At 46.4% G+C, this 137,917-nt stretch overlaps 11 protein-coding genes, 1 long non-coding RNA gene and 1 pseudogene across 25 annotated transcripts in view; 3 read left to right on the forward strand and 10 right to left on the reverse strand.

The window, feature by feature from the left end:
• The first annotated feature begins 1,961 nt into the window (after positions 1 to 1,961).
• LOC129649381 (C-type lectin domain family 10 member A-like) lies at positions 1,962 to 5,825 on the forward strand. Of its 2 annotated transcripts, XM_055576739.1 has the most exons (10): positions 1,962 to 2,078; positions 2,925 to 3,114; positions 3,718 to 3,831; positions 4,135 to 4,230; positions 4,320 to 4,391; positions 4,498 to 4,569; positions 4,746 to 4,832; positions 4,923 to 5,077; positions 5,313 to 5,419; positions 5,576 to 5,825. In XM_055576739.1, the coding sequence occupies exons 2-10, from the start codon at positions 3,048 to 3,050 to the stop codon at positions 5,730 to 5,732; spliced, it is 927 nt and encodes a 308-aa protein (XP_055432714.1). In that variant the 5' UTR covers positions 1,962 to 2,078; positions 2,925 to 3,047; the 3' UTR covers positions 5,733 to 5,825. The 2 variants fall into 2 exon arrangements, with proteins under 2 accessions (XP_055432714.1, XP_055432715.1); XM_055576740.1 differs by lacking the exon at positions 3,718 to 3,831.
• Positions 5,826 to 9,952: 4,127 nt separating this feature from the next.
• SLC16A11 (solute carrier family 16 member 11) lies at positions 9,953 to 13,587 on the forward strand. 5 transcript variants are annotated; one of them, XM_055576731.1, is made up of 5 exons: positions 9,953 to 11,367; positions 11,614 to 11,839; positions 12,143 to 12,286; positions 12,452 to 13,219; positions 13,314 to 13,587. In XM_055576731.1, exons 2-5 carry the CDS (start codon positions 11,620 to 11,622, stop codon positions 13,541 to 13,543), a joined length of 1,362 nt encoding a protein of 453 aa, XP_055432706.1. In that variant the 5' UTR covers positions 9,953 to 11,367; positions 11,614 to 11,619; the 3' UTR covers positions 13,544 to 13,587. The 5 variants fall into 5 exon arrangements, with proteins under 5 accessions (XP_055432706.1, XP_055432707.1, XP_055432708.1 ...); XM_055576732.1 differs by having other exon boundaries at positions 9,953 to 11,362; XM_055576733.1 differs by having other exon boundaries at positions 9,953 to 11,017.
• On the reverse strand, positions 13,132 to 17,640 carry SLC16A13 (solute carrier family 16 member 13). Its single transcript, XM_055576738.1, has 4 exons — positions 17,098 to 17,640; positions 16,805 to 16,948; positions 15,428 to 16,165; positions 13,132 to 14,749 (listed from the first exon to the last, which is right to left on the reverse strand). The coding sequence occupies exons 1-4, from the start codon at positions 17,294 to 17,296 to the stop codon at positions 14,550 to 14,552; spliced, it is 1,281 nt and encodes a 426-aa protein (XP_055432713.1). The 5' UTR covers positions 17,297 to 17,640; the 3' UTR covers positions 13,132 to 14,549.
• A 423-nt stretch (positions 17,641 to 18,063) lies between these two features.
• On the reverse strand, positions 18,064 to 25,942 carry BCL6B (BCL6B transcription repressor). 3 transcript variants are annotated; one of them, XM_055576729.1, is made up of 9 exons: positions 25,828 to 25,942; positions 25,091 to 25,281; positions 24,632 to 24,853; positions 24,177 to 24,521; positions 23,792 to 23,916; positions 22,875 to 23,039; positions 22,664 to 22,794; positions 22,412 to 22,549; positions 18,064 to 19,772 (listed from the first exon to the last, which is right to left on the reverse strand). In XM_055576729.1, exons 2-9 carry the CDS (start codon positions 25,267 to 25,269, stop codon positions 19,755 to 19,757), a joined length of 1,323 nt encoding a protein of 440 aa, XP_055432704.1. In that variant the 5' UTR covers positions 25,270 to 25,281; positions 25,828 to 25,942; the 3' UTR covers positions 18,064 to 19,754. The 3 variants fall into 3 exon arrangements, with proteins under 3 accessions (XP_055432704.1, XP_055432702.1, XP_055432705.1); XM_055576727.1 differs by lacking the exon at positions 18,064 to 19,772 and adding an exon at positions 19,936 to 22,009 and having other exon boundaries at positions 25,828 to 25,941; XM_055576730.1 differs by lacking the exons at positions 18,064 to 19,772; positions 22,875 to 23,039 and adding an exon at positions 19,936 to 22,009 and having other exon boundaries at positions 25,828 to 25,941.
• Positions 25,943 to 31,830: 5,888 nt separating this feature from the next.
• On the reverse strand, positions 31,831 to 34,685 carry C4H17orf49 (chromosome 4 C17orf49 homolog). Of its 7 annotated transcripts, none has more exons than XM_055576744.1 (6): positions 34,519 to 34,685; positions 34,239 to 34,333; positions 33,507 to 33,608; positions 32,640 to 32,830; positions 32,309 to 32,431; positions 31,831 to 32,097 (listed from the first exon to the last, which is right to left on the reverse strand). In XM_055576744.1, exons 1-6 carry the CDS (start codon positions 34,537 to 34,539, stop codon positions 32,093 to 32,095), a joined length of 537 nt encoding a protein of 178 aa, XP_055432719.1. In that variant the 5' UTR covers positions 34,540 to 34,685; the 3' UTR covers positions 31,831 to 32,092. The 7 variants fall into 7 exon arrangements, with proteins under 7 accessions (XP_055432719.1, XP_055432717.1, XP_055432720.1 ...); XM_055576742.1 differs by having other exon boundaries at positions 31,831 to 32,101; XM_055576745.1 differs by having other exon boundaries at positions 32,309 to 32,413; positions 34,519 to 34,675.
• A 178-nt stretch (positions 34,686 to 34,863) lies between these two features.
• On the reverse strand, positions 34,864 to 36,575 carry RNASEK (ribonuclease K). Its single transcript, XM_055576752.1, has 3 exons — positions 36,404 to 36,575; positions 35,633 to 35,709; positions 34,864 to 35,249 (listed from the first exon to the last, which is right to left on the reverse strand). Exons 1-3 carry the CDS (start codon positions 36,479 to 36,481, stop codon positions 35,108 to 35,110), a joined length of 297 nt encoding a protein of 98 aa, XP_055432727.1. The 5' UTR covers positions 36,482 to 36,575; the 3' UTR covers positions 34,864 to 35,107.
• Positions 36,576 to 36,914: 339 nt separating this feature from the next.
• LOC129649384 (synaptojanin-1-like) lies at positions 36,915 to 55,901 on the forward strand. The gene is made up of 2 exons (XM_055576749.1): positions 36,915 to 37,329; positions 51,040 to 55,901. Exon 2 carries the CDS (start codon positions 51,968 to 51,970, stop codon positions 52,556 to 52,558), a length of 591 nt encoding a protein of 196 aa, XP_055432724.1. The 5' UTR covers positions 36,915 to 37,329; positions 51,040 to 51,967; the 3' UTR covers positions 52,559 to 55,901.
• Positions 39,220 to 51,969, reverse strand: ALOX12 (arachidonate 12-lipoxygenase, 12S type). Its single transcript, XM_055576725.1, has 14 exons — positions 51,835 to 51,969; positions 51,075 to 51,276; positions 49,712 to 49,793; positions 49,485 to 49,607; positions 49,264 to 49,367; positions 48,841 to 49,001; positions 47,847 to 47,990; positions 46,843 to 47,052; positions 42,942 to 43,028; positions 42,567 to 42,736; positions 41,938 to 42,059; positions 39,816 to 39,916; positions 39,524 to 39,694; positions 39,220 to 39,403 (listed from the first exon to the last, which is right to left on the reverse strand). Exons 1-14 carry the CDS (start codon positions 51,967 to 51,969, stop codon positions 39,224 to 39,226), a joined length of 1,992 nt encoding a protein of 663 aa, XP_055432700.1. The 3' UTR covers positions 39,220 to 39,223.
• Positions 55,902 to 73,465: 17,564 nt separating the features above from the next.
• Positions 73,466 to 85,854, reverse strand: LOC129649390 (uncharacterized). Its single transcript, XR_008713100.1, has 3 exons — positions 85,805 to 85,854; positions 81,922 to 81,988; positions 73,466 to 73,666 (listed from the first exon to the last, which is right to left on the reverse strand). It is a non-coding gene; the product is annotated as an uncharacterized LOC129649390 (long non-coding RNA).
• On the reverse strand, positions 82,972 to 84,870 carry TAF13 (TATA-box binding protein associated factor 13). The gene is given in 2 exon segments (XM_055576754.1): positions 82,972 to 83,062; positions 84,144 to 84,870. Coding segments are annotated over 2 exon segments (411 nt in total). The 5' UTR covers positions 84,464 to 84,870.
• On the reverse strand, positions 83,138 to 84,065 carry LOC129649382 (CUE domain-containing protein 2-like; annotated as a pseudogene).
• Positions 85,855 to 103,207: 17,353 nt separating the features above from the next.
• Positions 103,208 to 112,234, reverse strand: LOC129649375 (polyunsaturated fatty acid (12S)/(13S)-lipoxygenase, epidermal-type-like). The gene is made up of 15 exons (XM_055576726.1): positions 112,129 to 112,234; positions 111,839 to 112,004; positions 111,257 to 111,458; positions 110,973 to 111,054; positions 110,766 to 110,888; positions 110,149 to 110,252; positions 109,846 to 110,006; positions 108,877 to 109,020; positions 108,572 to 108,781; positions 105,562 to 105,648; positions 104,946 to 105,115; positions 104,702 to 104,824; positions 104,011 to 104,110; positions 103,737 to 103,904; positions 103,208 to 103,644 (listed from the first exon to the last, which is right to left on the reverse strand). Exons 2-15 carry the CDS (start codon positions 111,971 to 111,973, stop codon positions 103,465 to 103,467), a joined length of 1,989 nt encoding a protein of 662 aa, XP_055432701.1. The 5' UTR covers positions 111,974 to 112,004; positions 112,129 to 112,234; the 3' UTR covers positions 103,208 to 103,464.
• A 21,501-nt stretch (positions 112,235 to 133,735) lies between these two features.
• Positions 133,736 to 137,917, reverse strand: part of LOC129649388 (polyunsaturated fatty acid lipoxygenase ALOX15-like) — a 7,863-nt gene continuing 3,681 nt past the window's right edge. The window contains 9 exon segments of the mRNA XM_055576753.1: positions 133,736 to 134,084; positions 134,191 to 134,358; positions 134,481 to 134,581; positions 135,150 to 135,271; positions 135,446 to 135,615; positions 135,700 to 135,786; positions 137,339 to 137,524; positions 137,526 to 137,549; positions 137,709 to 137,852. Of these exon segments, the coding sequence (XP_055432728.1) occupies positions 133,905 to 134,084; positions 134,191 to 134,358; positions 134,481 to 134,581; positions 135,150 to 135,271; positions 135,446 to 135,615; positions 135,700 to 135,786; positions 137,339 to 137,524; positions 137,526 to 137,549; positions 137,709 to 137,852 (1,182 nt within the window). The 3' untranslated portion in view covers positions 133,736 to 133,904.

The raw sequence follows: 137,917 nt of genomic DNA on the forward strand, positions 1-137,917 counted from the left end.
ATAAAAAAAAATTTGATTATCCCCCAATTAATGTGTGAATGCAAAGCAGTACTGTGGTAGACACAAAGATAAGACGTCCAGACCTCACTTCCAAAAAGGACTTGGTGCCCAGTCATGGAGTGTGTAACCTGTACACACAGCCACCTCCCCTGAGGTCCCACCCCTGCTGTGGTAGCTGTATTTGGTAACTGAGCGAGATCAGGTAATAAAGGCCCCATTTCCATGCAGTAATGGGCAGCTCTGACAGCCAATGTAGTTTGAACCCCTAGAAACCCCTGTCAGATGTGCTAAAGCTTTGTAGGGTCTTTGTAACTCTTTAACTTCTCCCTCTACCACCACCTTCTTTTCCCTTCCTTTCACAGGTGCTGATCCCTAATAATTAAACTGTACCCCAAATTCAGTCTCCACATTGATTCCAAAAACCCAGCCTGTAACATACAAATCCAAACACCGAATAAATGCAAAGCAAGAAAGCTAAAGAAAACTGGAAACAACCTAAATGTTTATCATAAGAGAAAAACCTTAGTCAATAAATTATGGCACAGCTTATGAAATGAGATGAAGTTAAAAAGAGATAAAGGACATTTTATGAACTGATGTGGCCAAATATTCTTGATACAATATTAAATGAGTTTTAAAATGCAATTATCAGAGCACAATCCCATTTAACTAGAAAACAGAATCTGAAACGTATTTGCTTTCCTTCTTCCCCTTTTAAGACACTAAGAATCTTTCCTATGAAAAGATTGTATGTGTGAATTCAGGGAAAACCCCTTAGAGGGATTTAGAGAGCTGACAGTATTAAACTGAACCCCTTTCATGAAGATAGTATATTCAGAGACAGCCCAGACTAGGGTTTGGGGCAGCCCTAGGCTGGAATTCTGGCTTTTATACTTACCAGGCGAGTGATCTTGGGCAAGTCACAGGATGGTTCTGAGCCTAAGTTCTTCATCCGAAATTCCTCCCAACAATCTTGTGGGAATTGAATGGTTAATGCAAATGTCAGGCACAATCCTCATCACAGATTTGATGCTCAATAAATTCTATTCTTTCTTCTGGATCCTCCCTTCCCATTCCAGCCAGGAGATCCTATTCTCCGCCACCTCTTCCCTCCATTCAAATGAAATGAGGATGTGCCAGGGAAAAGCCAATTCTCACTCCATGTTGGAACTGTTTCTCTGAGTTGGATTTTGTTATTATAATCATACATAAAGACCTGCCTCAGAGCATCTGCCCCTCTGCCTGACTATTAAGTGTTCAGGACCCTGTCCACCTGTGGATGGAAGGAAGGAAGAAATCAACACCTCCCTGCCTGAGGTTTGCCATTCTAGGAGATATTTGCAAGACTAATGGCCTTTTTACTTTGTTTCCTCACCCCTTTCCTGACCCCATCTCTGTTCTATAAAAGAAGATGGTTATTTTGAGACATTATTCTGCCATCTTCTGGCAGTCCAGTGCCTGCTTTCTGAATAAAGTCTTTTTCCTTGCCTCAACACCTTGTCCCTGTCGTTTAGTGATCAGAGCAAACTTGGACTTGATAACAAGGAGAGCTGGGCAGAACTCAGGGAGCTTGCTGGCTGAGGCCCCAGAGGAAGATGCCAGGGGCCCTGGGTCAGGATTGAGCAAGAGCAGAGCAAAGGGCTCCTCTGGACCTGGGTTTGCAATGATGGAGACATCAACAATTCTGAGATGTTCACATGAAGGAAGTGAAAGGAGGTGTGGGACAGAGGAAAAGCAACACTGGAACTCTGGTTCCTTCTGATCCAGTTCCACTGATAAATAGTAAAATTAAGGAAGTCACAGGAAGTTAAAAAGTCCAGCTGCCCCACACACGCCACCTCTGCCTGAGTTTTGATTTCAATTCCTTCTTATTAGTTACTGCCCCAAATTGAGGAAATGGGAGTTTCCCAGTTTATAGACTCTTGGTCGTTCAGACACAAAGACCAGTAGGTCTCCACTCAGTTAGGTGACTCTTCCATTGGCCACCCCCATCCCAACTGTCCGGGATTTAGTTTTTTCCAACTCTGGTCATTTCTGCACAAAGAACTCAAGAATCACAGCCTCTTGACTTCTCACAGGTAAGGGGGCTGGGGATGCATGTGAGGCTAAAAGGCCAGGGAGGATGTCAGAGAAAGCAGGGAGGAGGGACCATGGGTCTTTGGTGGAACTGAATGGTAAGATACATAAGGGGGCAGGTTGGGGATTTAATGACTCAGTGGAGATTTTCGACTCTATTCCCTTCATTGGATTTGGATTAAATTAGGGCAGCTATAACCTTGGTCACAAACTGATGCTCACAGTCAACCCCTTCCCTAGCCCGGTTCTAGCCCTATCTTCAGTCCCTACTCCAGCCACATCTCAAACCCCATACCAACCCCAGTGGCAGCTTCACCCCCAGAGTTCTTACATCATTTAAAAAAAAACTTGGGGGCAGCCCGGGAGGGCACACAGGATCCTAGGAACTAGGGATGAAACTCCTGCCCTGTGAAGTGGAAGCATGGAGCCTTAACCACTGGACTGCCAGAGAATTCCCAAGTTAACTTGACTCTTAACACCAGCCTGCCCCGCTCCCTCACCCCCCAAAGCTTGAACCTCAACTCTGTCCTGTTTTCAACTTCAGCACCAAGTCTAGGTCCATCTCCATTCATAGCTTCAACATGAGTACTGATCCCAGTATTGACCCCAGCATGAGTACTGATCCTAGTAGGAGATGCAACCTCGATTCCAGCCCCAACATCAGACCCATTCCTAGCAATGCATTTAGCTCCAACTTCACCTCCACCGTCATTCCAAACTCAACCTGACCCTAGCTCAAACCTCATCCCTGACCCCACCTCTCACCTCAGCTGCAAACCCAAGCCCATCCCCATTCCCAGCCTTCACCATGGGTTCCTTTTCAAATCTCACTCTTCTCTCATCTCCAGCCCTGCCTGCAGCTCCTTCCTGGTCCCCGCGTTCCCCCTTTAATCCAGCTCCTGCCCCAGCCTGCCTACTGGCTCGGCCTCCACTTCTGCTCCAACAGTCTCAGAGACCGTGTTGGTCCAAACATGTCAGTGAAGTACGAAGACCTTCAGTACTTGGAGAGTGAGAAAAAAAGCCAGAGGTTTACAGAAGGTAAGGGAAAGGGGAAACAGTCTTTGCTAAACCTCTTCTTAATATGTTTAGAAGGCTTTCTGCTGTCAAGTGTGTCATGTCTGCACCTCTACCATGTGTCCTGGTGGGGTCCCCGACTCTGAAGGGGGTCAGGGCCCAGCCTCCGGGGGACCCAGTATGAAGAGAATTCAAGATCCATAGTGGGCCTGACTTCCTATGCGCTGAGGAAGAGCAAGAGCGTAAACTGTCTTTCTAATGTGTTTTCACCCTTGAGTGTGAGCTTGCCTTGTGGGTTTGGAGTGTGGGCTGCCCCTCGCTCTCTCTGGGTCCTCCTTCTACCTCCCCAACTCTGATGAGAGGACCTTACACATCGTGATGGTCCTCTGTCTGTGTGTCTTTGTGTACACGTGTCCCCAAGCATGTGAGGGGCCCCTGTATCTGAGCACTTGGGCTGGTCCATGAGGAGTCAGAGACCTGGACACCCCTGGCCCCACAGTTCTCATCCAGCCTCCCACCAGCATGAGCTGCACCGGCCTCCTCCTGAGAGGTCCCTGTGGCCCCATCCTCGGCCCCGTCTGTCCCACCACCTGGACCCCCTCCTCCTGACACCCTCTCCTCCTGCAGCGCTGTTTTCTTCCCAGAACTTTCTGAAGCGGCTCCTCTCCAGCCCTTGCCTCCTCCTGCTCTCCCTGGCCCTCAGCCTCCTGCTGGCCAGCATCTGTGTGATGGGATACCAAAGTGAGTGGCACATGGTGGGCAAGGAAGAGAGAAATAACGAGGTGTGGTGGGGATGCTGAATGCAAGAGTGATTGGATGAGAATGACTGCTGATTCTGTCACTTGTCAGCTGGGGAATGTTGTCAAATTATGTCCTCTCTCTGAGCCTTAATTGCCTCACTTGCAGTATCAGATAAAAATAGGGCCTGTCCTTTTGGGTGGGGTCACTGAAGGGACCCACGAGATGATGCATGTTAGGGGCCCAATGTTGGCACAGAGAGGGCCTGATAACCCTTAGCACTGATTGTCCCATCCTCCTGATCAGATTTCAAGTTTCAGAGTGACCTGCAGACCCTGAGAACAAGTTTCAGTAACTTCACTTCAAACAGTATGGCCGAGGTCCAGGCACTGAACTCCCAGGGTGAGCCTGGCATGAAAGGGGCTCTGGACTGAGGTGGGGTGGGGTGGAGCAGGGGTGGAGGCTGACTCCTGAGTCCCTGAGTCCTCCAGGTCGCAACTTGCAAGAAATGATAACATCACTGAAAGCTGAGGTGGAAAGTCACAAGCAAGAACTGCAAGCTGGTAAGAGACCCTCAGGGAGAGGGTGTGGAGAGGTGGGGGCTGGGCTCTCAGACTGGAGGGTGGGGGATGGGAGCAGTCACAGGGTGCTGAGTGCCCTCCCCTCCAGCCCATAGCTTGAATGACAAGGTGCTTTCTCTGGAGAACAGGCTGGAGAAGCAACTGGAAGAACTCAAAGCAGGTCAGGCCCCTACTGCCTTCTACCTAGGCATGAGGTGTGTGGGAGGGCAAGGGGGTTCCTAGGCTGGGTCCTGGGCATGGACCCCCAGTCTCCAGGGACTCTTGGAGCAGAAGCCACACCCAGGGCACTATACCCACTGCCCATCTGTGTGCATCCTGAAATGCTTCATCCTGAAGGTGATTCTGAAATGCTCCTTCGAGTCCAGCAGCTGGTCAAGAACCTGAACTCCCTGACATGCAAGATGGATGCTCTCAAGAGCAATGGTAAGAGCTGTGTGGGGCATGCCTGGAGCCAGTTCCTGCCCACATCCCCTGGGCAGCATCTCAGCCACTCCCCCAACCCCGGCCCCTTAGGCTCTCAAAACACAGCCTGCTGTCCTGCCAACTGGCTGGAACATGAAGGCCACTGCTACTGGTTCTCTTCCTTGCGGAAGCCCTGGCCAGAAGCTGAGAAGGACTGCCAACTGAAGAATGCCCAGCTGGTCGTCATCAACTCCAGAGACGAACAGGTGAGCCCCTCAAGCTCAGGTCCCAGGACTGGTCTCATTGGCATCACTTGGGGAGTTTTAATAACCACTGCAATCTGAGCCAGATCCTCAGAGGTTCCACTGGTTCCAGCATTGGGATCAACACCCTGAATTTCCTCCATGGCTTTAATGAACCCATGAAGTTCAGAACTGCTAGTCCAAGGAGCTGGCCTGGGGGCGGCGGGGGGAAGTCACCACTGCCCTTCTGTTGTCCCAGGATTTTATCCAGGCCAACCTACGTCCTTACTTCACCTGGATGGGCCTCAGTGATCTGGATGGAGTCTGGAAATGGGTGGATGGGTCGGACTATGAGACCAACATCAAGTGAGTGCCTTGGCTTTCTGTACCTTCTTCCTCCTTCAACTCTGCTCCTCCAGGGTCTGGCCCACAGCCCCTTCTCCCCAACCTGGATTCTGTTCCATCTGTTCTTCCTAGCTGGCTGTTTTCCTCTCACACCAACCTCCCCTCCCCCCCAACCAGGAATTGGAAGCCAGGCCAACCGGATGACTTTCATGGGCATGGGCTGGGTGGGGGTGAGGACTGTGCCCATTTCTACCCTGATGGCGAGTGGAATGACGATGCCTGCCAAAGACTCAACTACTGGATCTGCGAGGCTGGACTGAGCCAAGGCAACTAAGAGAGTGGCCCCCTACCTAGGAAATGGCAGGGTGGGGAAGGAGGACCCTTCTCCTTGTAGGAGAGCAATAAACCCTGGGAGATTAGAGCACTGCCATTGATTTGAGGTTCTTTTTTTCCCCTTAACTTTGAAAAGACTATCTAGAGTTCCTAAGGTATTTTTAAAAAACTTCTACTTTATTGAGGTATAATTGACATATGAAATTGTAAGATATTTAAATGTCAGGATTTGATACATGTATACTTTGTGAGAGGATTCTCACATCTAGTTAATGAACATATCCATAACCTCATGTTTATTATTTTTCCTAGGTGAGAACACTTAAGTTCTACTCTCTTAGCAAATTTCAATTATAAAATAGTGCTATCAACTATGGTCACCATGTTTTATGTTAGATTCTCAGCTATAAGACTTTTATCTTATAGCTGAAAGCTTGTTCCCTTTTACCAAACTCTTCCTATTCCCCTCAACCTCCAGCCACTGGCAACGACTTTTGCACTTTCTATTTTTTTTCCTGACTTTTTTTTTTTAATGATTCTGCAGATAAGTGATATCATGCAGTACTGTCTTTCTCTGTCTGGCTTATATTACTTGATATAAATACCCTCTAGTTCAATTCATATTGTTGCAAATGGCAGGATTTCCTTTGTCAAGGCTGAATAATATTCTGTCATTATATATATATAATGACAGAATATTATATATGTATATATGATAGAATATTATATTATTCTTTATCCCTTCATCCAGTGATAGACACTTAGGCTATTTCCATATCTTGATTATGGTGAACGATGCTTCAATAAACACAGGAGTGCAGGTATCTCTTTGATATCCTGTTTTAATTTCCTTTGGATATAAACCCAGAAATAGAATTACTGGATCATATGGTAGTTCTATTTTTCATTTTTTGAGAAACTTCCATATGCTTTCCATACTGGCTGTACCAATTTACATTCCCACCAAGAGTGCATAGGTGTTTCTTTTTCTCTACATCCTCACCAACCTAAGGTTTTTTTTTTTTAACCTGAAAAATCAATTTTACTCAAGTGTAAGCCTTACACAATAAAATGCACCACTTAAGGAGTAGAGATGACTTTTGGTGGGGCCCAAAAGTATATTGTATATTGTTGTTGATATACAATACAGTGTTATCAACTATCAGATCAGATCAGATCAGTCGCTCAGTCGTGTCCGACTCTTTGCGACCCCATGAATCGCAGCACGCCAGGCCTCCCTGTCCATCACCAACTCCCGGAGTTCACCCAGACTCACGTCCATCGAGTCAGTGATGCCATCCAGCCATCTCCTCCTCTGTCATCCCCTTCTCCTCCTGCCCCCAATCCCTCCCAGCATCAGAGTCTTTCCCAATGAGTCAACTCTTCGCATGAGGTGGCCAAAGTATTGGAGTTTCAGCTTTAGCATCATTCCTTCCAAAGAAATCCCAGGGCTGATCTCCTTCAGAATGGACTGGTTGGATCTCCTTGTTATCAACTATGGTTACCATGTTTTTTTAATATTAGATTCTCAGACATTATTCATCTTATAACTGAAAGTTTGTTCCCTTTTACCAACCTCTTCCTATTCCCTTCCAACCCCCAGCCCCTGGCATCCACTTTCTGTCTTTTTTTAATGATTCTGCAGATAAGTGATACCATAGTGTATTGTCTTTCTCTATCTGGCTTATATTACTTGTTATAAATGCTCTTGATGTCCATCCATGTTGTTGCAAATAGCAGGGTTTCCTTCTTTCACAAGGCTGAATAATATGCTGTCATTTTATGCATACATTTACGTATATGTTGGATATGGGCTTCCTGGGTGACGCTAGCGGTAAAGAACCCGCCTGCCGATGCACGAGACGTAAGAGATGCAGGTTCCACCCCTGGGTTGGGAAGATCCCTTGAAGAAGGGCATGGCAATCTACTCCAGTATTCTTGCCTGGAGATTCCCATGGACAGAGGAGCCTGTTGGGCTACAGTCCATAGGGTCTCAAAGAGTCAGACATGACTGAAGCTACTCAGCACGCACAATATATATTGGCTATATGGTAGAATATTATATATAGGTATATATGATGTATAGATCATATATACTATTTTCCAGTAGTCATGTACAAATGTGAGAGTTGGACCATAAAGAAGGCTGAGCACCAAAGAACTGATACTTTCAAACTGTGGTGTTGGAGAAGACTCTTGAAAGTCCCTTGGACCACAAGGAGATCAAACCAGTCAATCCTAAAGAAAATCAATCCTGAATATTTATTGGAAGGACTGATACTGAAGCTGAAGCTCTAATACTTTGGCCACCTGATGTGATGGGTTGAGTTGTTGGAAAAGACCCTGAAACTGGGAAAGATTGAGGGCAGGAGGAGAAGGGGGTGAAAGAAGATGAGATGGTTGGATAGCATCATGGACTCAATGGGCAAAATTTTGAGCAAACTCTGGGAGACAGTGAAGGACATGGAAGCCTGACATGCTTCAGTCCATGGGGTCACAAAGAGTTGAACAAGACTTAGCCACTGGACAACAAACTAATGGAGTATTATTCTTTATCCATTCATTCATTGATAGACACTTAGGTTCTTTCCATATCTTGACTATTGTGAATGATGCTCCAATGAACACATAAGTGCAGATATCTCTTTGACAGCCTGTACAGAATCTGCCTGCAATGAAGGAGACCTGGGTTTGATCCCTGGATTGGGAAGATCCCCTGGAGGAGGGCATGGTAACCCACTCTAGTACTCTTGCCTGGAGAATCCCCATGGACAGAAGAACCTTCTGGGCTACAGTTCATGTGGTTGCAGAGTCAGACATGATTGAGAGACTAAGCACAGCACAGCATGGCAGTTCTATTTTTAATTTTTTGAGGCACTTCTATATACTGGCTATACCAGTTTACATTTCCATCAACAGTGCTTGCTAAGTTTCTTTTTCTCTACATCCTCACCAATCTAAGATTTTTTTTTAACCTTAAAAATCAGCTTTATTGAGATGTAATTCTTACACAGTAAAACATGTGTGCGCGCTCAGTCATTCATTGCGTCTGACGCTTTTCAACGCCATGGACTGTAGCCTGCCAGGTTCCTCTGTCTGTGGGATTCTCCAGGCATTAATAGTGGTGTGGGTTCATAAGTATCTTGTAAAGGTGCTCAGCATCACTTTGTACAACTCCCAGGCCCTAAGGACCCAGGCTCCTCTTTCACCCCCCTGCATTTCTACTTCACCATGGGGAGGGAGTGCTTTGTTTCACTTGGCCTCATTCGGCTTTAAGCAGGGTCCTCACTGGCCATTGCTGGAAGTGGGGTCCCTGCCCTCCCTGGTGCCTGAGGATAGGCTGGTTCTGCCTTCCAGGTGCCTTTCACAATAGCACCCCAGACTAGGGAAACTGATGACACCACTTTCCTAGGGTGGTACATGGCAAGGCTCCTGTATCCACTCCAGGACATTTCAAGCACAAAGCATGACATATTAAAAAATTTAGAAGTGAGAAAAAGCCTCTTGATGAAAGTGAAAGTGGAGAGTGAAAAAGTTGGCTTAAAGCTCAACATTCAGAAAACGAAGATCATGGCATCCAGTCCCATCACTTCATGGGAAATAATAGATGGGGAAACAGTGGAAACAGTGTCAGACTTTCTTTTTTTGGGCTCCAAAATCACTGCAGATGGTGATTGCAGCCATGAAATCAAAAGACACTTACTCCTTGGAAGGAAGGTTATGACCAACCTAGATAGCATATTCAAAAGCAGAGACATTACTTTGCCAACAAAGGACCATCTAGTCAAGGCTATGGTTTTTCCTATGGTCATGTATGGATGTGAGAGTTGGACTGTGAAGAAGGCTGAGCACCGAAGAATTGATGCTTTTGAACTGTGGTGTTGGAGAAGACTCTTGAGAGTCCCTTGGACTGCAAGGAGATCCAACTAGTCCATTCTGAAGGAGATCAGCCCTGGGATTTCTTTGGAAGGAATGATGCTAAAACTGAAACTCCAATACTTTGGCCACCTCATGCGATGAGTTGACTCATTGGAAAAGACTCTGATGCTGGGAGGGATTGGGGGCAGGAGGAGAAGGGGATGACAGAGGATGAGATGGCTGGATGGCATCACTGACTGGATGGACGTGAGTCTGAGTGAACTCCAGGAGTTGGTGATGGACAGGGAGGCCTGGCATGCTGCGATTCATGGAGTCGCAAAGAGTTCGACACGACTGAGCAACTAAACTGAAAAGCTAGAAATGCCTATAGAGCAGATGAGCTGCTGATAGCTGATGGAAGAGTGTAGAAAAGAGGGGAGGGGGGCAGGGATGGAAAGATACTCTGGGTCTACCTCTGATTGGGAAAGGCTTTTATTCAAAGTAAAGAATTTTGTTTTGTTTCCTCTTATAGGCAATAGAGAGCCCTCGAAGACCATATTGTGTTGTCAGGTTTACAGTTTCACTAATTGTTTTTCTTTATTTGCCGAGAGTTTCTCAACAATTAGGAAACACTGCCACCATGTGGCTGTTGGCCAAACTAATGCAAACTGCCAGCTTTTCTCTGATGTTGTTTAATAATTAAACGAGAGACCACATCCCTTGATTCAAAGTAAATCAACCTTAATGTAAAAAGGAAAGTTTCTCCAAGAAATCAATACCTGGGTTCAATTTTCGGATTTCTTACTTTGTTTTTAAAATTCCCATCTAAATCTTCAGGGATTCTGATCTCAAGAATCCTTTCTAGTCCCAGAAGCCCTTAGCACAGAATCAATCTACCATTTCCAGGTCAGTTTGGCATCAAATTGTCTACAGGCCGTTTCCCTCCGTGGTGGCAGAGTCTATTTCAGTAGTAGGTCTGTTCTTGGATGGTTCCACAGTTGGACAGATCCAAACTCAAATATTTTTCTTTTCTTTTCTTTTTTTAAGTTTGGCGATTTGGGCAAATCACATAACCTCTCTGTGTCAGTGACTTCATCTGTAAAATGGGGGGAACACCTTTTCACAGGGTGATTGTGAAGATGCAACATGACGTGTATATGTCCCTGGCCCATCACAAGGAAGTCCTTTTCCTTTCGCTCTGTCCTGGAGGGCTTATTGTCGTTGAGCACGCAACATGCACTGCATGGAGGTCTGTGATTTAACACCTGAGGTTTACCAGGTTCTCCAGCAACATTGCCTGAGAACGTTGGAGCTACTCATCCCCTCAGGCTTTGGGAGGACCACCCCTATTTCCGTGCGTTGCCTACCAACGTTGGGGAGGCTGGCGATTGCAATCCATGCATCTCCCGGGTGCGCAGCCAGCTGCAGGTGCGTGGGCATGGGCGGGGAGGTGTTCATTCCTCGCCCCTCCCTTCCTTGGGATTGGGGGTGTAAATGGATAATTCAATCCCCGTGGGACTCGGCTCGGTGGATTGGCTGTCTCAGCTCGCCCCGGCCCTGGACACTACCTCCCCCCCCAACCCCCGGCCCCACCCCGCGCGTCCCAGGTGGCTCAGGCGCCCTGTGGCGCGCTCTGTTTACCTTGAGAGCAGGTCCAAGTTGGGCTCCATCTCTGCATTTCCTCCCCTCTAAGGCCCCGCCCTCCGGGGAAGCGGGGAGAAAACCGGGCCAAGCCTTTCTTCGCCCTTCCCCTCCCCCGGACCGCCCGGAAAGGTCGGGTAAGGGGAACCTGGTGTCTGTGGGAGGGGGAGTCTCAGAATTGGGGGATCTGGCTGTTATCCTGCTCTTGTACGGCGCAGACCTGGAGTTCTAGCCCTAGGCCCGAACACCGCCCCCACCCCACCTCCGCCCCCCGCCCCCCGCCTCCGTCCTGTCGTGCTCAGGGCTGGATCTCAGGTATGCTAAGGTCCCTAAAGGAGACACAGATGTGGCGACTTCTCTGATAGATGTTCCCCCTTCCCCAGGAGACGATGACCCCCAAGCCAACCGGACCCCCGGACGGGGGCTGGGGCTGGGTGGTGGCGGCCGCAGGGTTCGCGGTGAATGGACTCTCCTACGGGGTGTTACGCTCCCTGGGCCTCGCCTTCCCTGACTTCGCGGAGTATTTTGACCGAAACGCTCAGGAGACGGCGTGGGTCAGCGCCCTAGCCCTGGCAGTGCAGCAGGCAGCCAGTGAGGAGGGGCCCCGAGGTGGGAGGCAGGAACTGGGTGGGGGGAAGTGCCGTGAGAGCAGTGGTAGAGGACATACTTGGTTACCAAACAACCTAAGAAAAGTCGACCTTTAGAGTTCGACCTTCAGACCTAGGTCGAATTTAGAGTTCTAAATTCTAGAATTGAGTGGGTCTTGAGATGAAGCGGGGCGGGGTGGTGGTGGTGGTGGTGTTGCTATAAGGCGGGGGAGAAGTTTAGGCCAGGAAAACAGCCAATGAGAAGTGTTGGAGCGAGTTTGGGGGTCCAGGGGGCGTGCCTTCCCTTGACTCCGCCCCCTTCCAGGTCCAGTGGGCAGTGCCCTGAGCACCCGCTGGGGGGCGCGCCCTGTCGTGATGGTTGGGGGCGTCCTCACCTCGCTCGGCTTCGTCTTCTCGGCTTTCGCCCACAGCCTGCTGCACCTCTACCTTGGCCTGGGCGTCCTTGCTGGTGAGGGAAGAGGGATACCCGGGTTCTTAAGGGGGTGATGGTGGAGATAGGAGCTTGTCGGGTACGGAAGCCAAGAGGGCGGGGGCCTCCTGTGAGAAACAGAGCTAGGATGGCAGGGCCTGGTAACCCTGGTTTCTGTCTTTACCCGGTCCTATCCATTCGCAGGCTCCGGCTGGGCCCTGGTGTTCGCCCCTGCCCTGGGGACCGTCTCCCGTTACTTCTCCCGCCGTCGAGTCTTGGCCGTGGGGCTGGCACTCACGGGCAACGGGGCCTCCTCGCTGCTCCTGGCACCCGCTTTACAGCTCCTCCTTGATAATTTTGGCTGGCGGGGCGCCCTGCTCCTCCTCGGAGCCGTCACCCTCCACCTCATCCCCTGTGGCGCCCTGCTACGACCCCTGGCGCTTCCTGGCGACCCCCTGGTCCTACCACGAAGCCCTCTAGCTGCCCTCGGCCTCGGTCTCTTCAGACGCCGGGCCTTCCTAGTTTTGACACTAGGCACGGCCTTAGTGGGGGTCGGTTACTTCATCCCCTACGTGCACCTGGCTCCTCACGCTTTAGATCGGGGCCTGGGCGGGTATGCGGCGGCGCTGGTGGTGGCGGCGGCTGCGGTGGGGGATATCGGCGCTCGGCTCCTCTGCGGGTGGCTGGCAGACCAGGGTTGGGTGCCCCTCCCGCGGTTGCTGACGATATTCGGGGCTTTGACAGGCCTGGGGCTGCTGGCGGTGGGATTGGTGCCTGTGATGGGGAACGAGGACAGCTGGGGGGGCCCCCTGCTGGCCGCGGCTGGGGTCTACGGCCTGAGCGCCGGAAGTTACGCCCCGTTGATTTTCTGTGTGCTCCCGGAGCTAGTGGGCATCGGAAATGTGGTACAGGCCACTGGTCTGGTGATGATGCTGCTGAGCCTCGGGGGGCTTCTAGGCCCTCCCCTGTCAGGTAAGGGCCAGAGCCAGCAGATCCGCTCGCCACCCTCACCCCCAACCTGCATCTGGGGACCCAGGCCTCTAAGTTCCTTTCCCTCTCCTCTCAGGCTTCCTAAGGGATGAGACCGGAGACTTCACCGCCTCCTTCCTCATGTGCGGCTCTTTCGTCCTCTCTGGCAGCTTCGTCTATTTGGGGCTGCCCAAGGCGCTGCCCTCCTGCCGTCAGGCCTCACGTCCAGGCACTCCACCCCCTGAGATGGGGGAGCTGCTCCCGGTCCCTCAGGTTGCCCTGCTCTCCCCGGGAGACCCTCACTCCACTCTGGACACCACTTGTTGAGCCCCTCCCCTAATAAAGACTTTTTATCTGTTGTTCCAGCAAGCTCCAATTGTTAGGCAATCTATGCTGCAAACATTCTGCTTAAGATATCCAGAAAAGCTGGTTGATGGGAACAGGATCCCCCTAAGCCATGGCAGGCGGGAAGGGTGTTTGTCCTGTCAGTCCATTTCTCTTTGCCCAAGTGCTTGCCATTATAACAGGAAACCTTCCAGGAACTGCCTGTTTGTCTGCTTCAGGTTTGTTGGGGGCACCGGGGTGCTCATGAGTGCTAGCTGCCCCATCCTCATTTCCCAGATAAAGTCTTTCTGCATTTCAGTCCCCCTTTATTGGTCTGAGGAAAATACAAGCATCTCAGGCTTCTGCTCTCTTAGCTTTATCTCTCTCTTCCAAACTAGCACCCCTCCCCCACATCCCACACCATTTTCTTAATTTCTAAGTTATAGGGGAAAGTAGGAAAGAGGGAAGTCCATGGGCAAGTGGGAGGAACTGTGGTCCAGAGAGCAGAGTCCAGGGTTAAATGCTCTGGGTCACCAGAGGTCCTGGATACCTCCCCTCCACTCCCCAGTGTGACTCCATTCAGCCCACTCAGGCTTATGGGCCCAAGCACTTTCTGAGGTTCTGAATTTTGTCCAGTTTTCTTATTCAGTTTTATCCCAAAGACAGATTTTTTTTCCAAGGAGGGCAACACTAGAGATCACATGTAAAAAGAATTTGATAAGTATCTTGGCTTTTGATTTTCCACAGTTGATTCACAGCTCAGTGGAGCAGGCTGAACTCTTGGATCCTTCAGAAAAGGTTGTGGGAGCAAACAGACAAGAATCCTCAAGAAAATACAAAGGGTTGGCACACACACTGCAGGAGCCCCACGCCTGCTCTGAGGGGCGGGGAAGGGGGGCAGATCAAGATGCTTAAGGCATTGTGGTTCTGTGGGTGCCAAGATGGGGCAGGAGAAGACCTGGAGCCACCAACCTCTTGTTTTGTGGGTCTGTCTGCCCCTTCTTGGAGTTCAATCTACTCCCAGCCCCTCCTCAGGCAGGGGGACTTTGGTATCCAGTGCCTCTGTTACAAGATCCTGGGGCTTGGAGGTAGCAGCTGAGAAGCAGAAGAAGTGGGGCAAAGTGATGAGAACTCCACTTCCTGCCAGAAGGAAGGCCCCAGCTACCACAAAAGAAGCTGTGTAGTTGCCTGTCACATCCCGGAGGTAGCCTAGGTTCAAGAGAGAAGAAGAATACACATGGGTGATCTGTTTCCTGGAACTGATGGCTCTGACACATTTTGGGGTGGAGGGATGAAAATGATCCTTAACCCATCATCTTGGAAGAGTTCAGACTGGGTGAGCATGAGAACTCTGGTTTCCCAAGGGGCCTCAAAATGTCACTTCAACTACCTTCCTGCCTTCATAAAGGACCGCCAAACTAGCCAGTTTAGGGCATCCCCAGATTTGGGGATACAGATCGAATCAGCCACACCTGTGCCTTTCTTTCCCTTCCATGCCTTCAGTTAATAGTTAGAGGAAAACATTAAGGGTCTGGAGGTTCTGGCTTCTGAAGTGTGGGGAACTTTGACCAGATGGCTCAGGCCCCTGGCCTGGGGCCCAGTGGGCCAAGGGAAAAGTCAGGCACTAGCATGCTATGTCTGGCGGAATCCTCTGAAAACCCCAGCTGTAGGTACACTGCCAAGGGTGCCTCAGAGGTCCTCTTAATCTTTCCACAGCCCCAGTTTCTTTCCCTCGGACCTGTTTCAAGGCTGCTGTGACTGACCATATGGGCTGTGTATCTACCATGGCAGAGGGCAGTATTAACATATACTATGTCAATTCCTCTCTGCACCCCCCATGGTAAAACACAGCAGCCATGGCCCACCTGGAAATCTTATTCCCCTTACCTGACAGAGGAGCCCCCAGTAGCCCCCCGATGCTTTCTACCATCTGTACCAGTCCCAGGCCACAGTATATCTTTCCAGTCCCCACCAGTTCAGGCAGCACGGAGAAGGCCACTGGGGTCAGGGCCCCTGATGTGAAGCCATAGGCCACAGTCAGGGCCACCAAGCCAGTAGGCGCCTCAGCCACAGGGTACAGGGCCAGTATCACCCCAGTCAGGGTGGTCCAGAGCATCAGGAGTCTTGCCACAGGCCCTGGGACAGCATCGCCTAGCCACCCAGAAGCCACACGCCCCACGAGGTCAGAAATAGCCGCCACTGAGAGGAGGAAGGCAGCGGGCAGTGGGTCCCAACCCAGGTCCCGAAGATGGGCCACCAGGTGCACGTAGGGAATGAAGTAGCCAGTGTTGATCAGGGTGAGGGCAACGGTGTAATGCAGGAAGGGGCCGTGATGCAGGAGGGAGGTGATCTGGGCCCCAGGGCCACCCACAACAGGGTCCTCAGCCAGGGAGAGTGGACGGAGAAGAGCACCGCAGGCCACCAAGTGAAGGGAGAGGGCCGACACCAGCAGTAGGGCCCCCCGCCAGGCATAGTGGTTGAGCAGCCATTGGAAGAGTGGGGCAAAAGCAAAGGAGGAGAGGCCCACGCCCGTCAGTGCCAGCCCGGTGGCCAGGGATCGCCGGCGAGAGAAGTAACGGGACAGGCAGGCCAGGGTTGGAGTGAAGGTCAAGGCCCAGCCAGATCCTGTCAAAAAGGAAGAAATGGGGGTTGAGTTGAGGACCCCTTAAGGAACTCAGAACACCCAGTCATCCCAACACTGCCCAGCAACAAAATGGAACACAGGCCTAAATTACAACCCTGGTTCCATACTTTCTAGCTGTATGACCTTATGTACCTTAACCTCCTGACCTCAATCTCATCTGCAAAATGGAGGTAATATAACTTAGCAGACTCTGGAAGCTTAGAGACAATGTTTGTAAAGTCACTACCACAGAACTTTGGAGTTAGACCTGGGCTGTACCATTGCTGGCTGTGTGAACTTCATTTGCCAAATTGCATAAGCTTTAAAGACTTTCCGCATATGTAAATAGGATAATAATGTTTATTTCACAGCCACAGTATCTTATACAACTTTACAGTAATTCTTCCTTTTACATTCCAATTCCACTAGTTCTTGCCTTGCATCTTTGAATTTCCTGATTTCCCCTAACCTGTTTATCACTTTAGTTACCTCTGTTAAGAATACCCTTCCAGGCAGAGGTGCTAGCTAAAACTTTCTCTGAGAGTTTCCCCTAAGTCCTTCGGAAGGAGCAGGAAGAAGGTAAAAGTCCTGAGGCCAAAAAGACTCAGGTTTTGACTCACCGGCCCTGCTCAGGGTCTCACCTGAGAGCAACCCAATACTCAGGTACAGGTGGGTTAAGGAGGTAGCAAAGGAGGCAAGCAGCATCCCCAGTGCAGCCAGGATACCCCCGGTCATCACCACAGGCCTGGGACCGAACTTGGTGCTCAGCGCACTGCCCACTGGACCTGGAGAAGAGCAAGAGTTCTGCGAGAAGATCTCAGGCGTCCTTCTCCCGCACCGCTCCCCCTCCCCATGTCCTTTACTGTCCCCGCAACCCCCACTCCCTTCCGAGGGTCGAGGGACACAGGACTCCGGACCCAGGCGCAGCACTCACTCCCAAACTGCTGCACCGCGATTCCTATGGAGGCGATCCAGGAGACTCGCGCGGCCGGCTCTTCAAACGCCGCCACAAATTCCACAAAGAAGACGCCGAAGGAACGGAGCACCCCGAACACCAGCGCCGACTGGAAGAACGCTGAGAGCACCACCATCCATCCCCAGCCCCCGTCGGGGGGCTCGGCCCTATAAGCCATCTGGGTGTTAACAGTGCTGCCTCTAAGCCCCTTCCGGAGCGGAGCTCGGGTCGTTCCACCTCTGCCCACCCACCCGGCCGGACAGCTCGGGGCCGCGCGGGAGAGGCGAGGGTGGCAGAGAGGAAAGTACCAACGAGGGCTTGAAAGCTGCAGAGAGGCTGCGTGAGACGCCTGCGCTTCTCCCCTATTGGGGGCGATTATAATGGGGAGACCAGGCCCGCGCTGGCCCCGACGTTCAGCGCCGGGGGGCGTGGCTCCGGTGGCTTCAAATCTGGAGTCGAGGCCTGGGCGGGACAGACGAGGGAGGGGCCTGAACTGGGCCCCACCCCTGAGGTGCGCCGGTCTCCAGGTGGCTTATCTATTTTATCATTGAAATGTTAGCACCTGGCCAGCCAGGGTCTGCATCCCTGTCCGAAGCTCACCAATAAGGACGCGGGACTCCTCATCAGGGGGCGGAGCCAGAGGGGCGGGGCGGAGTTTAGAACCTGTCTTGTACTGGGCAACGAATGGGGCGCATGCGTGCAGAGGGGACTTTCGGAGGCCAAATAGTTGGGTCCACGTGACCCAGGGGTGTGCTCTGCTGCAGCTTCGGTCTCGTGTCCACCTAGCGGGCTAATTTGACCGGATTTCTGCAGAGATGCGCACGTAAGGAGTCCGTGGGGGTTAGTAGTGGGTAAGCTGGTTCAGGAGAGGAAAACATATTTAATTAGGGGTCCAGGAGTTGAAACGCGGGGCGGGGGTGGGGGGCGTAGAGCGATTATAAGATAAGATTAAATCTAGATGCCTGGATCCCGGAGAGGGTTCAGAGGCCAAGGAAAGAGAATGGGCTGTTGGATTCCTGGCATATATTTCTGTAATGGGAACTTGTTCCTGTCTCTTCTGTTCCCACTAACAGGAAACCTACAGATCATAGAGACCAAAAATAACTGGGCAGAGGAAGTGCATCTGTGAACTCACTCAGCCCCACCAGCACCCGTCTCCAGTGGGGCTGGAAACTTTCCCTCTGCCCTCTGGTAACAACCACTTCCTAACCACATTTTTCGATCCCATAATGGGATAGACTAAAGAGACAAGCCATGACCACTGGTACAATCAGCCCTTCCTTCCCAACCAGTACCCAGTTCCTCCAACCTTATGTAGCACTAATGATTTGGCTTCAAGCTCCTTAAAACACTGACCTTGAAATCTGAGCTCAAGGGGTCAGACAAGTGGGGCTGGGGTGGGGAGGGCGGCTGTGTAATTTTAAAAAGCATATTGAGCCTTATACTTTTTTATATGTGGGAAATAAAAAGTCATACCCAAAAAGTTTTTTTCTTTCTCTCTCTCTCTCTTTTTTTGTAAGTGGAGCAGAACTTTGACCGGTAAGGACTATATCAAAGATGTAGAAGTTGGTATGGCTATATAACATAATAGTTAAGAGCACAGTCTGTAGAATCAAATTGTAGTTCCAGTCCTGGCTTCATCACTTACTAACTTGGCCAAGATACTGAATATCTCAGTTGGTTTCCCTACTTGTAAACTGAGGTTAATAATAATTCCTACTTTTAGGTTGTCAGGGGGTTGAATTAGAAAATCTATACACTAAAATGCCTTGGGCTTCTCAGGTGGTGTTAGTGGTAAAGAACTTGCCTGCCAGTGCAGGAGATGTAAGAGATGTGGGTTAGATCTCTGGGTCAGGAAGATCCCCTAGAGGAGGGCATGGCAGTCTACTCCAGTATTCTTTCCTGGAGAATCCCAGTCTCTCCTGTGGACAGAGGAGTCTGGTGGGTTATAGTCCATGGGGTCACAAACAGTCAGACATGATTGAAGTGACTTAGCATGCACATGAAGCAGGAGATAAGTAATATTAGCGGGTCTTATTTTAAACAGGGGATAAGCCATAGAGGGAGGGGAAGGGAGGTTTTCCTTTAGTTTGTTTTGTGCTTAAAAAACATCTAACCCATGTCATGGGTTTTAAAAGACTGAGACACACAACCACAAACTATAAATGTTGGGAGGAAATTATTCCTTCCATGTTAATGGACTTATTTCACAGATGAGGAATTTTAAGTCCAAGAGGGAGGTAATTTATCAGAATTAGTGACCCTTCACCCTCTGGGCAGAACAAGCTGTGCATCCAAGACACACAGGACAAGAGAAAGGGTTGAAGAGAATTGAGTACTAGGCACTGGATGGATTCCAAGAAATCACTGCTGGGGGACGGGTAGTGCTGGCACACTGGCTCTAACCACATGGTCTTCTCACCGCCACCTCTAGCATCTGTTGTCCTTAGGGGACCCAAGTCCTATCCATTGTCCATGGTGGTAGGGGGTGTCCCAAGCATCAAGTTCCCCTGCACAGATGCATCCCCCAGCATCTTGGTATTATTTGTGGCTTCCTGGTTTCTCCCTGCTACCTCCACATCTCAAGGCAGGAAGTGACTTCAGAGCAGCAGGATGCAGGTGGCTCCGGAGAGACTTCATGAAGTCACTGGTTCCTACACAATGAGCCGGAAGGCAAGGGCAGGGAAGGGGAGAACAAGGGCTGCTTAAAATGGATGGGACAGTGGGATGGGCACAAAATCCAAGATGGTATCCATGAGGAAGAACCCTCTTTCCCCAGTCCCCAGATCGCCACAGACAAGAACCCAGGACACAACAAGCAGCACAGAGAGGCTTCTTTATTCCATGATTCTGATCTTGCAAGATCTAACATCTCCACCCCCTGGCACTCTCCACCTGCCCATCCAATCTGCTTAAAAATATATATATATATATATATAGTTTCTTCTCAACTCTTTCCTCTGCTTTCCCTCCCTCCTTCAATTCTGCACTGAGGTTAAGAGGGAAAGAGGGAAAAGAGTAGCTTTCTAATCAGTCCCCAAGTGACAGCCACTAGGACTGACCTGTCTTGAGGAAGCTCCATCCCACAAATTCAAAGTGCTTCTTACCCTCTACCACATGTCCCTAAACGAACAGGCCCCAGAGCAACAGGGGCAGGACTGTAATACTTCAGAGTATCACCTAACATTCCAGACACTCCACACAGTTAAGAGACAACCCATTTCTAACTTTCTACCTACTTGGCCTAAATCAGAGACTGTGTCCCTCAAACAACCTCTTAATCCTACGGGAGACTTGGTCAACTAGATGGTCCATCAGTCAGTCTTTTAAAGCTTTAATCCCAACACTAATCTCGATCATAATCCCAACTATAGCAAATCCATAATGGAACTCAGCCCCTTTTCTGTCCCGTGGAAGGTTCTAGTGCTTTCACTGGTTCCAGACAGGAATGTAGTGACGGGAAGACCAGGTCACAGACTCAGCTTTTCTAAGGTAAGAAAGTTACCAAGCACCTGTGACTTCTAGAGGCAAAGAAATCTCTGAAATCTGGACACTTGCCAGAAGATGTCCAAATACCTACCAAAGGAAGAAAAGGTCATCTCATGTAGAACCCCCAGGGAACATTCTAACCCAGATGGCTCTGCAGTAAAGGAAAGGTCATAGTCTTTACTCAAGATAATTCTCCCCTAGGTCATAGCATTCTTAAGAGACTGGGAAGACTCCGAAAAGATTGCATCATTTCTGATATGGAATTGCAGATCTCTCCTGCATAGAGGGATCAACTTCGTGCTAAGAACAGGCCCTAGAGGGAGGACTGTGGGCTCAGCTCAAGCTCCTGGGTGAGTTCTATCAGATAGCCAAAACTACCATGGAGCCAAACCTAGGTGGCCAGACTAATAGGACAGTCAGGGGCCTAAGAGAAAGCCTCTCAAATCATCCCCCAATTTCCAGGACTGACAAAGGCCCCACACCCACTGCCTCCAGGAGGTATGTACTGCCTCCAGGAGGTATGTATTACCTCCACTTCATCATAGGTTCTTTGAAGAACAGAAAAAGTCTATATCCAGTGCTAGCCTGCTAGAAAACCTACAATATTCAGAATATTTGAGAGGGTTCCTGACCCAATTCCACAAACCCACATGTTCCCAGAGCTGCCCTAGAACAAATAAAGGTTCCAGACCTAGAATTGAAGGGGCAGGGCACAGGGAACTCTTTTCTCCATTTTAAACAAACCAACGAGCAAGTGGGAAAAGATAAAAGTTAGACAATAATAATATAAAACACTCAAGCCAAAGGAGGCAGCCAAGTGCTAATCTCTGCCAGCAGAGCTGTGACCTCACATTCTGAGTTTCAGGTCACTTTTGATCACACTTGTAGAAGAGGGACATGGGAAATGCACTAGTATGAAGGCCCTGGTGCCACCCAGAAGCCTCAATAAATTATATTTACAGATAAATCAAATGAGACGGGGGCTGCAGGTGGAGGCCTGATTCCTTAAGGAAATCAGGCTTCCAGTCTCTCCGCTCCAGCTCCTAGCTTGTTCTCTGCTCAGAAACAATATCGATTGCGGGGAAGAGGTTTTGACCAGCAAAACAGAGGCAGATCAGGCCAGGATCTCCCACCCCTGATCCCCGCAGTAAGAAATTAAAGGTGGTGGCCGTCGCTGATATCCAGGGGCCTCGCACACCCCCACGCCCAAGCCTGGCAGCGAACCCAGGCGTGAGCCGCAGCTTTCCGTCTTCCGGGAAGGGAGTGGGGCCGGGGCGGCACTCGGCTAGGACCCCCCTAGAATGTGGTAGTGCACTTTGGTGTTGGTAGCAGCTCCGTGTTTCTGGCGCAGATGTAGCCGAAGTTGACTCTTGTGCCGGAAATGCAGACCGCAGGGGTCGCACTGTAAGATGACAGCCGGGTCAGGTCTCTTCCCCACCCACGACCACCTTTTAGATGTTGAGCGAGGGAGAACCGCCCAGCACTCCACCTGAGAGAAGCTCTTGGGGATATAGGGAAGCCTCTTGAGTCCCCACATCCTCCCAAATCCTCAGGGGAAGGCCTAGGAGGCCCCCTTCAGCAAAGCGTTTTTCCACCTGTCACCTCCTCTCCAGGACTGCGCCCCCTCCAGGAGCCTAACTTCTATACCTGCCACCCCTACCTTCGGCCCCACCCCTTCCTCACAAGGACACCGCCCACCTAGCCTCGATCTAAAGGCCTCCAGGCCCGCTCCTTTCAGAGCCCCGCCCGTCGGTAAACAGGAGGTAATTCCAAGGCTTTGGGCTAGGCCAGGTCGGGTACTCACGTGGTAAGGCTTCTCTCCGGTATGGATGCGAACGTGACTCTTGAGGGTCTGTAGGTGGCGGAAGCGAGTCCCGCAGGTGGGGCAAGGATAGGGCTTCTCCCCGGTGTGGATCAGCACGTGCGCGCGCAGATGCGCTACCTGGGAAAGGAGGGAATCTCAGACCGCGCCCCTGGGAGGGACGGAGCCCTCCCCATTCGGCCCACCTCGCCCTCTCGCAAATTTGTCTGCGATCAGGCTCTGAAACTGTCGTACCTGTACAAAGCGCGAGCCGCATGTCTCGCACTTATAGGGCTTCTCTCCCGAATGGATGCGGCTATGCGTTTTCAGGTTAGCCGGCCGGTTAAAGCGGGCTCCGCAGATGGAGCAGTGGTAGGGCTTTTCCCCTGGAGGCGGGGAGGAAGGGAGGTCAAGGAGAATAGCAGTGGGCACCAAGGCCAGGGTCCTCTCCTTGCTCCTCCCCTACCTGTGTGCACCGTGCGGTGACTGGCCAGGTTGCCCTTATAGCGGAAGGCAGACCGGCAGAGCTGACACTTGTAGGGCTTGTCCTCATCCCCAGAAGCCACGGGGTCCAGCCCCGATGAGCACCCAGCCACAGCCTCACAGTTCTGGCAGCTGAAAAATTCACCTCCTGGGGAGGGGGTGAGTCATGACAACAATACCAGTGAATTCTCAGACTACAGGGTAATAGGTTTTGTTTTGTTTTGCCCCCAATTTACTGTTAAGGCTGCTGAGGCTCATTTGACCTGCTCTGGGCCACACGGTTATTTGAGAGGACAAGCCAGGATCTGTCTCTATGTCTGTATAATTTGAGAGTATTCTGCTAATCACTCCAATAGTGGTGGTAGGAGGTGGAGGCCCCTACTTATGGGTGGAAGTTTCTCTTTCTCTCTCACTCTCTCTCTTTTTTTTTTTTTAATTTTAAAATATTTATTTCTTTGGCTGCATCAGTCTTAGTGGAGGCATGTGGGATCAAGTTCTTTGACCAGGGATTGAACCCAGGCCCTCTGCATTGGGAGCATGAAGTTTTAGCCACTGGACCACCAGGGAGTCCCCCCTCTCTTCTCTCTTGCACCACCCTGGATGACAGGTTGCCAGAGAGGCTTTGCCAGCCCTGGGCTGACCACTCAGCCCTGGATGGGAACACGCCAGAAGTTCCCAAACACTGCTGCTCATTGGAAGCTTTAAAAAAATACTGATGCCTGGCTTCCACTTGCAGACATTCCGATCTATGGGGTGTGACCTGCACAATGCGATTTAAAAACACTCTCTAGGTGATTCTAATTTGAAAATGGACTAGGCCTTCCCTGAGGTCTTTTGGCCCCAACTGGCCTTGAGGAGCCACAGGAGAAAAGCCAAGGGGGTAGAAGGAGAGGCTCTTACCTGGTGGTGGATGAGCCCTCCCAGAAGGTGACCCAGTGGTCTCTGGAGCCTGGGGTGTGAGCTGATGGGGGGTACTGACTGGAGCCTCACATTTGAACTGTAGAGTGGCAGCAGTTGGAGAAAGCCTAGGCAGATGTCAAGGCCCAGAAAAATGATTAGGAGACATCATATGGTGGGTTATTGACCAATGTGCCCTATCCAGTTGTATTGCCAAGGGCGCACCTCAGCAAGTAAGCCTGGCCTCTGGCCAGCTCCCTAAGGTGAAGCCCACTCCCTCACTTCCTGTTACTGATCACCCAGGCCCAACGGTTGTGCCTCTTGAGCTGAGGCTACTGCTACGAATTCTGGGGTTGGGGTGGGATGGGGTGGTTTCCAGTTTCTGTACCTGCTCTGGGGACTGGAAATGGGTCCTTCTTCACTGCTGCTGCTGCTGGAAGCCTCATCTCCACTGGGGAGCCGGGCCTGGGAGCAAAGTTGACCAGAACTCTCCCTCGCCAGGCTCCCTGCTTGGGAGGCCTGAGAGTTCAGTATGATGAACTTGTATTTTTTCCAGTTGCAGGCCTTGGGGTCTGGGCTGTGTGGACTGGGGGGCCTTTGACTGCAGCTGCGAGACTCAGTAGGTGGGTCAGGGTGCCCTTCCGAGCGCCTGGGACTGCCTGGCGGAGGGGCCGTTGGCGGCGTGGGGGGTTCTGCCTCCAGGGGCCGCAGAGATATGCCCAAAGGTTCATAGCTGAGAAAAAGTGCGATGGACATTAGTGCTATTTCCTAATCTTGGCCTCTGCCCTTGACACCTGGGATGCCATTTCACCCACGAGGAACACCAAGTTGGGGCTCCCTCACCTGGCCTGGATGAAGCGGTGGCATGCCTGGACCACATGCTCCATCTGCAAGTACGTGGCGGCCGCGAGGACTGCTGGTGCGGTGGCCGGAGAGAGACGTAGGCGCGAAGTGTACATGAAGTCCAGAAGGGGAGCGAAGCCCCCGGCTTCGGGGCCCCCGGGCAGGGAGAGCATGTCTACCCCCACTCCTGCACGGCCTCGGAAAATTGAATAGAAGAAGCCACTGGAGAGAGGGAAGATATGTCGGGTTAGGGGCTGGGGAACCAAGGGGGAACTCTACCCTGTCGAAAGCCCCGCTCCTATAAGAAGCCCCGCCTCCCTAACTCTCACCCCTCCCTCAATTCCCTGTCGCTCCGCCTCCTGTTTGTGGAAGGCTTGGCTTCCGTGTCCTCCCAAAGACCTTATAGCCCCGCCCCTTTCCTATTTGGTCCCACCCCCCTTCATGAACCACCCCTCGAACCTGCAGGCAATAAGAACTGCCTTGTGAGCTCGAAGGGGTTGCCCGCCAACCAGCAGCGTGACGTCAGTGAGGATCCCGCGCAGGCGCAGCTCATTTAGGTTGCCGAGCACGTCGGAGGAGTGGCGAGTAAACTCGCGGACGTAGCCCAGCGCTCCCTCCGGGGTAGCGGTGGAACCCATAGCGACGGAGGCCTGCGGGTGCCAAGGAAAGGGCTCAGGGATCCTTGTCGTCCCAAGACGCCTTCCCTTCCGCAGTTTGCCTCTTCCTCCTGAGGTGCAGGGGAAAGTCCCCGGCCCCGGCTCACACAGTTTTACTTAATTCATCTCGTTCTGTCAGCCCTCAACCTCAGTATCGACCGATTTCCTCCTCTAAGATTCCACAGCGCTTGGAGCGAGTTGAAGTGTCCCACACCGCTGCGTCGATGGCAAGCGTTGGGAATCCAGTCTGCAGCGCCCTTACTTAGACTCCCAATGCCCTTCTAGTATCCCCATTTCCCCTCTGCCTCACCGCGAGCCTGGTCTCAGGTGTACGATCCTGCCTGGAGACCCCAGACGACCTGTGGTCCTCATCCCTCCATATCCCAATCGAAGCTCCCTTCCCCGAACCACGAAATTCCACTCTCTAGTCCTGGATCCCTAGTTTAGCCCAATTTCTGGGCCTCGGTCTTCCTACCATCAACAAGCCCCAACCCTCTTAAGGGACCCAGGAGTCTGCCTCCCTCAGTCTCTGGTTCTTACCCCCGTCCTGCAGGGGCTTCAGCTTCTCTTCTCAAGGGGGGCGGGGTCTCTCTCCCCTCTTGGCCTCGGCTCCTTTATCTGGCCGGGATGTCGGGGGCGGGGGTGGAGGTGGGGTGAACGCCTGGGTCTGTATCCTTCCTTCCTCGCTCTCCAGATGGCGAACCCGGGGCGGGGTCTCCGGCTCCAGGGCGGGACCTCGGAAACGCTTGGGTGGTCGTAACGTAAGGGGTCTTGGGCCACTGAAAGTGGAACCGAGGGTGGGACATTGGTATTGGGGAGGAGGTTGGGGATGTTGAGATGGGAAACATGGGTGACTAAGTCGTTGGGTGACTTAGGTCGTCGGGGGACCCGGGACAGCGAAAATTTATGTGTTGGCTTTAGAAAGGAGCCTCTTACAGGAGAGGGAATACAGCAAACCCCTGCGCCTGCAATGTACGGTATTAAGGAAGATTGAGGGGAGCCCAAAGAAACACCGGGTTTGGGGAGGAGACAGTGGGCTCCCGTGGGGTCTCAGACAGGGAGGGTGTGGTCATTCAACAGACTTCTCTAGCGGAGCCTGCAAAAGAGGGGCTCTGACCGGGCGCGATAGGGAGGGGGCGGATATGATTTCTAGTTCGTTTCCTTTCATTGTCCTGCGACCGGACGGCTCCGCCAGCTGCTTCCCCTCGAGGAGGTGGGGAAAGCCCCGGGTGGCGGCCGAGAGACGCTCAAGAGACCTAGGGTCCGAACTTTTCGCTCCCGACGCTCTTCTCAATCCTTTTAGGGATCCAGAGAGGCAGATTCCCGCCCAAAGCCTGCTCGCCCTCCCCCAGTCCCAGCTCTTTAGGGCCTTGAGCACCCGCCCGTCGGCGACGCTTAGAGGCTGGCGGGACGCCGCGGTCCAGCGCGGCAAGCAGGCGAAGCTAGGCAATGTTCGGCTCCTTCCACGAGGGGGCGGAAGAGCACTAGCCTCGCCGCGCCCTTCGTCTCCACTCGGCTGGGGGTCCATTCATCCGGGGGCGCAGGATCATTTAGGTCTGGGCGGTCATTCTCCCCTTCTTTGCTCGCATTTACTTTGTCCAGGGGACTAGGGTTGGGCGGAGGGAGGGAGAGTTAGGCGACAGAGGGGACTTCCCTCTGAACCTGGGGTTCCTGCCTGGGGTGAGAAATCCGCGGGCTTTGGGAACCAGAGAAATGAGTGAGACGAAGAGCCAGGGTTCTGAGTCCTGGGAGCCCAGGATTCTTATTAACCTAGATGCTATTATCTATATTTAGAGGTGATTTTTTTTTTTTTTTTTTTTTAGTGAACGTTAATGTAATGGCTGGATGGCGTCACCGACTCGATGGACATGAGTTTGAGTAAACTCCGGGAGTTGGTGATGGACAGGGAGGCCTGGCGTGCTGCGATTCATGGGGTCGCAAAGAGTCGGACACGACTGAGCGACTGAACTGAATGTAAAAGTTAGATACACTGAACCAACAGAAGAGGAAAGGGAGGGTCTCAGGGTAACGAGAGAGGGCAGAAGGGGCTGATAACCCCAATTTAAGTCCCTGATCTGGGAGATAGGCACGGGTCACACCCTCGTATTTTGTTTGGGAAGATGAGGTTCATTTGGAGAACGGAGATGAGGTTCATTTGGATAACGGGGGCCAGAGCTGAGTCTAGCTGCCTTGCATTTGGGCTCAGGAACGTCTACAATTGCCCAGTAATGACTGGCCATAATCCGTGAAGCTGCTTATAGAGACCTGGGCCCTCTTCAGAACTGAGGATGTCTTTATTTGGGTGCAGGAAAGAACTGCTGAGACATTGGGAATGGGGAACTAGGAATTCGAGATGGTGTGGTGGCTTCTGCAAATGAGGGTTACTTTGGTCTCTGCCCAGTTGGAGGTGGGAGTTAGACCTGCAGCTCCTTTGGTATCAGGGTGGAGTTACTTTTATTGTTATCTGGTCTATCTGTCAGATGTGGGGTGTTGAGTTACTGTGATCATTCTGGGCCCTGAGGGCTGCATTCAGGGTTGAGGGTCAGTAGTAAGTCTGAGGTATGGAGCTGACCTTGGGCTTCCCGGTGGTTCAGTCAGTAAAGAATCTGCCTGCAATGTAGGAGACCTGGGTTTACTCCCTGGGTCGGGAAGATCCCATGGAGAAGGAAATAGCAACCCACTCCAGTATCCTTGGCTGGAAAATCGCATGGACAGAGGAGCCTGGTGGGCTTTAGTCCATGGGATTGCAAAGAGCTGGGCACGACTGAGTGACTAACACTTTCATGGAGCTAATTTTGAAGCTATATTAGTTCTGGGATTCTTACACCCACAGTCAGCTAGGTTCTTCGGAGATGGATGAAAATTTGGTTTAGGGTATTCATAGTCATTGGTGTATGTGGACAATCTGATTTCAAGTACAGTAATCATGGTGGTTTTAGGGTATAGTCTGATGGGGGTACCAGATAAAATTTGAGGTTCAGATTATATTTGGGGGGGCATGAAATTCAATTTGGGGCTTTTATTAGCTTGAGGTGTAACATAATAGGAACCTGGGAGCAAGTTTGAAGGCCTTCTGTGATTGTGGGTCTTTGCTGGGGAGCCAGGCTTTATATTTGAATGTTGTGCAAGTTTGAAGGCCTTCTGTGATTGTGGGTCCTTGCCGGGGAGCAAGGTTTTATATTTGAATGTTGTGCAAGCTTACTTTGAGGAGGGAGATATTTCTATGTATGCATGAGAGCCAGGAGGCTTTTTCCAGGGGGAAAAACAAGGTGAGGGCTGAGGGTAGGAGACTACAGTTTTGCGGTGTCCTTATTTTGGGGTGTTTTGCCACTGCTTGTTGCATTTGTTGAAGCTGAGTGGTAGATCATGATGTGAGATCAATTTTAGGGTTCACTTAATTTGGACTATGATAATGGTTTGGGATATCCTTTGCTTTTAGCTCCCTCTCACCCTAGACTCTAGAAGTCTCTTTAGTGAACCTCCAAATATACCCAAGATTTGATGGAAGAAATTTGGAAAGGGAGTGTATCTCCTTTTATTTTTATGTGGCCTGGATAGATCTGAGGGAGAAAAGGCGGTTTCAGATTCTGAACCCCAATTTATTAAGGGCACACACCTCGACTTAGGGGAAGGCGGGGGGAAGTGGAATATCGTGGTCAAGTGGACACTCCTGACTAGGGCAATGCTGTTGAAATTGTGGCAAGGAGAGGTGGTGATGAGGTACAAGGAGGTGAATCTTGTACCCTGATTTTCTAGGATAAGAGCCCCAAACAGAAAGCAGACAGAGGACTGGGAGTGTGGGTGAGATGAGGGGGGGTTCCCCACGGCAGCAGGGGCTGGGGGGTAAGCCAGGCCAGTTCTGTACACCCCGGTCCCTGCTCTCTTCAGCTCTCCTCCCCTCTCTCCCTCCCACCGCCCACCCCCCCAACCCAAGGAAAAAAAAACTGCCTGTGCAACAGCAATGGCAGATTCCAATCCTCCAGGCTTTCCTAAACCACCACGGAGACCAGCCAGGGGGGAGGGGAAGGGAGGATCGGGCTTTCCTGCTTCCCTAAGACTGGGGCTATGAGCTTGACCTCCTGGCCCCTAGCCCTTCGAGGAGTGCCCCCCTCCCCCGGCCTGGAAGCCAGGTGTCCTGGACCCTAGCCCCCGAGCGGGGGGGCCTGGAGAGACGGGAGGAGGAAGGAGGGAGTGACTTCCAAAATTGGCATCGGGACAGAGCAGGGCTGGCGGGAGGCAGGTGAAAGACGGAATTTTCCTGAAAAAACGGGGGGATCTGAGGACCCCAAATTTGGGGAGCTAGTCCAGGACCGTCCTGCCAACATCCTAGATTTTTTTGGGATTTTTTGGGGCCCCCGGGACCCCTCTAGATGGGGTGAGGAATGTAGTGTTGGGGGAATCTGACTGGGGCACTGCAGCTGCCTCTCCCGCCGAGTTGGAGACGGATGGGCTGGGACGGGTTTGGGGGGGGTGTCCCCAATTCTGACTGGAAGTGGAGGAACCCCCTCCTGTGCTCTCTTGTGGGGGTCCCCCCTCCCTAGGGCACTCCCCACTCCCTGAGCCAGCCGAGAGGAAGGAGGCCAGCGATGCGACTGGGGCGGCTCCTTTCTCCTGCACCCCAAATGTGAGGGATGCACCCCAAATTTTGTTCCCTTCAAAATAGGGGACCAGGATCTCAGGGGAGAGTAGCTGAGGTAAGTGGGGAGGAAAGTGTCCCCTGTTTTCAGGAGAGACGTGGCGGTTGGGGGGGAGGTTTGGAGGTGCGTGCTGGGGTGGGGTTGGGCTTTGTCAGTCTTGAAATTGGGGGGATGATTGAAGAGGCTTTCTCTTACACCCCGAAACTGTAGTCCCCCAGATGGAAGCCAAAGACTGAGACCAGAGGGCCCCCCAACATCCCCAGCCGTTAGTATAGTGTTTGATTTCTGTTTCATCCATCCCCACAAAGGCTCTGCCGAGGATGGGAGCTGGGGGCAGCTGTTCAGTTTTGGGGTTATGGAGGGGGATGTGAAGAGCAGGAAGCCTTGGCCGAATTTGATGTGGGACAGATAGGGGTCTCGTCTGAGGGGGTCTGGCATCCCCTGGGGCCTAAAAAGACTGCTTACACCACCATCTTAGATCTTTTTGATTGCTAAGAGTTTTGGGGGGTGTGTCGGAAGAGGGGGTGGTAAAGGGAGGATAACTTTTGGGTTTTAGAGGATATTATTTTGATTTGCGGAAGGGATTTTGGCCCTTGGATTTTGCTTTCTGGGGGGTGTTTTTTAAAAATCAAGTCCTGGACAGGAGAAAAAGGCTGAGGGAAGGCCTAGGGTGGGGGTGGGGAGAGGCATGTTTGTCAGCTTAAACGTGGCTTTCTGGGGTGGGCCCGCCTTCCTGGGCCTGGTGAATAGGCTGGTAGGGGTTGTCGCGGGGGGTGGGACTTGGGTCCTGGGGGGCCATGAGGAGTGGGGACAGTCCCGGGGGTTGAATACCTGGCCCCCAGGTCCAGAAGGCCCTCTTCCTGGGCCCTGCTGCTCCCCTTTCCCCCTGGCCTCCATTTCCTGCCTTTGGCCTCCATCTTGTGGCAGGCCCAGGGCCCAGGGCGACTTCCGGCCCCCCTCTCCCAACCATCTTCCGGCCCCACCACCTCTGGACTGCCAACTCCCAACACTGCTGTCCTTGGCCTTCTGTCTTTCCTTGCTTTCTCTTGGGTTCTGACCCAGGCAGGGGAGGAACAGACACAGGAAGCCTTGGGTCCCTGCCCTTGCTGAGTCGAGAGGCAGTCTGTTGGTCCTCCACAGTCATTCCCTATTTCCTCAGATCCCACCCCCACCACACACTAGGGATCCCTTGAGCAGAGTTCCTACAGGGAAGATGGTTCCAGTCTTACTACACTGTAAGCTCACCCCATAGGCCCCTCTCCCTTCAGTTGCCTGCTCAGCTCCTAGCTCTAGTTTCTTGTTTTCCCCAACCCTTCTTGGGGCCATGTTTGCCTTTCAGCCTTCTCTCTCCCCACCCTTGGTGGTGGGGGTTCTTCACAGCACTGTCTTGTGCTCCCTTTCTCTCAACCCACCCCAGTCCTGCTCCCGCCCCAGCAGCACACTGTGGTTTGTACGGCACTGTGGCCACGTCCAAACCACACTGTGGTGTTAGAGCGAGGGTGGGGGAGGCACCGCTGAGGCTTGGCCCGGGAGGCCACCCTGGAGAAGCGACACAGAAAACATCTGGGGCCTTCTGGTGAGGTGGGAGGTGGGGTGGGGTGGGGCGGGGAATGGGAGGTGTGAAAGCCCTGGAAGCTGCCCCTCTGAAGTCCCCAGAGCAGTCTCAGGAGTACTGGCTGCCAGAGACCCCGGAGTACGTGCTGCCTCCAGAGAGCAAAGTGGAGTCTTTGTTGCCCACGCCCAGCTCCCCTGGCTCTAGCAGCACAGAAATATTGGCACTGGGAAGAAAGCCTGCCAATATTGGCTGTGCTGCTCCAGGCAGGGTGGTGAGAGCTGCCGAGGAGGGGCTAAGCCGAGAGAGAAGTGTCCCCCGTACTCCAGTAATGTCAGGCGGAAAGCACCAGGCTGAGAGGGAGATCTTTATTGTTTTTTGTATAAAAACGTCCATCAGTTGCGGGGGGACCCAGGCGTTGGGGTGCAGATGCTCATACAAGAACAGCAAGGTGGGCTGCCCCGGCAGCCTTTCCACCCTGTCACATGCAGGCCTTGCTCAGAGTCCCAGGCGATCCACAGGTCCAGGGTGAACAGTGAGAGGGGTCAGAGGTGGAAGGCTCAGCATGAGAGCAGAGGAGGATCAGCGGAGGTCAAGAGAAGGCCAGAATCCAGGGTCAGGCTGTCTGGAACAGGAAGTAAAATGGGCCGAGATGGAGCGAGTCCCAAGTAGGACTCCCGCCCCCCCAGAGCACCTGGCTCCTTACAGACCTGACCCCTGCATGCATAGCAGGGAACTTTCTCTTCCCCAGTTCACAGGAGGGGGCTCCTGCTGAGACCCTCCCCACCATCCCCCATCCCTTTAGCTGTTGTGGGAGGAAGAGGACTCCTACCCTGGTCGAAGTTGAGTTTCTTGGCTGGAGGAGTTTCTCCTAGCCCCTCAATATCCACCAGGTCACTGTTGGCGTCCGAGTCATTCAGAGCACTGAGTGTCACATCTGGGAGGGGGGCACAAGCTAGGTACTAGGTTCCCTGATGGTTCTCCCCCCACCCCACCCACTTCCCAAAGTTTCAACCTCTCCTTCCCTCCCTTCCCCACCCCAGCCAGTTTCTGGAAGCTTCACTGGGAGAGGAAAAGAGATCTGTCCTCTGACCAAAGCCCAACTCTCTCACTGAACCGCGGATAGACATCTAATCCCCAGGCAACAACTCCACAGCCCTCACCAGCCTTCTGTTTCTTTATGGGGGGACCCCCGGTCTCGGGGACACTGGAGCTGCTTGGTGGAGGAGCAGTTGGAGGAGGCGACAATACACCAGATGCCACCTTCTTGGGCCCTTTCTTGGGTGAATCGGCTGGAAGGGGGATACCAGAGTCTTCATATACCTTTCGTTTCACGGTGGCCTTTATCTGAGCCCTAAAGAGATGAGAGAGCAAGTTAGGAAGGGAGTCATAAAAAAGGCTGAGGGAATAAGGGGGTGGGGGCAGGGGAGATGGGCCACTCTGAAGGAACACTAGGGAGCCCCTTCATAGGAATTCAGGTGAAGGCCTCAACGACCTTTGCTACGGTTCTTGTTTTCCTGGAAGCTTTGCAGCCAATGAGGGCAAATGGAGCGTGAAGAGTGGAGTCCCTCAACTGAGGAGTGGGAAAGGCCCACCCCCTAATTCTCTTGTGGGAGAGATGTATGGATGTGGAAGGCTACCAGGTTAGCCTGGGTGACCTACAGGTAGATTGAAACTTATTAACAGATCCTGATCGACTAGTTCAGGATCATAATATCCCTGGAAACACCACAGGAGTGTTCAAAAGATCCGTATAAATAACCAGGGGATTCCTATTAGCAAATTCAATTACTGGGTATCTTAAACTACTGGGTAACCTAAAACTAAATTCATGTAAGGTCCTGATGACCACAGCATTTTAGTTAACTTCTGACCAATTGTGACAATTCTTTTATTCTTTCAGTTCTCGAGGGACTCACAGAGTAGGAAAGATGTTGAGCTGGAAGGGAGTTTGAGGAAGATGGAACAAATGGGTATGGAGGAAGAAAGCTGCCCACCCGCCCTTTCTCTGCCAGCCAGCCCTCCCTCACACTGTCCGTTCCTTGATGACACAGCTGATGTGATTAAGATCGTCCCCAAATCGCTTCACAGCAGCCCTCAGCATCTCTATCTCCGTCTCCGTCCACTTGGCACTGTCAGAAGGGGAGAGGGCAATAGCTAAAGTGGGAGGAGGAGGGATGTGGAGCCAGCCCACAGGCTACGCATTCCACAGCAACCAGCCTCCTCCCTGCAATGTCCGGGGCCCCTTCCATAAAGAGGTCCTCTTTAAAAAACAAACAAAAAAAGCAAAAAAATTCTTAAGGCCCTGTGGGAACCCTGAGGACTCCCATCCAAACGATAATGCAACAACCTTAGAAGAAAACGGCTCCCCCATCAACGTGAAACAGCTGCTGTAAACAGCCCACTGAAACTAATTCAACAAGTGGGGGGGGGTGTCTTACAAACAGAACCCCTAAACACAATCTGTTGCAATCTGACGGAATTCCACATGATTTGGGGTGAATGGGTAGTGGTGATGGTCTATGCTCTGCCAATGCGCAGCAGGACAGAATTGTGAAATGAGTCCGGATTACGAGCCTCAGTCTGTGGTTTATCTGTCATTCATTCATTCATTCAATAATCATTTATTAAGACCTACTCTGCGCTGTGCCAGGCACGAAGGGAAACTAACATCTGTCCCTGCCCTAGAAGAGTGTCGGTGTCTGTGATCGAGTCCCAGCGTCTGCTCTCAGCGTCCAGGTCCCCAGCCCGGGCTCACGTACCCCGCGGGGGAAGAGTCGGCCACGGGATGCAGCTGCATCGTCAGCTCTCCGAGCTTCGTGAAGGCGGCGCCCGCCGCGGAGAAGATCTCTCCGACCTGGGGGCGGGGCAGCGTTACGGGGGGCCGGCGCACAGCCCCGCGCCGTCCCGCCCGGAGCCCCTAGCCCCACCCCAGGTTGGACTCCCGCCCGCCCCCCGCCCGGGACGGAAGAGCCGCGAGCCAACTGGGGGGCCCGCCCTCCCGTGGCCGCCAGGGAGCGCTGTCCGCGAGGGAGGTCGAACCTTTGTGGACGCTGACGTCATGGCCCCGCGCGCCTCCTCACGGAGACGCCGCCGCTGCCGCTACCTCGGAGCCGGGACCACGAAAAGCCAGGCGGTGCAACGGCTCCGGCCCCCGCGCAGGAAGTCCCGCCCCTCCCCGCAGCTGATTGGCTCCAGTTTGGGCGCTCACCGCCTCACCAGCCGCGGTTACTTAGGCCGCCTCGGCGCGCGGGAAGGAGAGTGGAAGACGCCGCCTCACTTCCGGCCCGGTTTCACTCCACTTCCGTCGAGGGGTCGGGATTCCCTATTTGGAGGCCGACCTCTAACCCGGGTACCCGCCTTCTAACCCAGACACACACACGAGTCTTAAGAGAGCAGTTTCTCTTTATTGTGGAACGGGACGAGGCGAGGGGGCCGGAGGGACAGGGAACGGCCAACCCCAACCTCCCTCCACAGGAGCCGGGCGCCAGTTTGGAGAACAAGGGATTGAGTCTCTCGCCAAGAAAACCTAGTCCGCAGAGGGCGCCAGAATGGGGGGCGGGGGCTGTGACCTGGTGAGGAGAATCTTTAAATAGAGGAGGGAGCTGGAGAGGGGGAGCGCGACCGTGCTCTAGCGCACCATGTATTCCTTGCGCTTATTGAGCCGAACTTGACAGAAAGAGAAGCCTCCGAGGAGGAGGTAAAGGCTCGCCGCGATGAAACAGTTGTAGCTGACTTGCTCGTAAAGGTTGTATATGTTCTGGGGGCCATTCCTAGGGGTGGGGATTAGGCAGAGAAATATCAAACATTAACAGCATACAACATTTGCGGAGCACTTACTAGGTGCCCTGTACCGTTTTAAACGCTTTAACGTGTATTATTCAATCTTCATAACCCTTTGGGGTGAGTTTTGTTATAGCATCCACTTTGCAGGGGTGGACGGAGGCACAGAGAAGTCCAGTAAAATTCTTAACAGCCACATCTAAAGCGGTGGGTTTAGGATGGTCTCTGAGGTCTGACTCCCAAGACTGTTCCTGGGTGCTAGGGAGAGCACCCAGTTTCCCAGGCACCGGGTCCCAAGTGTCTAGCCTCCTGCCATTCTCCGCCCCCTCCCCCCGCCCCCAATTCTGACCCATCCCCTGCCTCTCCAACTTACTCAAAATCTTTCTCCGTGAAGGGGACGTCCTCAATTAGCACAGCAGAATGGACATTGAAAAAGATTCCGAGCATTATCTGAAAAAAGAGAAAGGGTAGGTTGTTTTAACTCAGGCATCTGACCTGGTCGCTGCCTGAACTCCTCCCACTTCGAATGTTGCCACAACATCTGGGTCTGGGAATTACCAGAATGAGCTGGGATTAGGGATGGTTGTTCCCGGATCTGGACTCCGGTCACCTGGAATAGAGCTTGAATGGTGACACAGAGAAGACGTGGTTGGGGCAAGGGCAGGAATAGTGAACAACCCAGGAACCTTGATTATCCTCCTCTCTGGAGGCGTCATTATCACGGGACAGGGCGAAGGGGCGGGGGTAGAGGGAATCGGCACTTCTCCATATTATTTCTCCCTTTAGTGGAGCGGGTAGAGTCCTGAGGAAATAAGGCCTAGCTATCCATTTCGGGAACAAGCGGTCCCTCTCCCCACTGCCCTCCATTCAGCTCAAGGATCTCTCAAGAACCTAGGTCTCCTTTTACCTTGAGGGTACTCCAGATTTACCAGCCCCGGCTCCCATTCCAAGCTCCAGCTTCCCCTCGCCCCTCCAAATCCCCATTTCTCAATCCACTTCTGTCTCATTCTCCAGAGGCTAATCAACTACCCCCTCCAGCCTGTTCGCTGCTTTTCAAGGCCTGGAGTCTCCTAGCCTTCCAGCCCTCCGACACTGAGCCCCTCAGGCCCTCTCCTCTCCGGTTGTCGCCCGGCAGTCCCCTCACCAACATGATCACTCCCCAGGCGCTGAGGACGATGCCACAGGCGGCCAGCTTGGGCCCACAGCACAGAAGCGACGCCATGAAGAAAGGAGTCGGGGATCGCCTAGATATGGGCCAGGCAGGAAATCGGTGAAAGGAAGGCCGTAGGAGCTGGAAAAAGAGCTGGACTTGGGGGCTCGAGCTGCGGAGGACGTAGAGCTGTGAGGGAGACCGAGGGGGCGTAGCCTCCGGGCTCAACCATCGGGCCGGGGGGGAGGGCCGCCAGGCGGAGAACGCTGGCGCCTCCGGGTCCTCTCGGGACTTCCGAGGAGAAGGGCGGTATTTCTGAAATTAGAGTCCACTATTGACCAGTATGGATCAATAACTGGGGCTCGAGTTTTGTAGGAGCAAAGTCCTCCGATTTCTTGGGTACCCCCCTCTCCAGTTTGGAATGGGAGGAACCATGGTGTCACGTGACCAAGTTTGTCAAGTCAGCTGACGAGGAAGAACGGGTAGCCCGGTTTTGGAACAGCGTTTATCTCTGGCGGAGCTCCAGGTAAACTTGGCGATGGGCTGTCAGCAGCCGAGGATTGAGATTATGTCATTTTGGTCTCAGATACCTTAGTTTTGAGTGGTGTCCTGCGCTGGGAAAATGGTAATTGAGACAGATTTACACCGAGAGAACGCTTCTGTCTCCTCTCTACTCATCCGTACCGTTTGAAATAGACACTCTGACACGGTAAAAGGAGATGGCAACCCCTTCCCAAGCCCAGGCGTGCTGTCGTGGCTAGAACGCTTTAAAATTGCTGAGAGTTCTTGGCATTGGAGATCCTTAAGTAACGTTTTGTTACCAAACATGGAATACTGAAGAGTTTTGGATACCAAATCCAGGAAAAATATGGGCGTTAGGAAAGTCCAGGGGAAGCGGACTCAACGAACAAACTGTTAAGGTGAGTGGCCCTGCCAAGTGTGCTGGAGAAGGCAATAAGTGCACAGAAATGTCACTTTTCTTCCTTACTGTAAACTGAGAAGACGGAAACTTTGAACACGATAGAGTCCAAGATTTTAAAGATATGAATAGGTTATGTACCTTCCAAAGAAAAATTTTGTATACCTCACTGGTGAAACGGAGAAGGCAATGTCACCCCACTCCAGTACTCTTGCCTGGAGAATCCCAGGGACGGAGGAGCCTGGAGGGCTGCAGTCCATGGGGTCGCTAAGAGTTGGACACGACTGAAGCGACTTAGCAGCAGCAGCACTGGTGAGAAACAGGTCTATAGACATTATTCAGGGGAATAGTGGTGTTTGAAGAAAATAATTTTTCCCTGAGTTTTTTGTACCTTTTCTAGTGAGGACAGTGGTCATAGTATAATTGAGAGGGGTCATTTTGATCCCAAGACCCCAGAACCAGACAGACACTGCCAGTGGTTAGCATAACTTTGTGATATTTTCCCCTTTATTTTGTACGTATTGTTCTTTAAAGGATCCTGAAAGAGCACTTGGAACCTGGGAAGCACTTAGAGATCCCAGGGCACTGAAGCTCCTGAGGAAGTGACCTTCAGACAAGTATTTTGTGTCTCTTTTGTTTGAGACTGTCTGGAAGGAAACCATTTTGGAGTGAAAAGTTTTTCTTTTGCCTTAGAAGCACCATTCTCATTCGGGGACTTTGGGGGTAGGTGTATGAATAGGAGAAACGGGTGGAGGGAAAGCTGCCAAGGTAGAGTCAGGAATTTTTAAGTTGGCCACCAAGAGTGAAGTCAAGCTTCTGGGAAAGGAGGATGAATTGAGGTGGTCGATTTCTCCAAGAAATCTTCCCCACCCTCCCTCCCTTACCACCCCCCCCCACCCCCCAACATTCTCTGGATGTTTCTCAGATAAGGTCAGTGCCTCAGGCTGCTTCAGGGGCACCCTGGTGCAGGTACTGCCCCTGAGGGCAAAAATCCACGGGGTTTTGTTGTTGTGCTTTTTGCATTTTAAAATGGTTACTAAACTGAACAGAGAATATTCTGTGACACAAGAAGTTCATATTTCACTGTCCATAAATAAAGTTTTATTGGAACATAGTCACATTCATTTACACGTTGCCTGTGGCTGCTTTTGTGCTACAACAGGAGTGTTGAATAGCTGTGACAAGAGTCAGTGTGGCCTCCAAAGCCTAACATATTATCAGACCCTTTCCTTAGGGGCTTCCCAGGTGGTGCAATGGTAAAGAATCCAACTGCCCGTGCAGGACACGCAGGTTTGATCCCTGTATTGAAAAGATCCCCTGGAATAGGAAATGGTGACCCACTCCAGTATTCTTGCCTGGTGGGCTACAGTCCATGGGGGTCACATAAGAGCTGGACATGACTGAGGGACTCAGCATGCATGCCTGCAAAGGCCTTTGGGCTCATAGGATACAGATGTAGGTGGTTTAATTGGGAAAGGAAATAACCTCAGCAGCAGGATGAATTTGAGCATACTCTGGGAGATAATGGAGGACAGAGAAGCCTGGTGTGCTACAGTCCCGGGGGTTGCAAAGTGTCAGATGCGACTTAGCAACTGAACAGCAACACAGAGTTGACTCATTGGAAAAGACTCTGATGCTGGGAGGGATTGGGGGCAGGAGGAGAAGGGGACGACAGAGGATGAGATGGCTGGATGGCATCACCGACTCGATGGACTTGAGTTTGAGTGAACTCCGGGAGTTGGTGATGGACAGGGAGGCCTGGCGTGCCGCAATTCATGGGGTCGCAAAGAGTCGGACACGACTGAGGGACTGAACTGAACTGAACTGAAACTCAAGATGGAATTGTCAGTCCCAGAGCTGATCTGCTGTCTGCCTATGGGGGGGCGCCCTAGAGCTCAAATAGTGATGCTGTTCTCTATGTGGCTGGGCTTTAGGTATTCATAGGGCAGGTCAAGTTGCTCATTTCGGGCTGTAATTTCCCTTTCCAAGTTTTCCAGATCTGTTTGGAATTGGTTTAGTACAGATTTGGCCTTGGGGTCTGAGAAATACTTTTCTTTGTGATGCCCCAGAGGCACCTAAGAAAGAACAAAGGATCTAGTCAGTTTTGAGTTCAAAGGCAGAGACACCTAGAGCCTTGCCCTACTCTGCTGTTCCCTTCCAACTGTCGTTTCCATTTCCCCAGAGTCCTCTCTTACCATGTCTGGCTGACGGCGACCCAGATGCCATGTGATGGCCATTTGAAGACAGGCTTGTCGGACATCAGGTAGTGAGCCCATCACTGTGGCCATTGTCACATCTTCCTTGGTGGTGGGTGGGGGCATCCGCATTGTGCATGGGGCATTAGGGACCCAGGCATACCAGTCCAGCTGGGGGAAGAAACTGCAACCCTAGGATCCTAGTACTTAGGGTTTGAACCCCCATCTCTCCCATGGGCATCCCAAGTCCAAACACTTGCCTTCAGGGGTCTGGGCTTTCAGCGCTCCATACCTGGCCCTGGTTGATGGCCCCATGCTGAGCAGTGCACGTGAAGACACACATAGTAAGGAAATGGCAGAGTTGATTCTGGGACTGGAAGGACACAGGGAAGCCTGGGCAGAAAAGGAGCAGGATTTAGAGGCTACAGTCTGAGAGGAGAGAAATAAAGGCCGATGTCTTCAGATGTCTAGATTTTAGAATTGATGGATGTTTGTTTAGTTCATTTGTTGAAATATATTTGCATCAGATGTGGGCTTCAACTCAGACTCAAGTAGTACAGTTGGGTTACTTAACCTCTCTGAACCTCAATTTCTTGACCTGTAAAATGTGAGTGATACTTACTTTATAAATGAGTTAATCACCTGGTGTGGAACAAGTCTTCCAATAAGCAATTATTGTTACTTTGGAAGGGTGGAGGGGGAGCCAAAAAGGTTTGAGTGATCAGAAACCCTTTGCCTCAAAAAGTGGTTGAGAATTTAGGGATGTTTCCTTTTGTTTGCAGACAGGGAATTGCAGGTGTCTAATTTATAATATGAAAGATAAGCAAAGTTATAGATTTACAATGTCACAGGCAAGAGAGGCTTTCTGCAAAGATTATGTTCAAGCCACTCAATTTATGGTGGAGGTGGGGCTCAGAGACCCAGTAATCCTGTCAGTTAAGGTGAACAAATGTAATCACTCCTTTTTTATAGATTAAAAAAAAATCAAAGACAAAAGAGATTAAACTGCTTGTAGAGCTTTCCTGGTGGCTCAGTGATAAAGAATGCAGGTGTGGGTTCATGGGTTCAGTTCACTGGGTGGGGAAGATCCCATGGTGAAGGAAATGTCAACCCACTCCAGTATCCTTGCCTGGGAAATCCCATGGACAGAGGAGCCTGGTGAGCTACAGTCTGGGCCATCTCATAAGAGTTGGACACGACTGAGCGGCTAAACAAACAACAGGACTGTGGTAATTGGGAAAAGGCAGAGGCTGACCTTGAACTTGGGTTCCTAACTGCTAATCTCAGGTTTGTTTTTATTTTAGCACATTTTTTTCTAAAAAGTCTGCTGAGAAAATGAGGCAAAGGTGAGCTGTGAGAATTGAGGGAGAGTGGATGAAGAGAAAATGAGAAGCACTTATTGGAAGCTAAAGTTGACATGTGGATGTTTATTTTCATTTTCCAAATGTAGATGCTGGGTGGGGAAAAGATGGCCAAGGAGAGGAGGAGGGGTCTCCCGGGAGCCTGTGGAACCCAGGGGACAGACTCAGATGTACTAGAAAAAGTTTGGTCCTGGAAGGGGGGTGGTGCAGCCACTGATGCTCCAGAGGGACGCTCCCTCTTGAGGGCGAGTGTCAGGCTAGTGCTCACAGCACCCCCAGAGGCTGGCCATAGCAGCTTCCCAGTAAATATCTGTAGTTACCTCACAGAGGCAGAGATGTCAGTGTGAAATGTGAGGGACAGGGACGGAAGGAAGATTTGGAGCAGGCCATGCTGGCCTGTGTGTTAGAGGAGGAGTAAGCCAGGAAGAGCCAAGAAAGGCTGCTTCTTCCCCAGAGGATAGAATGCCAGTAGGGGTGCTAAAGGCAGTGACTTGATTGTGGGGGAGGCTGGATCAGCCAAAGCGACATGAGCCTCAAGGGGGCACTGACTTCAGGGTTGATACAAAGCCTGTAGAGCGTTGTGTTGTGTTTACATCTAGAAATGACCTTGCACTGTGGTCATTGTGCAGTTGGCCTGGACTTTCTCTGTGTGTGTTGGACAGTGGGAGGCAGGAGAAGAAGAGGGAAAACAGAAGGGGTCATCATGGACTTTGGTGGAAAACTGTTCCCATTTATGTCCTCAGGAAGGAATAGACAGCCACGAGGAGAGAACGTGAGCCCCAGCAGGGCTTGGGAAGATCCCCCACTGTTCCTGAGGGATGCCATGCTGTGGCAGGTTAGGGGAGGGGGTGAAAGTGAAGGATGATGGCCAGGGTCTCTGAGGAGGCCGATCCTTGGGCATTGGGAATTGTCCTGAGTCTTAGGAGGCGGAAATGGTATTCAGATGTTTGAAGAGTGGAGGGCAGAGGGTGTGATGAGCGGGCGGGGTTCTGAACTCAGACTCTGCTCTGGGCAGAGTGTCTGAGGAGCTCCCATCTCTGGGAGGGATCTCACCTCGCTCCTGGGCCTGGAGCAGCCCCACCTCAGTGATCTCCCGACACCAGGCCTGCAGCTCAGGGTCCCCTTTTACAACGTCATCCCCATGGTAGAAGAGGTGGACAATCCCCTCCACATACCTGCCCCAGGGAGAAGGGAGGTGAGCTCCTTAAGAGGAGAAGGCTCTGGCTTCTGACCTCTACACTTTTCCATGGTCTCTGGCCAGCTTACTGTTGCTGCGTCTGGGTATAGAGTCTTCTAGGCCTGCCTTTTGGGTCACTCATAGCTGTTTCTACAAACTAGCCTAGAGAGGAAGGACACGTGGGTCCTTAGTTCTAGGCGTTCCCAGACATTGTTGAAAGCCTTTCTTTCTAACAAAACCGCTGATTTGTCCAGATCCCTCAGTCTTTGCATCCACAGCTTTCCCAATCTATGCTGTCTGTCCCCAGTCTGCTCCTCAGACCCCACCCACTGACTCCTCATGCTTCCTCATCTCTCCCCAGGATCCCTTTCTCTGCTTTTCCTGCCTGGACCTTCTTGTTTTCATGTTCCTTCTGCCCCATGCTGACCTTGGGACCAGAGCCCCACTCGCCTTCTCCCCACCTCACCCCCGCACCAACTCATTTCTTGGCTTCCCTCTCACCCACCGGGCAGTGATTTCCCAGAGCCGTAAAGCATCGCAGGCGTAGAGGGCACCCGGGGTTCCCAGCAGGTGGCGATCAGCCAGATCGTCAAGAGGACAGAGGGAGCGGTAGGTCAGCTGAGCCAGGGCCCGGCGGAGCAAGTGCACATGGCCCCCTCCACCGGTGCTCACTGCCTGGGACAAGAGAGATGCAAGGCCTTGAGGAAGAAGCCAGTGCACAGTATATAAAGGGTTTTCAGATGTGGCATTTTCACATTTTAGAGACATGGATATAAAGGGCTCATAGGTTTAAGGGTCAGGACATTCATCCAGGTTGGTCTGGGATCTTGAAAGTGGCAAGAGATGGTAGAAAGTCAGACAGTGATGCAGCCCCACTCACTTTATCAAATATGCCTCCGTCTGAGATGAGCTGAGTCCGTGCCCTGGTGTTGATTTCCATCGTGTAGCGGATGTGTGGCATCAGGAGCTGGGATGGGGGAGAATAGAGGGGGTCGATTATGGGGGACATGCTCAGGTCCTTCCTTGTAGGCAGCATGATGGCCTTCTCTTCTCTTGACGCTTCCTCCCTTGACAGGCTGGTCTCTTCCTGTCTCCATGATCACGCCATCTCATGATCTTGTCACCTCTGTGAGTCGTCATTCTCTCTAGCCACACTGACCTGGTTTCACTTCAGCAGTCATTTTATATTTGTCCAAGGTACAGGAGCCTCTAAGTGTTGACCTTTCTCACCTCCTATCCTCATGTGATAACAGCGGCTGATTATAGGGTCTTTTGCCTTTTGTCTCAGGAGGCTACAGTGATGCTTACATGAGTGATGCCCTTGAATAGCAGCTGTTATTTATCTTGATGATTTCCACCTGGAGTGTAGATGGCCTTTGAGAAGCAGCCCCTTTTGATTTGCTTTTACTTTTTTTCTTCCCCTCTTTGGCTGTGTGGCATGTGGGATCTTAGTTCCCTGACCAGGGATCAAACCTGCAGCCCCTGCATTGTAAGCATGGAGTCTTAACCACTGGACCACCAGGGTCCCTAATTTGCTTTTTTTTTTTTTTAATACTACACATTTATTAAAAAGGTCAAAAGTTTAAAGAGACTAAACATATTGGCAAGGATATGGAAGCATTGGAAGTCCCAGACTCTTCTGGTAGGAATACAAAAGAAAACAACCATTTTAAATCATAGTATGTGCAGATGTGCTCAGTCACTTAGTCATGTCTAACTCTTTTCGACCCCATGGACCATAGCCCACCTGGCTCCTCTGTCCATGGGATTTTCCAGGCAAGAATACTGGAGTGGGTTGCCATTTCCTACTCCACGGCTGATTTGCTTTTATACTCTGTCATCCTCACAGCTTAAATTAATCTCTCTACTTATTTCCAAAGTCACACCTCCATCCCCTGGTTGCTTCATTGTCAGGTTTTGAGGGGTAGAGTTGGGTACCTTCAGTGAGGAGGAGCCATACTGTGCCACCTGTGTAAGCAGCAGAGGTGAAGTGAAAGTCACTCAGTCATGTCTGACTCTTTGCAACCTCACGGTCTATACAGTCCATGAAATTCTCCAGGCCTGAATACTGGAGTGGGTCGCTGTTCCCTTCTCCATGGGATCTTCCCAACCCAGGGATCGAACCCAGGTCTCCTGCATTGCAGGCGGATTCTTTCCCAGCTGAGCCACCAGGGCAGCAGAGAGGCTGTCATCAAATCTCCTCCCACCCCAAATTAGGCAGTTAGACTCCCTCTATTTTGCAAGCTTTTCAAGAAATAGCTTTTCCTTAGCTATTAAAAAAGGCCATCTGATCTTCCATGCATTTCTTTTTATCTCAGACCTTTTTGTTTTCATTTCCACCCAGTTTATGTACAGATTTCACAAAGGGTTGATATTTATCTAAGTAGTTGTTGCTGGAGACTTCAGAATGAGCCAGAGAGAACTATGGGGTCAGAAGGTCAAAGCAGCTCACACTGGACTGAAACTTTAGAAAGTTCATGAAAGTTGCTGAGTGTCATAGAAAGCCCAACATCCACTTGAGAGGAGAAGCCTGAGGACAAACAATTCTTAATAATAATCGGGACCTCCTCGATGGTCCTGTGGCTAACAATCTGCCTGCCGATTCAGGGGACACTGGTTTGATCCCTGGTCCAAGAACTAAGATCCTACATTCCAGGGGGACAACTAAGCCATATGCCAACTACTGAGCCTGAGCTCTAGAGCCCACAAGCTGCAACTACTGAAGCCCACTTGCCCTAGAGCCTGTCCTCCACAACAAGAGAAGCCACTGCAGTGAGAAGCCCACGCACCATAACTAGAAAGTAGCCCTCACTCACCACAACTACAGAAAGCCTGTGCACAGCAATGAAGACCCAGCACAGCCCGCCCCAAAAAGGTAATAATAATAAAAATTGCAAGAACTAATTTTTTTCTAGCTTTTAGCCTGTGTTATGCTATTAGGTCATTTTATCCTTTAGCAGCCCCACCATGGTGTTCCTTTTGTCCCCTTTTAGACATGAGGACACTGAGCTCACACCTGTACAAAGGTTAGGACTCAGGATTCAGGCCTTGGCAGTCTGAATCCAGAGCCTGCACAGATCACCTCTGGGACATTGGCCAGCTTGGTTCTCCTCTGTGTGCTGATAACAGTGCAGCTCTTTGACATGATGTTGCTCTGGGAGTGGAGACAGGTGGGCACAGGGCTCAACTCGTAAAGGGGGGATATTTTCAGTGTGAAAAGAGGCTTAGCCTATCCAAGGTGAGCAGAAGATAGTGAGTGGTGTAGGAGCACCATGAGATGAGTAAAATCCAAGATTCTGCTCATCACACCGGACTCCATCTTGTCGGTGCCACCCCAGCCTCCCGAGAGGCCACAGCTACTGCTGGCCAGGCTTTAAGGGACCTGGCAGGCCCCCGGCTGAAGTACAGTTCAGTCCTTCTTCCTGCCAGGTGCTCACCTGTGTGTCCTGCCAACACTTCCGATTCCATGAACCTCAAACTGAATCTCATCTTCGCTTCCCAGCTGGCTTCTTTCCTGGCTTTCCTGTTTCTGACAATTGCTCTGGTTCATATGCTTGTTTCATATGCATATGTTCATATGCAGTTTTGTCCCTTTTGCCTTGTTCTCTATATCTAAAATGTCATCAAGATTTTGAGGACATTTTTAAGCAAGCATGAGCCTTATGTTGCTGCTGTCAGCTGAGCAGTAGATGCTGAGCTCACTCTTTTAGAAAATTACAGGATTTCTAGATCAGTCTCCCACACCCACCCTTAGGCTCCTGACTGTTGTAGAAGCTTAGACCTCTGACTTTTCTGTCTGTGCTCTGATACCCAAGCTTGCTGCAGCTACTGTTCCTTCCCTTCCCCAAGTCTGATGATGATTATTTTTTTTAGCTGAGCCATGTGGCATGTGGGATCTTAATTCCCAGACCAGGGATCGAACCTGTACCCCCTGCATTGGAAGTGTGATGTCTTAACCAGTGGATGGCCAGGGAAGTCCTTGATTTTTTTTTTTTTTTTAATTCTTGTCACCACCTTGCCAACACATGTCTTTCTCCATTTCTCTCCTGGGCTGGGATAAGCACCCTGTTAGGCCACTCTCTTTGCCTCTTGCTCTGTTCCTACTTAGCACTCTCAGTTGGGGTGGAACGTTCTCTATCAATATTCTAGTGTTACCAGCTGTCTCGTGATTTCAAATTCTAGGTCCAGGTATTGTTCTCTGGGTAGTTCTTATGGGCACCATGTGTCTTTCTGGCTAAATCGTAATCTACTAAGGCAGGAACAAGGCTTTTGTTTTACTGGCAATATTCTGGCTATACTCTCGGCCCATTGCTAGATTGTCAGATCTGAGAATCTCAGAAGGTTCTTTTGTAATATGTCCTGAAGAAATGTTAAGTGACTCAATTAAAACACAAGTCTCAAAATATTGATACAGTCTTTCTTTCTTCTGTTCTCCCATCTTTTACAAAGTGATAAAATTTTTTTGCTGCTATAATATCATATGATGAGGCTTCCCAGGTGGTGCTAGTGATAAAGAACCTGCCTGCCAGTGCAGGAGATGTAAAAGTTCTGGTTCGATCCCTGGTTCAGGAAAATCCCCCAGAGGAGGGCATGGCAACCCACTCCAGTATTCTTTCCTGGAGAATCCCATGGACAGAGGAGCCTGGGCTACAGTCCATAGGGCTGCAAAGAGTCAGAAATGACTGAAGCAACTTAGCATGCACACATGCAGTATCATATATTGGCCTCTTTCCTTTCTTTGGGGTCTGAATGAAGTAGGACGTGGAGGGTAGAGGTGGTACCTTGAAGACAGGGTGCAGCCCTGGGAGGCACCTCATGGTGGCCACAGCGATGACCTCAGCCAGCAGATGGGTGTTGAGCAGATGGTATTGGAGCTGATGCAGTTGGAAATCTGAATTTCGGACCCAGGTCTTTGCCAGGAGCCAGGCAAGTGGAGGATCCGAGGGCAGGAACAGTGGGGGGGTCGGGGAGATGGGGCTGGGAGGCTGGATCTGGGAAAAAGAAATTAAGCCTTCATTTAATTCCCACTTTATGTGTGACCTTATGGTCAGCCATCTTGGGGAGACAGATGAGTAAGTACGATTTTTGCCATCCAGGAGGTTGTAATCTAGAGGATTAGGAGGAGGAAGAATGAGGCCCCTTCCACCCTGCCTCTCACTGCTGTGGCACCGTGCACCCATCATGGTCTTCAGGGTGAATGCAGGGGGTCTGAAGCAGGGAGTCCAGTGAAGAGGTCCTGATGGTGGTTTGGGAGAAACGTGATGGGGGTCTGAGTTATGGTGGGGGATGGAAGGGGAAGCTGGGTGTATGAGATAATTGACAGGGTTTGTTAAACTGACTATTGAGAACAGTGGGAGAAAAGAGTGGACTGAGGGATTAATTAGTGACTCTTAAAATGTGTTCCCAGTCTTGAAGCATCCACGTCACTTTGGAATTTAGAAAAGCAAATTCTCGGTCCCCATCCCAGATGGACTGAATCAGAAAGTCTCAGGCTGGGACCCAGCAAACTGTGTTTTAACAAGTCCTCTAGGTCATTCTGAGGCACACTGCAGTTCAAGAACCACTGCATATAGGATGAGAACTCCAAAAGGCCATTATGACTCTTGAACAAGTCCTTCCAGTTGGGTGAGTCAGGAAAAACCGGGCTGTAAGCAGAGTGACATGAGGACAGGTCTCACTGTGTGAGGATGGAGCTTGGGAGCCAAGAACCAGGGGGTGGGTCGTCAGGTGCAGAGGTGGAGGTGAACAGCAGCAGTGTTGGGAGGGGGTGCCTGGGGCACCTCACCTGGATGACCATGGGTAGCAGCTTCCCACTGGGGTCCATCTTGAGCATGACGAGGGGGGCAGCCAGGTACTGCTTCTCTCCTCGGATCACGTTGGCTGGAATTCCATCCAGGAGGATGAAATCAGCCTCAAACAGGGAACCGTTCTGGGGAAAGGAGGAATGTATCCATCCTTTGAGTTTCAAGTCTAACCCAAGAGGGCAGGGGCAAAGGGGGAAGACATTTCAAGACATTTATCTTGATTCTTGCCATCATCCTGTGTCAGTTACAGAGTCTTATTGGCAGAACCAGAGCATCTGGCCTGATTCCTCTCATTTTAAGTGACAAACAGCCTAGTGAAGGTAGACGTCTTGTGCAGGTCCGGTTTCAGAACAGGCCTGCCCAGCCCAGTGTGCACGCTGGCCCCTTGTCCACATGGCCAGGCCCCTACCCCACCATCCTGCAGTGATCTGCTCCCTGTGTTCAGCTGTCACCAGCTCAGCAAACGCTCTTTCACTCCTCCAAAACTCACCTCCTGTGTCAAGGAATCCGCAGAGGTTGCCCTGCCAGCACTGCTGCCCAGTCCAGTGCCCACATGCCCATGACATGCTCACATCTGGCCTCGCTCATCATCCTCTATTGCAGCTCACCTCCTCCAAACCCAAGTAACCTCCACAGTTCTCCCCCAGAGTTCTACCCCCCTGATGGCACATTTTCCATCTTTCTTCCTCCCTTTGGACACTGGTGTCCAGGGCACTGACGTCAACCAGGAGACGACATTGTCCCTGGTAACACCACTGGCCCTGTCTGTGCCCTGGGGCTCCATCCTGTTTCTCCTCCATGCTGGGAGCTCCTCAGAGTTTTCCCTACATACTGTATCACCTCTAGTTTTTCCAGCACTGGAGTCTGGACCAAGGGTTACCACAGCCTCCCTTCCTCAACTCATCTTTGGTCCTTCCCCTTCACCACTTCTGGCTGCACTGCCAAGGTGAGAACAGCGCAGGGTGGGAGGGATACCTGGAGTTCTCTCTCCAGCTGGGCCCGTAGCTCCTCCATCCCTGAGGGCAGCACCAGCCGGGAGGGCAGAGAGGTGCAGCGTCTCAACAGCATGGGGTTGGCGCCATTGAGAAACTGGTAGCCAAACAACTCATCGTCCCGCCAGCGCTGGTGAACCTTCTCTGTGGGGTCGGGGTGGAGTGGAGTGGAGTGGAGGAGGAGGTTTACATGGTAGGGATGTCCCTCCTCCAGGCCCTACCCCAGCAATGTAGGCATGTGACCACCCCATATCCAGTCCCTATCTTTTCATCTTGAGGCCTCTGAGAAATGACCCAGCACAATATAGTCTCATCTGTGAAACACTTATGAGGGACTGTGGAGTGTGAAGGTCGGGACATCAAGAGAGGCCATCAACAGGTTATAGAGACGTGGGGAACCACTGACCAGCCAGGGGGCTCTTCTGGCCCCAGAAGATGAGATCAAAATCCTCCAGACTGGTCCAGGAGCTCAGGAGGGTGTAAACACGTTTGAGGACCATCTCCAGAGCCCTAGAACAGGAATCAAGGCGTGAACCCACTTGCCCATCCCTCAGCCCCTCACCATCTACCACCATTTTTTAGACCTCCCGGCCCTTTCGCCACTCTGATCTCCAAGCCTGTTCTCACCCCGCCTTCAGTGTCCACTCAAAGTCCAGCCTCTTCTCCTCGTGGAATCTCATATTTGCAGGTAGATCGTCTTCACAGCCTGCAGCTATTGTCAGAGGTAACCCTTCCTTCCAGGTGGCCCAGCTAGGAAATGGGGACAAGGCTTCAGGAAGGGTGCCCAGGTCAGCAGTGGGGGTGGGGTCAGGGAAGGGGGATACCACTGAGAGGCCCTGTGGGTGCGTGGTCACCGGTATATCTTATGTCTTTCTTTCAGCTCCTTCTCTCGATGTCTCTGGAACACATCCAATGCATTGTTTCCTGCCAGGCGGGCTGTGGAAATGTTAAGACAATTGGCCACAGTCTTTGTGGTCTTGGGCTCTCCCCCGCTTGTCTTCATCTTCCTTTCAGCAGTCATGGGCCCTGCTCTGTTGCTTTTATCTCTGGCCTTGCATCACTCCATTGATTTCTGAGACACATTTACTTTGTCATTGCCAACTGTGTACTCTGGGTTTTGCTAATCTCAACCCTCATCTCTTGCCTTGAGACAGTCTCACGTTTGACATCTTTTCTTGTCCGTTAACTCGCCTTTCCCCACTTGATCCTATTTCATCAGTATCTATTGTTGGAAAAATCACTGTAATTAAGGTGATAAAATCTTGTGAATCCCTTGCAGTCCAGTGGTTAAGACTCTGCAAGTCCATTGCAGGGGGCACGGGTTCAATCCCTGGTTGGGGAACTAAAATCCCACATGCTGAGCAGTGTAGCCAAAAAAAAAGGCAGGGCGGGGTGGGGGGTAAAGTCTTAGTCACCCATATGCCCTTACCTGTTTTCTTCTGTATATTGCCTTGGTTAATTTCATATGTGCTGAACCTCACCTACCACACCTCAGCCATCTTTGGAAAGCTATGAGGAACAGCTCTTTGCTTTCTTTCTCTGATTTCACTCTGTTGAGACCCTCAGAGTCTATTATCACCTTGTTCCTGCTCTTAGCTGCATATTTACTCACCAGTGTCAAAGTGATGTCTTTCTATCCTTACTTGCCCTGGCCTGCATTTTCCTCCGTGATCATCTCTCTTACTATTTCCCATGGTAATAGATTCTGAATTGGCTGTCCTCATTCACCCCACCCGCTGTCAGTGTGCACCCTGTCCCTCATGGTTTGCTTCCGTGTTTTTCCAACCAAACCAGCTCTCCAAGTCACATTGTTTATTATTTCCCATAGCTGTCTCCTCTCAGGGTCGCCTCCATCCGCTATTCCACTTGCTACCTGTACCTGCCCTGCCCCAACTTGTTCCTCATCCCATACAGATCTCCTTTCTGCTTTTACTTCAGCACTTCTGTTTCCCATCATTACTGCGACTCCCATCCCCTGCCCTCATCTTGGAGGGTGGGATCTACACCTGAACTTATGTCCCTGTCCAGCTCCACTTGCAGCCTTTTTTTCCCTGTGTATAAATTTGGCATTTTATAACTTTCCAGTGCCCTGCCTTCTCCACACTTGCTGAACACTCACTTTCCTCAAGGCCCTCTGACCTTCCTCAGCTCCCCATCCCACCCTTTCCCATCTGTTCTCCAGGACCGTGCACCCCTCCTCCCGACACTGCCCCTCACCGGTGGCCTCTGGCAGGCACAGCACGCCGTCACCCTGCACCCAGCGGTAGCACGGGAACGCGGCCTCCTCGCAGGCTCCAGGGCCCCGCACCGTGATGCGGTCGCAGAACCACGCGTCGTCCACCAGGGAGTGGTGTTTGCGCAACTTCACGAACTGCAACGGCCCCAGGTCCTCCGGAACTTCGTGTTCAAACTCCTCCTTCTGTGGGACCAGAACCCAGAGACAGTAGCAGGGTTCCAGGAAAGGCCGTTTTCCCGGGGTGGGTGGGGGTAAGTAATGCGGTGGAGATAAGAGAGGAGGGGACCTTTGTGTAGCCTCGGTTGGCAAGGCCTCTAAATACAGCATTCCTCGTTCTGCCTCCGGACGCTTGCGCGGTGGGTCTCACCCCTATCGCACCGGCAGAATGAGGGAGCCCGGCGCGTGGCCCGCAGTGTCTTGAATTGATGTCCTAGCATCAGCACCTCAATCGGTCATTTAACTGACCTCCCCCCGCGCCCTCCTTACTAGGAGCATCCCGCTTGACTTCAGATCCTATACTGACACTGGCACGGGTCACTTGAAGGAGTTGGAGGCTGTGAGGACCAGGGCCGTCGGGGAGGGAGAAGGGTGTGCACCCTGCCTGGACCCTGGCTCCCGATCCTCTCCGCCCAGGCACCGGCGGCCCAACACCTGAAAGCCCCAGAGGACATGGTCCTGCCGTCGTTTCGCCCCCTATCCCGCCCCCTCGCCGGCCTCCCGCGTCCCAGCTCGCCCGCTGACCTGGCCTCGCGCCGGCCGCAGCTGCAGCTCCAGCTCCGTTTCCCCGAGAGCCCCGACCAGCCACAGCTGCACGCGGTTGTGCGAGCCGGCGAAGAGCGAGGCCCCGGTGGCCACGAGGATGCGGTAGCGGCCCATGGCCACCCCGGCGGCTGAAGCGAGGGGAGCCGGGTCCGTGCGCGCTTCTCGAGGCCGCCCGGGGCCGCCGGCAGGTGTCGAGGAGCCTCAGGGCCGGTCCCGGGCCTTTAAAGATGGGCCCGCGTCCCCGCCCTCCTCACCACATTCAGGCGTTCCCAGTCTCCGCCCCAGACTAGCCCGAACCTGCGAGCCGCCGCAGAGCCGGCTGTGGGGAAGAGCCGCGCCTCCCGGCCCGAGCGCAGCTGCGAGGGAGATAAAGGGGCCCCGGCCTGGGGGAAGCCGAGAGGACGGATATGCCCGAGTTTCTCCTCCCGAGGAGGTCAGAGACCTCGGGGTTGACGGGAGCAGGACGAGGACACTCCCCGAGGTCGCCGGGACTTTTGGGGAGCTTGAAGGAAGAGGGAGTGTGTCAGTCTTCCAAACGGAGGAGAAAGTCCCTGCTTTTGTGGGCTGGGACCTGGGGAAGACCTTGGGCCGAGCCCTGGAAGGTCGACCTGGGTGGCTGCCGTGGGACATTCCTGGGGAGTGGGCTTCTCTGGACCCAGTGCAGCCCAGTCAGTCTTCAGTTTCTGATCGCTACCTGATTTGAGCGCAGTCCTTCAATAAATGACCAGAGTTTCCCCAGGTTGCCTAAAACTTGGAAAAGTAATGGCTGAGAGACTTGCTCCTCACCCCACCCCCAACCTCGTGTCAAACATGGCTGGGTTAGGACACCCCCCCCCACAAACACATACACATCAGATACTGCATGCTATGCATGTTAAGTCGCTTCAGTCGTGTCTGACTCCTTGGGACCCTATGGACTATAGCCCACCAGGCTCCTCTGTCCCAGGGATTCTCCAGGCAAGAATACTGAAGCGGGTTGCCATTTTCTTCTCCAGGGGGTCTTCTGGACCCAGGGATCCAACCCGCATCACTTTATGTTTCCTGCATTGGCAGATGGGTTCTTTACCGCTAGCGCCACCTGCCAACCCCTTCAGATACTGAGGGAGGCCTAACTGAGGCAGGGCGATGAGAGCTTCCTTTTGTCCTGTCTTCATAGTGGGTGCAGAGAATGTTAGGGACCCAGGTGTGAAGGTGCAATGTGGAGCCACTTAGGGACCCAGCATCCTTGGCCGATTCCCATGGACTTTGTCCCTCCAGAATGAATACAGCCTCTTTCTCTTCTATATGTTCCAGGTACATTTTTATTCTGGCCTCACTGACCCTGGCGGAGAAGGCAATGGCACCCCACTCCAGTACTCTTGCCTGGAAAATCCCATGGACAGAGGAGCCTGGAAGGCTGCAGTCCATGGGGTCGCTGAGGGCCGGACAGGACTGAGCGACTTCACTTTCACTTTTCACTTTCATGCATTGGAGAAGGAAATGGCAACCCACTCCAGCGTTCTTGCCTGGAGAATCCCAGGGACGGGGGAGCCTGGTGGGCTGCCGTCTCTGGGGTCGCACAGAGTCGGACACGACTGAAGCGACAGCAGCAGCAGCAGCACTGACCCTGGTGCTTGCTTTCCCCACAAGAATCCAATTTTCTCCTAAAAAACTCAGGTGTAAAGTTCTTATTAGTCATGACTTTCTACTTTTTTCATCTTCCCCCTTGTCTTTATCCCACTTTGAGCACACACCCCCACCCCCACTGTCTCCTGGTCGTATGTGGCACTCAGGGCCAGAAACTGGGGAACCAGGGAGCAGAAGGATGATTCAGGGCTCAGGCTTTAGCACCCACCCAGGAAGCCTCTTGCTGGTCCCTACCCAAGTCTTCTTGGCCCTAGTCTTTATAAGCATTTGGCTCACAGTGGACGTGCTTGGCAGCCTGGGCTAGGCCAGGGCAAGGTAAACCTGCTTTCTTGAGCCAGACCCTCAAAAATGACTCAACATGTTGGTCTTTGGTGGGCATGAGAGGGATTCCAGTCCTGCCTTCCAGCCTCCAGACCTTACAGAAGTGTCTGATCCTTACTGGGTGCCCTTCCCCTTCTTATCTTCTGGGCCCACTCCCGCCTACTGCATCCTCAGTGCTCGGGGCTGGTGTCTGCTGGCTCCCAGTTTCCTCCAGTTTGGGGGTATCCTGTAATATCCAAATAGTGGCTCACATTCCCCGTCTTTTGTAGTAGCTGAACCTGGCCTTTCCACACGTGACCTTCAAGTGTCACTTTTACCTAAAAAGAAAGTTTGCGTGATGCTTCCAAGACTAGTCCATACTCCAGCCTGCTTCTCTACTGTTCTGTGACACCTTTTCTGCCTGCTGGAGCGTACTCAGAGGCAGGGTGGGGGTGGGGATGGATAATCCAAGCTACTACATATGCTAATAAGTTAATGTTTAAAACAGAACAATACCTGGCAGTAGTCTCCATATGTATTCATTGCTATTCTTTTACTTACATTCTGGAAACAGTTTTCAATTGAATGTCAGCATCAGTGTTTCTAGAACTTTCTCTGCCTCTCCTCACCCCATATTATTTTCCCACATCCTTTCCATTTAGAGGTCTTACTCCTCAAAACCTTCTCACTTATTCTTTTTTTCTTTTTCAGCTCATGCATTATATTGGGAAATATAATGAAAAACAAGATTTCCCAACCCAGGAAAAGCTCTCCACAAAGGCAGTGGAGAAAAGAAAATAGTTTTATACTTGAATAAGCATTACCAGAATGTGATGTGCGTCACAGGCCATCTGCTAAGAGATTGTAAAGATAAAGTAATCCCATCCTGTTATAGTGCCAAACAGATGCAGCTTTTACACATGTTCTCAAGATAAACAGTAACTAGTTCTCAAGTAAGAGGCTTGAGAGCACCATTTGTCACACACCGTTCATCCTAACTTTACCTGGTGATTGGTGATCCTTGGTGTTATTAGTAGGGTTAATCACAGGAAAACCCACATCCTCATATCTTTATGACAGGAAGTAGTTTTGCATCTCAGAGCAAGGTGCTCACCTCAGATAGGGTCCTATCCTCTCACAGAAACTGGGAGGTAGGGGTGCTCTCTGTCCTGATTTCTCCATTTCAAAGAGATGACTGCCAGGGCCTTGAGAGAGAGGCATTCCTGGGTCATAAAGCTGCAAGAAGCTGGTTTAGCTTCTAAAAAGATTCCCATACATTTCAAAGAGACAGAGAAAGAACTTTTCTGTCTTTTCTAACATTAATGCTCTAAGGAAGGGATTGGAGATACTTCCCAGTGGCTACGACTCCACACTCCCAGTGCAGGGAGTCCGGGTTCCATCCCTGGTCAGGGAACTAGACCCCACATGCCACAGCTAAGAGGTCTCATGCTGCAGCTGAACAGCCCACATGCCGCAACAAAGGTTGAAAATTTGCCTGTGCCTCAACTAAGACCCGACGCAGCCAAATAAATAAATAGTAAAAGAAAAGAAAGGGTTGGAAGAAGTCTCTTATTTTCAACAGAGAGAATTAAGCTTCTTATTTTAAAACATTTACTGGTCCTTACAGTTACCATTTGTTCTTCTGTTTACCACAGGAAGGACCAGGGGCTGGGTTTTGCAGTAGGGAAGCCCGTATGTGCACTCCAAAGCTGAACTCTCCTCTTCTTCCAGATCCCCAGGGCCCTGTTTTCTGTCTCACTTTTCTACCACCTCTCTTTGCAGGACAATTTAGCTTCTTGATCAAAGCTTCTCTCACTAGATACTTCCCCAGGGACTGTGGGTGAGGGAGGTGGACCTTGCATTTCATAGCCAAAAAGTCTTGTTTAAGTGTTCTGAACACAAGAGCAATTTCATCCCCTTCTTTTCTCCTGTACCAGTGTGGCTTAGACTTCAGTTGGCTAGAGGGTCACCCCACTGTCCCCACTCCATGAGTGTTTGGAGCCCATATTTGGCATAGGACTACAGAAGTTTGTGTTTATTCCTTGAGGACAAATTGGACATAAACACAGCATTATAAACTATTTAAGTTTAAACTAAACATAGGCTCTGATTTGAGGGTTGACTATATCACGTATTTTTCCAGTTAGTAATTTGAGTACCCCTCCCCAGTGTGCAGGAAGCCCAGCACCCCCCCTCCCCCCACCTCCGCCTGAGTGTGGTACTCACTTCTGTTCTTGTTCACTGGTGGCACTAGGGAAATGTTGTTCCTGCACCATCTGATGGGTCATTTCTAGTGCTGCATGGGCCTGCTACACAGGCCACAAGAGTGGCCCACACTTGGGATTCCCAGCTCTTAGCTCACACAGGGTCTCCCAGAGTGACTGTGGTGCCAGGGGCCAGGGTCAGGGCCATGTCCAGCCTCAGCCCCTTCAACCTTGAGTCTTGATTCTGAGCCTGGTCATTTGACCAGATGACTTTGCTCACAGGGGCTTCCCTTTGGAGAACTTTAGGGTTCTTTCCTGCCAGTGGATCTCTGTTGGAACCATCTCAACTTTCAGAGAGAACTTCATTCATATCAAACAATGTGAAAAAGAATTCAGTCTCAATCTCTTTTCTTCCAGGTAGAGTCTTGGTACTTCAGGCGTATTTGCCCCCTCGTCCCCATCCACCAGCTCTGCCTACAAAGGGAGTGTTGGGATGGGGCTAAGAGAGAAGAGCCTTTGTGGGACCTCAAACGGGTGCTGGTGAGGGGATACTCAAAGCTCAGAGGAGAGTCAAAGAAGGTTTGCTCCCAGGGAGCTATGTTCATTCAGAGAGAAGAAAGCTGGCAGATTCTTGGCCCCTTGCCACCTGTCCCCACCACCTCTGCTGCCTTGATCCCAGCAAGTATCCCCAAGTCAAGCCCAAAGAGAGTCTGCTCAGGTTTCTGTGGGTTGCATAGAATCATCTTCAATCATGAGTACACTTCTAGGAGTGGCTGGTTTTTGTTGTTTAACAAATCTGTGCCATACTGTATGCTTCTTCCTCATTTAAGAGCTCTATCTCATGGACATCTCTGTGGTTCAGTACTTATACCTTGGACTCATTCTTTTTTGGCCAGGCCATTGGCACGTGGGATCTGAATTCCCTGACCAGGGATTGAACGCATACCCCGCTGCAGTGGAAGTATGTAGTCCTAACCACTGGACAACCAGGGAACTCCTTGGGCTTTTTCTTTAACAGCTGCATGGTGCTCCACGTTGGTTTTAACCATTCCTCTGCCAGTGATCATTCAGTTTACACTTTTTAGACATATGATGAATGTTACAGAGAGCATGTTTGTATTTATATCCTTATATACTTGGTGGCTTTATTTCTATGGGTTAAAGTTCAAGAAAAGTTACAAAGGGTGAAAGACCACCAAATAAAAAAACAAGAACAAAATAAAATGAACAGATAAAAACAGTCAACAAAATTAAGTGTCTTTTTTGGTCAGGCAGAAGAACCCACTAGAGAAGACATTAACTGAATTATTCAGGGAGGAGCCTAAGTCAGGGATTTCTGACTGCTTGAAAGGGGCTGTTCTTAATGTTTATGATGATTAAAAGTTGCAAGTTTTACCCTGGAGAGGCTTGAGAGAGTCCACAGGTTTGTACACAGTAGAGACAAGTCCTATTGTTCCAAGGGAGTCTTAAGTTAGGACCACTAGGGATTGGGCAGACCAATGTTACTCAATATTCACAACCATTTAAAATCTGGCTGGTTAGAAAGAGTTGTGGTGAAACATTGTGTCCAGTTTTGCTATCTTCTAGGCACATGCTGGTAAGGTTTCTTTGACATGGAGATTGCTGGGTAGAAGAGTATATGTTGGTCCGGGGGCTTGGAGTTCATTTGTGATATTATGGAGAACAGGTTCAGTAGACAGAAGGAACGCAGATCAGAATGCAGATCAGAGTGTAGCATGCCCTTCAAGAAATAAGGCTGGGGGCTTCCCTGGTGGTCCATTGGTTAAGACTCCATGCTTCCATTTCATGGGGCATGGGTTCCATCCCTGGTCAGGGCACTAAATCCCTCATGCCACATAGCCAAAAACTAAAATAAAAATAAAACTTATTTACAATGTATTACCCTTAAATTTTTTTTTTAAGTAGATCATCTAAAATTCTAAACCTAACAGTGTACTGCAAGCCTGTCATTTATACCCCATTTCAATTAAACCAGAATTTCTTGAAAGAAAGAAAGAAAGAGGGCCAGTCAGGGAACAGAGAGGGGGCCGTGGCTGGTGGTGGGTGGAAAGGTTGAGATGTGGAGGAACAAGAGTGTAAGTGATGAGGGGAAGACCCTGAGGGGGATATAAAATCCAGGAAGTGTGGGGAGGAACTGGCTACAGGCCATGCATTCTCATGGGTGGAGCCACAACATCATCGATTCCATAATGGTTTATGGCCCTTCAAAGGGTCACATACATAAGCAGATACAGGATGGTAAAGGCTTTGTAAGGGGGCAATCACAGAAAAAAGGTAGAGTAACTTGACTTGGGGTGTGATTTCCCTAGGAGTACTCACTGCTTGGTTGCTGATGCAAAAAAAAATCAAAGAATCCAGAACATTATCCTGAGACTCTGTCTGGCAGAGGCTGATGTGAGCCCCTCTCTCATTCTTATCTCCCCAGCATCACTGGTAGAACAGGCAGGGACCCACACTTTTGTGTTACCAATTAGCATTTTATGTAAACCTTGTATCAATAAAGGCCTCTCAGAATCCCTTTCCACTAGATTGACATCTTGAAACTACTTGGATTTACTTGTTCTGATGCTGGTTCTTCTCAACATTTCTGTAAAGACGTTGTAAGGTTAATCCTGGGCCTTTCTCCCGCTCCCACTGCTTATCTCTGTTCCTCAGGGATCCAGTCTCAAACCCTTGGACTCTCTTCTCAGGACTGAACTGCAAGCCCAGACCTGGGGCATCTCAGGCTTGTCACTCCATCTTGGAGAGACAAAGATTAAGGGACAAATGAGTTGTGGGGTTCATCAGAGGGTATAGAGAACACAGAAATTCCACCCCTTCTCTGGGATCCCTGCCAATACCGGAAACCAGCCTAAACTCTTTGTTCTAATTCTACGTATTCAAATTTCTTTTTTTTAAAAATAATCTTATTCATTTATTTTTGGCTGTGCTGGGTCTTCATTGCTGCACGGGCTTTTCTCTAGTTGCAGCACACCAGTTTCTCTTTGCAGTAGCTTCTCTTGTTGCAAAACACGGGCTGTAGAACATGTGGGCTTCAGTGTTTGCAGCACCTGGGCTCAGTAGTTGCAGCTCCCGGGCTCTCGAGCACGAGCTTGCTCAGTAGTCGTAGCACACAGGCCTTGTTGCTCCTCAGCATGTGGGATCTTCCCAGACTGAGGACTGAACCTATGTCTCCTGCATTGGCAGGTGGATTCTTTACCACTGAGCTACCAGGAAAGGCCCAGATTTCTGAATCACACTGATGATTTTCATGTCTTGTCTGCTACTGCTGAATCTCTGCTCCACCCTGTGTTGGACCATGTTTAAAAGTGATCACTAACCCAAAGCTGTTCCTTGTAACAGATTTGTACTAAAGGTTTGAAAAGGCAGTAACCTAGGTGAGGACTAGAGAGAGGCAAGTGAGGCACTTAGCTTGGGTGTCTCAAAACCCGGTAATCAAGGTAAATAGTATTTTAATGCAATATTTGAAAAAAATAAAAATTAGTGCAAAAAATTAATAGTCAACAAAATATCAAAATTTTAAATAATGACAGGATCAGTTGAAAGACTTAATATTATCTATCTCCATGTATTCTGAAATTTTTTTGCAATCATTTGTGGCACCAGAAATTTCTCTCTGATGAACTTGAGCCTCAGCTCATTAACCCAGGGATTAATGGAGGCTGTCTGTTTGCTTTTCATACAGATTTTCAGTCAGTCTTACTGTGTTCAGTCTTAACATGCACCCCTGTCTTCAGGGATCATTGGAACTCTAATTTCTGAGCCTTTTTGGGGACCTGAGCTGATTGCTCCACACATACCCTGGAGCCATTTGACTTTTTAAAAAATCATCCATTATTTTATTTATTATTTTATTTTTTTAATTGAACTTTAGTTGATGTACAATGTTGTGTTAGTTTCAGGTGTACAGCAGCATGATCTAGGGGTGTGTGTGTGTGTGTGCACGTTTTTTTTTTTTTCAGATTCATTTCCATTATGGGTAGAGTTTGCTGTAGGAGGGTGGACTCCAGCATCTATCAGTCTACCATCTTGTAATCAGTATTGAGTATTTATTCACTCCCAAATCCCCTTGTAGAGATGACTGAAAAGATATTTTAAAACAATCTTGTGGCAAACTCTGGATCAAAGAAGCAAAAAGTAGTTTAACCAATATATCCTGCCTTACCAGTTTGTTACAAAATTAGGTCACACTCCTTTCAGTTTTTTCTTTTGGCAACACCATTCCGTGGCATGCAGGATCTCAGTTCTCCAACCAGGGATCAAACCCGTGCTCCCTACAATGGAAGTGTGAAGTCTCAACCACTGGACCACCGGGAAGTCCCTCCTTTCAGTATTTAAACTGTTCTATACCTCCACCCTGCTTGTTATTATATTTTTCCTTCTCTGGGATCCTTCTTCCATGATGATAATTAACAGTTCTATAGTATTTACATTGGGTCAGACATTCTTGTAAGTGCTTTTTACATATATTAGCTCATAATAATTCCAGACTCCTCAGGGAAGTTTTTTTAAAGTATAATGCTTGTTATTATTATCTCGAGGAGAACAAACTCTGAAAGACTGCTCAGTCTGCCAGAGAGGCCTGGGTGTTGTGTGTGTGTTGACTGTCGTTGCCCTTACTCAGATGTGGGTTGTTGGTGAATCTCAGGTTGCCTAATGATTTTGATCCTTGTCTATTAATAAGTGACCCATTGAACACCAGTCAATGACAGTAACATATCCTCCTGGGCAGTGATTTCTTAAGAAGTGGACACATGACCCAGGCTGGGCTAATCAGAGCCAAAGATGCTTGCTTCTGGGACTTGGATGGAAATGGAAAAAATGAAGTCTCTGTGTTTCCATGGTGGCTCCCAAACTTGCAGACTATAGCCCTGTTGACGGCAGTGGCCTCCACTTAAAAAAAACCTAACAGAATACAGCCAACGTCAAGGAAAGCAAAGCTGAATCATGGAGGGAGAGACTGAGTCCTGATGGTATTGTTTGAACCCCATGATTCAGCCACATTTGAGGTCAGATTGCTCCTGGCTTTTCAGATTACAGGAATCAATCAACGTCTTTTCCTTTTTTAAAAGCCACTTTGAATTGACTTTCTGATACATGGATACAAAGAATGCTAATAATGTGAAGTGTAGGGCAGTGACAGTCTGTAGGCTAGAGCACCTGGCAGCTGTGATCTGAGTTTAAGAGAGAGTGACTTAAAACATGATGTTAGCCTGTGAGCGCCATTCTCTCCAGGCAGCCTAGAATATGTATAAGTGGGTTTGGATATGGATTTCTCACTCTCTTTCTAGGGTCCTTTTCCAAGTTGTACTCTTCCTTTTTAAATATTTATTTTTATTTATTTATTTGGCTGTGCCAGGTCTTTAGTTGTGGTGCACAGGATCTTTGATCTTCATTTTGGCATGCAAACTCACAGTTGTGCCAAGTGGGATCTAGTTCCCTGACCAGGGATCAAACCAGGCCCCCTGCAGTGGAAGCTCGGAGTCTTAGCCACTGGATCACCAGGGAAGTCCTGGTACTCTTTTCTTACTTGCTGGGACTTTCTCTTCTCAGGGGCAGGAACCTGGCATCTGGCTTTTTTCCTATTTCTAGAAACTCTCTGGGTGAGTCAGTTAGTTTGAAAGGCCTTGCATTTGGGTATGGGAAGACTGCCCAGTGACTGGCCTTATATTTTTACTTTGAGTCACTATTTAATATTTCCTCTTTCCTCTTATATATAATTGGCAGTAGAAATTCTGGGTGGTTTTTTTTTTCTTCTGAACAACTGTGGTAGGTATTTTTTTTTGAGGGGGTGTGGGTTTTGTCTCAGTGCCTACCTGCCTAGCTTCGAAGGGGTGGCAGGACAGTTCTGCCCACCAGCTGACCTGGATGAGCTACTTTAAAGTAAGTCTCCTTACGAATGAGTGTATCTATGAAACAGAAATAGACTCACAGACATAGAGAATAGGCTTGTGGCTGCCAAGAGTGGGGGTGGGAGAGGGAATGACTAGGAGTTTGGGGTTAGAAGCAAGCTAGTATTTATAGGATGGATAAACAACACTGCCCTACTGCATAGCACAGGGAACTATATTCAGTATCCTCTGATAAACCTTAATGGGAAAGAAAATGAAAATGAATACATTTTATGTATAAGTGAATCACTTTGCTGTGTAGCAGAAATTAACATAACATTGTAAATGAACCATACTTCAGTAAAGAAAAAAGTAGGTCTTCTTAATGTGGCTTCTCTCATTAAATTTGTATTTGTTCACAGTTATTATTCCAGATCTTTTCATCAGTAGGCAGAGAGCAGCTGTCCACTGGTCAACAAGTTTATGTGAGTTTTATAGTAGTATTGGTTATCTTTTCCATTGTTCCTGGCATCTAAAAGCATTTTTATGAGCAGCAGCAATAGTGGGGGGTATATTTTGAGTGTAGTTTTCTAAGTCTCTCTTCCACAAATCCACTCTAGAGCAAGCATACATGAGCACTTTTGTGGTCTCCACCTAACATCAAAAAGCAGCACCTAAAGCCGGTGACGTCATAAAGGTTTTACCGATTCATGTTTCAAAAATGTCACAACTCCTGCTCAGGTTGCAGCATCAACAGTATTTGTATATGAAGCCCAGTGGGTTATTTTATAAAGGAATAAGTTCTTTTTAAAAGGTAAACTTTAATTTTATAATAGTTTTAGATTTACAGGAAAACTGTGAAGGTAGTGTAGAGATTTTGTCATCAATAATTTGCCATTTTTTAGAAAAGTTTTAAATTGAGGGTTCTCTCTGGGGTTTATATGGTGGTGACTCTGTACTTCTGTGTACTAAGTTGCCTGTTTCAGGCGGTGGCTAGATCTCACCCTCTCTCTCTTATAATCAGACTGGATTATATCAAGAAATCCTTATATTGAAAAATCACTTCCCCTCCATTATATTTGTGCAACTGTGGTCACTTTCTGGCTTCAGGTGGCCTACACCATACATAGCTAGTGAAGTAATTGATCAACACGTGTGCCTTGAAGGCTCAGCTCTCAGTCTTTGAGGATGATCTGAGGGTATACAATGTCCGAATATTACCTGGAAAATCTATGCAAAGTGTCAATATTAGCAAGGCTTTTATGTAAATATTGGATATTACAATTGGATGTGACTTTCTCATCCCTCTTATACTCAAATGGCCAAAAAATGCCATATTTTATAATGAAAACAAAATTTAATCTTACTGTACATTAAAATATTTTCTTTTTTCTTTGATTTGATAATCTTCTTTCATTTTATTGTGATCTTAAATCAGATTTGAAAGTGAAAGTGAAGTCGCTCAGTCATGTCCGACTCTTTGTGACCCCATGGACTATAGCCTACCAAGGTTCTACCATCCATGGGATTTTCCAGGCAAGAATACTGGAGTGGGTTGCCATTTCCTTCTCCAGGAGATCTTCCTGACCCAGGGATTGAACTCAGGTCTCCCGCATTGTAGGCAGATGCTTTACCGTCTGAGCTACCAGGGAATCAGCTTTAGTGAGGAATAGTTTCAGTTCAGTTCAGTTCAGTTCACTCCAGTCACTCAGTTGTGTCTGACTCCTTGTGACCCCATGAATTGCAGCACTCCAGGACTCCCTGTCCATCACCAACTCCCGGAGTTCACTCAAACTCACATCCATCAAGTCAGTGATGCCATCCAGCCAACTCATCCTCTGTCATCCCCTTTTCCTCCTGCCCCCAATCCCTCTCAGTATCAGGGTCTTTTCCAATGAGTCAACTCCTCGAATGAGGTGGCCAAAGTACTGGAGTTTCAGCTTTAGCATCATTCCTTCCAAAGAACACCCAAGGCTGATCTCCTTCAGAATGGACTGGTTGGATCTCCTTGCAGTCCAAGGGACTCTCAAGAGTCTTCTCCAACACCACAGTTCAAAAGCATCAATTCTTCGGTGCTCGGCTTTCTTCACAGTCCAACTCTCACATCCATACATGACCACTGGAAAAACCATAGCCTTGACTAGACAGACCTTTGTTGGCAAAGTAATGTCTCTGCTTTTCAATATGCTGTCTAGGTTGGTCATAACTTTTCTTCCAAGGAGTAAGCGTCTTTTAATTTCATGGCTAGGTACAATAAAATGCATTCATTTTAAGTGTAAATTCCCATGAGTTTTGACCTTCTATCTGTAACCACATAAATATATAGAACATTTTTATTAACCTAAAATGTTCTTTTGTGCCCCACACCTGTCAACCTCCTTAGCCCCAGGCAACCACTGGTTTGCTTTCAGTCACTATAGATTAGATTTCTCTTTTCTAGAGTTATATAAATGGAATCATATTTTTAAAATGCACATATATATATGGCTTTATCCACTCAACATTATTTCTTTGTGATTTCTACTTTATTATGGGTATCATTAGTTCATTCATTTTTAAAAACCTTTTATTTTTAAATATTTATAGGTTCACAGGAAACTGCAAAGAGGTCCTTAATGTTAACTATAGTACAAGATCAAAACCCAGAAATTAACACTGGCACAAAAGGTGTATATAGTTGTCCACTATTTCATCATATGTGTAGATTTGTGTAACCACCACTGCAAATGAGATACATAACTGTTCCCTTATCCCAGAGGTCTCCCAGTTTCAGGGCTTCCCAGGTGATGTAGTATAAAGAATCCACCTTCCAATGCAGAAGATGCTAAGGTTTGATCACAAAGAGTCAGATATGACTGAGCACACACGCACGCATCCCTCCTGGTTTCACATTCTCCCTCCTCCCCTCAACATCCCTGATCCTTGGCAACCAACAAATCTGTTCTCCATCTCTGTAATTTTGTCATTTCTAGAATATTATACAAATGGAATGAATAGTATATGGCCTTTTGAGACTGGCTTATTTTTTTTCTCACTCAGCGTAGTGTTCTTGCATCTAGTTGAGTCATGTTTTTTAATCTACTCTATCAATGCCCTTGGCCTCCTCTGAGTCTGGTGGTTAGTGGGAGTGGCACCTTGTTATCACTGGGTGGGAATGGGAGTCTGTGATCACCTTGTGAAGGGAGGCTCCAAGTAGGGATGAAAGTCCTAGATCTCTACCACATCTTCTCCCATACCACCCCAGCAGTACCTTAGAGGTACCTTGTTACACCCAGGCAAGAATGGAGGTCTAGGGACTTCCCTGGTGGTCCAGTGGCTAAGACTCCATGTTTCCAATGCAGGGGCCCTGGATTCGATCCCTAGTCAGGGAACTGGATCCTACATGCTGCACCTGAGAGTTCACGCGCCACAGCTAAAATAAACATCCTGCATGCCACAACTACAGAACCCACATGCTGCAACAAAGACTGGAGATCCTGTGTGCTGCTACTAAGATCCAGGTGCAGCTAAATAAATAAGTAATGAATGTTTAAAAAAAAAAGAAAAAGAGTGGAAGTCTGGGCTCCCCATTCAGCTGATATCAGTGGTGATGGGGCTATGGTTCTTCCCATGGTGTTTGGCTGGAATAGGAAGGAAGGAAGGAGGTTTTTGTCTTGCTGATTTGCCCCTTTTCTATTCTTTTGACCAGATAGATTTCTTGGGGATTATTTTGTTTGTGCCCATTGGTGTTCCAGGTTGGTAGCTTCTCCAGTGTCCAGACTGAGCTATGTGAGGCAAAAAGAAAACCCAGGAAACTCACTGCCATGTTGTTCCCAAGGTCCCTAGCTTGTCTGTCTTATTATCTCTACCTTTTAGAGTCTTAATTTTTTTTATGTATGATGCTCATAGTTTTTAGCTGTACTTAGTGGGAAGTAGAGGAGGAAGTGTATCTATTTCATCTTCCTTCCTTTTTTTTGACACTTTTTTTTTCCTGAGTAATAATCTATTCTATAGAAATACCACAGTTGGTTTATTCAGTTACTTGTCCATGTATGTTTGGATTGTTTCCAATTTGGGGCTTTATGAATAATTCTGCTTTGAACATGATTTAATGCTTCTATGAATATATATCATCAAGGCTTTGTGTGGACACATGTTTTCATTTCTCTTGGATAAACACATGGGGTGAAATTGCTGAGTCATATGGTAATTATATGTTTAACTTTATAAGAAACTGTGAAATTGTTTTCCAAAGTAGTCGTACCATTTGACTTTCCCACCAGCAATGTTCTAGTTGCTCTGCATCCTCACCGACATTTGGTATTGACAGTCTTTTAAGGTTTAGTCATTCCAGTTTTAATTTGCATTTCCCTGGTGACTGATGATCTTGAACATCCTTTCATATGCTTGTGTGCCATTCATATGTCTTCTTTGGTTATGTGTCTGTTAAAATATTTGACCTATTTTGTTTTATTGTGTTGTTTGTCTTCTTATTATGGAATTGTAAAAGTTCTTTATATATTCTGGATGCAATTCTTTTATTAGATACATGTTTTACAGATATTTTCTCCCAGTCTGTGGCATATCTCTTCCCTGTCTTTTGTGTGTGTGTGTGTGTGTGTGTGTGTGTGTGGTTTTCACATATTTATTTGGTGCCATCGAGGAGGGGGCCTCTCCCTGGGTAGTTGTAGGGTGTGGCCTGGTTGATGGTCAGTGAGTACTCGGTGTAGGGACTGAGTGCGGGCGGAATCATAGCGAGGCCCCCAAGGGTGAAGGATGCCGCTAGCACTGCTTCTTTGGCCCAGACATTCTTAAGGAAGGCTGCGATTCTTGTGGTCATCTTGGTCTCGACGGTGGCATCTTCATTGTCTTAATAGTGTCTTTTGAAGTTTTTGATGAAGTCTGATTTATCAGTTTTTTTCTTTCATAGTTGATACATTTTTTGTCTTACCTAAGAAAACTTTACCCAAATCAAAACTAAAAAATTCTCCTATGTTTTTGTCTAAACATATTATAGTTTCAGTTATTACTGAAGCTTATAATTTATTTTGAGTTAATTTTGTGTATGGTATGAGGTAAGGGTTGAGATCCGTTCTTTTGCATTATGTGTGTGTGTGTGTCAGTTGCTTAGTCGTGTTCGACTCTTTGTGACCCCATGGACTGTAGCCTGCCAGGCTTCTCTATCCATGGAATTCTCCAGGCAAGAATACTGAAATGGGTTGCATAAGGATATCCAATTATTCTGGGCTTCCCAGGTGGCTCAGTGGCAAAGAATCTGCCTGCCAATGCAAGAGACGCAAGAGACACAGGTTTGATCCCTGGGTCAAGAATATCCTCTGGGGAAGGAAATGGCAACCTGCTCCAGTATTCTTGCCTGGAAAATTCTGTGGACAGAGGAGCCTAGCAGGTTACAGTCCATTGAGTTGCAAAGAGTCGGACATGACTGAGCATGCACACACATCCAATTATTCCAGGACCTTTTGTTGAGAAGACTAATCTTTTGTTGAAAAAACTGTCCTAAATTACCTCAGAATCTTTGTTCATGATCAATTGACTGTACATATATGGGTCTATATCTGTACTCTATTCCAGTGATTTATACATCTATCCTTATGCCAATATACTGCTAGCAACCAAACACACACACACACTATATATGTTGCTATTCCATAAATTAACATATATTAATATGTAATAATAGAGTAGGTTATCAGTTTGATCCATCCACTGTGTTGACCATTTGCCTAATGATTTGACTAGTTGTTATGGCTATTACCTAGATCTGTTGCTTCATCAAGGATTACAAAATGGTGATGTTCTGTCCTTGCTTTTGTACTTATGAATTGTAATTCTTCTATTCCAATCTATATTTAACAGAAGAAAGGGATTAATCAGGAAGAAAGTGTGCAGTCATTTTTTTGAAGAGTTGGTGGCTCAGTGTAGCCAAGTTAGGTGGTATGGAAAGAACCATTTGTACAAACCCGGGGTACTTTTGGGACTTCCCTCGCAATCCAGTGGTTAAGACTCCATGCTTCCAAAGCAGGGGGTGCAGGTTGGATCCCTGGTCAGGGAACTAAGATCTCACATGTTGTATGGTGCGGCCAGCCAAAAAATAAAAGTAAGACTTGGGGTACTTTCCAAGAGGATCCCCCCTCTCCTTCCTAGGTGGATGCTGGTTGAGCCACAAAAAGGAGGCTGCTTTGTGCTGCTTCCTGGATATGAGGAAAGTGTGGAGAAAGAATTCTTGGGATAATTTGAGTTACACCATCTGGAGATTGGGGAGGTACACAGAAAGGTACCTGATCTTTGCTCTTTCACCTTTCATCCTTTTCCTCATCCTGATTCTGGAGAAGCCAGAGCAGTATAGGTAGGGGAGATGAAGGAAGGGAGAAACCAGAAAGAAAATATTTAAAGTTATAGACTACTCCCTCCACTTTCCTTTTTGTAGGGTTTCTGAGTCTCAAACCTGACCTAGGAGAATGTGAATACGCTTTGAATTGGATGAGAAATGCAAATTTAGTAATAGATTAGACTAGGCCTTTTAATATCTGAAATTATCCTAATTCCAACAGCCAAAGTAACACAACAGGCTATAGGATCTCAGATGCTACTTCTACAAGTCTATTCAGATTTGTGAAAATTCACTGGACTGTATATACATGATATGTATACTTTTCTATGTGTATCTTATATTTTGATAACAATTTAAAAGAAAGCTACAGGTGGTAATATAATCCAGAGGTCCAGAAGGGAGATGCTACACAGCAGGTCTGAGAACAGTGGAAGGTTAAGAAGAAAGAGATTTGGGGATTCCCTGGTGGTTCAGTGGCTAAGACTTTGTCCTCCCAATGCAGGGGGCCCAGATTCAATCCCTGGTCAGGGAACTAGATCCCACATGCTGCAACCATTAATAAGAGTTCTCATGCTGCAACTAAGAACTGGCACAGCCAAATAAATAAAAATAATTTAAAAATAATAAAATCAAAAATAAAATGGGATTTATATATACATATTTGAAAATAATTTTTAAATTTATTTTTGATTGTACTGGGTCTTCATTGCTGCACAGGCTTTCTCTAATTATGGAGAGCAAGGGCTACTCTCTAGTTGTGGTGTGTGGGCTTCTCATTGCAGTGGCTTCTCTTGTTGCGGAGCACTGGCACTAGGGCACCATCGAGTGGGCTCAGTAGTTGGGCTTCCAGGTCCTAGACCACAGGCTCAGTAGTTGTGATGCATGGGCTCAGTTGCTGCACGGCATGTGTGATCTTCCTAGACCAGAGATCGAACCCGTGTCTCCTACATTGGCAGGCTGATTCTTTTCCACTGAGTCATGAGGGAAGCCCTGTATATACATATTAAAAAAAAATAAATAAATAAAGAGATTTTTGATTGTGTCCTATTGAATCCTGCCCTTTTATACTAGTGTCAGGTTAATTATTATCTGACCTTCTATTGTGTCCAGTCTGATGTAGTCAGGAAAATACCAGGAATCTGTGCCCTGCTGGGAAATTCTATCATGAAATTAATGGAAAGGATTCCATACTGGGGAGTGACATTCTGAGCCATTCACTGAAGTTTCCATGTCAGTAGATTGGAGGAGACCCGTGGATTAGGCAACACAGTCAAGAGGCTGTGATGGAAGTTGGGGGTGGACTAGAGCACTGCATGGCGACAAGGATTAAGATGACATTTAGTTTGAATTCCCACCAACAGTGCAAGAAGGTTCCCTTTACTCCACACCCTCACCAGCAATTGATACAGTTACTATGGAGAATAGTATAGAGATTCCTTAAAAAACTAGGAATAAAATTACCATATGACCCAACAATCCCACTGCTGGGCATATGCCCTGAGGAAACCATAATTTAAAAAGACACATGCACCCCAGTGTTTATTGCAGCACTATTTAGAGTAGCTAGGACATGGGAGCAACCTAGACATCCATCAACGGATAAATGGATAAAGAAATTGTGGTATATATATGCAATGGAATATTACTCAGCCATAAAAAGGAATGTATTTGACTCAGTTCTAATAAGGTGGATGAACCTAGAGCCTATTATACAGAATGAAGTAAGTCAGAAAGAGCAAGACAAATATGTATTAACACATACATGTGGAATCTAGAAAGATGGTATGGATGAATATATTTGCAGGGCAGCAGTGGAGATGCAGACATAGAGAACAGACTTGGGGAAGGGAGAGGGTGGGATGAATTGAGAGAGTAGCATTGAAACATACATATTACCGTATGTAAAATTAGATAGGCAGTGGAAATTTACTGTATGACACAGGGAGCTCAAACCTGTGCTCTGTGATAACCTAGAGGTATGGGATGGGGTGGGAGGTGGGAGGGAGGTTCAAGAGGGAGAAGACATATGTATACCTATGGCTGATTCATGTTGATATATGGCAGAAACTAACACAATATTGTAAAGCAATTATCCTCCAATTACAAATAATTTTAACAAGATTACATTTATACCTCCAGCCCACACCTCTCCACCGAGGTTCCCCGTACACAGTTGCCTGCTGTGTATCATCTTTTCACTATTAAAAGACTTATCAGTCTCAACACATTCAACCTGAACTCATGATCTTCCTCCCAAAACCTGATCCTATTCTAATGTTCCCAACCTCTGAATCATTTTCATCAGATATTAGTTATGCATGTCAAAATCTAGAAGTTACTCGTCTCCTCCCCTTTTCCAAGCCTTGTTGATTTTATCTCTTAAATGTCTCTTGAATTCTTTAGTATCCCTGCATCTCCATGATCTTTTCCCCTGTTGAAGTTGTCTGGGCTATTGCAGCAGGACCCTAATTTGTCCACCTTTGCCCACCCCTTCTGACCTGCATCTGGTTCATTTACCACACCAAAGCCAATTGATCTGAATTATTTAGGATTCTTATGGCTGGATCCATTCCCAGAAGGTTTTCATATGTGTTGGCTCCCAGTGCCTCTAGGCTTATGCCCTGCTATATGGATGACTCCGCTGTCAAAATATTGGGCGCCAAAATCACCATGGACAGTGACTACAGCCATGAAGTTAAAAGACTCTTCTTGGAAGGAAAGCTATGACAAACGTAGATAGCATATTAAAAAACAGAGACATCACTTTGCCAACAAAGGTCTGTATAGTCAAAGCTATGGTTTTTCCAACAGGCATGTACGAATGTGAGAGTTGGACCATAAAGAAGGCTGAGAGCCAAAGAATTGATGCTTTCATCAGTTGAAAGAATCGCGGTGCTGGAGAAGACTCTTGAGAGTCCCTTGGACAGCAAGAAGATCAAACCAGTCAATCCTAAAGAAAATCAACCCTGAATATTCATTAGAAGGACTGATGCTGTAGCTGAAGCTCCAATACTTTGGCTACCTGATTCGAGGAGCCAACTCATTGGAAAAGACCCTGATGATGCTGGGAAAGATTGAGGGCAGGAGGAGAAGGGGACGACCAAAGATGAGTTGGTTGGATGGCAACACTGACTCAGTGGACATGAATTTGAGCAAACTCTGAGAGAGAGTGAAGGGAGCCTGGCGTGCTGTAGTCCATGGTTGCAAAATTTGGATACGACTTAGAAACTGAACAACAACAGTCAACATATAGATGGTGTTTCAAGGCATTGGAAATAGATGAGCTTTGCCAAGGATGGTTATGTGAAGAGAAGATGGCCATGGCCAGAATCCTGACCCAGGGGGCACTGCCTGCACCTGGTTGCTAAATAAGGAAGTAGCCAGGATGCCAGGACTCAATCCAGCCTCCTCCACCCAAAAGGGAGTGTCTAGAATATTTGATCAAATCAGGAAGTCTGCCCCTTCCCCATTTTTTTCCCTCCTCTAAGCTTTTCTTTTTTTTTTTTGAAAAGACCCTGATGCTGGGAAAGATCGAAGGTAAAAGGAGTAGGGGGCTGCAGAAGATGAGATGGTTGGATGGCATTACCAACTTAGTGGACATGAGTTTGAGCAAACTCCGGGAGATTGTGAAGGACAGGGAAGCTTGGCATGCTGCAGTCCATGGAGTCACAGAGTCAGACACAACTTAGCGACTGAACTACAAGCTTTTTCTTCTGTGAGGCTTAGGGGCTCTGAGTCACCCGAAGGACTCATTTATCTATTGCTCTGCTCCCAGTGCCAGGTTTCTGGGAATTTGACCTCCCCCAATCCTCAGGTTCATACCCTTTTCTTGGGTGAGGTTGATTGCTTTAGAGATAAGTACCTGACTGTGGCTTGCCAATCCTTCCTTCCCAGGAATTTGGAAGGCTGAGACTTCAGCTCAGACTGATGAGATAAACAGGACTTCCGGTGTCTCCAGAAGCATCTAGTCCCTGATTCCAGACTCTTTTGAGCCTGTTTTTGAGGACCAGCCAGATCTCTGCCCTTGAGTTCTGTGACTAACTCCAGGTCCTTAAAATACAATTTCCTTCACAAATGTAAGCTGGTTTAAGTGGATTTGTATGACCCATATCAAAATACTTCTACTCTATGACTCTCAGGAAACACTGTTTAAATTCCTGTTTATAAGCATAAAAACTCTCTGACATTAGTCATAAAATTGTTTTTTTTTTTCTTTCTGGAGAAAAAGATGGAGATGACAGACTACATATTAAACAAATAGCCACAAAATTCTACCCTCCTTGCAAAAGATAAATGTAACAAAGGAAGAACTTTGTTGCAGAATTCCTACTTGAGCTCTTTGAATATAAATCCTGTTCAGCTTTGCTTACTTAAACTTTATTGTTGCTATTCAAGAATAAGAGGGAGTTTTCCTTGAACCTGCCCTGCCCCCCTTCCCCCTCCCCCCTCCTCCCCATTCACACGTGGAGTTAGGTGGCTATCACTGCTATCATTTCTGTCTGTTTGAAGGATTTACCTGCTTGTTCCTCCTGAGTCTGGGGGCAATCTTCAGGAAGGTGGAGCCTCAAAAATACTGAAAGGGTTGGGGGGAAAAGTGTATCTCAACAGTGAGGGTTAAAACTTGTGTGGAAGTTGTTGAGTGTCTCTTAATTCTGATTTGTTGTTATTGTTCAGTCACTAAGTCGTGTCCACTCTCTGCGACCTCATGGATGGCAGCACGCCAGGCTTCCCTGTCCTCCACTATCCCTGGGAGTTTGCTCAAATCATGTCCATTGAGTCAGTGATGCTATCTAACTATCTCATCCTCTGCAGCACCCTACTCCTTTGCCTTCAGTCTTTCCCAGCATCAGTCTTTCCCAATGAGTTGGGTCTTCATAACAGGTAGCCAAAGTATTGGAACTTCAGCTTCAGCATCAGTCCTTCTAATGAATATTCAGGGTTGATTTCCTTTTGGATTGACTAGTTTGATCTCCTTGCCAGGGACTCTCAAGAGTCTTCTCTAGCACCACAGCTCAAAAGCATTAATTCTTTGGCACTCAGCTTTCTTTATGGTCCAGCTCACATCCATACATAACTATTGGAAAAACTATATAGCTTTGACTATATGGACCTTTGTTGGCAAAGTGATGTCTTTGCTTTTTAAGATGCTCTCTAGATTTGTCATAACTTTCCTTCCAAGGAGCAAACATTTTCAAAGAAAATAATGTTGGAGTATAATTTTAATGACATGAAAATATGGTAATGATATATTAAGTGAAATACATAAGTTCAAAATGATATGTTCTCATTGTGTTGCAATTTGTCTGTGCAAGTGATGAAAACTCAACTAAAAGTGACTTCAGAGAAAGAAATGTATTGATTCATAGTACAAGAAAGTCAGGGCACGTATACCCCAGGCAGGTTGGATCTGGGCACTCACGTCATCATGAGTAATCTATTTCCATCTCTTAATTCTTATTTTGTGTTGGTTTTACTTTCACATAGACTCTCCTTGAGAGCTGTTAAAGAGGATGTATTAGTTAGTTTTCTCCAGATAAACAGAGCCAAGGGGACCCAGAAAGCTGATGGTGTAATTCAAAGGCTGACAGCCAGAGAGCTGACAGTGTAGATTCTAGGCTGAGTCTGAAGGCCCAAGAACCCAAACTGCTGAGAGCAAAAGATTGAAGTCCCAACTCAAAGGATCAGGTGGAATGTGAATGCAGCCTTCCTCCACCATTTTGTTCTATTGGGCTCTCAGTGGATTTGATGAGCCCCACCCACACTGGGGAGGGCCGTCTTCTTTCCTCAGTCCATGAATTCAAAAGCTAATCTCCTCTTGGAACACCTTCAGGCACACCCAGAAATAATTTGTAGCCAGCTTTCTGGGCACCCCTGTGGCCCAATCGAGTTGACACATAAAATGAACCATCACAAGTCCACCCCCTGTTAAGCTGAGGCTCATATGTATCTTCTTAAACCATACTAATCTCCAAGTAAAGAATAACAAAGGTTTAATTCCGCTGGCCACAATACAACTGAAAATGCACTAGCCCCTTCCTCAGAAGAGGAGGTAAAGCCCCTGAGTGATGTTTACTCTCCTTGTTATCCTATAACTTAAACAGTATGATGTAGAATTAACAATACTTAAATACTATGATCTCAAGTCAGTACATCTTAAGTTGCATGGTAAGGAAATAAGAGAGGAAAGGAAAGATAACTCACACACAATCATAACAAAATAAGAAGGAAGCCTCTATGAGTTAACATTCCTCATTTCTCTGACTAGCCATGTGGCTGGTATTGATAACTACCTTCTACTCACTGAATTTATGTTGGGCTTATTTCCCACCTTCTGGTGGGCATGAGTCTTATCAAGTGTAGAGTAGTTGCTACTTCTTGCTCACTAGTGCTCTAGTCATTAGTCTGATTAGAATAATGTCAGTGTAGTGCACCAGAGTGATAGCTTGTGAAAAGGAAGTGTGTGAAGTGTTAGTCGCTCAGTCGTATCTGACTCTTTGCAAACCCATGGACTGTAGCTTGGCAGGCTCTTCTGTCCATGGGATACCAGGCAAGAATACTGGAGTGAGTTGCCATAAAGGGATAAAATCCCTTTCTCTAGGGGATTTTTCCAACCCAGGGATTGAACCTGGGTCTCCTACATTGCCAGCAGATTCTTTATGTTTGAGTCACCAGGGAAGCCCCAGGGAAAGGTGATCAAGATTCCTGTGAACTAAATTATGACATCAGGCTAGAGAGGTGAAATATCCCTGAGGTAGGACAGTAAAGGTCTATTATTGGCAGTGCCACCTAAAGCAGACTGCTTGATGAGGTGAAGAAAAAGGCATTTGCCAGATGAGTAGCTGCAGGTGAGGTGCCAGGAGATGTGTTACTTTGCTCAGTCAAAGAAACCACCTCTGGTACGGTAGCTGCTATCAGAGTTATCACCTGGTTAAGCTTATGATAATCCACTGTTACTCTCCAGGACCCATCTGTCTTCTGCACAGACCAGAAAGGCAGGTTGGATGGGGATGTGGTGGGAATCAACACCCCTTTATCCTTGACATCCTTGATGGTGGCACTGATCTCTGTGATGCCTCCAGGAATGCAGTATTGCTTTGGGTTTACTACCTTCCTAAATAGAGGCAACTCTGGGGGCTTCCACGTGGCCTTTTCCACCATACTAGCTAGCATTTCACAGTTTCAGGGAACCAGTGAGGGGATTCTGCTAGCTTCTGAGCATATTTATTGCAATTAAGCATTCTGGAACTGAGGAAATAACTACAAGATGGGTTGAAGGGCCCCTGAACCTCTATGAGACAGACCTGAGTTAAAACTCCATTAATCTGTCTTACATTAGGCTCTCCTCTGACTGGTGGGTTCATAATGACATTTTGGGTCTCCTGGAATTAATTTCAGTTCAGAGCCAATGCCCCAAAGTCTTGAAAGGTCTGATTGTTTCCTTTCCACCAATGCACAGTTACCCTGGTAAAATCTATAGGTCCCCTTAGGGGAAGGCTGGGAGAAAGATCAACAGCATAAATTTTGGGTAGCATACGAGGGTCTTTCCTCAAGGGGACTGGCCTCCCCTTCATTCAAGGGGTTCTGGGTCTGTAAACTGGCTCAAGTCTGGGAATTGACTGTTGAACCATTATTCTAGTTACATTTTGTTCACTTGACCTGGAATTTTTTTGCTTACACAGATCAAGTTTAATAGGCTTCCTATCTGTTTCATTTCTGGAACACCATCATCAACCATCCAACTAGGTCTGATTAATACTTCTGATTACTACTTTGACTGATTAGTCTGATTAATTAGTCTGATTAATACTTCTGATTACTACTTTGACTCTGCTATCCATTATGATAATCAAGCCCATCTTGCCTTTGGGCAGTTGCGTGCTACCACCTGGCCTTCGCCATCCTGGAATCCAGTTACTTCTGTCGCCTTTTGTTGTTGTCGTTTAGTCACTAAGTCGTGTCTGACTCTTATGCGACCCCCTGGATTGTAACCTGCCAGGCTCCTCTGTCCATGGGATTTCCCAGGCAAAAATACTGGAGTGGGTTGCCATTTCCTTCTTGAGGGGATCTTCCTGACTCAGGGATCGATGCTGGATCTCCTATTCCCATCGCCTTTAGGTTTTCCAGTTCATTGGCTGCAGTTCCCACTGGGAGGTCTGGCCTATAGGGAAGAGCAATCTCAGAGCTCCTCCAGGCTCTGAGGAGGCTCCCCTCACAAGTTTACTTCTCACAGTATCAGTGGTGGTGTCTTCCAGGCCCTCCCAGGTGGGTAAGCCATAAATGACAGATGCCCTGTAATATTCCCATCTCCCTAATCCTTTGAATCCTTTCCTCCACATTTAACCAAGGTGGGTTCAGCATTTCCAGTTCACTCACTGTGCCATCCCCCAACCCCTTTTGGCCCATGTTTCAGCCAATCAACCTAACTGTCAGAGCCCTTTCTAACTTCCCAAGCTGTAGACTAAATGTAGAATCTCTGCTTAATGAGCCCATAGCAATAAATTTGGCCTGATCAATTTTTTGTTCCTTCCATTATCTCACACTCTTATTATCCATTCCTACATGGTCCCCAGATTTTTGTCTGTATAGATTAGGGAATCTTAAATTTTATATTGTTGTAAATTATATGTGAATATGAATACTAGAAAGAGATTTATTATAAGGTGCTGGCCCATGTGATTATGGAGGCTGAGAAGTCCCATAATCTCCCATCTGTAAGCTGGAGACCAAAGAGAGCTGATGGTGCATCAAAGGCCAGAGAGCTGGAGAGCTGATGGCATAGGTTCTAGTCTGAGTTTGAAGGCTTAGGGACTAGGAGTGCTTGATGACAATTTAAATAGTCAGGCAAAGTGCAACCTCTTCACACCTTTTTGTTTTAGTCAGCCCTCAGTGGGTTGGATAAGGCTACCCACATTGGGGAAGGCCTTCTGCTTTACTCAGCCCACTCATTCAAATGCTAGTCTCTTCTGGAAACATCTTCACAGACCACCCAGAAATAAGGTTCAACCAGCTACCTGGGCATCCAGTGCCTAGTCAATTTGACATAAAACATTAACCATCACAGAAGGCTAGTAGCAGCTCTGGGATGGTGTTTTATCAATTTAATAACCTAATAAGAAAAGAGTCGTTCCTTTCAAATCATTCCAGTAACAATCCCAGTGCTGAATCTCTTTGGCCAGGCTTGGATTGTGTGCTCCTCTCTTCTAAACTATTATTACATAATAGTAAAATTTATGGAGTACTAATTATGTGTCAAATCATAAATCTAAGTCTGAGTTTTCTATGATTAGATGTGTAACCTTGGACAATTTAGACTTCCCAAGCTTGAAAAGGCACTTAATCAGTGTCCTCTGTATTATTTTACTTAATCCTTGACAACCCCAATAAAATAGATTCTATCATCATCCTCATTTAAGTGATGAAGAAACTAAAGCCCAGGCAAGTTAAGTATATTATTCAGGACAAAAGAATTAGCAAATGGTAAGTCCACTTGTATGGGTTGAAAATGTGATTGGAAGCAAGTTCCCTGCAAAAGAATCAGATGCTGCTTCTGACATTGAAGGTAAGAGTTAAAAACAAAATAAAAAACACACCAAAACAACCACACAGGGTACAGGGGTAAAAATACTTTAAAAATCTCTCACTAATACATTCCTAAAGATAAGAGAATATATCAAATTCATGTTGTAAGAACACGTATGCATGCTCACTCAGTCATGTCCAACTCTTTGTGACCCCAATGGACTATAGCCCACCAGGCTCCTCTGATGGAATTTTCCTGGCAAGAATACTGGAGTGGATTGCCATTTCCTTCTCCAGGGGATCTTCCTGATCCAGGGATCAAACCCGAGTCGCCTGTGTCTCCTGAATTGGCAGGCAGATTCTTTACCACTGAACCACCTGGGAGGCCTGTTGTAAGAACAGGATTATATAATTTATAAATATTAAGAGAATAAAAAAGAGCCTTAAAAATTAAGGCAGGATAGTAGACCTGAAAAAAGTAATAGAAGAGTTGGAAGATAAACTTGAAAAAATCCTGAAGAAGATGAAGAGATGGATAGGAGAGAAAAGATGAGAATATTAGAGTATAAGCCTCGGCGGTTCAATATCTGAATAATAGGAGCTCTAGACAGAACAGAGAACATTTAAAGGAGGTAGTCATCAACAAAAGTGAAAGTGAAAGTTGCTCAGTCGTGTCCACCTCTTTCCGACTGTGTAGTCCATGGAATTCTCCAGGCCAGAATACTGGAGTGGGTAGCCTTTCCCTTCTCCAGGGGATCTTCCCAACCCGGGGATCACACTCAGGTCTCCCGCATTGCAGGCAGATTCTTTACTGTCTGAGCCATCAATAGAACAGTACAGAAAAATTTACCAAGCTCGAGGACATGAGTTTCCAGACTGAAGGGTCCTTCGAATGCCCAGAAAAAAGGATGAAAAGAGTCCCACCCAGCCAGACACATCATCATGAAATTTCAGGACACAGGGCCAAAGAGATTTAAAAATCTTTGAGAGAGAAAAAGAGATGGAGATCAGGAATTAGGTTTGACTTTTCATACTTCAGTGAATAACACTGGAAGCAGCAGGGCAATGCCTTCAAAATACTGAAGCAGGGACTACCCTGGTGGTCCAGGAGTTAAGAATCCACCTTCCAATACAGGGGACTTGGGTTCAATCCCTGGTTGGGGAACTAGGATCCCACATGCTGAGGGGCTGCTGAGCCCACACACTGCAACTAGAAAAAACCCATTCACCACAATGAAGACCCAGCTCAGCTAAAAAAATAATAAAGCAAATCTTTAAAAAATATTGAAGCAGAATGATTTCCAATCTAGAATTCTCCACTTAACTAAATTATCAGTCAAATTTGAGGGTAAATAAAGACATTTTCAGATAGGCAAGATTTCAAGGATGCATTTCCCTCCCATGCATGCTTTCTGAAGAAGCTACTGGAAGCTGTGCTTTTTGAACAAGAGAATAAACTAAGGAAGGCGTGCATACATGCTCAGTCACTCAGTCATGTCCAACTCTGTGTGACCCCATGGACTGTAGCCCGCCAGGCTCCTCTGTCCATGGGATTCTCCAGGCAAATATACTAGAGTAGTTTGCCATTTCCTCCTCCAGCATGGAATGCTGTAAATAGGCATCTGACACAGGAGAAAGGTGAAAGGAATCTGAGGATGATGGGCGACCTGAGGATGACAGCTGTGTGCTAGGTTCGGAAGGAAACAGATTGAAGCAGTACCACCCCAGAGGGAGACAAATGGTGGAGGGCCGCCACCACCATCGCCCCCTACCCCACTCTCATACAGACTTTTAAATCAAGGACAAAATGCCCAGAGAGTCTGGCCCAAATTTTTCTCTGAACTTCATCAATCCGCTGATCACTCTTGCATGCCCTGCTGCCTGACCTGCTGTGGATAGTGTCTAGAAATGCTCTGCTTTGACCTCTTGGAAGAGTTGGAGGGCAAGTCCTGGTGAACAGAAGATACAGAACAGCCTTTCCTTCTGACTGTGTCCTGGCTGAACACCTAAACACTGGCCCATGCTGCGGCACTGCCTCATGTCTCAACGGTGCTGAGCCCCATGCCCAGTGTTACTCATCGTCTTACTCAATGATTTTCCTATAAAAGTCTCTTGTAAATGCTCAAGGAAGCTGAAGCCCAGACAATGACCCAGAGACAGTTGAGTTCATCTCCTTCAACATTTGCAGCATCACCCTTTCCTTACCCTCCTTCACTGGTGCTTGCTACTCAGATTTTCAAAACTAAGTCATGTTTAGGGAAAAATGTCTAGGTGGAAAAATGAAGAGAAAAAATGATCAATGCAGAAGTCATCACAGTGTTTCATCCTGGGAGGTAGAGAAGAGACTGCAGTTGAGGACTAAACAGAGAGTTTGGAAAGACTGGCTTTGTTTTACATCTCAAACTTAGTAGATGGTTGTTTATACTATAATTATATTTAGGTTGCATGAATGATTTTATCCCCCCTTTTATTTGATGATGCATTTCACAACAAACCGTTGAAAAAATCAGGTGCTGTTAATAAATAAGGAAATGAGTGAGGACAAGCACAACTAAGAGATATTCATCAGACTCTTTGAAAAATGAAAACATCTGCAAAGAGAAAAGATAGGAGGGGACATTTGTGTCTGGCTAATTCTATTACAGGGAACAGAGACCTGCTTAATTCATTAAAAAAAATTTACTGAAGTATAGTTGATTTACATTGTTGTGTTAATTTTTGCTATACAGCAAATTGATTCAGTTATATATATATTTTTTTTCATGTTCTTTTCCATTATGGTTTATCACATATAGTTCTCTGTGCTATACTTTAGGACCATTCTCTATATAATAGTTTGCATCTGCTAATCCCAAACTCCCAATCCATCCCTCCCTGCTTAATTTAACTCAAGAAAGGAGTGGGGGTTGTTTCGAGTCTACCTGTGGAATGATCTAGAATGATAAAACTCAGGAATTTTTTCACTCTCCTTATAGGCATCTCTGTGTCCTTGATTGTCTACTCTGTTCCCTATTGGCTACATAGTAAACCTCCCCCAAATTCTTTAACTCAAAACAACAATAGCCATTTATTTATTGACTCATGATACTGTGATTTAGGAAGGGATTGGCAGGGACAGCTCATCCTTGCTCTGTCAGGTGTTGGCTGGGTCAGCTTGACTGGGGCTGGAGGATGATGCTGGCTTCACTGACAAGTGTGGCTTCTGAATAGCTGGGAGCTGGCTGGACCAGTCTCTCCAGCAGGGCTTCTTTACATGGTGACTCAAGGCTCCAAGAGGAATAAAGCAGTCAGGCGCCTTCAGCTCTAGGTCCAGAGCTGGCACTGTGTCACTTCTGCTGCATATCTTTGGCCAAAGCAAGTTCATATCAGAGAGGAGAAATAGACTTCACCTCCTGATGGGGGAAGTGGCATGTGCTTACAGAGATGGAAAGAATACTTGGCTGCTGTTTTTCAAACAGTGCTATGTAGCATTCTCCCACCACATAATTTTGATTTGCATATAATTTTAGTTTGTTGGGACTTTTTATTTTGTTTCTGTTTTTGCCCTTGCAGCATGCAGCATCTTAGTTCTCCAACCAGGGATCCAACCTGTTGCCCTGCTGCAGAAGTACGGAGTCTTAACCACTGGACTATCGGGGAATTCCCTAGTTTGTTGTTGCGCTGGATTTCCCAGGTGGCTCAGATGGCCCTGGGTCAGGAATATCCCCTGGAAAAGGAAATGGCAACCCACTCCAGTATTCTTGCCTAGACAATCCCATGGACAATCCCTGGTGGGCTACAGTCCATGGGGTCACAAAGAGTTGAACGTGACTGAGCAACTTTCATTTTCTTTCACTTAACTCCAGCCGTGTTTTTCTGTCACCTACAACTATATTGCTAACTAGCAGTTTCTTTCTTTTTTAAGTAATCTTTTTAATTTTTCATATTTTATTCCTTATATTAATAGGTTAAGAAAGTGAAATCTTCCTAAGTACTGATTCATAGATAATGTTTATAAGTGGCACACAAAACATTCAGTTTCACAAAGAGTAGTATCCAGTGATCCCTTTAGATGCAATTTTAATCCTTACTTTAAGCTAAGTACAGGAATAATACAATGAGCTAAATACACACAAAATTTGTATATCCTGAACTACAAAAGTGGTTTCCATAGCCACACATGGTTTTAGTCAAGTACACACTTTCACAATAAATAAATGCTAACAAATACATTAATGAAACCCCAAATGCTTACCTGCAATCAACTTTTTCAGCAATACCATTCCTGCTACTGAAAGCACTTTCAGAAGTTATAATCTGACCTGGGGAAATGAGTTCTTTTAAAATCTGACAAATAGTGTATATAAACCCCAAAGATTTTTAATCCAGTAAGTCTTCCAACACAGAAACATTCATAGGAAATTTTTAGTTTCTCAAAAAATAAAAAATTAAAATTAAATTACTCTTGTTATCTAAAGAAGAGTATTAAAACACATTATCTTAAGGCAAATAAACATTCCTACAAGAGGCTGTATTTTCTAATATCATTTTCTCCTTAAAAGAAACAAACCAGTTCACTATCTTTTAATAACTTACACTACTATAGTCTAAAAGCTTTAGAAATACATGAAACACATCTTAGCTATCAAAGTCAAAGGTGCCATTTAGATTTCACATATTAAACAGCTACAGTACAACCTACAATGGCACAATATAATTAATGGCTGCTGCTGCTGCTGCTAAGTCGCTTCAGTCATGTCCGACTCTGTGCAACCCCATAGACAGCAGCCCACCAGGCTCCCCTGTCCCTGGGATTCTCCAGGCAAGAACACTGGAGTGGGTTGCCATTTCCTTCTCCATGCATGAAAGTGAAAAGTGAAAGTGAAGTCGCTCAGTCGTGTCAGACTCTTAGCGACCCCATGGACTGCAGCCCTACCAGGCTCCTCCGTCCATGGGATTTTCCAGGCAAGAGTACTGGAGTGGGGTGCCATTGCCTTATATAAATATTAATTCATCGACATGGTCAAGAGTCAGAAGAAACTGAATGATTTGCAAACCAAAGATACTTTGACTTACATGTGGTCATTAAAATCCAATAAGTAATTCAAGTATGGTAATACAATGGCAGGCAATTAAAGGCTCATATATCATTCTAAAATTGAATATGTGAAAATAAAACCTGAAAACTTTGTGCTTCTCTGTTTTTCATTCACATGGTTAGGTATCAGGACCTTACTGTGGAAAATATAGTTACTAAGTATGGTTTCCCCAGAAGATAATGAAGCTTCAGAAAGTACAATAGGTGTCAAGATCCATAGTTTGCTTCATCAAATGCTTTTCTAGCACGTTTCAAATTGCCATTCATAGTAAGCAAGTCTTTAACCCTAGCAAACTTTCTTGGATCCCTTTTTTTTTTTTTTCACCTTCCTGGGGCTACCTTTACTGTGCCTGTGGCAGCTCCAAGAGGAGGTTAACACTGTAGAGCAAGGAAGTTGGGAAGGAAGGGGGACAGGAGTTAGGGCTGGCCCTGTGTGGTGTGTAGGGCTCCTGCATCCCTCTGGGATCTGTGCCTAGATGGCTCGGGCAGAGTCTGGCAAGTGCCTCAGTGGAAGCGGTACTTTCTGGCCGGCTTGAGGTTGATGTATGTGGCCTTCATCTCCTCAGCCTCAGGGTTCCGCACATCTTTGAATCGCTCCCCTTTGGTGCTCACTATCTGGTTGTCGATGTATTGGATCAGCTTCTTGGGAGCCTCCTTAGGAGCCATAGGACAGTGAATCTTCTGATCCTCTGCACTATCCACCATCATGTACTTCTGCAGGAAGAAGGACTTCAGCTCATCTTTTGGGGGGCCTCTGAGACGCCTAGGCAGGTCCTGGTTGGGGCCATACCAGGCTGGAGGCCCCTGCTTCCCCTCTACCAGCATCTGCACAGCTTCTTACAAGTCCCCTTGAGCTTTGGCCAATACCCACTGGGCCTGCTCCACTGAACAGGTGGGGAAAACCTCCAGGAGTACGTCCACCCCTGGCAGCAGCTCTTCCTCAGGGCCGGCTGCCTCATCTTGGGTGTCCCCAGCAGAAGACATTGTCTCTTCTTTGAGCTTTTCAGGCCGCTACAGGGGCTCTTTGTTCCTGGCACCACTCAACTGCGCTGAGAGCTTCTGGATTATGTCCCCTATTGTACCCCTGGGGATGTGGGCGAAGCCAGGCACATAGGCCTCCATCATCTCAGTGAAGGCTTCCATGTCGAAATTCTCCTCTGCTGGGCCTGAGGGGCCCAGGTCCCCAAGAACCCCAAGCACATAGGAAAAGATGACATCATCCAAGCCGCTGAGATCGGCCTCTGGGAGGTGCGTCTGGACAAAGGCAAGAAGGGCTGACTGACAATCCTCTCCAGCTCCATGCTCTCTCCTCTGCTGCTCTGTCGGGCTCCGCCAGCGACTTGTCCCGCGGGGTGCAGCTCGCATGCCCCCAGCCCCACCAACGAGATCAAAGGCCTCTTGGATCCTTTTGAATCAAGAAGATGATATCTTCAACTTGTACCTGACCATGACTTCCTCTAATTGACTTTGCCTTATGAGTCATTTCAGTGATGAACTCTGACAAGGTCTTCAAGAATTCTACTGATTCAGTATAAGGATTCTGGTCATCTCCAAACCCATACATCATACACCTTAATTCTTTAGAAAAAAGTCTCTTTCTTTTACCCTGTCCATCTTCTGTACCTCCTCCAATTTCTTCACTTTCTTCCTCAAAGGCAGGATTCTCTTCTTCATCCACCATCCCACCAGCCAGCCACATCAGCAGCGTACCCACCTCCCTTGGAGCTAGCAGTTTCTTTTTATGCTTTTAGATTCAAATTCCTAAGAACTGATTGGTTCAGTTCATCTTTTTCACCTTATGCCACTGGTCAAAGCCTATTTTTTTCCTCAAGTTTTTAGTTTGAAAAATGTTCAGCTTTTGGAATAGTCGCACATATAGTACATTGAAAGTCTATAGACCTTTTCTTTAGAGTCACTGATTTTATCATTTGCTACATTTGCTTGATCACATTTTCTTTCTCCATGTATATATGTATGCAGTTAGTTGAAGATATCAAATACTTTGGTATATATCTCCTGAGATCGAGGGCATTCTCCTGCATAACCACAGAGGGCATTCTCCTGCATAACCACAGTCAAACAGTCACACTCAAGAAGTTTAGCAATTATATACAACTGTAATCTAATCTGCTACTCAGATTCATATTTCCACAATTGACATATGATTTTTTTGGATCCAGTATTCAAATAATGAGCACACACAGAAATTAGTTTTCATGTCTCCCTAATGTCCTTTAATTTAGACAAGTTCTCTGGATATTTTTCATCTTTTGTGACATTGACTTTCTGGAGAGGCTAAGCCAGCTGTTTTGCACAGTTTCTTTCAATTTGATTTGCCTGATTATTTCCTCTTGATTAGATTCAGCTTAAACCTTTTTGGTAAGAATACTATATAGGTAGGATTTCTCTAGTGGTCCAGTGGCTAAGACTCCGTGCTCCCAATGCAGGGGGCCCGGGTTCAATCCCTGGTATGGGAATTAAGAGTTCACATGCTGCAACTAAAGATCCCACATGCCACAAGGAAGATGGAAGATCCTGCAAGCTGCAACTAAGACTTGGTGCAGCCAAAATTAATTAATTAACTAAAAAAAAAAAAAAGAATACTACATAGGTGATGTGTGGCTAACCTGTTGATTGGCTGCTTTTAGACAATTCCTGGCCAGTTGCCTATTTGTACTCACTTGCATCCCCCTTCCCTTGTCCCCTTCCCCATCACTCCTCAGGCTCCTTAGCCCAGAGCCTTCTAGGTAAGTTCGGCCAAGAGAAGACAGATGGTTGGAGAACAGGAGGAGGGAAAAGGCTGGGATAGTTCCCCCTCTTTCTCTCTTCCTGTGAGGTCCTTGACTGTGGCTACTTCTCTCCCAAGAAGTCTCCTCTCCCCAACAAACAGACCCTGCCTCTGTGATTCCAGTTCCCTGGAAATCCCCCTCCTTGGTTCTGGCTCCTTCTGACTGGCCCCAAACTCTGTGGTCTGATAAAACCTCCTTCTCCTGCTGTCCCTTCTGCCTAGAGCAGCAGTTGTTTCTGGCCAGTTGCTAACCTTCAGTCTCCTCACCATCCTGTGTTTGGCTTCTCAGCTTTTCCATTTCCCGTGGAACCAATTTCCTTTATTTGGTTTGAAAAACCCAGGGTGGTGTCTGCTTTCCTGACTAAACCCTGACTAATACAGGGAGGGTGTCTAATCCTGGTGACCTGTGGGATGGAGTTATGTGGTATAAACTAAGGCAGCATTAGCAGCAGGGGCTATAAGAGGGGAAATTGTTTTAGAAGGAGGAGTATGCACTGTAGGTCTCCTCCCTGGTTACACGGAAAGGAAGTGTACAAAAACGTAACATCGCTGGGTGGTATAATTTTGGGTGATTTTCATATTATTTTTTCTTCTCTTTTGTTTATCCACATTGCCTACATTTTCTGCAATGGATATGAATTGTTTTGGCATGAAGGAAAAAATCTAGCATGCCATATTTAGTAAGTAAATGAGAGAATGGTACACATGTACAATAAGCTATATCAGAGGATATGGAAGTGGCTAACCCCCATAAGAGTACTTTGGCTCCCAAATATTTCTTCCAGCTTTATTGAAATATAATTGATAAATAAATTTTTAATATTAATAGATTTAAAGTGTACACTGTAATGATTTGATTATGCATGTATGTTGTGAAGTGATTCCCATGATTGAGTTAACACATCCATCATCTCACATATTTATCATTTATTTATTTATTTGGGAAAAGGAGAAGGGAACGGCAGAGGATGAGATGGTTGGATAGCATCACCAACTCAATGGACATGAATTTGAGCAAACTCTGTGGATAGTGGAGGACAGAGGAGCCTGGTGTGCTGCAGTCCATGGGGTCACAAAGAGTCAGACATGACTGAGCTGCTCAACAACAACAAATTTATTTTGGTGCAAACACTAAAGTTCTATTCTCTTAATAAATTTCAATCATACAATGCAGCATTATCAACTATAGTCACTGTGTTATACATTAGATATATATATCCCCCAGCCCCTAGCAAACACCATTCTATTCTTCGTTTTTATGAGTTCAACTTTCTTTTTTTTTTGGCTGTGTGGCATGTGGGATCTTAGTTCCTCCACCAGGGATCAAACCTGCATCCCCTGCATTGATTGGAAAGCAGATTCATAACCACTGGACCACCAAGGAAGTCCCTATTGAAGTCCTTCTGGAGAGTAAATTTCCAGGAGAAGAATTAATGGGGAAAAGGTCATGGATATTTTTATGTTTCTGGCCCCCTAAAGACAAATCATTTCCTATAAGATAGTACTAATACCTACTGTCTCCAAGAACTTATAATTGCTTTAGTTTCCCTTCAATTTTAAGAATAAATATAAAGGTAGAGAATGAAAACCTTCTTCCTGTTCCAATCTTTCTAGTTCCTACACACATCTTTCCTGGAGACCATGGTATTCATTTCTCATATGATTTAGAGTTTCTCATGAACAAGCCAGCAAAATGAATGCATGTAAAGAGAGCATAGTAAACACACCATTCTTAATTTTGGCTTTTGAATTTGTATTTTGGAAATCTTTCTGTATCAGAACAGAGTACTTCCTCATTCTTTTTAGAAGTGTAGAATATTCCATTGAATAAATTTACTATGATATACTTAACCAGTCATCTAATGATGGACATTTAAGTTTTCCCCCCAATCTTTTGCTAAAGCAAACAAGGAGATGATTAACCTTCCCCTCACATTATTTTGCCTGTGTGCAAGTAGATTTGAATAATAAATTCTCAGAAACATTACTGCTGGTTCACAGGGTAGATGCACTAGTGATCTTGTTGAAGAAGTGAAGTTGCTCAGTCGTGTCCAACTCTTTGCAACCCTATGGACTGTAGCCCATCAGGCTCCTCCATCCATGGAATTTTTCAAGGCAAGAGTACTGGAGTGGGTTACTGTTTCCTTCTCCAGGGGATCTTCCTGACCCAGGGATTGAACCTGCGTCTCCCGCATTGCAGACAGATGCTTTATTGTCTGAGCTACCCGGGAAGCCTGTGATCTTGTTAGATGTTACCAAATTGCCCTTCAGAAGGACGATATCTATTTACATCCCCAGTAGCAATTTTTGATTGGAGAAGGAAATGGCAACCCACTCCAGTGTTCTTGCCTGGAGAATCCCAGGGATGGGGGAGCCTGGTGGGCCGCCATCTATGGGGTCCCATGGAGTCAGACACGACTGAAGTGACTTAGCAGCAGCAGCAGCAGCAATGTTTGAGACTGTGATCATTGTATTATCCTATTATGCATGCACAGAAGAGTGTGTTATTAAATCTGTGAGTCCATGTGTCTCGTGAAATGTTTATTGTAGTTATATTTATCTTATCTCGATCTACCATTTTATTATTTTGTATCTTTAATTCCCTCTTTATTATCTTATTGTAATACTTACAATAGTTGTTTTACAGCCCTTGTCTTCTGATTCCATCATCTCTGTCATATCTGGTCTGCTTCCATTGACTTTATTTTCTTCTGATTATTGGTAATATTTTCTTGCCTCTTTGCATTGCTAGTAATTTTTACATATCATTTATTGTTTATTTTCAGCTGCATTGGGTCTTCACTGCTACATGCAGGCTTTCTCTAGTTGAAGGCAAACGGGGACTACTTTCTAGTTGTGATGAGCAGGCTCACTAGTTGCAGCGCTTGGGTTTAGTTGCTCTGTGGCACGTGAGAGCTTCCTGGACCAGGGATCAAACCCACGTCCTGAATTGGCAGGCAGATTCTTATCAACCACTGCATCACCAGGGAAGTTCCCCAGGACTGGTTGTTTGTTTCACAGAAAAAGAAGGGTAAAGATAGGAAAGTATTTTGTTTGTTTACTGGATTCATTCACAAAGTATTTACTGAGTACCTATTATATGCTTGCGTGCTCAGTCGTGTGGATTCTTTGTGACCCTATGAACTGTAGCCCAGTAGGCTCCTCTGCCCATGGGATCCTCCAAGCAAGAATACTGGAGTGGGTTGACATTTCCTCCTCCACTCCTCCCCACCCAGGGGCAAACCCCACATTTCCTGCATCTCCTTGCATTGGCAGGCAAATTCTTACTACTGAGCCACCTGGGAAGCCCTTATTATACACAAGCCATTAAGAAAATGCAATTTGTGCCCTCAAGGAGTTCCTAACCTGGTGGGGGAAACAAAATGATAAAAAAAAATAAAATGCAACTGTGTACTACTGTGAAGAATGAATTCTGTATAGGATGTGGAGCACAAGGCAGGGAGAGGTCAGTTTATGTTGGGAAGACAGAAGAGACTGCTTGGGGAGCAAGTTGAAATGAGTCTTGAAATTTGAGTAGGCATCTGCCAGGTTGGCAGAGATGGAGGAGAGTTGGGGAGAAGGTAGGCATTCTGGGCAAATAGACAGCAAGAGTTCCAGGATGCTGGTGAAATTTCAGGGAAATCCATGAGGTTGGGGCCAGGAAGAGATAAGTGATATGGTTGCAAAGGAAACAGGAGACCCATGAGAAAAGTTCTTTGGAGTGCTGGTGAGAGATGATAAGGACCAGAAACAGTGCAGGGTTAGCAGGAATAGAGATGGGGGAGGGTGAAAGACATGCTAAGGAAGTGGAATTGTCAAGACTGTTGTTCCATTGGTGATGGTAGGGAGAGAGAAAGGAGAGAGAGAGAGGGCAGAGAAGAGGGAGAGATGGCAAAAGAGATTGATTCAGTATGACTCCCTGGTTCTTGAATGGGGCAAGTAGGTGTATGATGGAGTCATTTACAGAGATGTGGGGACATGTGATCAAGTTGGTTTTTGATTAAGTCAAGTTTGAAGCACCAGGACTTCCCTGGTGCTCTAGTGCTTAAGAAGACACCTTCCAGTGCAGGGATGCAGGTTCGATCCCTGGTTGGGGAACTAGAATCCCGCATATTGCAGGGCAACTAAGCATGAGTGCTTTAGAGCCCGTGCGACACAGCTAGAGGAGCCCTCGCGCTGCAAGGAAGAGCCTGCATGCTGCAACTAAGACCTGACACAGCCAAATAAACACTAAAAGAGAAGATTAAAAAAAAAGTTTGAAGAACCTCTTGAAATTGTAGACGGGTACCTTATGGCCCACTTTACTGTCCACTGCTTTGCATGTGTAAGGCTTTGATGTCTGAGAAAGGTCAAAAGTTACCTGCCAAAAGTTCTTCTTTGGTAGAGGAACTATAAGCAAGTGCAATTCAATTCAAAATAAGTTATTGAGCATTTACTATGTACCACACGGTGCAACACACACTAATCTCCAAGGGGGGAGAGATTCTGTCTGCCTTGTCCACATTTGCATCCCAATACCTGATACAGTGACTGATACACAGTGGACATTTAATTAGTGTTTGTTGAATGACTAACTGAATGTATGAATGAACATGTTTGGTAATGAAAATAGCAATGAGTATCTCCTGAATCCCAAAAGCTTGGGGAGACAAATGCATAGACAGGGTCAAACAGCATATTAAATGCTTGAATAGAATGGATATAATGGGCAAGGAGGACTCATGGGGAAAAGGAGTGAGTTGTGCTGGGTTTTAAAGTTTTCTGGACAGAGAAGAGGAAAAGACATTCCAGGAAGAAAGAACAGAACATATAAGGGCCTAGAAGGGTGAAAGTGCATGACATGGTTCTCAGACTGACAGTTTAGTGCAGCTGTACTCCACCTGGCAGCCATCATGCCTGCCATCCCCTTAGAAGGAAATAGTGTCCATCCACAGCCTGTGCTGAGGGGAAGCTCTGGGTGTTCTTACTTTACACAAAATGAAACTGCTGTTCAGCCACAGGCAAATAATAAGCTGTCTAGGACCCTAAGAGTTACACTTTAGTGGAACAACTGACCAAACCAGAAGGAACAGGGCTAGTCTCTCACTGTGCTGTGAGTGTGTATGGTTGTGGTGGCAGCAACGGTATGGAAACCACAGAGATCAGGCAGTAGCCATAGCATCAAAGATGGAGAGAAGCAGAGAAGCCAAGATGACCACAGGAAACAGAAGTTACAAAAAAAACTAGAAGCCACATGGCAGAGAAAAGACATGCTGAGCAGAGGGAGAAGCAGTTGCTTTCAGAGAAGCAGATGGAATCAGAGGTCAGCCTGTTATATCACGTCTACATAGATTAAAACCCATTATAGTGTTATAATGTGTGTGTGTGCGCTCAGTCACTTAGTGGTGTCCAACTCGGCAGCCCCACAGACTGTAGCCCACCAGGTTCCTTTCTCCATGGGATTCTCCAAGCAGGAATACTGGAGTTGGTTGCCATTTCCTCCTCCAGAGAATCTTCCTGACCCAGGATCTAGCCCTTGTCTCCTGCATTGGTAGGTGGATTCTTTGCTACCCTGCCACCTGGGAAGCCCTAGCAACACTATAATACTTGCTATCAACCATCAAACATGTTGAACAGGTTTAATTCACTAGGAGAGGATATTTAAAATTTCTGTTGTTCTTTATTCCCAGTGACCCAAGTTTCCTGCTCATATCATTTCCCTTCTGTCTGAATAACTTCTTTTAGCAATTCTTTTGGAGCAGCTCTGTTGGCAATGGATTCTCTTAGTCTTTCTTCATTTGAGAATGTCTTTATTTCATCATCATCCTCCAGGTTTGTTTTTTTTTTTTTCTGGATATAGAATTCTGAGTTAACAGGTTTTTTTTCCCCCCTCTCAGCCCTTAAAGAAATATGATTCTACTTTATTTTGGCCTCCATTGTTTCTTTTCTTTTTTAAATATTTATCTTCATTTATTTATTTGGCTGTACCGGGTCTTAGTTGCAGCATGTGGGATTCTCAGTATTCATTGTGGCATGCAGGGTCTTTTTTAAGTTGTGGTATACAAACATGTGGGATCTAGTTCCCTGACCAGGGATCAAACCCTGACCCTCTGCACTGGGAGCACAGAATCTTAGCCACTGGACCACTAGGGAAGACTCCAGAAGTTGTTTTCAAGTATATTTTTTGGAGTAAATTTCCTCTTTATTATTATTTTTTAGTTTGAAAACACATTTGAGTTTTGGCATGTTCACATTTCTTGGTTCACCTGTGCGTTCTTTCAATGTGATAAATACCCAATCCCATTGTTTTTTGGCTTCCATTGTTGCTGCTGAGACTTCTGTTGTCATGCTAACTCTTGCCCTTGGTGATGATCTTTCATTCTTTATGGCTGTTTTCAGGACTTTTTCATCTGTGGTATTCTGAAATTTTACTCTAATGTTTCTGGTTATGAATTTATGTTCATTTTTTTCTCTTTGGGATACACTGATCTGTGAGTTTTAATGCTTCATTTGTTCTAGAATACTGTTAACCAATATTGGTTAAAATATTTCTGTTGTCTCTTATGATCATACTTTCCTTTCAAAACTCCAGTTATTTCTATGGTATACCTTGTCATTTTATCCTCCATGTCTCTAAATCTTTCTTTTATATTTTTCATTTCTGTATCTATTTTTCTCATATTCTGGATATATCCTTTTGACAAATCTTCTAATTCTCTAATCCTTTCTTCAGTTGTCCCAAATCTGCTTTTTAAGCCATCCTTTAAGACTTTAATTTCAACAATCTTGTTTTTTCTTTATTTCTAGAATATATTTTTTCCTGATCTATCCATTCAATCTTGATCGTCTTTTTATATGCTTTCATTTGTAAATCAACTATTTTTACTCTTTAACATTTCCTATGTGTATGTGTGTTCTATATTCTATATTTGTCACTTTAAAATTTTTATTTATTTATTTATTTGATGTGCTGGATCTTCACTGCTGCATGCAGGCTTTTCTCTAGTTGTGGTGAGCGGGGGCCACTCTCCAGCTGCGGTGCACAGGCTTCTTCTTTTGCGGAGCACAGGCTCTAGGGCATGCAGGCTTCAGCAGTTGCGGCTTGTGGGCTCAGCAGTTGCAGCTCCCAGGCTCTAGAGCACAGACTCAGAGTAGATCTGATGCACAGGTTCAGTTGCTCTGAGGCATGTGGGATCTTTCCAAACCAGGGATGAAACCCATGTCTCCTGCTTTAGCAGGTGCACTCCTTACACCTGAGCCAGCAGGGAAGCCCTGTATTTGTTGCTTCTAATAGCTTTATCCCCTTGGAATCTAACTCTGTTTTTTTTCTTGCTACTTCTGATTTTTACTCATAGTGGCTGGCTTCCTTATATAGTTGATAATCTTTGTGAATCCATTGATTTGATTGATTGCCTGCATGCTCAGTGGTGTCTGACTCTTTGTGATTCCATGAACTAGCTGCCAGGCTCCTCCGTCCAAGGGATTTCCTAGGCATTGCTTGCTCTTAGTATGTGGAAGAAGCTTTCTTCCAGAGAGTGTTTGCTTTGGTTTCTGGAACAGTCAGGGAGTGCTCCAATGTAAGACCACTTTATCCTTTCTTTGAAGGTATTGGCTCAGATTAGGAGTTGCATGCTGGTGTTTCAAGGTTAAATGCCCCCTACAACATTATTCCCCTAGAAATCTGGACTCTGTGCATCCCTGCCTTTCCTGGCTGCCTGACCACACAGGCTGAAAACTTGCCTCTCTTTCTCCACAACACTCTAGCTCCCTGCTAACCAGCACATGTAAAAGAACCATTTAGAATTCCTGGAAAGGAAATTTATACTCACTGAAAACCAAAACAGTATACATGAAAAGTTCTAGACTGAAAACATTCTATTTTACTAAACAGTTATCATTCAATTCAAATTGATTTGCATGATGTTGAGCAAAGTCAGTTATGGTATTTTGTTGTTGTTGCTAAGTCACTAACGCATGTTAAGTCATGACTCTGCGACCCCATGGACTGCAGCACACCAGACTCTTCTGTCCTCCACTGTTTCCTGGAATTTGCTTAGATTCGTGTCCATTGAGTCAGTGATGCTATCTAACTATCTCATCCTCTACTACCCCTTTCTCTTTTTGCCTTCAATCTTTCCCAGCATCAGGGTCTTTTCTAAGGAGTCAGCTATTCAAATCAGGTGGCCAAAGTACTGGCGCTCCCGCTTCAGCATCAGTCCTTGCAATGAATATTCAGGGTTGATTTCCTTTAGGATTGACTGGTTTGATCTCCTTGCAGTCCAAGGGACTCTCAAGAGTCAGCACCACAACTCGAAAGCATCAGTTCTTCCGTTATTGTCCAACTCTCACATCCATATATGACTACTGGGAAAACCATAGCTTTGACTATATGGACCTTTATCTGCAAAATGATGTCATTGCTTTTTAATACATTGTCTAGTTTTTTCATAGGTTTCCTTCCAAGGAGCAAACGTTTTTTGATTTCTTGGCTGTAGTCACTATCCACAGTGGTTTTGGAGCCTAGGAAAATAAAATCTGTCACTGCTTCCACTTTTTCCCCTTCTGTGTATTTTAAATATCTTCTATCTCTTTATTTCCTTCCGTTATTTGTTCTTTTTTGTATTTACGCTTTCTCACTTCCTCAGTTTTGTTTGGACTAATGAGTTATTTACTTTTTAAAAAAGTATTTTAGATTTATATAATAGTTCTGCTTTTCTTGTTTTCTAAAATTTATTATAATTTGTTTTTTCATTTATTCCTTTCTGCAGCATTCCTTTAGTTTATTTTGTTATTATTTTCTAACTTTTAAAGAGGAACTCTGATTTCTGCATTTTGTTTTGAAGTATGTATTTAAGGTGATTAAGTATTCCTCTGAGTACTACTTGAACTGCATTTCATAGATTCTGGTATATATTCTTTACATTATTTTTATTATTATTTCCATTAATTCCTTAGTTTTGGGTATGTTTTCCTTTTGACCCAATAATTATATGAAAGAGAGTTTTATTTTTAAACTTCCAAATAGAGAGGACTCTTTGATTTTCTTATTAAATTCATTTGTTGCAATGTGATTATAGGATAGTTTGTGCATTATTTCTGTAGGTGGGGGGTTGCAATAGTCCTTAAGTCTTAAGTATGAATTTTCATAAATACTATTGGACACTTGAAAAAATGGAGTGTCCTCCACTTTCAGGATGCAATGTTTGATATATATTAGTAAGGTCTACTCGGAGAAGGCAATGGCACCGCACTCCAGTACTCTTGCCTGGAAAATCCCATGGATGCAGGAGCCTGGTGGGCTGCAGTCCATGGGGTGGCTAAGAATCGGACACAACTGAGCAACTTCACTTTCACTTTTCACTTTCATGCATTGGAGAAGGAAATGGTAACCCACTCCAGTGTTCTTGCCTGGAGGATCCCAGAGACGGGGTAGCCTGGTGGGCTTCAGTCTCTGGGGTCACACAGAGTCGGACACAACTGAAGTGACTTAGCAGCAGTAGCAGCAGCAGCAGCAGCAGTAAGGTCTACTATGTTAATTATATTGTTTAGGGCCACTCTGTTTTTAGCTTTTTAAAAAATTATAACTTGTTTTGAATTGGATGACACAAGTAAATGAAAGCCTCTTTAAAAAAAATGTATTTATTTATTTGACTGCTGGGTCTTAGTTGCGGCACACAGGATCTTTTAGTTGCAGCATATGTGACCTAGTTCTCTGACCAGGGATCCAATCCAGGCCCCTCCCCCCCTGCACTGGGAACATGGCGTCTTAGCCACTGGACCACCAGGAAAGTCCCTAAAGCCTCCTTTTTATTAGCATGTTTCTGTTTCCTTTTCCTTGCTTATCTTGTAATTTCTGCTCTATGAAGGTTACTTTTATGTTATTTTGTAAATCAATATTCATAATTGTTGTATTTTCATTGCCAGTTGTACCCTTTAGCTTTCTAAAGTAACCTTGCTTTCTTGGCTCATATTCTACCTCGTCTATTATTAAGATCATGACTTCTGTTTTAAATAGTTTGTTGTATACCCTTGCCAATCTTTAAAATAAACTTTAAGATTAGTTTTAGAGTTACAGGAAAATTATGAAGATTGTACTGAGAGTTTTCATGTACCTATACACCTAGTTTTGTCTGTTATTAAAATCTTAGATTAGTAGAGGGCTTTAAACATGAAGAGAATAGGAGGAAGCAAATAACACAAATTGCTAATGTAGGAAATGGAGAAACAAGAATACACATAAAACATTTAAAAATAAAACCAATAAAATAAGCAAATCTCAAACGAGTTTAATCTTTTTTCCACAAAGTGAGAGAATAAAAATAAGCCATATTAGGAAGGAATAAAAGAAACATTACTTATACAATATAGGTTTAAAACAAAAGCAAAAACAAAAACCAACCCACAGTAACTGTAGCAGAAATAGAAAAGAGGGAGTGCTCTAGGAATCCCTGATACAGAGCCTACTGCTGGAACTTCATCATTTTGCCATGTCTAGTGTTTATGCTGTAACGTTCTATCCAGTTAAGTGTCAGCGGTCCTCTTTTTAAGTAATGGGAATTGTTGCTTCGATTTCAGCCAGTCCACATAGTGAAAAATATAACCCACCTGGTCTGAAGATGAGACTCGAGAACCACACATTTTAATTCTTCAGTTTATTGTTCACGGTTTAAATAGAGAGCCCTCTAGGGGGCAGCAGTGGAATAACAGGAGCTGCTGTTCGGCCTTTGTGGAGAGAGGAGACAAAATGGTGACCTCAAGTCTAGAGCTTCTAGCTCAAGGAGAACACTTAGCATTACAACCCTTGACCCTTTCTCTTACTGCTTACAGGTGGCCACCATGTCACATACGGCAGTGTAAACCATTCACGGAGAATCCAGTGTGAGTGCCCACCTGGATTTGGTGCAACAGTACCGCCCTGCATGAGTACAGATGGAGTAAAAGAGAAGAACCGATCCAAGTCACATCAAAGGGATGTGACCAGGATTCTTGAAGGTGTTTTGAGTCTGGTATAAAAGGAGGGGAGAAAGATCACTGATGGGAGAATTAGGGGTGTGGAGTTCATACAGGAATCAACATTAACAAAGATGTAGAGTCTCTTATGTCCAATGATGCCTGGGCAGATTTTGTCAGTAAAATAAGAATGATTGTACCATATTCTCCTGGAAGATTATGGTGGGCTTTTTTTTTTTTTTTGGGAAGTATAGTTGATTTACAGTGTTGTGTTAATTTCTACTGTACAGCAAAGTGATTCAGTTATGTGTATATGTATGTACATTCTTTTTTCAGCATATTATTTTTCATTATGATTTATCATAGATACTGAATACAGTTTTCTGTGCTGTACTGAAGGACCTTGTTTATTATGGTGAAATGATTTGAAGACTGGAGTGAGTCCTTGGCCTACCCACATTCAGTCTTGATAGTTTAATTTGGGTCTTAGTAATCCTGGTCCAATTGTCTGCTTAATTTCTTCACATAAATGTCCATTGTTCATCTAACTCAATTTTTCTTCTCTCCAGCCCAGTCGTGCCCATACTCATAAACCCAGACTCAGTCTTTTAACCTCCTTCATCCATTCCTCTTCTGAAACTCAGTCTTCAAGTTCTTTCAGTCTTTACCTCACAGAGTTTCTCCAGAAAAGCTTATGACCAGTGAAAAAATTCTGAGAGTTTATTTCTGAGACTGTCTTTTATAATCCTTCTGAGAAGGCAAGTTCTAAGCTCAAACTCCACCTCCTGCTGGGTGAGGTGGTGATGGAGTTGTTGAAAGGTTGGCAGCAGTGGGTGATTTTTAATGGGCCGTATGTGTCTGTTTCTACGTTATTCACTGTTTTATGTTGTTATTGTTGCTTTGTTGTGGCACACGGACTCTCTAGTTGTGGCGCACAGGCTCCATAGCACGCGAGCTCAGTAGCTGCAGTTCACGGGCTTAGTTGTTCCATGGCATGTAGGATCTTATTTCCCTGACCAGGAGTCAAACCCAGGTCCCCTGCATTGGAAGGCAGATTCTTAACCACTGGACTGCCAGGGAAGCCCCATTTTTTTTTTTTTTTAACGGCTGAGTATATTGGGAAAAAAAATATATGATATTTCTTAATCCAACCATATGTTAATGGGCCCTTGGGTTGCTTCCTTGTCTTGGCTATTGCAAATGTGCTGTTCTGTGCCCAGTCACTTGGTTGTATCTGACTCTTTTGTGACCCCATGAACTGCAGCCCACCAAACTCCTCTGTTCATGGAATTTTCCAGGCAAGAATACTGAAGTAGGTTGCCATTTCCTACTCCAGGGAATCTTCCCAAGTTAGGGATCGAACCAGAGTCTCCTGCATCTCCTGTATTGGCAGGCAGATTCTTTTACCACTGAGCTGTTGTAATTAGTGTGTATCAAAGTTTTAAGTGAGAGTCCCAGAAATTCACGCTCTGTTAGCAAGCCCCCCCCTCCTTCCCCACCCCCCCAAACCCCTCATCATCTTTATCTCCGGATCAGAGACTGATATTCCATGTTCTTTATCTCTGTTTATGTCAATTGTTATAAGAAGAACAGGTTTAGGGCTGTTAATATGATGCTTTTCGTTGCTAGAAGTATTTATTTATACTTTCATCCTTTTTTTGTTTGACCAGGCTTGACAGAAGTTTGTCAGTTTTGTTGGTCTTCTCAAGGAGTCAGTTTTTCACTTTATTGATCCTATAAACTGTATCTTTATTCCTAATGTATTATCTTAAAATTTTTAACTCATTGTTTCAGTTCCCTGATATTTTATGGATTTTTTTCTTCTCCTTTTTCTAACTATCATGGTAGTCTGAGGTCTTTGAAAAGGGAATAGATTGGGGCTAATATACTGATGCTGTTCTCTATGCAGCTGGGTTTTAGGTATTCATAGGGAAGGTCTACGCTCTCATTTCTGGTCTTGTGTCCTTTGCTGCTGAGGGTAATTGATAAATAAAACAATACTGTAAATACAAAATGATAATAAATTTGATGAAGTGTTGACATATTCCCGAAGTAGAACTAAATCTTCCTCAAGAATAGAAAACCTAAATATATTTTAAACTATTAAAAGAATTTTATCATATAGTTAAAAATCTTCCTACCAAAACAAACAAGTGAACAAAACAACAGCAACAAAAATCACACACATACACACACTCAAGCAGACCTAGATGTTTTAGAGTTGTGTAAAATATTCTAGGAAAAGATAATTCCAGTCTTAGATAAGATGTTTCCAAAAATAGCAACAACAACAAAAGGAGAAACCATACCCAAATAACTCTACTGGGCAGTTAAAACCTTGACAAAATCAAAGAAAGATCGCTTAAGAAAAGAAAATTATAGACATTTCTCTCAATAACATAGAGGTAAAAAATGCAAAATGGTAATGAATTGAATTCAGCAATATAAAAAATGACTGGGTTAGATACATCTCAAACGTACAGAGTTAGCTTAAGACTTAAAAAGTCATGTAGATGCAATACAATGCCAGTCAAAATCACAACAGGTTTTGACTTTCCTGGTGATCCAATGGATAAGAATCTGCCTGCCAATGCAGTGAACATTTCCTGGTTCGGGAGACTCCCACTGGCTGAGGGGTAACTAAGCCTGAGTGCCACAACTACTGAAGCCTGAAAGCTCTAGAGCCCATGTTCTGAAACAAGAGAAGCCCCTGCAAGGAGAAGCCTGTACACCGCAACTTGAGAGTAGCTCCTGCTCACCTCAATTAGAGAAAGCCTGTGCACAGCAACCTAAGACCCAGAGCAACAACAGCAACAAATTCACCACAGGTTTCTTTATGGAACTTCACAAACAGAATCTAATATTTATATGGAAGGCCAGAAGTCGAAGAAAAGTGAAAGCACCCTTAAGGACAAATTAAATGAATATGTATTTTCAAATAATAGGCTATGTTCATCATAAAAATGTAGTAATTATGTTAGTGTGGAACAGAGAAAGACAAACTGATAAAGGAAGTAAAACAGCCAGAAATAGTCCCATTCATACATGGCAACTTAATTTATGTCAGCATTATAACCTAGTTGGGAAAGATGGACTTCTCAGCAAACAGTGCTGGGATAACTAATTATCCAGGTGGGAAAAAAATGGACCATTATTTCACACCATATCTTAAAATTTTATTTTAATTAATTAGTTAATTTTTGGCTGCACTGAGTCTTTATTGCTGCGAGTGGGCTTTCTCTAGCTGTGGCAAGGGGGGCTGCTCTTCCTTGCAGTACGGGGGCTTCTCATTGCAGTGGCTTCTCTTGTTGTGGAGCTTGAACTCGGGGCATGTGGGCTTCAGTAGTTGTGATGCACGGACTTAGTTGTCCCGTGCGTGTGGAATCTTCCTGGAGTAGGGATCAAACCTGTGTCCCCTGCATTGGCAGGCAGATTATTCACCACTGGACCACCAGAGAAGTCCCCATATTTTAAAAAAGTCAGTTTCAAGATGAATAAATGGAGAAGTCAGTGTTCATGCAAAGCCACAGAAATATAGATACTATATAATTCCACTTACATAAAATACTTAGAAGAATCAAAATCATGTAGACAGAAAGTATAATGGTGGTTTCCAGGGTCTGGGGGGAAGGGTAGGATATAGAATTATTGTTTAATGGCTATAGAGTTTCAGTTTTATAAGATGAAGAGAGCAGTGGATGATGGTGATGTCTACACAGCAGTGTGAATATATTTAATGCCACTGAAATGCTATACTTTAAAATGGTTATGGTGGCAAATTTTGTATTATGTGTATTTTAACACAATAAAAAAAGAGAGAGAGAAAGAAAAAAGAATTCACAGACAGGAAAAATCCTTGGCTTGCTTTTTCCTTCAATATTTTGAAGGGATGGACCCACTGCTGTTTGGCATTGAATACTGTGACTTGATCTTCTTGCCCTTCTGCCTGCTGCTGCTGCTGCTGCTTCTGCTGCGTCGCTTCAGTCGTGTCCGACTCTGTGAGACCCCATAGACGGCAGTCCACTAGGCTCCTCTGTCCCTGGGATTCTCCAGGCAAGAATACTGGAGTGGGATGCCATTTTCTTCTCCAATGCATGAAAGTGAAAAGTAAAAGTGAAGTCGCTCAGTCATGCCCGACTCTTAGCGACCCCATGGACTGCAACATAGTAGGCTCCTCCGTCCATGGGATTTTCCAGGCAAGAGTACTGGAGTGGGTTGCCATTGGCCTTCTGCCTACAGGATTGTTTACTCATATTTAAAATCCAGTAACTTTAGGGATATACCTCTGAGTTGACAATTGTAGGTCAGTTTTCACTGGTACTTGATTTTTCCTTCAATATGTAGATTTTTATTTCAAGAGAGATTTCTTCCATTATATACATTTTAACATATGTATTCTATTCCATTGTTCTATCTCATTTCTTTTTTAGGAATTGCAATTAATCTGTCTGTTCTTCAATCTCAGTCATTCATACCCATTGTGTATTTTCCCTCTAACCCTTTCTTCTTTATTTTGGTTTGCATTATGTTTTATTAGCTTTTAAATTTCTAACCTTTCTACTGTGCTTTCTATGTCTAGTCCCTGTTTTGTTCTTCCTAATTTTATCTTACATTTCTTCCATGTTTTTTTCTTTTGCCTTGTGTTTCTTCCCAGAATTCTGCTAGTTCCCTTCTTTATATATATATATGTATATATAGTTCTTAAATATTTTTATTTTCTTTTTTGTGCTCCTGATCTTCCCCCTATCCTGTGCTCTCTTAATTAACTTTTTTTCATATTCCATTGATTTTCTTTATTGAAGTATAGTTGATTTACAATATTGTATTAATTTCTGCTGTATAGCAAAGTGATTCAGTTTTGTATATTATTTTTTAAAAATGATTATATATCTATTTGTTTTTGTCTGTGCTGGATCTTCATTGCTGCACTCGGGCTCCTCTCTAGTTATGGTGAATGGGGGCTACTCTCTGGTTGTGGTGCGCAAGCTTCTAATTGTGGCGAGTTCTCTTGCTGCAGGCTCTGCTTCTAGATGCCGGCTTCAGTAGTTGCAGCACATGGGCGCAGAGGTTGTGGTGCCTGGACTGAGTTGCTCCGCAATGTGTGGGTTCTTCCTGGACCAGAGAGCCAACCTGTGTCTCCTGCATTGGCAAGTGGATTCTTTACCACTGAGCCACCATGGAAGTCCATATATACCTTCTTTTTTAATATGCTTTTCTGTTATAGTTTATCATAGGATATTGAATATAGTTCCCCATGCTGTACAGTAGGACCCTGTTGTTTATCCATTTTATATATAATAGCTAACAGTTGCTAACCCCAACCTCCCACTACATCCCTTCCCCAAAACCCTCCCATTTGGCAAGTACAAATCTGTTCTCTGTATCCATGAGTCTGTTTCTGTTTCATCAATGGGTTCATTCATGTTTTATTTTAGATTCCACGTATAAGTGATATCATATGATATTCATCTTTCTCTTTCTGACTTACTGCACTTAGTATGATAATCTCTAGTTGCATCTATGTTGCTGAAAATGGCATTATTTTACTCTTTTTATGGCTGAGTAGTATTCCATTGTATATATGTACCACATCTTTATCCATTCATCTGTTAATGGACTTTTAGGTTGTTTCCATGTCTTGGCTATTGTGAATAGTGCGCATGTACTTTTTTGAATTAGAGTTTTGCCTGGATATACGCTGAGGAGTGGGATTGCTGGATCATGTGATGATTCTGTTTTTAGTTTTCTGAGAAACCTCCATACTGTTCTCCATAGTGGCTGCCTCAACTTACATTCCACTAACAGTATAGTAGAGTTCCCTTTTCTTCACACCCTCTCCAGCATTTGTTTTTTGTAGAGTTTTTAATAGTGGCCATTCTGACCAGTGTGAGGTGGTACCTCATTGTAGTTTCGATTTCCATTTCTCTAATAATTCTGCTAGTTCCCTTCTTACCCCTTCTTTTTGATATTCCTTCACAGTTGTGATTTAATCATGAGGTTTTTTCCTAAACTCATATTGGAAGTATAATTTTGATCTGCTCCCTAGAAGTATGTTTCTGGTGAGAGTCCTCTTCATACAGAAGATTTTTTTTGTTCTTTTCCACATGTGTCTCTGTACAGATGCAGGTGGAAAAGAACAAGAAGAATCTTCCAGGGTGTGCAACTCCTGTTTTTAAGGACTGTTTTCTTAAAATGTGTTTTCCTACAACTAGAAGGAGAATTCAAATGGATTCTATTCTAAATCCTACATGCCCCTATTTATTTCACTGGCCCTTGTCAAAGGTACAGACCTAGTCATTCAGGGTAACCCCTTGACATTTCACATGTATATTTTCCCTGGTGATTTCTCAGTTCTACCAATAGGCCCTCCTTGCCTTCTCCTTTCTTCCACGCTGCTCTCAACCCTGATTTATACAGTGTCCTATACAGCTTTGCTGGTATTAAATGCTTTGGGCAGTCAGTCAGAACTTCCCTAATTTAGGTTTAAAAGGTTTAAGAAAATCTTTGAGGGATGTATTAACTACAGGAAGAAATGTTTGTTCCAGGAAAACATCTTTATTTTTCTTCCTTGGAATCTGAATGAGAGAACAGGAAACAAACTAAGATCTTTTTTCCTACCTCCTTCCTTCACCATGCATAACAAACTTTATTATTTAATTAGATCTTTTCATTTATTTTATATATCTTTTCATTTCATTTATATACAAACTAGATTCTTTGAAAAAGAGGAGATGGGGACAAAGGACAAAGAAGTGTAGGGCTAGGTGGACATTAAGGTAGGGCAGCTGTGGGTAGGGATGGGTTCCAAAATTCAGTGAGAACCATTCATTATGTATTACCTAGAGTTGAGTGATGCAGCATCCCTGAGCACTGACCACACAGCTTAGGGGTCAGTCTGTTCACCAGAGGCTGTGGCCAAGGAGGGTGGGGTACTCAAAGGGTACTTAGGGAGGGCGGAATTTGGGAATGATGTGAGCAAGGCATCAGATGGTCACACTGTTCTCTACCATGCTGGGTCGAAGATACTCATAGGGCAGGTCCAGGCCTGCATTTCGGACCTCAATCTCCTTGTCCAGGGCAGCCAACTCCTCCTGGAATTGCTTCAGCACAGCTTGAGGTCCAGGGTCAGAGAAATAGTTTTCTTTGTGCTGCCCCAAGGCCACCTGACAGGGGAGAACAAAAAGGCTCAGCCCATGGACCCCTCAGCCAAGAACACTGCTCCTTCTCCCCTAGGGTGTAGGCATCCATCTCTAACCATGACAGGCTGGCGTCGGCCAAGGAATTTTATGAAGGTCTTCTGTGTTCGGGCCTGGTGCAGACTGGGCAGTGAGTCTACTATATCCTTCTCTGTCACATCCTTGGAGATGGGCGGAGGCTTCTGCATGGTGCATGGACCATTCGGGATCCAGGAGTACCAGTCCAGCTGCAGGTAGGAGAGCCTCTCAGAAACCAGGCTGATGACCCAGGCATTTGGTCCCCTATCTTCTACCTCCCAGGAGCCCCAGGGGGCGAGGATCACAACAGGTTACCTGGCCCTGGTGGGTGGAAGCATGCTGACCAGTGCACGTGAAGATGCACATGGTGATGAAGTGGCAGAGCTGAGCTCGGGACTCTAAGGAGATGGGGAACCTGTATGAGGTAAGAATTTGAGGCTTTGAGACCAGGACAGAAGACAGTTGATCTCAGGCAGTGAAAGATATCTGGGGATACAGAAAAGAATTCCTGTGTGTGGTTGTGCCTCTAGTACACACATAGTGTGTATTCACATGTTTATGGGCTTGGGTGAACGTCGGCATTAGGGAGAGAGGGCAGGAAAAGGTGAGGGAAAGTAACTAAGGGAAATATATTTGGTTCTAGAGGAAGCTCTTAGCAAGTTGCATAAGGATGGGGAATGCTGTATGAGAGGGTGAGAAAGGAAAGGGGCTGGGGAGTTAGGAATGGTTAGAATTAGAATTTCTGGAGGAAGCTCTGAGTCTTGAGGTAGGGTGTCTTAAATTTTTTTTTGGCTTTAAACTTTTTTTTTTTTTTTGCACTGAGGTATAGCCAGTTAACAAACTTGTGAGTTTCAGGTGAACAGCAAAGGGATTCAGCGGTACATATACATGTATTCATTTCCCCCCAAACTCCCCTAGGGTGACTTACAGTTTTGTGAAAAGGTATGGACTGTTGACAGGTGGGTGTGAGTTGACAGAGGATCAGTGGGGAGGATCTGGGCCTTACCCCCAGTCCTGGGCCCCCTGCAGTCCAGTCTCAGTGATCTCTCTACACCAGGCCTGCAGTTCTGGATCATCCTTCACAGCTCCATCACTCTTGTAGAAAAGACTGACCATCTTCTCTACATACCTGCTCCCCGGGGAAGAAGACACTGGGTCTCAGATGGCCAGCCTAGGGCCTTCTGGATCTGCAGTCCCCCTTGTTCTCACCAGAGGGCCCACTGGGTCTTCCCTGTTGGTGGTGTTCTCACCGGCTGATGACTCCCCAGAGCCTGAGCGCATCTTGGCCATAGAGAGAAGACTTCACATCCAGGAGCCCACGGTCTGCCAGGTCATCAGGAGGGCAGAAGGAGCGATAGGTCAGACCAGCTGTGGCTCTCTGGAGAATGTCTACATGGCCGCCACTCCCAGTGCTCACCACCTGAGGGCAACCCACAGCAGATAAATTAGTGTTTGCCATGTCAGCTGAGGGCTTCCCTGGTGGCTCAGAGGCTATAGAATCTGCCTGCAATGTGGGAGACCTGGGTTCAATCTCTGGGTTGGGAAGATCCCCTGGAGAAGAGCATGGCAACCCTCTTCAGTATTCTTGCCTAGAGAATTCTATGGATAGAGGAGCCTGGAGGGCTGCAGTGCATGGGGTTGCAAAGAGTGTGACTAAGCACACAGCACATGTCAGCTGAGGGGGATGGCAGTCAGGAGATTCAAGCCCAGTGGCCCTACTCAGGTCCCTTTATGAAGAAAGCTACTCAGGTGTGAGGCAGATCGGGGAAGGCCTTTGGTAGAGGACACAGAGCTTCAGGGAGGAATGGGAAAGTGAATTCCTTCATCCTTGTACCCTCCTCCCTCTTTACCCATCCCTGTCCATACCAGATCAAAAATTCCCCATTTAGAGACAAGATGACTCCGGGCCAGCACGTTGATCTCCATGGTGTAGCGAAAGTGTGGAATCAGGAGCTGATTATGGAAGAAAGAATTGGAACACAGTCAAATAAGAGGGGTCCCAGGACCCATGAGTTGAAAGGAGATTAGAAGACCTGAGAGAGGAAATAAACAGGGGAGAGGATGGGTCTTCATGAAAAGAAGAGAGTGCCTGTTGGATTGTATTGGGTCAGGTTAAGATTTGGGAGAAGGAAGATGAGGAACTGTCTTCTTGGGGTCACCCAAGATCAAAGGTTTTAGGAGTTCACTTATTTGCACAGTTTCATGTAATATATAAAAATTTTAGGAGTCCTTTGTCTCACATCACAAAAAACTAGAAAGTTTCCTACATGTGAAATTCTATCTTATACCTGAGTCTTACTCCTATCAGTAAAGTATCTCTACTGCCTTCCAATGCAAACTCTTCACCTCCTCTTTGCCTTCCCTAGGGATGTCACTCCTGCTCATTCTCTCTCTGTCCTCTCTCTCGCTTAGTATTTGATACTCTAAAGAAAAAAAACCCTTGGCTTAAACTTAAACCACTCTCTAGCAGCATCCTCATTGCTTGCTTCCCCTTTCATAGCAAGTCTTCTTTTTTAAAAAAACTTTTAATTTTATATTGGAGTATAGATGATTAATAAAGTATTAGTTTCAGGTGTACAGCAAAGTGATTCAGTTGTACATATACATGTATCTATTCTTTTTCAAATTCTTTTCCCATTTACGTTGTTACATAATAATGAACAGAGTTCCCTGTGCTATATATAAAGTAGGTTCTTGTTGATTGTCCATCTTTTTTTTGTTGTTTGTTTTGTTTTAAATTTATTTATTTTAATTGGAGGCTAATTACTTTACAGTATTGTGGTGGTTTTTGCCATACATTAACATGAATCAGCCACAGGGTACATGTGTCCCCCCATCCTGAACCCCCTTCCCACCTCCCTCCTCACCCCATCCCTCTGAGTTGTCCCACAGCACCAGCTTTGAGTGCCCTGCTTCATGCATCGAACTTGCACTGGTCATCTGTTTTACATATGGTAATATACATATCTCAATGCTATTTTCTCAAATCATCCTGCCCTCTCCTTTTCCCACATAGTCCAAAAGCCTGTTCTTTACATCTGTGTCTCTTTTGCTGTCTCGCATATAGGGTCGTCATTACCGTCTTTCTAAATTCCATATATATGCATTAATAATATACTGTATTGGTGTTTCTCTTTCTGACTTCCTTCACTCTGTATAATAGGCTCCGGTTTCATCCACCTCATTAGAACTGACTCAAATGTGTTCTTTTTTTTTTTATAGCTGAGTAATATTCCATTGTGTATATGTACCACAACTTCCTTATCGATTCATCTGCCAATGGACACCTTTAATATAGCAGTGTGTACATGTCAATCCCAAACTCCCTAACTATTCCTTACCCCCTCCCCCACCCCGGTAACCATAAGTTCGTTCTGTCAGTCTGTAAATCTGTTTCTCATAGCAAGTCTTAAAGGAGTCATCTATGGGATTGCACAGAGTCGGACACGACTGAAGCGACTTAGCAGCAGCAGAAGCAGTATTGTCTCTACTTCCTCACATGATATTTTTCTGCTCAGCCCACACTGATCAGGCTTCTGCCACCTCCACTCCCCTGAGATAGGATTAACCAGTGGATTAACCAATGACTTCCATATCAACAAATCCAAATGTCACTTCTCTGTAACTATGTTTGCTTCTCAACAGCATGTGATACAATCACACCTCTCTCTTGATACATTTTTTCCTTTTGGTTGCCCTGGTATCACACTTTTTGTTTCCCTCCTTCCTCAGTAGATAGCTCTCCTCTTGCTCCTTTTCTTACTTCATTCCTTCCTTTCAATTTATAAGGGTTGTGACACCCTAGAATTATATCTGGGCCAAATTCTCTGCTGTAGCTACAAACCCTAGACAGCTTAATCTTGTCTTCATAATGACTTTAGATATGTCTGTTTTCTGATAACTTTAAAATCTATACCTTCAGCCACACTCGCCTTCTAAGATGGCCCACACACTGTGGAGTGTGTTTCTCTCAAAATAAATCCACTTCTTACCTAAAAAAAAAAAAAAAAAAAAAAAGGAAAGAAATCTATATCTTTAATCCTGACCCGTTCCAAGAACTCCAGGCTCATATATCTACCTGCCTTCCTGACTTTTTCTTTTTCTTTTCTTTTCTTCTTTTTTTTTTTGCCACACCACATGACTTGTGGGATTTCAGTTCCCCAACCAAGGAATGAACTCAGGCCTTGGCAGTATAAGCTCTAATCCTAACCACTAGGCCACCAGGGAACTCCCTTTCCTGACATTTCAAGCAGAGCTATTGATTCTTCTCCCCACCAAGTAACAGGGCTTTCCCCCTCATCTTCTCCCACCTCCCTTTCCTCGTACCCAGCACTTCGATCACTCACACCCTACTCTCCAGTCACACCTGATATCAGTCAGCATCCATGTACCTCCACAGATCTCTCTTACTGGAATGTCCTGCCCCTTACTATCCAACCGACAACATCCTCAGCCCAAATTTCAATTTCTTTGTAAAACCCATTCTCACTCTTTCTTTAATCTTAGCCATGTCCATAACACTGTGTATATGTGTGTCTGTGTAAACTGAGATTGCTACTAACCTAACATGCCACAAGGTCATGTGTAAACATCTCCAGAGTCTAGGAGTGTGAAATCTGAAGGGCAGTCAGATGCAGAATTAAGAAATGCTGAAAGGTGGCGCTAGTGGTAAAGAACCTGCCTGCCAGTGCAGGAGGCATAAGAGATGCTGGTTCTATCCCTGGGTCGGGAAGATCCCCTGGAGGTGGAAATGCAACCCACTCCAGTATTCTTGCCTGGAGAATCCCCTGGACAGAGGAGCCTGGCGGGCTACAGTCCATAGGGTCTCACAGAGTTGGACAGGACTGAAGCGACTTAGCATGCATGCACGAAATACCTTGTAGATAGGATGCAGGCTGGGCAGGCTCCTCATGGTGGCCACAGAAATAACCTCGGCTATCAGGTGGCCCCTCAGCAGGTGTGATTGTAGCTGGTGGAGCTGGAAATCAGAGCTCCGGACCCAGGTCTTGGCAAGGAGCCAGGCCATGGGGGGATCCGAAGGCAGGAACAACACAGGTGTGGGGCATCCATTCCGAGGTGGCTGGAGCTAGAGCAGGAGAGAGAGTTGGGGGCCAAGGACCTGGGTGTCCAAGTCCCTAGGGAAGATCAATGACTGGGGGCAGGACACCTGGGTCCTCTCACCTGGATGACCATAGGTAAGAGTCTTCCATCGGGCTGGAGCTTCAGCATGACTAGAGGGGCTGCTACATACTGTTGCTTAAAAATGATGACATTAGGCTTGACCCCATCCAGCAGGGAGAAGTCAGCTTCAAACAGAGATCCAGTCTAGGGGGTGGGGAACAGGGATAGATAAAGGGGTTGAGGTTAGTTCTTGACCTGCCCTGCCCTTCTCTCATTGGTCAGGCTGATTCCTTTCCCTATCCATCAAGTCTTTTACTTAAATGCCAATCACTTCTCCCATAACCAAAACCCCAAATGCAGAGTTTCCATGACCAGTATCTTTCATCAGAGTTGGAGCTCTCTGATGTGAATTTTGTGGTTTTCCTTGTACCCTCTTCCCCCACAACAAAACTCTTCCCTTATCACCCTCCTTCATGCTTTAGCCAAATGTGGCACATTTCTTTGATCTGAATTCCCCTCCCCCCAAAAAACATAGCCCCAACTGTCTCCCAGGGCTTTGTTTAGTCTCTCTTGCTATTTCCCTCCAAAAGCTTGGGCTCTTTGCTAAGGCTGAGAAATAGCTAATGAAGAAAGAAGAGATGAAAATGGAGATGGAAGAGGAATAATAGCAGAAGGAGATAACAGAAGGAGTTGGTGTAGATCAGTGGTTCTCAACCCAAGATGTTACCCCCTAGAAGATATTTGGCAATGCCTGAAGACAACTGGGGGATGCTGCTGGCAGCTAGTGGGTTGTAGCCAGAGATGCCACTAAGCATTCTACAATGCACAGGACAGCCTCCCACAACAGAGTTATCTGACCCAAAAATATAAGTGCCAAAGTTGAGAAACCCTGAAGTATAGATGGAGGAGGGTGTAGATTAAACAGGTGCTGATGGAGGAAATGAGGGAAGGGGGAAGAGAAGAATGAGGCAAAGAGAAGGAGACCGGAATGATGGCTGGGGTGATGGGTGAACAGATGAAGCACAGCACCTGGAGTTCTTTCTCCAGCTGTGACTTCAAGTCTTCCATTTCCAGAGGCAGCACCAACCGTGATGGGAGACTCGTGGAACGTCTCAGGAGCATGGGGTTTGCCCCGTTGAGGAACTGGTACCCAAATAGGGCATCATCCTTCCAGCAATTGCGGACCCGCTCTAGGGACATCAGGTGGGAGGACGCTGTAAGCTCCGAGCTCCTGATGTCACTGCCCTATTACTCTCCGACCCTCTCCCCTCTCCTTTCAGATCCCTGAGTTAGAAATATGTGGGTAGGTCTGGGGAGGTTAAGGTAACTGACCAGCCAGAGGAGTTTTTCCTTGCGGGAATACTTTATTGAAGTCTTCCAGTCTTCTTACAGAATTTGTGAGATCTAATGACCCCTTTAAGGCCAAGTCCTTCAACCTGTGCAGAGAAGGCAAGTGCAAGAAGTTCAGGAAAGAATCCCACCTTGCATCCTGGGATGAAGATGTCAGCCTTAACCTGGCATTCGAGAGTTGGACCATAAAGAAGGCTGAGTGCCGAAGAACTGATGCTCTCGAATTCTGGTACTGGGGAAGACTCAAGGGTTCCTTGGACATCAAGGAGATCAAACCAGTCAGTCTTAAGGGAAATCATCCCTGAATATTCATTGGAAGGACTGATGCTGAAGCTGAAGCTCCAGTACTTTAGCCACATGATGTGAAGAACTGACTCATTGGAAAAGACCCTGATGCTGGGAAGGATTGGGGGCAGGAGAGGAAGAGGGTGACAGAGGATGAGATGGTTGGATGGCATCATCAACTCAACGGCCAAAAGTTTGAGCAAACTCGGGAAGTTAATCAAGGACAGGGACGCCTCATGTGCTACATACAGTCCATGGGGTCGCAAAGAGTTGGACATGACTTAGCAACTGAACAGCAACAACCTGGCACTCACACTTTTGCCAGAGAGAGACTGAAGTCTAAATCCTTATCTTCAAGAAATCTCTCGTTTCTGGGAAGATCCCATTGCGTATTCCCTGCTATAGGCAGGATTAATCCCTCTTTCCAGAAACCCCATCTGGAGGAAGAAGATGGAATTGGTGTAAGTAGGGTGGTGGATTTCTTAGGATCTGTTAGGGATCAAAGGCTTCTTGGGGCTCACCGGTACACCTTCCTTCTTTCCTCAAGCTCTTGCTCCCAATGTTTCTTAAACTGGTTCTGCGGATCATCCTTCACGGTCCGGGCTGGGGAAGGGGTCGCAATAGAACAGGGTCTCCATTAACATAGCTTCGTTCTGGGACCCCTTCCGAGCTGGGCTGCTCAGCTGAGCTGCTCAGCCCCATCCTTTCCCTTCTGCCCTTCCCTCCATCTCTCTCTCTCCTTTCCTTCTTACATTAGAACGTCCAGCCCACCAGGTGCCGCCCCCTGTTTTCCCACTGTTCTCACCGGTGCCCTCGGGCAAGCAGATGATCTCGTTGCCCTGCACCCAGCGGTAGCAGGGGAAAAAGGCCTCGCCTTGGGTGCCGGGACCCTGGACCGCGATCCACTTGCAGAACCAGTCGAAACCCACCAGGCTTTTGTGCTTGCGCAGCTTCACCAGCAGGAGGCGCCCCAGGTATAGGGAGACTTCGACCTCGAGCTGCACCTCCTGCAACACAGGACGCGCTCAGACATGGGGTGCAGTGTTCTCGGAGAGGGCGGGTCAGAGAACCCTCCGAGAAGCCGGGCTTCTCTTTCCCCTCCGACCGCTCCCCGGAAGAGACCTGAATCCGCGTTGGAGGCGAGGAAGAACAAGCCACTCCGAGGGGAACTCAGGCCGGCAGGCGTCTCCTTTTCTCTGCCCCTCCACCCGGGCAAGGAAGTGCAGCGCTTCTCTCCCAGACCTCTCGCCTTCCCTTTTGCTACCTGGCACCCCACCCGTGCCCGACCTCCTTCCCCAGATACCCAGGGGTCCCTCGGTGCCGAGGCCCCAGCGCCCCGCATGTGCGCCCCTCCGCGACCGCCGCAGTCACCACCTTCTCCACTAACCCTGATCCGTATCGGCCGCAGTATCTTCCCCAGGTCCTTCTCCCCGTGCTCGCCCACCAGCCACAGCTGCACTAGGTTGCTGGAGCCAGCCAAGAGCGAGTCTCCGGTGGCGACGCGAATCCTGTATTTGCCCATCTTGCCCGGACTTGGACCTGGGGTGGGGGACCTGAAGGAAAATAAGCTATTTATGGGAATCTGAGGCCCAGCCCCCGTGGAAACCACACCCAGACCACTGTCTCTGTTGTGTCTGGTTTCAGGGTCCCCACCTAACACCCACTGGTTCGTCTCACCCTCAGATGCGCAGGTCCCTGTCCTGTCAGTTGCTCTGTGTCTGCAGGGTTTCTCACAAGCTCAGGCAGGTGAGCAAAAGAGAGCAAAACTCACCCACCCTTATGCATTTGGCAAGCACTTCGTGATGCTAGTTGCACTCCCAGCTAGGAGTTGAACACACACACCTGCCTGCGGATGATGACAGCTGAACAGTATCATCACTGTTTGCCTGTCATGCCCACCCAATTTTGGTGAATAAATAAGACAGTAACAGGCAAGAGAGATAAGGGAGGTGGGGTCATTTGAAGTGTGGGGGTGTTTTCAGTGAAGAGTGAGTTAACCATCTTGGCATTTTTTCGAGGATGAGGATGAGATAATGCCAGACAGGTGAAACAGAGGAGGAGTTTGTTGTCCAGACTCCTCAGCCAAGAGGAGAGTTTGGAATTCCCCTTCAAGTCCAGTCCTGAAGCTTCCATTGGACTTCCCCTGAAATGAGCTCCTTGGGGCCAGCACCATAGATGGAGCACCAGTAATGTACCCGGTCAACACACTCCCTTTGCATCCAGTTTTCCACCCCGCACCCCACACCTCCCAATCTTTGCTCTCCGAAGCCTCTTTAGGGACCACTGCTGTCCCAGGTACAAATCCCTTCCAGATTCCTTCTTTGGATGTTCATTTCTACCCACCCGTTTAAGGTACTTCATCTCTCCAGTCCACTTGCCTCTTCCCTGGACGTCCTGTTCCATTGTGAACAAAGAGGTTTTGAATCCACTTTTTGCTTAAACCCTGCTTCCATCTCCTCTGCTGCAATAGTTAATCAGAATAGTTGGATCAAGTGAGAATCAAAAAGTATACAGACATATGTAAACATTTTTAAATGAAATCATAAATGTATAGCTACTGATGAGCTTCCCTCATAGCTCAATTGGTAAGGAAACTGCCTGCAATGCAGGAGACCCCAGTTTGATTCCTGGGTCGGGAAGATCCCCTGGAGAAGGGATGAGCTACCCACTCCAGTATTCTTGGGCTTCCCTTGTGGCTCAGCTGGTAAAGAATCTGCCTACAATGTGGGAGACCTGGGTTCATTCCCTGGGTTGGGAAGATACCCTGTAGAAGGGAAGGGCTACCCACTCCAGTATTCTGTCCTGGAGACTATACAGTCCTTGGGGTCACAAAGAGTCAGGCATGACTGAGCATCTTTCCCTTTGCAACTTTCCCTTTCATAGCTAGCTACTGGTCAATGTTTTTGTATAGGGCAGGGAGTTTTCGAGAGTAGGTCCAAAATAAGAGATTCTTTCAGTCTTTCTTACATATATCACACCCAAGTGAGTTGACATTTATTTTTTATTTGATTTTTGTATGGAAGTAGTTGATTTATAGTGTCAAGCTAGTTTTAGATATACAGCACAGTGATTCAGTTTTTACATGTATATATTCTTTTTCAGATTTTTTTCCCTTATAGGTCATTACAAATACTGAAAATATTTCCCTGTGCTGTACAGTAGGTCCTGTTGTTTGTCTATTTTATATATAGTAGTGTGTATAGCAATATTTCATTCTTCTTATGGCCAAGTAATATTCCACTATATATACCATATTTTCTTTATTCATTCATTTGCACTTAGGTTGCTTCCATGTCTTGGCTATTATAAATAGGTCCACATATCTTTTTGAATTAAAGTTTTCATCTTTTCTGGACATAAGCCCAGGAGTGGGATTGCTGGATCACATGGTAGCTCTATTTTAAGGATTCTCCCTACTGTTTTCCATAGCGGCTGCACTAATTTACATTCCCACCAAGAGTGTGGTAGGGTTCCCTTTTCTCCACAGCTTCTCCAGCATTTATTATTTATGGACTTTTTGATGATGGCCATTCTGACCAATGTAAGATGATACCTCATTATGGTTTTGATTTGCATTTCTCTAATAATTAGTGATATTAAATATCTTTTTGTGTGCTTCTTGGTCATCTGTATATCTTTTTTGAAGAAATATTTTATTTCAGTCTTATACCCATTTTTTATTGGATTGTTTGAATTTTTTTGATGCTGAGTTGTATGAGCTGTTTGTATATTTTAGAAATTGGCCCCTTGTTGGTTGCAGCGTTTGCAAATATTTTCTCCCAGTCAGTAGGTTGTCTGTTTGTTTTGTTGATGGTTTCCTTTACTGTGCAGAAGCTTTTATGTTTGATTAGGTCTCATTTGTTTTATTTTTTATTGCAAAATCTTTGTGCAGATAGACTATAACTAACATATCTCTTTCATTGTTAATTGGCATTTGGGTAGTTTCCAGTTTGGGGATATTGTGAATAGTACTGCTATGAACATTCTAGTGAATTTTAGCAAACATATATACATACATCTATTGGCTGTATAATTAGGAGTGGAATTGCTGGGTCATAGGGTATGTATATGTTCATTTTTAGTAAATACTGCCAAATAGTTTTCTAAAGTAGTTGTACCAATTCATACTCCCACAGTGCATGAGGGTTCTGTCTGCTCCACCATCTCACTCCATGGCACTTGGTATTTTCCATGCAGGTATGTTCCCTCCTAAAGAGGACAGTGGATATTGGAGAGCAATTAGCAGTCTCTGCCTCAAATAGAGAAGGAAATGGCAACCCACTCTAGTATTCTTGCCTGGAGAATTCCATGGACAGAGGAGCTGGTGGGCTATAGTCCATGGCGTTGCAAAGAGTTGGACACGACTGAATCGACTTAGCACACATGCACACCTCAAATAGAAACACCTTAATACAGGAATTTACTCTGGGGAAACAACACCTTCACTTTTTCAAGTACTTTCCAGACAGTTTTCCATTTTGGATAGAGAAATAGTTTTCCATTTTGTCCCATTTTGGAACAAAAACCCCCTAGGAACACCTGGGTGCTGGGTATTCTGTGAATGGGAGTAGAAGAAATCAACTATTTTGAAAACAATATTTAAATTAATATCTATTTTTAACCCTGCTTCTCAGTTCTCTTTCGTCATACTTTGTACCTGGAATGGATGACCCTATCTAAGGATCTGAAAAAAGGATCAGCTCATCCACAATACAAGCTTCTCACCTTTTCAAGTCTGCAGCTTCCTTTACCCAACTTCATCATTCAACCCCGCATCTCCTTTCCATCTAAAAGTTGTTGGAATTTTCCATTCACTTAGGACCTTCTCCAGCCCTTTTCAGTATGGGTCCTTCCTTGTTCCTTTATGATCATTTTAATAGCATCTTGGGAAGAAAACTAAGATCATGGCATCTGGTCCCATCACTTCATGGGAAATAGATGGGGAAACAGTGGAAACAGACTTTATTTTCTTGGGCTCCAAAATCACTGCAGATAGTGACTGCAGCCATAAAATTAAAAGACGCTTACTCCTTGGAAGGAAAGTTATGACCAACCTAGATAGCATATTCAAAAGCAGAGACATTACTTTGCCAACAAAGGTCCGTCTAGTCAAGGCTATGGTTTTTCCTGTGGTCATGTATGGATGTGAGAGTTGGACTGTGAAGAAGGCTGAGTGCCGAAGAATTGATGCTTTTGAACTGTGGTGTTGGAGAAGACTCTTGAGAGTCCCTTGGACTGCAAGGAGATCCAACCAGTCCATTCTGAAGGAGATCAGCCCTGGGATTTCTTTGGAAGGAATGATGCTAAAGCTGAAACTCCAGTACTCTGGCCACCTCATGCGAAGAGTTGACTCATTGGAAAAGACTCTGATGCTGGGAGGGATTGTGGGCAGGAGGAGAAGGGGACGACAGAGGATGAGATGGCTGGATGGTATCACCGACTCGATGGACGTGAGTCTGAGTAAACTCTGGGAGTTGGTGATGGACAAGGAGGCCTGGCGTGCTGCGGTTCATGGGGTCGCAAAGAGTCGGACACGACTGAGTGACTGAACTGAACTGAACTGAACTGGGAAGAAAAAGAGAAAAAGAGCCCTCAGTTCTTAATATCCAATCAGAAAATCTATTTTTTTGATTGAGTAAATAGTTTGTTAGGGTATAATTCTTGCTGATGGAAACTAAACACTTTCTGACAGGCCATAAGCATCTATTGAAAGGGAAAGAAATAGAATGAGTACTTTTGTGCACAAAAAGAAGGAACTAAAGAAGATGGAATAGAAAATGTAGGAGGGGAGTTCCTCTCCTGACATGACACTTTGAGGAGTTCAGTGGACCTAAGCTCTAGTGAAACTAGTGCAAATTATTTTTAAATAACAACCATTTAAACTTTCTGGAGGGCTACCCTGGTGGCTCAGTGATGAAGCATCCACCTGCTAATGTTGGAGACATGGTTTTCATCCCTGATCTGGGTAATCTCACATGCCGTGGAGCAACTAAGCCCTTGTGCCACAACTACTGAGCGTGCCCTCTAGATCCAGGGAGCCGCAACTACTGAGCTCACGCACCCCAGAGCCGGGCTTCAGAAGCCACTGCAGTGAGAAACCAATGCACCTCAACTGAAGAGTAGCCCCTACTTGCTGCAACCAGAGAAAGGCCCGTGCAGCAACAAAGACCCAGCACAGCCAAAAATAAATAAATTAAAACTTAAAAAGAGATAAAAACTACTATGTATAAAATAAATAAGCTACAAGGATATATTGTACAGCACAGGGACTACAGCCAAAATAACTGTTCAGTTCAGTTCAGTTCAGTCTCTCAGTCATGTCCGACCCTTTGCTACCCCATGAACCACAGCACACCAGGCCTCCCTGTCCATCACCAACTCCTGGAGTTTACTCAACTCATGTCCAGTTTAGTCAATGATGCCATCCAAACATCTCATCCTCTGTCATCCCCTTCTCCTCCCGCCTTCTATCTTTCCCAGCATCAGGGTCTTTTCCAATGAGTCAGTTCTTCACATCAGGTGGCCAAAGTATTCGAGTTTCAGCTTCAACATCAGTCCTGCTGTAAATGGAGTTATAATCTATAAACATTCTAAATCACTATCTTGCACACCTGAAAGTAATATAATATTGTAAACCAACTATACCTCATTTGAAGAAGATAAATATTACATACTGATGAGAAAAATAAAATCTATATAATAAACTGTGCAAAACAACTGTTATATTATTAACAAAAATTTACTCAATATTCTTATCTCAAAATACATTCTCCCTACCTCTCCAAAGTGTTTGGATGAGTAAAAGGGAAATTTTTACTCATATGAATTTACATCAAGCCAACTTTTAGTGATCTTAAAAAGCCTCAAACACTTTTTACAGAGACTTTTAATTAAGACATAGAAGAACTTACTTTTAATCAGTAGAAGAAAAAATAAGTGAATCATTTTAATCACTCTAAATTTTAAATCAAGGCAAACCCTCTGGTATATTAAGTTGTTCTGTAAATTTTGGGTAGAAGGTGGCTCTACATAGTGTCCTGGAATTTTCCAAAATGTGAAATAAAAGTACAAAATGATATTTAAGTTTATGGAAGAATTGAGGCTAAAAAATGTAACTTTCTAAATTCCCTATACTTGCTTTATAGGTCAGATAAGTTACATTACACTATTATTTAAGAATATATAAAAGTGTATGTGTGTGTGTTAAGTTGCAACTCTTTGCAACCATATGGACTGTAGCCCACCAGGCTCCTCTGTCCATGGGATTCTCCAGGCAAGAATATTGCACTGGATTGCCATGCCCTCCTCTAGGGAATCTTCCCCATCCAGGGATTGAACTTGCATCTTTTACATCTCCTGCATTGGCAGGCAGGTTCTTTACCACTAGCGCCACCTGGGAAGCCCATATGAAAGTATATATGTGTTCAGCTAAATTGGTATTATTTAAATTAAAAAATGCGGATGACTCCCAAATGTGTGTCTAGCATGGAACTTTTGCTGAGCTCCATACATTCATATACAACATCTCTATCTTGCATCAAACTCAAGTTTTCAAAAAATTACTCACTCCTCTCCCTCAACCCCCTCACTCTCACTGTCACCAGATCCTCATGCTCATCTCTACTGATGTCTGGGGCAATGCCACTGCCCTCGACATTCATCCTGGGAATTTTCAAATGACTCTGACTCCTCTCTAACTCTCCTCAGTCACCAAGCCACTTGATTTAGCCTCCTTTGTATTTCTCATGTCTATTTCTTGCCATTCCCCCTCACCTCTCCCTTATTATAATCCCCTATTAGGAATAGGGAAATACTGTCATAACTGGTCTTCCCATTCAAGTATCTTTCTCTAGTCACTAAACCTCTGCCAAGTTGATCTTTCAAATGAGCTGATCTGATGATGACACTCCCATTCTCAGCAATCAACACTGGCTCCCTGCCATCACTGCAACCTCAGAAAATCCCACTACAAGCTAATTACCAATGAATCTTCCTATACCTCAGTTTTTTACTATAAAACGTAGTGCATAGAGATTCTGGAAGATGATATCAGCAGAGGCAGCAATAGATTTTGGATTTTCCTGAATGTTCACATAAAAACAGACAAACAACTACGTATCAAAACCAAAAACCCATTGATTTTTTTCTTCTTTTTTTGGCTGTGCTGCATGGTATGCAAGATCTTAGTTCCCTAGCCAGGGATTGAACCCGTGCCCCTTGCAGTGAAAATGCAGACTCCCAACCACTGGACTGACAGGAAAGTCCCCAAAATCCATTGATTTTTACATTTATATTTTTATATTTACTGAAATTTGGACAGCAAGTTGTCCCACAAATCCTGTAATACAAGTGAATTGGGACAAACCACCGAGAGCCACAAGAACTATGAGTTTTCAGCAGCTCATCTGGCGAGAGAACACAGAAGGAAGCAACAGGAAGCCTGACAGCACGACAGATGGGAGCAGGCCAATGTGGGAACAGCAATTGAAACTAGAGAGGGATTTTTTTTTTTTTTTTCCCTACTCTAATAGCAGGTCAGTGCTCGGGCCTGTGATTAGACCTAAAGGAACTGGAACAGTCCATGGACTCTTGAAACCGACCAACTAATGCCAGGACAAAGCTTCACACTGAGGAGAAACTCCTTGGACAAGTTCAACAAAGATGAAGGAAAGAAAAGATCCCGATAAAAGTAGGGAAGGGGAACAGATCCAGGAAATCTCAACAATCAAGACACCATGGTTGTGAACATTACAAGAAAAAAAAAAAAAAGGTGATCTAGAAAGTTAGAAATGCTAGCTGAGCAGAGCCTCTTCCAATAATACAGGAAAACTAAATTCACATAGAAACGGCAATACAAAGGGAGTGAGGTGAAATGCCATGCAAAGTTACTATAAGGAAAAGAGAGACTAAAGAACAAAACTATATAAATACACACACAGATGTTTATAGCATCTTTATTCGTAATTACCAAAACTTTGAAGCAACCAAGTTGCCCTTCAGTAGCTGAGTGGATAAATAAACTGTGGTACATTCAGACAGTGGAATATTATTCAGCACTAAAGACAAATAAGCTATCAAGCCATGAAAAGACATGGAGGAACCCCAAATACTTTCACTAAGTAAAAGAAGCCAATCTGAAAAGGCTACATACTGTGTGATTCCAGCTATATAACATTTCAAAAAAGGCAAACCTGTGGACACAGGTTACGATATAAAAATATCATAGTTGCCAGGGATTAGGAAAGAGGGAGGAATGAATAGGTGGATCACAGAGGGTTTTTAGGACAGTGAGAAAACTCTGTATGATACTATAATGATGGATATGTGTCATTATACACCTGTTCAAACCCACAGAATATAATGCCAAGTGTGAGCCCTGATGTAAACTGTGGGCTTTGGGTGACTTCGATGTGTCAGTGTAGGTTCCTCAGTTTTAACAAAAGTAACACTCCGGTGCGGGGTGCTGATAATGGGGGAAGCTGTGCTTGTGTAGGGGTAGGGGTCTATGGGAAATCTCTACTTTCCTCTCAATGTTGCCGTGAATCTAAAACTACTCTTAAAAAATTATCTTAAAAAAAAAGTACAAAATAACATCATTACAGAAAATGAAAGAATACCAGAAAGATGATCAAAAACCAGAGCAAGGGGTCAGAACAAATATTAAAACTTATAATCAAGAAAATATTCCTGAAGTAAAAGACATGAGCAAATATGATGCAACATATTATGAGTATAATATATACCTAAGAAAATCAGCTTAGAATGACCAGCACTAAGACATGATCTGATAAAATCACTGACCTTTAAAGAAAAAGAAAAGAAGATATTTGATGCATCTAGACAAAAGGCATATGACTTATTAGGGAAGTATAATTAAATTGTCATCAGACCTTTTTAACAGCATAGTAATGTACTATGTCATTTTAGTTAAACTCAAATTTACCTCTGTGGTTCTGGATGAGGGTTGATCAAGAGAGAAATTTGCATAAGATTTGGAATGCTTAAGAGAAAGAGCAGCTATTTTGTTGTTGTTTTCACACTTGGAGGGTTGGAGGAGGGCCCCAGGCACTGTGGCAACTCAAGCAGGTTGCTGCTTGTCTGCTGGCTCACCTTATCGACGTGGGATACCACCTGGGACCACAGCTTCTTCAAATTTCCACCAGATCACTTCCTTCAGATCTTTAACTCCTGGGCCAGCAGAATACAGAGCTCCATGATGAATGCACTAAATTCTCTTGGGGGGGCTTCACACCATTAATGCTGACAGTAGAAAGAGATATATACAGGTTCCAGTTTGTCCTCACAAGTTCCAATTTGTCCTTTCTCTCTTCCACTTCACATCTAAGTTTCCATCTGCTAGCTGAGCTGGCTTTTAGAGACTTTAATCTCTATGCTAGTCACAGAGGCAGCAGGCACGCATAGTCTTCTCCAACAGCTCCTTCAATTGTGTAAGGTCTAATTCCTGTATTAATCCCTAATTTTGTATCACTCACAGGATTCTGCTTCTCTGGTTGAATGCTGACTGATACAATCGATGCTTTGTACCAAAAGAAAATGAAGAGATATATTTAAGATGCTCATAGAAAGAAAATGTGAGTTAGGGATTTTAGATCTAACAAAACTGGTTTCAAATATAAAAAGTCTAGACAGACTGTTATCAAAATGCAAGAAGTTGGAGAATACTGTTCCTGTGAGTCCTTCCTAAACTATCCAGTACTAGAAAATGACCTTGAGACAAAACAAAAACAAAATTGCTGGAGAGTCAGAACTGGTGATAAGCATTGAACTGATTGTTACTTGTAGAACAAAATAAGGATTAAAAGGAGGATGTTTTAGATTTTTAATTGAAGTAGAGTTGACTTACAATTATTCAAGTGTACAGCAAAGTGATCCAGTGATACACATCTCTATATACTTTTTCAGATTCTTTTAATTATTGCTGCTAGATATTATTGGGCTTCCCTGGTGGCTCAGTTGTTAAAGAATCGGCCTGCAATGCAGGAGACGCAGGTCGATCCCTGGGTCGGGAAAATCCCCCTGGAGAAGGGAAAGGCAACCCACTCCAGTATTCTTGCCTGGTGAATCCCATGGTCAGAGGAGCTGGGTGGGCTACAATCTGAGCAAAGGGTCAGACACGACTGAGCAACTTTCATGTTCACGTTCACAAGACATTGAAATAGGTCCCTGTGCTATACAGTTAATTCTTGTTTATCTATTTTATATCTAGTAATGTGTATCTGTTAATCCCAAATTCCCAATTTATCCCACCACCCTTTTCCCCTTTGGTAACCATTTGTATCATTTTCTTATATTCCACATATAAGTGATATCATATGATATTTGATCTCTCTCTGTTTGGCTTACTTTTCAGTTAGTGTGATAATTTCTAGGTCCATCCATGCTGCTACATATGGTATTTATTATTTTATTCTTTTTATGGCTGAATAGTATAACATTGTATATATGTACCACATCTTCTTTATCCATTCATCTGTTGATGGACATTTAGGTTGCTTCCATGTCTTGGCTGTTGTATATAGCGCTGCTATGAATATGATGTGCATATATCTTTTTGCATTAGAGTTTTCATCTTTATCAGATACATGCCCAGGAATGATTGCAGGATCATAAGGTGGCTCTATTTTTAGTTTTTTAAAGGAATCTTCATACTGTTTTCCACAGTGGCTGCACCAACTTACATTCCCACCAACAGTGTAGGAGGGTTCCCTTTTCTCTACACCCTCTCCAGCATTTATTATTTGTAGACGTTTAAATGATGGCTGTTCTGACTGGTGTGTGGTGATACCTCATTATGGTTTTGATTTGCATTTCTCTAATAATTAGCAGTTAAGCGTCTTTTCATGTAGGTTAGTGTCTTGAATTTGTACAGCCGTAGAGTTCTGGGTGGGCTATAGGTACTGTTCCAGGCTGGGTGGAGAGGGAAGGGGAGAGACTCAAAGAGACTCACAATGCTAATCTTGGCATTAGCAAATCCAAAGATTATACCTATGGGATGAAAGCTGATAAACCTGCAGGAGTTTCAAAGTAGCTGTACTTGTCATTGGTTCCTATTTCAATATCTAAAGCTGCTGAGTTTATTTCGAGGGTAGCTGGTCACTGACCACAGTCATTCCTACTGTATCATTACTATTAGCAGACCCTGCTCTTCTTCCTTGTTCCTAACCGTATCCATATATGTTAGCTTTGCTAGTCTGGATGGGATGAAATATATACACGGCCTTCCTAAGGTGCCCCCAAAGTCTAGGGTACCTGCTTGTTTACTCCACTCTTTCTTTCCTGGCAAAAGGAATGATGACAACATTAATATAGGCTTGCAAAAAGGATTAAATCTGGATCAGATCAAGTCTCTTGATCTAGCTGCTTGGTTGTGGAAAATACATGGGACAGAGGTGTTGAACTGCACCATCAATAGCCAATCAGCAAAATCCAGTAACTCCACTGGTCAAACAGCCTGGGTTCTCCAACATAAATTATAAGGGTAGGGAAAAGAGGGAAGGAGAAACTATGGAGTAAAGGAGATGGAAAAGACATATCATGTTTAATTAATGAGCATTACTACAGTGTTTACACATGCACACTTGAATGATAAAACCAAGAAGAAGTGCAATGAAATGATGGCTATAAGAGTCAGTATGTTAGTTACTTTTGAGAGAAAGGTATGTGGGGAGGAAGGAGTTGTGATCAAGGTTGGTTTGTCCTGTTTTGGTCAAACATTAGGGTGACATCTACTCGATTATAAGCATCTCGGTGGTGGCAGAGACCACATGTCAACTCATCTTCACCTCCCAGAGCACAGGGACAGTAAGTAATAAACAATCAATACATATATATTAAGTGAGTGAACATGTTGCTGCTTCTGCTAAGTTACTTCAGTTGTATCCGACTCTGTGCGACCCCATAGATGGCAGCCCACTAGGCTCCTCTGTCCCTGGGATTCTCCAGGCAAGAATACTGGAGTGGGTTGCCATTTCCTTCTCCAATGCATGAAAGTGAAAAGTGAAAGTGAAGTCACTCAGTCGTGCCCAACTCTTAGCGACCCCATGGACTGCAACATAGTAGGCTCCTCCGTCCATGGGATTTTCCAGGCAAGAGTACTGGAGTGGGTTGCCATTGCCTTCTCCGGAGTGAACATGTTATTGGGTTTGTATTTCTTTTGTCTGTCAAGGAAGTATGCCTGGTTTGTTCACAGTTCCATTGGACAGACACCTGTTGCTTTTTTTTTTTAGCATGCTTGTCTAATCAGCCCAGCCAGTAGGCAAGGATGTCTAGGGACAAAGTATAATCTTGCTCAGGGCCACACAGCTGATAAGTGCTGTGTGGATCCAGGACTGGACAAAGGAGCCGGCTACAGTCCATGGGTTCACAAAGATTTGGACACGACTGAGCACACACGTTCAATCTTCCTTCTTCCAGGACTAGAACCTAAGCAGTGCAAGTCCAGAGCCTATGTTCTTAACCACCACTCTTCTGAAATCCTGTGATGGAGAGACTGTTGGAAGTGGGAGCCTCTGAGCCCATCAGGAACTCCATTCCTCCTCCTGGGATTTCACGTATCTATTCAGTCACTCAATTTTTGAAAAATGAAATCTTTTTTTTAAATGTAAAAATGTATATACAAAATAAATGCACAATGCTGGTGTTGTTCATTTTGCCCCAGGATTGTGATCACTATGTTAGAGTCCCCAGCCCATCCATAAACTGCAGAAGAAAAATTCAGGCCCTTCTGGCCGCTCTTGTTTTATTCACAGGGAGGCAGGAAGTGTTCAAAGTTCTTAGGCCAGCTCTGAATTCCCCACAGCTGGCCTGTTTCTCTTGGCTTTGTGGGCACCCTGAGGTTCCTCCATCTAGTACTGCTTGGTAGTCAGCAGGTGGCGCACAAAGCTCAAAGTAGGCTAAAGAGCCTTCCTGGATTTGTCAGTTATCTTTTGAAGATGGGGGCTTCCCAGGTGGTGGTGTCAGTCGCTCAGTCCTGTGTGACTGTTTGTGACCACATGGGCTGCAGCACACCAGGCTTCCCTGTCCTTCACCATTTCCTGGAGTTTGCTCAAACTCACGTCCATTGAGTCGATGATGCCATCCAACCATCTCGTCCTCTATCGTCCCCTTTTCCTCCTGCCTTCAATCTTTCCCAGCATCAGCGTCTTTTCTAATGAGTTGGTCCTTTGCATCAGGTGGCCGAAGTATTGGAGCTTCAGCTTCAACATCAGTCCTTCCAGTGAATATTCAGGGTTGATTTCCTTTAGGATTGACTGGTTTGATCTCCTTACTGTCCAAAGAATTCCTAAGAGTCTTCTCCAACACAACAGTTTGAAAGCATCAGATCTTCAGCCCTCAGCCTTCTTTGTGGTCCAACTCTCATATCCACACATGACTACTAGAAAAACCATAACTTTGACAAGACAAATCTTTGTCAGCAAAGTGATGTCTTTGCTTTTTAATGTGCTGTCTGGGTTTGTCATAGCTTTTCTTCCAAGGAGCAAGCACCTTTTAATTTCATTTCTATAGTCACTGTCCACAGTGGTTTTGGAACCCAAGAAAATAAAGTGGAGACAGGGTGATATAGGACAGATAATTCAAGGATGGTTAAATGCCCTGGGACTCAAGCAGTCAGATTCACTTCTCATAGATGAAGTACATTGTCCATCACTGATGGAGGCATTGCTTCTTTTTTTCCCCTTAAGACATACCTATTTATTTTGACTGTGCTCAGTCTTCGTTGCTGCGTGGGCTTTCTTTAGTTGCAGGGAGCAGGGGCTACTAGTTTCGGTGTGCAGGCTTCTCATTGCGGTGGCTTCTCTTGTTTCGGATCATGGCTCCAGAGCTCAGGTTTCAGTAGTTGCAGCTCACGGGCTCTGTGGACTCTAGAGTGCTGGTTCAGTTCTTGTGGTGGACGGGCTTAGTTGCTTCACAGCATATGGGATCTTCCCAGACTAGGGATCAAACCCACATCCCCTGCGTTGGCAGGCAAATTCTCAACCAGTGGACCAGGAGGGAAACCCCAGGAACTGCTTCTTAACTGAGAAGAAAGAGGCTCAAAGTCCAAGTAATGGTGGAAATTCAGGCATCAGGAGTGTGTGCATCTATGGCCCAAGGTAGGATATGAGCAGGATAGATGGGATGGAGAGGACTGGCCCCTTTTGTTGGCTTTACTGTTCCTCCCCAGTCACAAATGCCTCTCTTCAGCTTCCCTATAGCTCAGACGGTAAAGAATCTGCCTGCAATGCAGGAGACCTAGGTTCAATCCCTGGGTCAGGAAGATCCCCTGGAGAAGGAAATGGCAATCCACTCCAGTATTCTTGCCTGGAGAATCCCATGGACAGAGGAGCCTGCTGGGCTACAGTCGGTGGTGTTACAAAGAGTCAGACACCACTAAGTGACTAACACACACACTGTTCCTCCCCAGTCACAAATGCCGCTCTTCAGCTCGTAGTTAAGGATGGATCTACCTTCGCAGAGACCAACATTGTGCCCTGGGATGCTGCGTCTCTGATCCACAATGCCCAGTGGCCCCCTCTCTCCCTCTCAGATCCTGGCCCTGGCTCAGCACCACGTTTCTCTGGCTCCTAGCCTCTGCTTCTGGACTTTGTTCTGAGCTTGGTCCCCAGATATCTGTGTTTCACACACTGTTACCAGGAGATCATGCCTATCAGAGCCAAGCCGGGTGCCCCGAGCCCCAACATCCATTCTGGGTCATGACTGGAATTGCACCACCATGGCCAATGGATTGAGTATCTTAGCTTGGTTCTCTGACATAGGTTCTAGCAGTTTAGGTCAGAAGGGCAGATCTTGGGTGGAAAAAGGAATGTCTGAATGCTCTCCGCCAGCCCGGACTGCTTCTCACCCTCAGGGAAACACTGGTGTTTCAACTTTCTAAGCACCCTGCTTCCCCAGTGAGAGCTGTGAATTTTGAATGACTGGTCTGCCTCCAATTGGCCAGAGGAAGTGGATTGAAAGTCCTTATTAACCTTTTCCTGAAGATGCTGCTCCTCCCTGGCTTAGACATGGTGTTACCACCTCACTTGAGGAAGAGCCAGATTTACAATAAGATAATAATTCTCCCTCAGACTCACTCCCCGTCTCACGATAGGTTAGAAATCTGGGAGCCTCACCAAATGTGGAGAGTCACTACTCTCCTTCCTCTGCTCTTTTAGAGTTAACTGCCACCTAATGTTGCATTTAAAAAGCTGCTAGCGGACTTCCCTGGTGGCCCAGTGAATAAGAATCCACCTGCCAATGCAGGGGACCCTTGAGCTGCAGCTACTGAAGCCCATGCGCCCTAGAGCCTGGGCTTCGCCACAAGAGAAGCCACCATATTGAGATGCCTGTGTTCCACAACAAAGAGTAGTCCTCGCTCGCTACAACTAGAGAAAGCACACAGCAGTGAAGACCCAGTGCAACCAAAAAGAAATAAATAATTTTTATGATGATAAGAAGCTGCTAGCCAAGCTCCAAATGCTTTGCTTCAAACACTCTTATGTAATAGAATGTTTATTCGTACCCAAAACAGTTATGTTATAATTCCATGTTATCTTGTATTACTTAGTCAGTTCAGTTATTGCCTGGAAAGAAAGTTCATAGGAACTTTATCTTCTACTCTCCTTGTTAGGTGAAATTCCATAGTTAAGTGCATATCCAAAAAAGGGAGTCAGGCTCCTGGCATTTGTCCTATTAGAGATGAACCTCCCCTCCCCTCCTCTTCACTGGCTTAGACACGATGGAGCCACCTCACTAGAGAAGATCCCATGCAAGAAAACCAACCAACACCTCCCCTCAGTACCCACTCCTCAACAAGAGCCAGTCCTCAGAAAGGGACCAGTGACATGTAAATGTAAACCACACGTAAGTGTGATACCAGATTCTGGAAGAGAAAGTTTGCATATTGAGAAGATCAGAGATATTTTATTTATTACTGTCAACACAATTCCAAGGACTTTTCTGGGAAGCAGATTTTGAGGGCAGCCAGCCAAGGGAAGAGGAGCATTATTTTACATCAAGCTGAAATTGTTGATATAGGTGGGCTTAACAGAAATTCTGAGTTCAGTATGTTGTGTCACATGTGGGTGTGATTCTAACAGCTTGATAGATTGAGCAGTAAATTGCCAGGTACAGTTCTGGGTGATATAAAGGAAGTTTCAGTTCAGTTCAGTTCAGTCGCTCAGTCGTGACTGACTCTTTGCGACCCCACGAATCGCAGCATGCCAGGCCTCCCTGTCCATCACCAACTCCTGGAGTTCACTCAGACTCACGTCCATCCAGTCAGTGATGCCATCCAGCCATCTTCTCCTCTGTCGTCCCCTTCTCCTCCTGCCCACAATCCCTCCCAGCATCAGAGTCTTTTCCAATGAGTCAACTCTTCGCATGAGGTGGCCAGAGTACTGGAGTTTCAGCTTTAGCATCATTCCTTCCAAAGAAATCCCAGGGCTGATCTCCTTCAGAATGGACTGGTTGGATCTCCTTGCAGTCCAAGGGACTCTCAAGAGTCTTCTCCAACACCACAGTTCAAAAGCATCAATTCTTCGGCACTCAGCCTTCTTCACAGTCCAACTCTCACATCCATACATGACCACAGGAAAAACCATAGCCTTGACTAGATGGACCTTTGTTGGCAGAGGCTTTTGAATATGCTGTCTAGGTTGGTCATAACTTTCCTTCCAAGGAGTAAGCGTCTTTTAATTTCATGGCTGCAGTCACCATCTGCAGTGATTTTGGAACCCAAAAAAATAAAGTCTGACACTGTTTCCACTGTTTCCCCATCTATTTCCCATGAAGTGATGGGACCAGATGCCATGATCTTTGTTTTCTGAATGTTGAGCTTTAAGCCAACTTTTTCACTCTCCACTTTCACTTTCATCAAGAGGCTCTTTAGTTCCTCTTCACTTTCTGCCATAAGGGTGGTGTCATCTGCATATCTGAGGTTATTGATATTTCTCCCAGCAATCTTGATTCCAGCTTGTGTTTCTTCCAGTCCAGCGTTTCTCATGATGTACTCTGCATATAAGTTAAATAAACAGGGTGACAATATACAGCCTTTACGTACTCCTTTTCCTATTTGGAACCAGTCTGTTGTTCCATGTCCAGTTCTAACTGTTGCTTCCTGACCTGCATACAGATTTCTCAAGAGGCAGGTCAAGTGGTCTGGTATTCCCATCTCTTTCAGAATTTTCCACAGTTTATTGTGATCCACACAGTCACAGGCTTTTGCATAGTCAATAAAGCAGAAATAGATGTTTTTCTGGAACTCTCTTGCTTTTTCCACGATCCAGTGGATGTTGGCAATTTGATCTCTGGTTCCTCTGCAAGGTCCCATGCTGGTAAAGAGCAATATTGCATAGGAACCTGGAATGTCAGGTCCATGAATCAAGGCAAATTGGAAGTGGTCAAACAAGAGATGGCAAGAGTGAATGTCGACATTCTAGGAATCAGCGAACTAAAATGGACTGGAATGGGTGAATTTAACTCAGAGGACCATTATATCTACTACTGCGGGCAGGAATTCCTCAGAAGAAACGGAGTAGCCATCATGGTCAACAAGAGAGTCTGAAATGCAGTACTTGGATGCAATCTCAAAAACGACAGAATGATCTCTGTTCGTTTCCAAGGCAAACCATTCAATATCACAGTAATCCAAGTCTATGCCCCAACCAGTAATGCTGAAGAAGCTGAAGTTGAACAGTTCTATGAAGACCTACAAGACCTTTTAGAACTAACACCCAAAAAAGATATCCTTTTCATTATAGGGGACTGGAATGCAAAAGTAGGAAGTCAACAAACACCTGGAGTAACAGGCAAATTTGGCCTTGGAATACGGAATGAAGCAGGGCAGAGACTAATAGAGTTTTGCCAAGAAAATGCACTGGTTATAACAAACACCCTCTTCCAACAACACAAGAGAAGACTCTATACATGGACATCACCAGATGGTCAACACCGAAATCAGATTGATTATTTTCTTTGCAGCCAAAGATGGAGAAGCTCTATACAGTCAACAAAAACAAGACCAGGAGCTGACTGTGGCTCAGATCATGAACTCCTTATTGCCAAATTCAGACTTAAATTGAAGAAAGTAGGGAAAACCACTAGACCATTCATGTATGACCTAAATCAAATCCCTTATGATTATACAGTGGAAGTGAGAAATAGATTTAAGGGCCTAGATCTGATAGATAGAGTGCCTGATGAACTATGGACTAAGGTTTGTGACATTGTACAGGAGGCAGGGATCAAGACCATCCCCATGGAAAAGAAATGCAAAAAAAAAAGCAAAATGGCTGTCTGGGGAGGCCTTACAAATAGCTGTGAAAAGGAAGTTTAGATGCCATAAAACCTGGGCATTTTGCACAGGAAGAAACTAAGACCCCGAGACATAAGAATGCTGGGTTAGTTCCAATATATGTCCCACCCATTCACACGCTATTTCCCTTTATAGGATCCAGAATTTTCTCCCCTACTGAGACTAAGAAATCCATCAGTATGAGAAGCATTGTGTGTGTGTGTGTGTGTGTGTGTGTGTGTGTGTGTGTGTGTGTGTTCCATCGTGTCAGACTCTGTGACCCCATGGACTATATAGCCCACCAGGCTCCTTGGTCCATGGGATTTTCCAGGCAAGAATACTGGAGTGGGTTGCCATTTCCTCCTCCAGAAGATCTCCCTGACCCAGAGATTGAACCCTAGTCTCCCAAGTCTCCTGCACTGGCAGGCGGATTCTTTAACTGCACACATGAGAAGTGCATGGGAAGCATTGGTTCTTTTAAATAAGTTTTACTGGTTCTCCTAAAAAAAAAAAATATGTTACTCAAAAAGATAGCTGGAAGCTGTACAATGACCATGCTTTATTTCCTCTGCTCTGTAATTTTTATTTTCACTATAGCCTCCATATAAAATAAAACTACCCAGTTACCTCAACTTTGATTTAGATTAAGGTCTCATAAGCAATTAAGAATTTTAGAAAGTACTAGGACTTCCCTAGTGGTCCAGTGGCTAAGACTCCGTGCTCCCAATGCAGGGGGCCCAGGTTCTATCCCTGGTCAGGGAACTAGATCCCACATGCCACAACTAAGAATTCACAGGCCACAAGTAAAGATGTCAAATGCCACAACTAAAACTTGGCAAGGCAAATAAATAAATAAAATTAAAAAAAAGAATTTTAGAAAGTATATAATAATACCATAAAACTAATACCATAAAACATAATCATTATTGACAATAAGCATTCATCAGAAAAATTGTTGGCCTTCAGTTGCTAAGTTGTGTCCGACTCTTTGTAACCCCATGGACTATAGCACACCAGCCTCCTCTGTCCTCCACCATCTCCCAGAGTTTGCTCAAATTCAAATTTTGATGGAGCTGGTGGTGCTATCTAATGATCTTCTCCTCTGCTGGCTCCTTCTTCTTTTGCCTTCAGCCTTTCCCAGCAACAGGATCAGAAATATATGCCATCTTAAAACTTTCTATCCAGATAGTATAAATGGAATAACTCATAGCTACACATATTTTTCAATTTTATCTAATACTTGTAAGAGCTAGTTTATAAAGATTTATAAAATTTAAATTGTACCAATTTAGTTGAACACATGTATGGTTTAGTCACTAAGTTGTGTCTGACTCTTGCAACCCCATGGACTGTAGCCCTCCAGGCTCCTCTGTCCATGGGATTCTCCAGGCAAGAATACTGGAGTGGGTTGCCATTTCCTTCTCACTTTTATATATTTTTAAATAATAGTGTTGTGTAACTTTTCTGACCTATAAAGCAAATATAGGGAATTTAGAAAGTGACGTTTGTTTTAGCCTTTTAAAAAGACATATCTAGGGGACTTCCCTGGTGGTCCAGTGGTTAAGAATCTGCCTTGTACTGCAGGGGATGTGGGTTCCATCCCTGCTTGAGGAACTATATGTCCCACACGCTGCACAGCATGGCCAAAAATTTTTTAAAAACTTAACAAATAGAACATTGTCAATTTGGTATTATCTCTATCTAGCCCCAGCCTACCTAGTCTTTGCACTTTTCCTTTTTTTTTTTTTTTTAATATTCATTTATTTGGCTACGCTGGGTCTTAGTTTTGGCACAAGGGGTCTTCCATCTTCGTTACAGCACGCAGGATCTTTTTTTTTTCCCTTGAGGCATGTTAATTCTTGCCTCGTGGGCATGAGGGATCTAGTTTCCTGACCAGGGACTGAACCAGGGCCCCTAGGTTGAGAGCTTGGGGTCTTAGCCACTGGACCACCAGGAAGTCCTGCCACTTCATCATCTTAGGTTTTTACAAGTGCTCACTGATTTCTTATAATTAAACAAAATAGACACTCTGTTTAACTTGGAAGATTTCATGACCTTTATAATATCTCAAATTCAAAGATACTCCTTTCTGAAGGAAATTATTTTTCTTTGTTATCCTTGAAGTATGTATAGTGTCAATCCTTGGGGGATTGACAACTTTGGCAAGCATACTGTTTTTTTTTAATTAAAGTATAGTTGATTTACAATATTGTGTTAGTTTCAGGTGTATAGCAGAGTGATTCCAGGTTTTTTGGGGTTTTTTTGTAGGTTACATTACATTACTGGTTATTACAAGATATTTGGTGTAATACCCAGTGCTATATAGCAAATCCTTGTTGCTTATCTATTTTATGGATAGTAGTTTCTATATTTTAATCCTATACTCCTAATTGTCTCCCCACCTCCCTCTGGCCTCTATGGAGAAGGGGGTGTGGCCTCCAAGGAGAAGGGATGCCTCTGTGGGTGTGACTTCCAGGACCCTGTCATACCCTTACTTACAGTTCTTCCGTGGCTGTTCCCTAAGGGTCAAGCCTAATTTCCTGACGTGAACCACATTGGTCTGGAGACTGCCCCTCTTTCCAGGCAAGAATACTGGAGTGGGTAGCCATTCCCTTCTCCAGGGGATCTTCCTGATCCAGGGATCAAACCTAGGTCTCCTGCACTGCAGGCAGATTCTTTACCATGAGCCACCAGGGAAGCCCCTTTGGGTTGTCCTAGATAGACCCCTTGGAAAAGACCCTGATGCTGAGAAAGATTGAAGGCAGGAGGAGAAGGGGATGACAGAGGATGAGATGGTTGGATGGCATCACCTACTTGATGGACATGAGTTTGAGCAAGCTCCAGGAGTTGATGATGGACAGGGAAGCCTGGCGTGCTGCAGTCCATGGGGTTACAAAGAGTCGGACACAAGTGAACAACTGAACTGAACTGAGATAGACCCATCATTAAACTCTACTCCCACCTCTCCTGTTTATTTCCTAAGAAATTTCAAGAATCAGAAGAAGAAAAGAAGTTTCAAGGATCAGACCCAGCATCACCCACATGTCTTCTGCCAAACTAAACAGAATCAGAAGCAAGAAGCAACTTTGATCGTACTGTAAAGGAAACACTTCTGGCTTGTGTTTACTGTTAGTTTCTATTTTAAAATATCCAGACAATCATATTAAGAAATCAAACTTCCTAGTTTATTTTTCCAAAATTTTAATCAGATACAGAAGTTGGATTTTACCGACTCCTTTGTTGTCGCTTGTTAAAATAATGAGATTTTTAGTACTTTTCCAGCTAATCATTTTTATTTGGTGCTTCTCAACTGATGAAGTGCAAATGGGTTACAGATAAGGATCCTTTGGGAAAAACACTGAGGCCAGATACCTCCAACTGAGAGCAGTTTCTGTCGTTTAACCAGTTTCCTTCCATTGATCATTTTCTAACTGAGTGAGTCATGAAATGAAAATTGTGAGAACTGCTGTGTTAATGTTAATTGCTTCGTGTTGTGTCTGGTTTCAGGATAAGTGGTGAATCCCACCCAGTTAGAAAGCTATGCTATATATTCTTCTGCCAGTATTTGACTTAGGATGTGTGTGTGCATGCTTAGTCACTACAGTTGGTTCCAACTCTTTGTGACCCAATGGACCATAGCCCTCCAGGCTCTGTCCATGGGATTCTCCAGGCAAGACTACTGGAGTAGGTTACCATGCCCTCCTCCAGGGGATCTTCCTCACCCAGGGATCAAACCTGCATCTCCTGCATTGCCAGTGGATTCTTTACCACTGAGCCACTGGGGAAGCCCTTGATTTAGGAGTTTGGACTAAATTCTTTTCTTTCCTTAGTTTAAAATGCCATTTTTCTTGTCATTAAACTCAATTTAGGTTCAAAGTCATACTTGATTCTAAAGGTATAGAGTAATATGTATTATCCCTATTCTATTCTTGAAACTGTATAAATGTGGCTATTACCTGCTCAATGGGAGATCTGAATGATCAAGGAGGAAGGGCGGGGGCAGAGAGGAAGAAATGGGAATGACTTCCCTAGGTGGTGTATCTAAAGTCAGATTTGTTTACAGTGGGTGTGGACAGTGGAAAGGTGATTTGGGAGAAGATGGAAGTTGGGAAGAGGATGGGGTTGGTGGAAAAGGGCTGAAACAACCCACGGCTGGGGCTGCTCATATGGCCATGCTGTTTTCCACCAGGCTGGGCTTCAGGTATTCGTAGGGCCAGTCCAGCTGGGCATTCCGGATCTCTATGTCTTTTTCCAGGGCAGCCAGATCCTCCCTGAACTTCTTTAGCACAGCCTTGGGCTCAGGGCCTGAGAAGTACTCTTCCTCATGCTGACCCAGAGCCACCTGGGACAGAGAGAAAAGGCAGTTGAGAGCTTTACTGGCCCTCAGTTTGGAGTGTCACACCTCCCTGTCCTGACCCCTTCCTCAGGACCCGGCGCCTAGCTCTCACCATGATGGGCTGGCGCCTGCCCAGTTGCCAGGTGATGGACATCTGGAGAGAAGCCTGATGGAAGTTCGGCAGTGTTGCCATCACTTTCTCCAGTGTCACATCCTTGGTGGTCGGTGGCGGCAGCCGCATTGTGCAGGGTGCGTTAGGGACCCAAGAGTACCAGTCCAGCTACAAAGGGCAAATATCTAAACTCACTGTCTGCTAAGCATGAGAATCCCTTAGGCCACCTGCACATGGCCGCCTTCCCCACTCCAGGCACAAATGCCCAGCTGGCCCTCTGTGATAAGTACCTGGCCCAGGTGAGTGGAGGAGTGCTGGCCAGTGCAGGTGAAGATACACATGGTCACAAAGTGGCAAAGCTGGTCCTTGGACTGTAGGGTGACGGGAAACCCTGCAGTGGATACGGAGAGTTAGAAGCTGGGAGGCCAAGGCTAGAGGCAGAGCTCATAGGAACTGAGGAGGAGAATGAGAGGTGAGAAGGAGACCAAGGGCTCTCAGCAACCATGGTGGGGAGTGACTTGAATGTGGGTTGGGGTGGTGGAAGCAGGGAGATTTGGGGGAGGGTCCCACTCAGTGGGGTGCTGGTGCAGCTCACACTGGCTCACAGGGACCAAGGATGTCAAATGTTCAAGTATTAAGCAAGCCAAATGACATCACCCTGGTAGCCACGATGGGACTATTTACACCATGGGGATGGGCAAATGCTACAAATCAGGGCTGTTTGTTTTGTTGTTTTTTCTCAGAGAGCAACCACTGGTCCCACTGCATCTGGGACCTAGAGGGGCTCCCTCTGCACAGGATGGAGACCTGCCTCTAGCTGAGAGGAAAAGGAGTCTGGGAAAGCTTTGGGTGTGTTCATAGGAGTTGGAAATGCTTCTGGAAGGTTCCATAGAAGTAGAGAAGATTCTGGGGAAGTTCTAGGGAAGAGTCACATGTTGGAGTCTTGGGGCTCATCCTACCTCGGTCCTGGGCACCCAGCAGCCCAATCTCAGTGATCTCTCGACACCAGGCCTGCAGCTCAATGTCGTCTCTCACAGACTCGTCCGTCTTATAGTGGAGACTCACAATCCCCTCCACGTAGCTGCCAGTGGAGGGGTCAGGGCGGGAGAGTGGAGGCTGATGACATGGAGCCCCAGGCCCTTTACGGTCCTTACCTACGTGGACAGGCCAGGGCCCGCAGCCCCCTGGCTGGGGCACAGACCTCCTCTTCTCCCAGCCTCCCCCCACCACCAGCCCTGCCTTCCTCCCACCTCACCGAGAGAGAATTTCCCAGATCCTCAGGGCATCTTGGGCATAGAAAGAAGACTTGACTCCCAGGAGCCCCCGGTCAGCCAGGTCATCAGGGGGACAGAAGGAGCTATAGGTTAGAAAGGCTCCTGCTCGCTGGAGCAGCTCCACATGGCCGCCCCCACCTGTGCTCACCACCTGAGGAGCAAAGACAGAGTGGTCAGGCATATCCACCTGCCCTCAGGCCAGAGGGAGCATGAATCCCACTTCCTCTCCTCGTACCTGGTCGAAGACTCCCGAGTCAGAGACCAGCCCAGTCCTGGCCCGGATGTTAATTTCCATGGTGTATCGCAGGTGCGGAATGAGAAGCTGGAGGGAGAGGAACAGGGAAGGACAGGGTCAGAAGACAGCTGTGGCTGGTCCCTGAAGGAAATATGGACTGAAAAGCAGGAAAGGTGCCAAGTCTTCAGGAAAAGCAGACTGAAGTCCAGTAGCCTCTAGACAATAATGTTCTTTGATGATTGAAGGAAGCCATTCTCCTTTTCTCTTCGTGTAAGACCATTCAAGGTCTAGCTCAATGTTTCTCCACTGTTTTTTCATTATCATTTTTCTAAGGAGGCTTCTGAGATTTTTTTTTTTTTTGTACTCTCACCTGCCGCATGACATTTAGTGCTACAGATATGCCATCTGTAATGTACTTTATGTATGTATGTCCTTTATATAAAAAATAAGATTTTTTGCCTCCCCCAGAACATGATCTAATCTACTACCTCCAGAACTTCACCCAGTTCCCTCCTCTTTGTCCATTACACTCACTTTCTTTCTGTCCTTCAAACACACCAAGCTTGTTCCTGCCTCAGGAACTGTTTGTTCCTCTGCCTAGAGCAATATGCCCCTTCCTCATCTTATGACTGGCTCCCTTTTTATTATTTATTGATTTTTGGCTGCACTAGGTCTTCCTGGCTGCACTCGGGCTTTCACTAGTTGAGGCAAAGGGGAGCTACTCTCCTTTGGGGAGCAGGGAATTCTCATTGTGATGGCTTCTCTTGTTGTGGGGCATGAGCTCTGGGCACGTGGTCTCAGTAGTTGTGGCCCACGGGCTTACTCCTCAGCATCTTCCTGAACCAATAATTGAACCCATGTCCCCTGCACTGGCAGAGGGATTCTTAATCACTGGACCACCAGGGAAGTCCATCCATATAATTTCATTCTCTCTTCCACCTCCTTAAAGGAGCATTTCCCAACCACCCAGTCTAAACTCACTATCATGTCACCCTGCTCTGATTCTCTGCAGTGGACTCATCACAGCTGATCTATTACAATACTGACTGTTAGCCCTTAATGGAAATGACAACCCCCAAAGACTAGGACCTTGCCTGTCTTGTTTAGCACTGGTATCTAGAATGCCTTTTTATTTTTTTGTCACGTCAGAGGCTCTCAAGAAAAGTTAATGGATGAACACCCTGTTCTAACTGTAATAAGCCAGGCCGCTCTTGTTGACCTGAGCCCCTGTAACTGGCCTCTGTGTTACTACTATTTGAGAACCCTTCAAAACTGACTGGAAAAAGTCTTCTATATTATTTGCACGGTCCCCTCTTTTTGAGGGAATCCTCAGTCATTTGTATATTCTGTTTATATACTGTATATGTAACTGTGCTTTATACATAAGAAGTGTAAGATTTCTCACTCCCCACCCTTCACCCTCCCACCACTCTCCACCCCATTAGGGAGTCACTTTTATCTCCTCACAAGTGATATTGTTAAAAATGCAGAGCAAGCCACGCTCTCACGTCTTGTTCACTTGACTTTTATTGGTTTTCTCCCCAAACGCTGGGATTCCATGGAAAAGGTGCCTCCAGAGATGGAACCTCACTGTGGGGTAGAGAGTTTGGGGGCAGGGGGAGGCGGTTTAAAGTGTTACCTTGAACATAGGATGTATAGACGGAAGGCACCTCATGGTGGCCACAGCGATGACCTCAGCCATCAAGTGTCCCCTCAGGAGATGAGAGTGCAGCTCATGAAGCTGGAAGTCAGAGCTCCGGACCCAGCATTTGGCCAGGAGCCAGGTCATCGGGGGATCCGTGGGCAGGAAAAGCGGTGGTGGTGGGGGACCCCTTGTGTGGCAGTTGGAGCTGGAGCAGGGACAAGAGTTGGGGGAAGGGAGGGGTGAGGGCCAGTGCACAGCAGACTCCCACGCCCCTTGCATGTTTAAACGCTTCCCTCTCTCTCCAAAGTCACTTAGCATTCTCTATCTGACCGCTACCACTCCCCTACAGCCTGGGTTCTCTCACCTGGATGGCCATGGGTAAGAGTTTCCCATCGGGCTGCAGTTTCAGCATAACCAGAGGGGCAGCCACATACTGCTGGGTACACAGGATGACGTTGGCCTTGATCCCATCCAGCAAGGAGAAGTCAGCTTCAAATAGCGTGCCTTGCTGGATGGGGGCAGAGGGCAAGGGCTACATCAACATAAGGCATCTCTTCCTGCCTTGATTCCCTG

Source organism: Bubalus kerabau, chromosome 4, assembly GCF_029407905.1.
Source record: "Bubalus kerabau isolate K-KA32 ecotype Philippines breed swamp buffalo chromosome 4, PCC_UOA_SB_1v2, whole genome shotgun sequence".
Taxonomy (NCBI): domain Eukaryota; kingdom Metazoa; phylum Chordata; class Mammalia; order Artiodactyla; family Bovidae; genus Bubalus; species Bubalus kerabau.

Bases quoted from the DNA above. Each gene is read 5' to 3' on its own strand.
- LOC129649381 (XM_055576739.1), top strand. From the start codon at position 3,048: ATGTCAGTGAAGTACGAAGACCTTCAGTACTTGGAGAGTGAGAAAAAA. The intron at 5,078-5,312 runs GTGAGCCCCTCA...CTGTTGTCCCAG, and splicing joins TCAACTCCAGAGACGAACAG to GATTTTATCCAGGCCAACCT. The intron at 5,420-5,575 runs GTGAGTGCCTTG...CCCCCCAACCAG, and splicing joins GACTATGAGACCAACATCAA to GAATTGGAAGCCAGGCCAAC.
- SLC16A11 (XM_055576731.1), top strand. From the start codon at position 11,620: ATGACCCCCAAGCCAACCGGACCCCCGGACGGGGGCTGGGGCTGGGTG. The intron at 11,840-12,142 runs GTGGGAGGCAGG...GCCCCCTTCCAG, and splicing joins CAGTGAGGAGGGGCCCCGAG to GTCCAGTGGGCAGTGCCCTG. The intron at 12,287-12,451 runs GTGAGGGAAGAG...ATCCATTCGCAG, and splicing joins TGGCCTGGGCGTCCTTGCTG to GCTCCGGCTGGGCCCTGGTG.
- SLC16A13 (XM_055576738.1), bottom strand. From the start codon at position 17,296: ATGGCTTATAGGGCCGAGCCCCCCGACGGGGGCTGGGGATGGATGGTG. The intron at 16,949-17,097 runs GTGAGTGCTGCG...GCTCTTCTCCAG, and splicing joins CGCGGTGCAGCAGTTTGGGA to GTCCAGTGGGCAGTGCGCTG. The intron at 14,750-15,427 runs GTAAGGGGAATA...TCTTGAACCTAG, and splicing joins ACTGGGGGCTCCTCTGTCAG to GCTACCTCCGGGATGTGACA.
- BCL6B (XM_055576727.1), bottom strand. From the start codon at position 25,269: ATGGGTTCCACCGCTACCCCGGAGGGAGCGCTGGGCTACGTCCGCGAG. The intron at 24,522-24,631 runs GTGAGGGAGCCC...ACTTTTTCTCAG, and splicing joins CACCGCTTCATCCAGGCCAG to CTATGAACCTTTGGGCATAT. The intron at 22,550-22,663 runs GTACGACAGTTT...CTCCTTTCCCAG, and splicing joins GCGGCTCGCGCTTTGTACAG to GTAGCGCATCTGCGCGCGCA.
- C4H17orf49 (XM_055576742.1), bottom strand. From the start codon at position 34,539: ATGACGTCAGCGTCCACAAAG. The intron at 32,831-33,506 runs GTGAGGGAGGGC...TCATCTCTTTAG, and splicing joins GTCATCAAGGAACGGACAGT to GGCTCAGATAAAGGCCACCG. The intron at 32,102-32,308 runs GTAGGAGTCCTC...TTCCTGTTCCAG, and splicing joins GAAACTCAACTTCGACCAGG to ACAGCCTGACCCTGGATTCT.
- RNASEK (XM_055576752.1), bottom strand. From the start codon at position 36,481: ATGGCGTCGCTTCTGTGCTGTGGGCCCAAGCTGGCCGCCTGTGGCATC. The intron at 35,710-36,403 runs GTGAGGGGACTG...CTCTTTTTTCAG, and splicing joins CCTGGGGAGTGATCATGTTG to ATAATGCTCGGAATCTTTTT. The intron at 35,250-35,632 runs GTAAGTTGGAGA...CCCCACCCCTAG, and splicing joins TTCACGGAGAAAGATTTTGA to GAATGGCCCCCAGAACATAT.
- LOC129649384 (XM_055576749.1), top strand. From the start codon at position 51,968: ATGGCCACCCCGGCGGCTGAAGCGAGGGGAGCCGGGTCCGTGCGCGCT.
- ALOX12 (XM_055576725.1), bottom strand. From the start codon at position 51,969: ATGGGCCGCTACCGCATCCTCGTGGCCACCGGGGCCTCGCTCTTCGCC. The intron at 49,002-49,263 runs GTCAGTGGTTCC...CCGACCCCACAG, and splicing joins CCAGAAGAGCCCCCTGGCTG to AGAAGGTTCACCAGCGCTGG. The intron at 39,917-41,937 runs GTGAGATCCCTC...TTTTCTGCCCAG, and splicing joins GCTCCAGGCCCAGGAGCGAG to GCTTCCCTGTGTCCTTCCAG.
- LOC129649375 (XM_055576726.1), bottom strand. From the start codon at position 111,973: ATGGGCAAATACAGGATTCGCGTCGCCACCGGAGACTCGCTCTTGGCT. The intron at 108,782-108,876 runs GTGAGAGGACCC...CTCCTGCTCTAG, and splicing joins TCTTACCTATGGTCATCCAG to CTCCAGCCACCTCGGAATGG. The intron at 105,649-108,571 runs GTATTTCGTGCA...TTCCATAATCAG, and splicing joins GCCTGCATCCTATCTACAAG to CTCCTGATTCCACACTTTCG.